The sequence below is a fragment of the Rhipicephalus sanguineus genome, chromosome 1 (assembly GCF_013339695.2).
Source record: "Rhipicephalus sanguineus isolate Rsan-2018 chromosome 1, BIME_Rsan_1.4, whole genome shotgun sequence".
Taxonomy (NCBI): domain Eukaryota; kingdom Metazoa; phylum Arthropoda; class Arachnida; order Ixodida; family Ixodidae; genus Rhipicephalus; species Rhipicephalus sanguineus.
This window is the reverse complement of record NC_051176.1, coordinates 81924228-82068406: the sequence shown is the minus strand read 5'-3', so window position 1 is coordinate 82068406 and position 144179 is coordinate 81924228. Positions and strand designations below refer to the sequence as shown.

General features: G+C 47.1%; 2 protein-coding genes and 3 non-coding genes across 5 annotated transcripts; all 5 read left to right on the top strand.

The window, feature by feature from the left end:
* Positions 1-4330: 4330 nt before the first annotated feature.
* Trnae-cuc (transfer RNA glutamic acid (anticodon CUC)) lies at positions 4331-4402 on the top strand. Its single transcript has one exon. It is a non-coding gene; the product is annotated as a tRNA-Glu (tRNA).
* Positions 4403-4408: 6 nt separating this feature from the next.
* On the top strand, positions 4409-4480 carry Trnaq-cug (transfer RNA glutamine (anticodon CUG)). The gene has a single exon. It is a non-coding gene; the product is annotated as a tRNA-Gln (tRNA).
* Positions 4481-62182: 57702 nt separating this feature from the next.
* Trnat-cgu (transfer RNA threonine (anticodon CGU)) lies at positions 62183-62255 on the top strand. Its single transcript has one exon. It is a non-coding gene; the product is annotated as a tRNA-Thr (tRNA).
* A 6392-nt stretch (positions 62256-68647) lies between these two features.
* LOC119393446 (hamartin) lies at positions 68648-137628 on the top strand. Its single transcript, XM_037660476.1, has 21 exons — positions 68648-68892; positions 69026-69141; positions 69443-69546; positions 71486-71635; positions 72276-72423; positions 73231-73397; positions 73905-73978; positions 77408-77589; positions 82410-82523; positions 85585-85667; positions 85818-85938; positions 93533-93873; positions 103498-103822; positions 106683-106855; positions 114243-114373; positions 122534-122630; positions 131864-132101; positions 134087-134175; positions 134282-134350; positions 136104-136212; positions 136933-137628. Exons 2-21 carry the CDS (start codon positions 69045-69047, stop codon positions 137202-137204), a joined length of 3084 nt encoding a protein of 1027 aa, XP_037516404.1. The 5' UTR covers positions 68648-68892; positions 69026-69044; the 3' UTR covers positions 137205-137628.
* A 1229-nt stretch (positions 137629-138857) lies between these two features.
* Positions 138858-143955, top strand: LOC119393440 (calcium channel flower). Its single transcript, XM_037660464.2, has 5 exons — positions 138858-139122; positions 139813-139897; positions 141247-141372; positions 142257-142364; positions 142773-143955. Exons 1-5 carry the CDS (start codon positions 139011-139013, stop codon positions 142876-142878), a joined length of 537 nt encoding a protein of 178 aa, XP_037516392.1. The 5' UTR covers positions 138858-139010; the 3' UTR covers positions 142879-143955.
* The last annotated feature ends 224 nt before the right edge of the window (positions 143956-144179 follow it).

Genomic DNA, 144179 nt, shown 5'->3' with positions numbered 1-144179 from the left:
TAGACTACGCTGTCAAATTACTGATCTAAACTTTTGCTTGCACAGAGCTGGCTAAAATTACTTAAGATGCAGTGTTCCGCCTACTTAGATTAGATTTAAATGTGTCAAATTTACTTTCTGAGGGTGCTTCGTCGCGACGGGAAGACAGCGACGGGAAGGTTACCGATCCCTTGCAGGAGTTTATTAAAAGGTCAAAAATATTTAGGCAGTAGATTCAACGCTTACTCCTTATTTCTCTTTCTTTTCAAATATTCTTTATTGTTTGTATCAAATTCTTCGATTCATTATTAATATTCGCACTTTCCTACTTAGCTATTTCTTGTATTTTCGAGTTTTTTATCGTTGTTTTTTTCTGTCTTGCTTTAATCGATAAAATATAACAATGATTTCCTTAACACTACCCGGTTCTTGGCCAATCCCCCGGTGCCGTTGTGAGCCACAAGTTCAAGGATAACAGGCTGCAGTTAACAACAGCACCGCACGCTGAGCTGATATTTTGCCCCTTCGGACATCGCCAGTTTCGTTGTAGAAACAAGTCGCACAGTTCACACATAATTAGCTGCAGCACACGTGCAGCGTCTCTAAATTGATAATTTCTGGAGTTTTATACGTGCCATAACAACGACATGATTAGGAGGCACGCCACAGTGGGGGACTCCGGATTCAATGTGACCACCTGGGACTCTATAACGTCCACCTAGATCTAAGAACGCGGGTGTTATTGCATCGTCCCTAAATTTACGTCACACTGAAAAGTAAGGTTCTTCTCGAAGCACCTACTGCGGTACGACATCACTGCGATTGTTTAATTAAACAAAGCCAATTTACATAGCTTCTGGGATGGCAAGGTTAGGGTAAGCAGAATCATAGAGCTATAAATAAACTGGATACGGGGACAAGTGGTATGCACTGTATACTTTATTATCTGCAGTATATAGTCTTAGGCAGCTGACTTATGTCAGAGCAGCACTACTACACTTAGTGCATACTTTGTGCCACAGCCGCTATTTGTAGACGTTTACGCTCCTAAAACAGAGGGCATAATTAGGGTGTGTTTCTTTCCCACAGCAATAATCGCCATCTGGCTTGCCTGCACTTGTTTCCTTGAAAACTTGGCGCTTGTCACTTTCCTACCAAGAACGCTATGTCACGCTGATACGATGATGTCACGCTGATAGCGCATACGCCGTTCGTGGGAAAGTCGCGGGTGATTTACGGTAACACCGAACGATCCCCACGTGCTTCGGCCACTCGTCATCATTCACTTCGTGGAGATGGGGGGATTTTTGTTCTGCATCACTCGACGCACCCTACATTGTCACCTGCTTATGTCATTGTTAGCTTAAAGAGCGTGAGCTACAGCGGCAGTCTAGACTTTTTGACTCTACTGCACCGCGCGATGCACTACACGCCGCCTTTTCATGATACGTGAGCGGTGAAGCCGCACTGCAGGAGTTGATTCATTGTGCCCAGCAGAGGGCGCAATGAATAGAAAGGCGCGAAATTTAAAATATTAAGCGGTTCATAAGAGTTGACGGTGAAATGGTAATGGCAGAGCTCCTGTCATTCAGACTCCTCATAGAATCGGCTCCTGTGTCGCATGGAAGTGCCGTCATTTTAACAAAGTTCAATAAAAACAATTGAACTGTATAAAATATTACTACGTCCAACCTACAATAATATAAAACGAAAGGTGTGTTACTCGTCAATTAGAGTACACATTTTAACTGAGCAATTTTGTTGGGGCAACCAGGGCAACGCCTTGTGCGCCGCGAGGGTGGCCGCTGTGAACTCAGAGTGGGAGTATATAGTCTTTGCTGCCCAGTCGCACGCACGTTTATTCCCACTGACCGCCAATTTGCTAGCGTGTGTTCAGCAGACGAGCTTGCAAGTCCACGCTTAACGTCGCTATGCGCTGTGTTGACAGCACTCGCCGAACGCCGTCTGACTTATCCGCGAACTGCGGTCATTGCAGTGTCACTCGAATGTTTCCTCGGTGTATCGGAACGAAATTAGTGATTTGGTTTCTGTATAACAAAGTTTCTCACCCCGACCATGCTGGCGAGTGACTCAGTTTTGCGACCACATCTGCTGCAGTGTATATCTTCCTCGCTAAATAGCGCAATTTAACCCTCCTTACTCGGATCCCAGAGAAGCCGATGCGGTTGGTAGGTCGGTCGGTCGGTCGGTCGGTCGGTCGGTCGGTCGGTCGGTCGGTCGGTCGGTCGGTCGGTCGGTCGGTCGGTCGGTCGGTCGGTCGGTCGGTCGGTCGGTCGGTCGGTCGGTCGGTCGGTCGGTCGGTCGGTCGGTCGGTCGGTCGGTCGGTCGGTCGGTCGGTCGGTCGGTCGGTCGGTCGGTCGGTCGGTAGAATGGCTCAACTCACCACGGGGGATCGGCAACGAAACGTGCGGCAGTAGAATTTGTGGTCGTTTTAATTGCGCACGATTTTAAACAGAAGTTTTCCTCTTTGCTTACGCCTCCGGAATTACGCGTGCCCTTGCCCGACTCGCCGAGATAATGAGATGGTACCTGAAACAGCATATAATAGTAAACAGAGCCGATTCTGCGGGAAGACAGTAGTACGGATCTTACTTCTTACTTCATTTTACGGTCTTACTTCGGTCTTGCTACGGTCTACTACGTACTTAAGTACGGTTTTACTTAATTTAACTGCGGGCTTTACCGCAATGCTTTCACATTGCAGTGAAACTTTCACTTGACAAAATTTTAGAGGTAAGATCTTTTTTTTTTTTGCCCGACATGGACGCACTAACACGCTTAGTTGAGGGCTGAAGCCGCAAATAGTTGCATTCGTCTTATAAACAAGCACACTGTCCATGCATCATATCTGAGTACATAATACCATACTTCTACCGCAGGCTTTACCGCAGTGCTTGTGCATTGCAGTGAAACTTGGTGGGGTTTTAGCGATGTCACCTTTTCTGAACGAAATGGAAGCAATGAGACTCATTGGCGGAGTGGCCGCGAATGGTTTCATTCGTCTTATGCACAAGCAGTCTGCTTGCATCCATTTGATTTCGCATAACGTCCTAGTTCTGACGCCGGCTTGACCCCAGTGCTTGTGCACTGCTGCGAGGCTCGAGCAATATGCAATACGGACACACTGATATGCCAGAATTATATACTTCCCACATAATCGGTTGTCGTAGCATGATTCCACTGATTTCAGTATGAATCCGTTCAGATGTACGACGACCGGTGGATGCGACGTGCGCTGACGTATACACGAAGTTGCTGTTTACACTCGAAGGTGATAAAAAATGAACATAAAATAACAAAAATGGAAAATAAAACGTGGAGCACTTCCATGCTTTGCTCCAAGATCAAACGGAATAATCAAGCTCACGATCAAGGTCGAGTGGAATCACTGAGTTCTCCTGGTGACGTCATGACCACACATGGCGGCCACGATGAAGTGCCTGCATGTCTTCGTTACGTTGGAGTTGGAGACGCGGCCGGAACGCGACTGGCATTTGTGAACAGCACTTCCCACCTCCCTTCTTTCCCATTTTCGCGCACGATGTTGTCAAACGCATTCCGTCGCGACCTCGCTTTTCTTTTTTTACGCAGGTTGTGATCGCGTTAGTACCCAAACGGGGCGGCCGCGATGACTCCTGTATACGGTGCAAACCGTCTATTAGGCGAAGCGAACAATCGGGCGATCAGTATAGCAGACGAATTGAACGTGTAATTCAAACAAACCAACAAAGGAGATTGGATATGAACACCCTCAAAAACAACTTTAAAAACTCACAGGGTCCCTTATGCATTCGACTAAGACGACTCGGAATCGAAATCCATCTTTTTTTTTTTCAATCTCAGTCGATGTATTGATCCTCCCCCGCCGCCCTCCGAAACCTTCCTGCACATAACGTGGTTTTGCACTGCCTCCGTGATCAGCCAACCTTTGACCAAGCGACGATGACGTGTGATGACGTCATCATGTGGCATCAGGTTATGTGATGTCATAGTGACGTCACAAATTTTCGCGATTTGTGGCGTCATGATGGTCATGTCATCGCGTTATGATGATTTCTTGCATCGCTCGCGTTCATGCCATCGATGCGAGGTGCCGACGGTCAATTTTCGCGTTTAGGCTACTAATGCATCCCGGCGATGCTGGTCGTCTTCGTCCTCTTTGAAAGCTACCTCCCGGTTTTGTTCCGAACGCATGTGCTGCTCTACGCGATATTCGATTTTTCTTGCTATTGCTTTGTTTCTTATATTCAAATGAGAGACCATGAGACGTAGTTTTTTTTATGTGTATAACTACGCCATCTTCAGCCCCTATGACCAATCGCCAAGCGTCTCCGGCGTGGTCTAGTGGCTAGAATACCTGGCTCTCACCCAGGAGGCCCGGGTTCGATTCCCGGCGTCGGAAGAGTGCGGTCTCATGGTGTAACGGTTAGCACTCTGGACTCTGAATCCAGCGATCCGAGTTCAAATCTCGGTGAGACCTACTTTTTTTTCTCTTTAGAAGCGTGGCAATATAGCACGAACGAAGTTTTAATGGTCATTTTTCTTTCACTGAACAACGAATTATTGCATACGTCCGCTTCTTTTGCTTTTTTTTGTTATGTGAAATTTTTTACACCCAATTAATTCTTATGCGGTAGCGTTACGAGGGTGATAACTGAACGAAGCAGGAACGGCAAAGCGAAGCAAAAGATCGAAAAGCAATCGGCGACGACGTCACAGTTTAGGAAACATTAAATATTGTCACAGCGATTTGTGATGAGAGGGTTTTATTTACAGGAGATGGATGATGGTGGTAGCGCGCTGCGGCCTTGCAAAAACCCTTCGTTCTCCTCTTCTTCTCTTTCTCTTCTCTGTCTTTCGCATGACCGTTACATTCCCCCGCAAGCAGACGAAGCCTGTAGGGCGAGTCAAGATGGTCAAGGAAGGTAGAACCGTTCCAGGCGAGCAATATGAGTGAGCTGCGTTCCGCTTGATCGTCGACCATTGCTCAGGAGACGAGCTATTACGTAAGTGAGTTGGCTGAGACGGTCCACGACTACAAATGGGCCCGAATATTGTGACAAAAGCTTTTGACACAATCCACACTTGCGTTGCGGTGTCCAAAGCAACACCAAATCGCCTTTTTCGAACGATAGTTGTTCGTGACGGTCGTCGTATCGCTCCTTCGAACGACGTTGCGAGGCCAGAGTCCGAAGACGAGCTATTCGACGCGCTTCTTCAGCGAAGCACAAGGTCTGCGATACAGAATCGTCATTGTGCAGAATGAAGGGTAAGAAAGTGTCCAGAGGGCTTCGCGGTAACCTGGTGTACAGGAGATAAAATGGACTAAAGTCCGTTGTTTCGTGTTTCGCCGTGTTGTACGCGTAAGTGATAAAATGCAGCACGTCATCCCAGTTCTTGTGATTGGCGGAAACGTACATGGCAAGCATGTTGGTCAGCGTTCTGTTTGTCCGTTCAACGAGACCATTTGTCTGCGGATGGTACGGTGTTGAATGACGGAACTGTGTAGTGCACATACGAAGTAATTCTTCAACAGCATCAGCAGTGAACTGGCGGCCACGGTCGCTGATAATGACACGCGGTGGGCCATGGCGAAGGACCACGGAGTGCAGCAAGAAGACCGCCACGGAAGCAGCGGTGGAAGAGGGTATGGCTGCTGTTTCCGCATACCGTGTAAGATGGTCCACGCAGACGATTATGCAGCGGTTTCTATTGTTAGATAAAGGAAATGGACCCAAAAGGTCAATTCCTACTTGTTCGAAAGGTGTACTTGGTGGTGTCAATGGCTGAAGGGGACCTGGCGCTGCCGTGGCCGGTCGCTTGTGACGTTGGCACGTTTCGCAACTAGCGACATAGCGCTTGGTTGTTTCATACATCTTCGGCCAATGAAAGCGTTCCTGCGTGCGGTGCAGCGTTCGCACGAAGCCGAAATGACCGGATGTCGCATCGTCATGCATGGCACGTAGAACATCGGAGCGGAGGCTCTCGGGGACAACTAGCAGAAAACGCGCTCCAGGCCTAGAGTAGTTAGTCTTGTAGAGCAACTTGTCCCGAACAGTAAAGCGACCGCTGCCGTGGGAAGTACGGGCGGCGACAAAAAGCGGATCCAGGATGAGATCGTTGCGTTGTTCTCGCTGAAAGTCGGCCGCGTCGGGAAACGTGCTAGTAACTGCAGCGAGGCAGTCGTCAAAATGATCAGCATCGCAGCCGGTAGTCGCAAGAGGAATCCGAGAGAGGCAGTCTGCGTCAGCGTGACGACGGCCACTCTTGTATGACACCGTAAAGTCGTATTCCTGAAGGCGCAGCGCCCAACGTGCGAGGCGACCAGAGAGATCACGCAAACCGATCAGCCAGCATAAGGAATGATGGTCGGTAATTATCTTGAATGGTCTCCCGTAAAGAGAACAGCGGAACTTCTGTACGGCGAAAACAGCTGCCAGGCATTCCTGTTCCGTAACCGTATAATTGCGTTCAGATTTGCTCAGGCAACGGCTGGCGTATGCGACAACATGCTCTGCACCACTGTGACGTTGTACAAGCACTGCTCCTATGCCAATAGCACTAGCGTCAGTGTGAACCTCAGGCGGGCAAGATGGATCGAAGTGACGCAAGAGTGGTGCTGACGTTAGTATAAACTTAAGTTGGGAGAATGAGGCGTCACAGTCTGGTGTCCAGATGAAGGCTGCGTCCTGTCGCAGGATACTTGTGAGCGGGTACACGATCTCGGCAAACCGGGGAAAAAAACGACGAAAATACGAACATAGGCCGATAAATGAACGAAGTTTTCGTGCAGACTGCGGTGGTTTGAAGGAGCTCACTGCTTCAATCTTACGAGGCTCGGGTCTGACGCCATCCTTGTCCGCTAAGTGTCCTAGAACCAGTGTTTGACGTTCGCCAAACCGGCATTTCTTGGAATTCAGAACCAGCCCGGGTTTTTCGATGCAGTCGAGGACAAGGCTGAGACGGTTGTTATGTTCATCAAACGTGCGGCCAAAGATTACAACGTCGTCAAGGTAACACATGCATATCTCCCACTTTAGACCGCGCAGTACTGTGTCCATAAATCTTTCAAAAGTGGCAGGAGCATTGCAAAGGCCAAAAGGCATAACATTAAATTCGAACAGGCCATCTGGATAATAATAATATCTGGGGTTTAACGTCCCAAAACCACGATATGATTATGAGAGACGCGAACAGGCCATCTGGAGTCACGAATGCTGTCTTCTCCTTGTCTTCAGGTTCCACAGGTATTTGCCAATAACCCGATCGCAAATCAAGTGTTTAAAAATAAGAAGCGGCGTGCAAGCAATCAATGACGTCGTCAATTCGTGGTAGGGGATAGACATCCTTCTTCGTCACTGCGTTTAGACGCCTGTAATCAACGCAGAATCTCCAGGAACCATCTTTTTTCAGGACAAGGATTACCGGGGCTGCCCACGGGCTGGACGACTTTTGAACGACACCTTTGTTCATCATGTCTTTTACTTGTTCGGCAATAACTTTGCGCTCGGAGGATGACACCAGGTAGGGCTTCTGGCGGATGGGGTGTGCTGAGCCGGTGTCTATTCTGTGGCGAGTGCGGGATGATGGTAGCTGAAGTGGCGCATCTCCATGTTCAAAGTCGAATGCAGCAACATGCCGGGAAAGGACCTGTACCAGCGCTTGCCGTTCCGTTGTACAGAGAGCCTTACTGATCATACCGAGCATTAGATCATGATGACGATTATCGCAAGGAGAGGGAGCTGTGGTGAAGTCCGCAGTTAGTGCTGCTATTGAGCTGCATGAGGCTTCATCGAAGAAAGCGATCTTCATACCGCGAGGAAGAACAACCGGCGGGTCGGAACAGTTCAGCGCCCACAATGTTGCGACTCCTTTCGCCATGCACACGACAGAACAGGGCACAAGTATGTTCTTTTTAGCACAGTTTATGCTGAGAGGCCCAACTACAAGGTCAACACAAGCAGCATCAACGGCACTTGAAGAGACACGAACGGGTGTCAGGCACCAAGATGGTGCTATCACTTCATCGATCACACTGAGTGTGTTCCTGTCTTCGCCACGTGAACTTTGTTCAGAAAGTGCTGGTATAAATAACTTGTTTAACGATATTTCGCCACTACCACAGTCGACGGAAGCGCCGCATTGCTCAAGAAAATCGATACCAAGAATCACATCGTGCGAACAACGAGGAAAAACCACGAATTCCGACGCAGACACTTTCCCAGCCAACAAAACACTCACAGCACAAACACCGAAGGGATGAAGCCACTCGCCGCCTACTCCACGAAAGGTAATGGCGTCGGTCCAAGAAAACATAACTTTGTGGCCTAGACGATTTTTGAAGGCGAGGCTCATCACAGACACAGTCGCCCCAGTATCAACTAAAGCCATCGTCGGTATTCCGTCAATCAACACATTCACTTTGTTTTTTAACATCACAACAGGCAGAGGTATATCTTGCAAAGACCGTCCGGCGACCTCACCTCCATCGGCCGCGGATGCTAGTTTCCCGGCGGCGGAGGGGACGTACGACGCCGAGGGGACGGCGAGCGACGGGGTCGGTTAGATGGTGGTGTCAAACTCCGCTCAGAGGCTGGCGAATCGCTGCGTCTGGTCTCGTGCGAAAAACGGTCCCTCGGAAACAAGTCGGTCGTCCGCAGGTCATATGATGTACCGGTTCCTGGTGTCGAGAACATGGGTGGTGTCCTTCGTGACGGGCGGCGTTGACGACAATACCGAGCTATGTGTCCTGTGGAACCGCAGTTGTAGCACACGGGAGGGTCGCGGCTCATGCTGTGTTCGTCTGCGAACACAGCATGACTGCGATAAACTAAACGATGATCTACGTCACCCGTCCAAGTATCAGACTACGAAACTTCTCTCACTAGCCACCCCCCCCCCTTCCCCGCTAACCTCCACTCAGAAGAAAAAGAAAAAAAAACATTTAGGCCATTTGAGTGTCAAAGACATGTGAAATTTCACTTACGCGCACTTCGCGGACATTTCGAGGTAACGTAAATACTTCTTGACCTTTCAAATAAATAATTGCAGCTGCATATGTGTGTTTACACATATGTACAATAAATACATCAAATAAATAAAAAAGTGGTATGCCAGAACATCGGTAAAAACGGAAAATTTAGGCTTTTCCCTCATGGCAAAGTGATGTGGTAGTAGCGCGAGCTTGAAAAGACACAACACAAGGACACATGTTTGACCGCGTGTCTATCTTCGTTCTTCGTGCATGTGTTGTCGCTACTGTCGCACGGTGGTGCAACTATCGCAATCTGCAACCCTCATTGCAAGTTTCTTCTTCCTGGCATGGTTGACAGGCGGGGAGGCAGGGGTGGTGCCAGAGCTTGCGAGGGTAGGGGGGGGGAGGGGTCACGAAGGGGGCGGCCGCCTCTCCACAATTTTCGGCTGCCCGCCCCCTTGACCCCCCCCCCCCCCCCACCTCCAAGAGCAAACATAGTCAAAACAGAACACGCAATTTCCCCGCCTTTTTACCCCTTCGAAGGAAGTCACTTGTGGGTGCCCCTGGCCTAGTGATAAAATCCTGCCGCCGCCCATGCGAGTTACACGAAAGTCGTCTATGCGTGCGATGTCATAAAACCCCGCTCTTCAGGAGTCTCATGCTTTATCGCAGTGGTTGGGTAATGCTGTGAAACCCGAAGTTGCGTGACATCACGTTTTCCGGTCCAATTTCGTAAACAAAGACGTTGAATTTTGCAGAGAGAGGCAATGGAAATTTACTTCGCGTCTTCGCAGGCAGCAACGCTTTCCCGGTGTCAAGGACAACCTTGTGCACCATGCAGGGGCCGAATTCATGAAACTTCTTTTTCGCGTTTCGCTAATGATATGTCTCGCGTCCTGATTGGATGAAATATTGTCACGTGGTCGTGACGTCGACGAAGACAGCAGTCGGCAGGTCCGAGGTGAAACTGTTTATTTGGCCGAACTTGTGGCCGAGAAACTGATAGCCAAACTACAGCAATACACTGATAGCGGCGGACAGAACGTCGACCGTCGATCAACTGCCAAGCGATCAAGCGCGTCGGCTTATACAAGCGCTATCGAACTTTCCAGCAATATCGCTGGTGGCGGTGTTATCTCTAGACAAAGCTGGAACATTCGCGTGCGAGGCGCAATCTTAACAAACCGATCTGCTACAATCGCGACGCTTCTAGAACACTACTTCGCGGACAGCGTCGAGCGTTGATAACCGTCCCTGCCGGTCAAACCGAATACATCAAAACAAGACAAGAAGTGGGCGTGGCATTGCCCCCCTCTGAAAAAGCATCGTCCCGATGCTTGTGAAAGAACATAGAAGAGAGAAAAAAAAAGAAAAAAATAACAAAACAAGTGCATACGCAAATAAAAAACGAAGGAAAAAAAATAGAGTCCCTAGGCTCGCTAACGCGCAAAAAACGGCTTAAGGCGCACGACTTCAGGTCGCGCACGGCGCCGCTGAGAGTTCGTAATGCCGTCAGGGACAACCTCATAGTCGAGTGCGCCGAGGCGTCGAAGTACCCTGTACGGTCCGAAGTATCGTCGAAGAAGCTTCTCACTAAGTCCTCGTCGGCGTATTGGCGTCCATACCCATACACGGTCACCGGGTTGGTATTCCATGTGGCGTCGTCGAAGGTTGTAGCGGCGGCTGTCAGTCGTCTGCTGGTTCTTGATCCGTAGGCGGGCGACCTGTCGTGCTTCTTCGGCGCGCTGTAGGTAGGTGGTCACGTCGATGTTTTCCTCGTCGGTCACGTTTGGTAGCATGGCGTCAAGCGTCGTTGCCGGGCTCCGTCCGTAGACCAACTTGTATGGCGTCATCTGCGTCGTTTCCTGTACGGCCGTGTTGTACGCGAAGGTCACGTACGGAAGGATGGCGTCCCACGTCTTGTGTTCGACGTCGACGTACATCGCCAGCATGTCGGCGATGGTCTTATTTAGACGCTCGGTGAGGCCGTTGGTCTGTGGGTGGTACGCGGTGGTGCGGCGGTGGCTTGTGTGGCTGTATTCCAAGATCGCCTGAGTTAGGTCAGCCGTGAACGCCGTACCTCTGTCGGTGATGAGAACCTCTGGGGCGCCGTGTCGAAGGACGATGCTCTCAACGAAGAACTTGGCTACCTCAGCGGCACTGCCTTTGGGCAGGGCTTTTGTTTCGGCGTAGCGGGTGAGGTAGTCGGTAGCCACGACGATCCATTTATTTCCGCAAGTCGACGTTGGGAACGGCCCCAGGAGGTCCATCCCGATCTGCTGGAATGGTCACCGAGGAGGCTCGATCGGCTGAAGGAAGCCTGCTGGTCTTGTGGGCGGTGTCTTCCGTCGCTGACAGTCTCGGCACGTCCTTACGTAGCAAGTGACGTCGGCGGTAAGGCGCGGCCAGTAGTACTTTTCCTGTACTCGTGCGAGCGTTCGGGAAAGTCCGAGGTGTCCAGCCGTTGGGTCGTCGTGCAGGGCATGCAAAATTTCTGGTCGCAGCCCCGAAGGTACAACGATGAGGTAGCTGGCTCGGGCCGGAGAGAAGTTCTTCTTTACGAGGACGTTGTTTTTCAAGGAAAATGATGCCAATCCTCGCCTGAATACTTTTGGGACAACGATGGTCCTGCCCTCCAGGTATTCCACTAGACCCTTCAGTTCCGGGTCGGCTCGCTGTCGTTCGGCGAAGTCTTCGGTACTTATGGCTCCCAAGAAGCTGTCATCATCCTGGTCGTCGGGCGTTGGTGGGTCGACGGGGGCACGAGACAGGCAGTCGGCGTCGGAGTGTTTCCTTCCGGACTTGTACACGACAGTAATGTCAAATTCTTGAAGTCTTAGGCTCCACCGTGCAAGGCGACCTGAAGGGTCCTTCAAGTTAGCTAGCCAACACAAGGCGTGATGGTCGCTCACAACTTTGAAGGGCCTGCCGTAGAGGTAGGGGCGAAACTTTGACGTAGCCCAGATGATGGCGAGGCACTCCTTTTCTGTTGTGGAATAGTTGACCTCTGCTTTAGACAGCGACCGGCTAGCATAACTGATAACCCTTTCCAGTCCGCCCGCCCGCTGCACAAGGACGGCGCCGAGTCCTATGCTGCTTGCATCGGTGTGAATCTCCGTATCGGCGTATTCGTCGAAATGCGCAAGTATCGGAGGTGTCTGCAGGCGTCGTTTCAGTTCATGAAATGCTTCGACTTGCGCTGTTTGCCACCTGAATTCGACGTCGGTCTTCGTGAGCTGCGTTAGTGGCTCGGCGATCCGTGAAAAGTCTTTGACAAAGCGTCTGTAATAGGCGCACAAGCCGAGAAATCGGCGCACGGCCTTCTTGTCGGTAGGTGGCGGGAAAGCGGCGATGGCAGCTGTTTTCTGCGGGTCTGGGAGCACTCCAGTTTTGCTGATCACGTGACCCAAAAACAAGAGCTCCTCGTACGCGAAGCGGCACTTTTCTGGCTTCAGGGTGAGCCCGGAGTTCTTGATTGCTTGAAGTACGGATTGAAGTCGCTGGAGGTGTTCGTCGAAGTTCGAGGAATACACAACGACGTCGTCCAAGTAAACAAGGCAAGTCTGCCACTTCAAGCCAGCTAATACAGTATCCATGACTCGTTGGAAAGTCGCAGGTGCCGAGCAAAGACCGAAGGGCATGACCTTGAACTCGAACAGGCCGTCCGGTGTTATAAAGGCGGTCTTTTCTCGGTCTCTCTCGTCGACTTCAATTTGCCAGTAGCCGGTCTTGAGGTCCATCGACGAAAAGTAATTCGCGTTGTGGAATCGATCCAGGGTATCGTCTATCCGTGGGAGAGGGTATACGTCCTTCTTTGTGATTTTGTTCAGGCGACGATAATCGACGCAGAAACGTAGGGTCCCATCCTTCTTCTTCACTAACACCACGGGAGACGCCCACGGGCTGTTGGACGGCTGGATGATGTCGTCGCGTAGCATTTCATCGACTTGTTTCTTAACGGCCTCCCGTTCCCGCGTCGAAACCCGGTAGGGACTCTGACGGAGTGGTCGAGTATTTTCTTCTGTTATGATGCGGTGCTTAGCAAGGGGCGTTTGTCGGACTCGCGATGACGACGAGAAACAGTCCCTGTATTCCTGCAGAAGGCGTCGAAGCTGTTGCTGTTGGCGAGCGGGAAGACTTGGGTTTACGTCGAAGGGTGGCTCATGGATCGTCGTCGTAGCTTCGTTAGAATCTGAAAAGGCAAACGCATCGCTGACGGCCAAGATTTCTTCGATGTATGCAATCGTCGTGCCCCTGCTCAGGTGTCTGTATTCCTGGCGGAAGTTCGTTAGCATCACGCTTCCTTTTCCTTCATGCAACCGAGCAATGCCCCTTGCGACGCAAATGTCACGGTCTAGCAGCAAACGCTGATCGCTCTCGATGACACCTTCGATGTCTTCAGCTTTTTTGGTGCTGACGGAAATTATGACGCTGGAGCGAGGCGGGATGGTAACCTGATCCTCGAGCACGTTCAGGGCATGTTGACATGGACTCGTATCCGGCGGTGTCGTTTTGTCCGACGATAGGGTTATCGATTTGGTTCTTAAGTCGATGACGGCGCCGTGATGGTTTAAGAAGTCCATGCCAAGTATGACGTCCCTGGAGCAGTGTTGCAAGATCACGAAACTCGCAGGATATGTGCGATTATTGATTGTGACTCTTGCTGTGCAGACTCCAGACGGCGTTATTAGATGGCCTCCAGCGGTGCGGATTTCGGGGCCTTCCCAAGCGGTCTTAACTTTCTTCAACTTCGTGGCGAGGGGCCCACTGATGACGCAATAGTCGGCTCCAGTATCTACGAGAGCGGTGACGTTGTGGCCGTCGACGAGAACGTCGAGGTCGCTAGTTCGTCGTCTTGCGTTGCGGTTGGGTCGCGGCGTCGGGTCACGGCTGCGTCGGTGTGTTACGCTGCTTCCATGTTGCGTCGTCGGGTCTTCTTCAGTCCGCGAGATTTCGTCGTCAGGGGTCTGTTTGGTTCGCGTCGTATTCTGAAGGTTTCGTCGCGGCGTCGTCGTCGGCAGCGGAGGATCTTCGGTAGTTCGTCGTACAGCAACCGCACCTCCATTAGTTGCTGCCCTTAGTTTTCCGGATACGGGCTAGGCGATCGGCCCCGGTTTGGGCCAGTGTACGGCCGGCGGTGCGGTGACATATAGCGGCCGGGCGACGGCGAGCGGGAAGGTCGTCGTTCTTGCCGCTGTGTTCCGGTGAGGTAGTCGTCGATGTCGCGAGGCCGTTCGCCTGGCTGCGGGCGCGGCGCGTTGATGGCGAATCCGCGTAGTCCCATCTGTCGGTACTGGCAGCGGCGGTACGTGTGGCCGGCCTCCCCACAGTGGTAGCAGAGCGGGTGGTTGTCAGGGGCGCGCCAAACGTCGGTCTTCCTCGGCGCGGATCGCTGGCCGGCTGGCGGGCGATATGACGTCGGTGGTGGCGGCGGTGGTGCCTGGCGGCGGAACTGCTGGGGTGGCGCGGCGTCTTGACGTGGGCGAGGAGGGGGGGCGTTGCGTCGGGCTGCAGCAGCATAGCTCATGGCTTGCAGCTGCGGCGGTGCCGGCTGAGGAACACCTAGTGACTGTGTGATTTCCTCGCGTACAACGTCAGCAATCGACGTAACTTCGGGCTGTGCAAACGGCGCAAGCTTTCGCAGCTCCTCTCGCACGATTACTCGGATCGTTTCGCGGAAGTCGTCGGAGCCGAGGCCATGAACAGCTGTGCTGTCTTGAAATGCGCGGCGATTGTACTGCCGGGTGCGCATCTCGAGCGTCTTCTCGATGGTCGTTGCTTCCGACACGAATTCTTGAACTGTCGATGGGGGGTTCCGCATCAGCCCGGCGAAGAGCTCCTGTTTGACTCCTCGCATAAGAAAGCGGACCTTCTTGTCCTCGGGCATGACAGGGTCTGCATGACGGAACAGCCTTGTCATCTCCTCCGTGAAGAGCGCCACGTTTTCGTTCGGCATCTGCACGCGGGTCTCGAGCAGAGCCTCAGCACGCTCTTTCCTGACGACGCTCGTGAATGTCACGAGGAACCTGGTGCGAAAGATGTCCCATGTTGTCAGGCTTCGCTCTTGGTTCTCGAACCAGGTCCGAGCGGCATCTTCCAAAGCGAAATAGACATGCCGTAGCTTGTCTTCGCTGGTCCAGGCATTGAAAATCGCGACTCGGTCGTAGGCTTCGAGCCAGCTTTCCGGGTCTTCGAACGACGATCCGCGGAAGGTTGGCGGCTCCTTGGGCGTCCGGAGAAGGATCGGTGCGGGCGGCACAGCGTCTGTCATCGTCGCTGTGGTCGAGGTCAGGATCTTTGTTTGCCGGGTCTTTTCAGGTAGAGGCCCGTGCTCTGGCGGTAGACCTTGTTGCCTGCGGCTTGCTCGACGATCCGGGTTTTCTTTGCCGTCGTCCTCCTCGCGGCTTTGGCTTGGGTCAGCGCTTCGCGGGGGCGTCCGGATCATGGAAGAAGCAGCACCTCCACCAGATGTCACGTGGTCGTGACGTCGACGAAGACAACAGTCGGCAGGTCCGAGGTGAAACTGTTTATTTGGCCGAACTTGTGGCCGAGAAACTGATAGCCAAACTACAGCAATACACTGATAGCGGCGGACAGAACGTCGACCGTCGATCAACTGCCAAGCGATCAAGCGCGTCGGCTTTTATACAAGCGCTATCGAACTTTCCAGCAATATCGCTGGTGGCGGTGTTATCTCTAGACAAAGCTGGAACATTCGCGTGCGGGGCGCAATCTTAACAAACCGATTTACTACAATCGCGACGCTTCTAGAACACTACTTCGCGGACAGCGTCGAGCGTTGATAACCGTCCCTGCCGGTCAAACCCGAATACATCAAAACAAGACAAGAAGTGGGCGTGGCAATATTCTCTTACGGAATTTTTTAGCGTAAGACGTTTTTGTGAATACAGGCCCAGGTTTCCTTTTATGGTAGCATTTACAGCAAGAATTGCAGCTATGCCGTGATGCATGCAACTGCGCTCATCAGCCGTGGCCCGCACATTACCGTGCGACTATTCCGAATGTTTTAGTACGCTACTGCGCGCTAATTTTGTACGTTCGAGTTTACGTCTCGCATAACACTAGAGGGCCTAACCCAGGGAATAGGCTGGATGAAATGCACGATGCACGTTGACGCGGCCACAACGGGTGTATAGTTGGATTCAACGCTGGCAGTTCGTTCGCACAACCTTCGCTTTATACGCCTTGCGATGCCAACGAGCGTCTAAAATTGACGTAATGACCGGGTAATGCTACAAACAGGCGATTAAATGCTATAACCAGCTCTAAAGCCATGTTGTTCGTGTACGAGAGACGTACGGGCGAGAACTGCAAGCAAACTCAATCCACTAAAACAAACTAGCGCAGGAGCTAGGTTGGCGAGTTTTGCGGTGAGCTTTTTCTTGGGTATGTTGGAGTACAAAGAACAGCGGCTAGTTTCGGCTACGTGTTCGGCAGTCGGATGCATAGGCAGCGCGTTTTGCGCCGGCTTATTGCGAGCGTGTAGGTGCGAAGCAGCAGCGCAGCAGATGTTATCTATTTTAACTGACTTACTCGTTCGAAATAATTGAGGTCTACACGTGAATAAGGATATAATGGAAAACTGTATTATACACGCACTCGTACAAAACAACACACGTCTTCTTTTCACAAGTTCAGTGTTCAGACTGCCCCACCCAACCAACTTCTTTTCATGGGGAGAAGGGAGCGCACTCTCTCCTGTCTGGGTTCGCGCTCCACGGTGCGCCTGGCTCTCGTCTGTCAACGGTGCCATGTTCGCAGTCGCAGGCTCTTGAAGAGACGGCCTTTCGTTTGGTGTTATTTGGTTTGCCCGTCTGGCTTTGGTGTTCTATCGTTTTATTACATCCTTCCCCCCAAAATGAGCTTTGATCATTTTACTTCTGTCTCCAAAGGGTAGAGCAGTTGTACCGCACGTCGCAGAGTGATTCCAGTGGACAACTTTACAGCACAAGAACGCACTGCTCCGTCACGGCCTTTGAAAACTTCGACGACTCTTCCTGTTTTCCACATATGTGGCTTTGCATGGTCTTCGTGGACAATCACAATGTCGCCTACCGTAAGGGAATTGTCCTGTCTTGAAAATATTAGGTGCGCGGAGCGCAACTGTAGCAGGTATTCCCTTTGCCATCGGTTCCAAAAGGCGTTGACAAGTGATCGTCGGTACCTGCAGCGTCGGTTAATGTCAGCTGCTGTAGAAGTGGGAACAGCGCTTAACTTGGAGGCGGGTAAAGCTATCAGTCTCTTTCCTGTCAACAGATGGGATGGTGTAAGCACTGACGCCTCGCCTGGCTCCTCTAGGACATAGGTGAGTGGGCGCGAGTTTATCGCTGCTTCCACATCCGCCAAGACTGTAGTGAGCTCTTCAAATGACAGGCTTTGACGTCCGAGAACTTTTCGCAGGGAAACCTTCACTGACTTCACCATTCGCTCCCACCAGCCTCCCCACCAAGCTGCCTTTTCTATTATGAATTTCCACGTGATGCGCTGAGAGCCGCAGTAGTTTTGAATGTCACGACTGCGAAGAATTTTCCAGAGGCTTTGCACTTCCCTCGATGCCTTCTTAAAGGTCAAAGCGTTATCGCTGTAAATAGTCTGCGGTAGACCCCTGCGCGCTACGAAGCGTCTAAGGGCCAGCAGAAAACATTCACTTGCAAGGCTGGAAATTAACTCTAAGTGCACTGCTCTCGTTGTTGCGCAGGTGAACAAGGCGATGTAACTCTTTGCGCTTGACGTTTTACTTTTGGTGAAAAGAGGGCCGGCGAAGTCGATGCCCACAACTTGAAAAGGTTCGCTCCGGTTCACTCTGTCACCTGGAAGGGGAGCTGTAGGTGCTGTGGCCGGTTTGAGTCGGTGCTTGGCACACAGAGAGCATCGTGATATCACTTTCTTCACTAGCTGCCGACAACCCGGAGTCCAGTAACATTCGCGCAGTTCAGACATAGTGCTGAGAGCGCCTCCGTGAAGAGTTCGAAGATGAGCTGCAACTACTATAAGTCTGGTTACGACATGATTTTTCGGAAGAAGGATTGGATGCTTGACGTCTTCGGATATCTTTGAAAATTGAAGACGACCTTTCACGCGCAACAATCCCTGTGCGTCAAGGAAAGACTGAAACTGTGCAATTGGTGAGTTCACCGTCAGGCTCTCTCCCCGAGAAACTATTCCAATCTCTTGCTCGTAGTATTTACGTTGCGCATGTCGAATCCAGTGGTTGCTGGCCTCTTGAATCTCGTCCGCTGTGAGATATGCTGGGTTACTCCCATTGTGACGTCGGCAGTTTCTCACAAACCTCATGACCCACGCAGTTACTCTTATCAGACGTGTGTAACTGCTAAACTTTTCTGCTTGTAGCAAAGGGGTCATTTCAGTTATTCCTGTAAGCAGCTGAACTGCGTTCTTCCTCTTTTCGTTGTCCGCTTCATGGCTGTGACACGCATTATCAAATTCTTTTGGTGGCCAGAATTGAGATTTCTGTTGCAGCCAACTTGGACCTTTCCACCACAGTGTGTTGTCTTTTAGGGACTCTGCACGCATCCCTCGTGTCAGGCAGTCAGCGGGGTTATCGGTGCCTGGGCAATGCCTCCAACTTTCTGGGCTGCTTAAACTTTGTATCTCAGTCACCCTATTTTCAACAAATGGCTTCCATTGCTTGGCTGTGCCCCTTACCCAACAGAGGGTGATCGTGGAATCTGACCAAAAATACACTGCAGTTGTTTGATCAAGGACACTATGAAGATAATTAGCCATTCGTACTCCAATCAGGGCAGCCATCAACTCCAACCGGGGCAGAGACATCGCTTTCAACGGGGCCACTCGGGACTTCGCGAAGATGAGGTTTGTGTGCACCACTTCGCGGTCATCTTGCGTCCGTAGGTACGCACAGGCGCCGTAAGCCTTTGGGCTTGCATCGCAAAATATGTGCAGCTGACGGTTAACCTCGTAGTCTGTCAGTATGCAACGGGGAAAAGAGAGCTGTTTCAAGTTAGTCAGATCTGAGCACCAGCTTCTCCACTGTGCCTCTAAATCATCCGGCAGTTGCTCATCCCAGCCAACTCCTCTCTCCCAAAGGCGCTGAAAGAGCACTTTGGCTCGTATCACAAAGGGTGCTACCAGTCCCAAAGGGTCAAAGATCCTCGCTGATGCCTGCAGCACCGCGCGTTTTGTGCTGACTCCTGTGCATGCTGTGATCAATACGGCCGCGGCCGATATGGGCATTTCATCTTTAGTAGGTGTCCACAAAAGCCCCAGTACTTTATGCGGTTCATCCAGAGCGCTGCTTTGTTGGCCCAATGTCATCCTAACTTTTTCGGAATTGGATGACCACTTTCTTAGGTACATTCCAGCATCGGTCATTATTTTGTTCGCTTCTGCAGCTATCTTCAAGGCTTCGTCCTCAGTAGCTGCTCCTGTAACTAAGTCGTCGACGTAGAGAGTCTTTCAGTATGCTCACCGTTTTCTGAAGACCGTCGCCCTGCCTTTCCAAGTGATGAAGAAGAACGGCGTTTAACAGGTATGGGCTCGCCGTAGTGCCGAATGGCACTCTTTGCGTTCTCCATTCCTCTATGTCTGGAAGGGTGTCAGTGTTGTGGGGTGCTTCGCTGTACCAAAGGAATCTTAGAGCATCCCTGTCCTCATGTCGCACGCTGATTTGAAGGAAGGCTTTCTCGATATCTGCCACGAGAGCAACCGGGTGTAGGCGGAAACGTAGCAGAATGCGGATCATGTCGCTAATGAGCTTCGGCCCTTTATCCAAATGTTCATTTATTGACGACTGTTCTGGTGCATGAGAAGAAGCGTTGAACACTACGCGAAGTTTCGTTGTCTTTGACCGAGTGCGGATGACAGGCTGGTGAGGCATGTAATATACATGCTCGGATGCTACTTCATTTTTTACTCTTTCTGCATGCCCTTCGTTCATGTAGCTTCTGATGGCCGTGTCGTATTCTTCCACAAGTTCCTTGCTGCGACACAACCTCTTTGTAAGGCTTTTCAGCCGTTTCATAGCCATTTCTCGGTTATCTGCCAAGTCGCTAGAAGTCTCTTTCCACGGAAGTGACACTTCATAGCGCTCACCTTTTCTTTCCACGCTGCTCAGAGCGTGGTTGATGCTTTCTTGCTTCACGCTCTCTTCATTGGTGACTCCAATGGCGTCCAGTTCCCAAAACTTTTGCAGGATAGTTTGATCTTTGGCGTCGCTTTCCAGATCAATCTTTAAAATGCAGACATTTGTCGCCATGGTCAGAGAGCTGTTGAGACTGAACGGACCCTGGAATGTCCAACCAAACTTTGTATCGATTGCTGCCAAACCGGTGTTGTCTGCACAGCGGCGGACGTGCCCTGATAGCAAGTTCCACAAATGATCCGCTCCAATCAACAGTGCAATTCCTGGAACCGCTGACAGTCCTGGATAAATGAGCTTGTCAGCGATCAGTCCTCCATTACACTCAATTTCCTGCACAAAAGCATGGTCAACCGGAACTGGTGCAACGTCTTTGCATATGAATGGAACCTCTATGGCCTCAATGGTTGTTTCACTGTCGCTGTATTGACTCCGCAAGCGCAGTTCAACGATTCGGAATGTTTCCGTTTTCGCAGCTGTCAATCCGAAAGTGTTGAGGTGGAAGTCCTTGTGTCCCAAAACACGCAGGTTAAGCGTTTTAGAGACGTCTTCTCTAATAAATGTCTTTTGACTTCCGCCGTCTAATACATCACGGATTATCCGCATTTGTTACCACCGACGGCCCAAGTGCGAAAAGTCTGCAGAGCGACTTCTTTGTTCGTTTCTTTTTCAGCGGCCGCATGTACGTTAGTTGTGGTAATTTCTTTCACAGCTTCTTGCGGACGATCATTCTTTGCTTTCTTCCAGTCGGGGTTGCACAAGGAAGATACATGGCGTTTGCCGCAGTGGATGCACTTTGCTTTTCTTCTGCATTCTTTTGACTGGTGCCCCCACGACGTACAACGAAAGCAGCGCCCGGCTCGTGCCAATTTGTTCGTCTTTTCTTCCGCCGGGAGGGGAGCCGAACAGGACTGTGTCTCGTGTTTCGTCGACTAGCAGCAGAAACACCTCCTCGCCTGCACCGGCTGCGTGTGAAGCACCGCGGCGCTTGGCGTATGGTTCTGTTTACTTCTTCCCCCGCTCCGTTCGGCTTTGCTCTCTTTCGTGGCACGGACGCTTTCGGCGCATCTTTCTCTGCTTTCTGTCTCGACGAGGAGAAATTCTAAAATGTCGGTTAGCCTATTTTCTACTCCTGACGCCGAAGATGCTTCTGAATCGTGTGGCGACTGACTCGCCGACTTTGTTGCGCTGTTGGCTCGGCGTAGTTCTTTGTGGAAATCCACAACCATTTCTTTGGGTAGCTCCGAGAGAATCAGGTCGCTTAACATTGCCGAATAAGACGACGCATTTATGCCTAATCCCTTCAGTCCACGAATGTGGCCTTGCACGTGATCGTACAAGCGCCGTAGCCCACGTGCGTCCTCCCGTGAAGCAACGCTGGGAAGAGCTCTCAATTTTGCGATATGCTCTTGTTGAATTCGTTCTTTGTCGCCGAATCGTCTCTGCAAAATTTCGATGGCATCTTCATAGCAAGCTTCCGTCGCCTGCAGCCCTCTTATCGCTGTCATGGCTGGTCCCGTGAGCAGTGACCTTAGGTACTGGAACTTCTCGGTCTTCGAGAGCCCTTCGTTCTCGTGAACTGTTTTACGGTAACATTCCCAGAAGGCTTGCCATGCGGAAAGCTCACCGTTGAACGGTTCCAGCCGCAGCTTTGGTAGCTTGACGCCATGATGGTGAGTCTGGGAGGGCGGCGGATGAGGTGTTGCTACGCTGCTGGCAGTGATGACACCCGCCTGCACCGACGCTATGTTTGCTTTGAGGAGGCCGATGGCTTGGTTGGCCCTGTCGTCGTACTGGATGTTTTCTTCGTACTCCTCCTCGAAGGCGTCCTCTGGCAGGCAGGTTTCCATTTCTTCGTTGATCTTTCGAAGATCTGCGTTGTTAACCTCCAGCCGTTGCAGAATGGCACTGAGCTGTTCAACACTAGCGCTTTCCAGCGCCGATGTTGCCTCGTTGATGATGACGGTGTTCTGTCGTCGTCGGGAGCGTCGCTTCACTTTCAGCTTTTCCATCGTCTTTGTCTTTGTCCCTACCCGCGACCTTTAGGACCTCTTTACTTTAATATACTTTCTTCCCGGGTTTCGGCACCATTATGTTATCTGTTTTAACTGACTTACTAGTTCGAAATAATTGCGGTCTACACGTGAATAAGGATATAATGGAAAACTGTATTATACACGCACTCGTACAAAACAACACACGTCTTCTTTTCACAAGTTCAGTGTTCAGACTGCCCCACCCAACCAACTTCTTTTCATGGGGAGAAGGGAGCGCACTCTCTCCTGTCTGGGTTCGCGCTCCACGGTGCGCCTGGCTCTCGTCTGTCAACGGTGCCATGTTCGCAGTCGCAGGTTCTTGAAGAGACGGCCTTTCGTTTGGTGTTATTTGGTTTGCCCGTCTGGCTTTGGTGTTCTATCGTTTTATTACAGCAGAGGGCGCAACCATTGATGCAGCACACGGATCTTGGCACCACTGAAACCGCCTTCACAGGCATCTGCTGTGTCTACACTATGAGAAACGTGTACGCTGCTGAAACTGACCACACGTGCGGCTCGCGACCTTTGAAGCCTACGTGGACGGCGCACCTTTCGACTTCAGTATCGCGCTGTACTTGCACCACTGAACTCGAGCTGCACAATTTATGAGCTTCTCGTGCATCGCCGGGTTCGAACGAACCTACTGAAATCGGTTGAATAGAACGGACCTTCTGAAGGTCATGTGCCGATTCGGCAAATCAAACCGCGCGCCAAACCGGAAACAACCACGTGCGTGACGTATTCAGTGACGCCATATTCGTGCGGCGCAGGGGCCGCTTCTATGTGGCGTCGTCTCGTGCGCCGCGCGGGGCAGCAGACTGTGCCTAAACACGTTGCTGTATAACTCTGTAGGACAAACATGACAAAGTTGCGCAATTACATATATCATTTGTAGGGAGTACATTTTCGTCTTTCGGTTATTTGAAACTCCTTGTAACTCGGCTGGTATATTGATATATCGTTTATTCTGAATGCGACCGTTCAGTTAAGGTGGTGGGCTGCCCTTAACTTAATCAGTAATTAATATATAATTAATGTTACTTATTAATCAGTGATGCGACGAAAACAATTACGGACCTGTGTTTGAATTGAATCAGCAAGCGACTTTTTCACGTATCAGAGAAAAAGAACAGAAAAGATCTGTGAATGCAGAACTGCTAGGCTGGATGCGCTAACTGTCGACATCCCGAATTTGTGTCCATGACAGAGATTACTACGAAAATTAATTAAAGGCAGATAAAGTAAAGGGAGCTGTGAGCATGGCAGTTCAGCCAGTATGGGAATGACAGCCAGTTACAGATGTATTTCTGGCTTCAGATAGCTTTGCTTCCTTGCAAATTAATCGCATTCAACAAACCATCGCCCGACGAACGCAACAATTCGTAAGGATTCTACACGCGAGGAGTATGGTTGATTTAGATTGAGCGTTTAGGAAAACATTATTGCTTAGAAATTAAGCCCAATAAACTCACTCACAGTTCCGAGAACGTCTGAAGCTACGAGCACAAAGATAGAAAATAAATGCACGTACTACAAGTTATTTTTTTTTCTACGCGGTATAAGTGAAACAATCGCAGTGCCGACGTAATTCTCTCCAGCAATTTCAGTGGGAAACTACATGCTGTCTGCGAGATATCTCGGCTTGGTCTCCGTTACACGTGAGACGCGCATTTCCGCTAACACGTTTATTAAATTTCTGGGCCCAGCTTCTTAATTGGATCACAAGTGGAATCAATGCCTTCGCTATGCTGGGCACTCGTATAAGTATTTTCGGAGTATATTTGTTACCTTCGTGCAGTCCTCACCTTTGAACATTGTCAAAGCTATTCGGATTTGTAATGAGTGCTACTTGGTGCATGGCAGGGGCGTAGCCAAAGGGGGGGGGGGGTCAAACCCCTCCCAAATTTTTCAATTTTGCTTGCGTATATATTGTCACGTGGTCGTGACGTCAACGAAGACAGCAGTCGGCGTTTGCAGGATGAAACTGTTTATTTGGCCGAACTTGTGGCCGGAAAATGAGAACTAGAACTACAGCAATACACGCTGTACAATGATAGCGGCGAACAGGACGTTGTCCGTCGATCAACTGACAAGCGGTCAAGCGCGTCGGCTTTTATACAGGCGCTATGGAACTTTCCAGCAATATCGCTGATGGCGGCGTTATCTCTCGAGAAAGCTGGAACATTCGCGTGCGGCGCGCAATCTTAACAAAATGATCTACCAAAATCGTGAAGCTTCTCGAACACTGCTTCGGGGCCAGCGTCGAGCGTTGATAACCGTCCTTGCTGGTCAAACTCGAACACATCAAAATAAAAGAAGAAGCGGGCGTGGCATTGCCCCCCTCTGAAAAAGCATCGTCCCGATGCTTGCAACATGGAAAGGAAAAAAAACAAGTGCATACACAAATAAATTACAATAACAAAGGAAAAAGTAGAGTCCCCAGGTTCGCTAACGCGCAAAAAACGGCTTAAGGCGCACGACATGGACGACTTCAGGTCGTGCGCGGCGTCGCTGGGAGTTCGTAATTCCGTCCGGGACGACCTCGTAGTCAAGAGCGCCGTGACGTCGAAGCACCTTGTATGGCCCGAAGTATCGCCGAAGAAGTTTTTCACTGAGCCCACGTCGGCGTATCGGCGTCCAGACCCACACACGGTCACCGGGTTGGTACTCCGTGTGGCGTCGTCGAATATTATAGTGACGGCTGTCGACCCTCTGCTGGTTCTTGATGCGCAGGCGGGCGAGCTGTCGAGCTTCTTCGGCGCGTTGCAAATAGGCGGCAACGTCGAGGTCGTCTTCGTCGGTGGCGGTTGGTAGCATTGCGTCGAGCGTCGTTGCCGGGCTCCTTCCGTAGACCAGCGTGTACGGCGTCATTTGCGTCGTTTCTTGCATGGCCGTGTTGTATGCGAAGGTCACATACGGAAGGATGGCATCCCACGTCTCGTGTTCGACGTCGACATACATGGCCAGCATGTCGGCGATGGTCTTGTTTAGCCGCTCGGTGAGGCCATTGGTCTGTGGGTGGTACGCTGTGGTCCGGCGGTGGCTTGTTTGGCTGTATCTCAGTATTGCCTGAGTTAGGTCAGCCGTAAACGCCGTACCTCTGTCGGTGATGAGGACCTCTGGGGCGCCATGACGCAGGAGGATGTTCTCAACGAAGAACTTCGCTACCTCGGCGGCACTGCCTCTGGGTAGGGCCCTTGTCTCGGCGTAGCGGGTGAGGTAGTCGGTAGCTACGACGATCCATTTGTTTCCGGTATTGGACGTCGGGAACGGCCCCAGTAAGTCCATCCCAATTTGCTCGAACGGCCGTCGAGGTGGCTCGATAGGCTGCAGAAGTCCGGCTGGCCTAGTCGGCGGTGTCTTGCGTCGCTGACAGTCCCGGCAGGTCTTGACGTAGCGAGTTACGTCGGCGACAAGGCGCGGCCAGTAGTACTTTTCCTGTATTCTTGCGAGCGTCCGAGAAACACCCAGGTGTCCAGACGTCGGGTCGTCATGCAGAGCCTGGAGGACCTCTGGTCGCAATGTCGAGGGCACTACCAGAAGGGAATCGGCTCGAAGCGACGAGAAGTTCTTCTTAAGGAGAACACCGTTGCGCAAGAAAAACGACGTCAGTCCTCGCGTGAATACCTTGGGAACGACGGTGGTCCTGCCCTCGAGGTATTCCACAAGGCCTCTGAGTTCTGGGTCCGCTCGCTGTCGTTCGGCGAAGTCTTCGGCACTTATGGTTCCCAAGAAGCAGTCATCCTCCATGTCGTCCTGCGGCGGTGGGTCGACGGGGGCGCGGGACAGACAGTCAGCGTCGGAGTGTTTTCTTCCGGACTTGTAAACGACGGTTATGTCAAATTCTTGAAGTCGTAGGCTCCACCGTGCGAGGCGACCTGAAGGGTCCTTCAAGTTAGCTAGCCAACACAAGGCGTGGTGGTCGCTCACAACTTTGAAGGGCCGGCCGTAGAGGTAGGGGCGAAACTTCGATGTAGCCCAGATGATGGCCAGGCACTCCTTTTCTGTTGTGGAGTAGTTGATTTCTGCCTTTGATAGCGACCGGCTAGCATAACTGATGACCCTTTCGAATCCGTCGGTCTTTTGCACAAGGACGGCGCCGAGTCCTACGCTGCTTGCGTCGGTGTGGATTTCCGTATCGGCGTATTCGTCGAAATGCACAAGTATGGGACGCGTCTGCAGGCGTCGTTTCAGTTCTTGAAATGCTTGAACTTGCGACGTTTCCCACCTGAATTCGACGTCGGCCTTCGTGAGTTGCGTCAGTAGCTCGGCGATCCGTGAAAATTCCTTGACGAAACGTCTGTAATAGGCGCACAAGCCGAGAAAACGGCGTACGGCCTTCTTGTCGGTGGGCGTCGGGAAGTCAGCGATGGCAGCTGTTTTCCGCGGGTCCGGGCGAACACCATCCTTACTGATCACGTGACCCAAGAACAAGAGCTCCTCGTATGCGAAGCGGCACTTTTCAGGCTTCAAGGTGAGTCCGGAGGTCTTGATTGCTTGAAGTACAACTTCAAGGCGCCGAAGGTGTTCGTCGAAGTTTGAGGAAAACACAACGACGTCGTCCAAGTACACGAGACACGTCTGCCACTTCAAGCCGGTCAGTACTGTATCCATAACCCGTTGAAAAGTCGCAGGTGCCGAGCAAAGACCAAAGGGCATGACCTTGAACTCGAACAGGCCGTCTGGTGTTATGAAAGCAGTCTTTTCTCGGTCTCTCTCGTCGACTTCTATTTGCCAGTAACCGGTCTTGAGGTCCATCGACGAAAAGTACTTTGCGTTGTGTAATCGATCCAGGGTGTCGTCTATCCGGGGAAGGGGATACACGTCCTTCTTCGTGACTTTGCTCAGGCGACGATAATCGACGCAAAAACGTAGAGTCCCATCCTTCTTCTTCACTAGCACCACCGGGGATGCCCACGGACTCTTCGACGGCTGAACGATGTCGTCGCGTAGCATTTCGTCGACCTGTTTCTTCACGGCCTCGCGTTCTCGCGTCGAAACTCTGTACGGGCTCTGACGGAGTGGTCTGGCGCTTTCCTCTGTTATGATTCGATGTTTTGCCACGGGAGTCTGCCGAATTCTTGACGACGACGAAAAGCAGTCCTTGTATTGCAAGAGCAGGGTTTTGAGCTGTTCTTGTTTGTGCTTCTGAAGGCTGGGATTGATGTCGAAAGCTGGTTGCGGCGCTTTATTCGTCGGAGTAGGCTCGGGAGAATCGGTGAGGCCGAAAGCATTGCTGGCTTCTACGATTTCTTCGATGTAGGCGACCGTCGTGCCTTTGCTCACGTGCTTGTACTCGTTGCTGAAATTAGTGAGCATAACTATTGCTTTCCCAGCCCGCAGCTCTGCTACTCCTCTTGCGACACAAATCTTGCGGTTAATCAAGTGGTGCTGGTCGCCTTCAACAACGCCTTCCAGGTCTGCTGATTTTTGAGTGCCGACGGAAATGATGACGCTGGAGCGAGGGGGAATGGTGACCTGGTCTTCCAGCACATTCAAGGCGTGCTTTCTTGGCGGAGTGTGCGGCGGTAGTGCCTTTTCCGTGGACAGTGTTATTGACTTAGACCTCAGGTCGATGATTGCACCATGAAGGCCTAAGAAGTCCATACCAAGGATGACATCTCTCGAGCAACGCGGCAGGATTACGAAGTTCGCGGGATAAATCCGGTTGTTAATGGTGAGTCTCGCTGTGCAGATTCCCTCCGGGGTTACGAGGTGACCTCCAGCTGTCCGGATTTCTGGGCCTTCCCAGGCTGTCCTAACTTTCTTCAGCTTCGTGGCGAACGGTCCACTGATGACAGAATAGTCGGCTCCGGTGTCGACGAGGGCTGTGATGCTGTGGCCGTCGATAAGAACGTCGAGGTCGCTAGTTCGTCGTCTTGCGTTGCAGTTAGGTCGTGGCGTCGGGTCACGGCTACGTCGGTTTGTTCCGCTGCTTCCACGTTGCGTCGTCAGGTCTACTTCGGTCCGCGAGGTTTCGTCGTCAGGGGTTCGCGTCGTGTCCTGAAGCCTTCGTCGTGGCGGTGGCGTCGGCGGCGGAGGGTCTTCGGTATTTCGTCGTACAGCAACCGCACCTCCATCGGTTGCTGCCCTTGTTTTCCGGATGCGGGCTAGGTGATCGGCCCCGGGTTGGGCCAGTGTATGGTCGGCGTTGGGGAGAGGCGTAGCGGCCTGGCGACGGCGATCGGGAAGGTCCTCGGGGGGTCCACTGCGTTCCTGCCAAGTAGTCGGCGATGTCACGTGGTCGTTCCCCCTGCTGTGGACGTGGCGCGTCGACGGCGAACCCACGCAATCCCATCTGTCGATAATGGCAGCGGCGGTAGGTGTGGCCGGCTTCTCCGCAGTGGTAGCAGAGTGGACGATGGTCGGGGGCGCGCCAAACGTCGGTCTTCCTCGGTGTGTATCGCTGACCAGCTGGCGGGCGGTATGACGTCGGTGGTGGCGGCGGTGGTGCCTGGCGGCGGAACTGCTGGGGCGGCGCGACGTCTTGACGTGGGCGAGGAGGGGGGGCGTTGCGTCGGGCTGCAGCAGCATAGCTCATTGCTTGAAGCTGCGGCGGTGCCGGCTGAGGAACACCCAGTGACTCTTTGATTTCCTCGCGGACAATGTCTGCGATCGAATCCACTTGAGGCTGCGACGAAGGTAACAGCTTGCGCAACTCCTCCCGCACGATCGCTCGGATGGTTTCGCGCAAGTCGTCGGTGGCTAGTGAGTGCACTTCGGAATTGGTTGCAGACAGCGTCGAGCGGTTGTATTGTTTCGTCCGCATGTCCAGTGTCTTCTCAATAGTCGTAGCCTCGGTGAGGAATTCGGCGACCGTCGTGGGCGGGTTGCGGACAAGTCCCGCGAAAAGTTCTTGTTTGACACCCCGCATGAGCAGGCGAACTTTCTTGTCTTCCGCCATCGCAGCGTCGGCCAGACGGAAAAGTCGAGTCATCTCTTCCGTGAAGATGGTGACGTTTTCGTTTGGCAGCTGCACCCGGGTCTCCAGCAAAGAAGCGGCTCTTTCCCTGCGGACGACGCTTGTGAACGTGTGCAGGAATGCGCTGCGGAAAAGATCCCAGGTCTGCATTGAGGACTCCCGATTCTCAAACCAGGTTCTGGCCGCGTCTTCGAGGTAAAAGTACACGTGACGCAGCTTGTCTTCATTGGTCCAGTTGTTAAAGGCGGCGACACGGTCGTATGTTTCAAGCCAGGTCTTCGGGTCTTCAAACAACGACCCGCGGAAGGTTGGCGGCTCCTTGGGATGCCGAAGAAGGATCGGCGCAGGCTGCACGGGGTCAGTCATCGTCGCTGCGGTCGATCTTGGGATCTGCGACTGTCTGTCTTTTTCGGGAAGGAGCCCGTGCTCTGGCGGCAGTCCCTTCTGCCTGCGGCTTGTTCGACGATCCGGGTTCTCCTTGCCGTCGTCCTCGTCGCGGCTTGGGCTTGGGTCAGCGCTTCGCGGGGGCGTCCGGATCATGGAAGAAGCAGCACCTCCACCAGATGTCACGTGGTCGTGACGTCAACGAAGACAGCAGTCGGCGTTTGCAGGATGAAACTGTTTATTTGGCCGAACTTGTGGCCGGAAAATGAGAACTAGAACTACAGCAATACACGCTGTACAATGATAGCGGCGAACAGGACGTCGTCCGTCGATCAACTGACAAGCGGTCAAGCGCGTCGGCTTTTATACAGGCGCTATGGAACTTTCCAGCAATATCGCTGATGGCGGCGTTATCTCTCGAGAAAGCTGGAACATTCGCGTGCGGCGCGCAATCTTAACAAAATGATCTACCAAAATCGTGAAGCTTCTCGAACACTGCTTCGGGGCCAGCGTCGAGCGTTGATAACCGTCCTTGCTGGTCAAACTCGAACACATCAAAATAAAGGAAGAAGCGGGCGTGGCAATATACACGCACACATACAAACGCACGCACGAACATACATAAAGTATGGTTGAACCCCTCCCCCCCCCCCGAAAAAAATTTCTGGCTATGCCCCTGGTGCATGGGTTCAGTGGGCGTTCTCGTTCAAGAAATTGTTTATATTTTTTCCCTTTACTAAAATATATAGTCCTCGCTTAATGGCCAGAGCTGTCATAAAACTTCTTATGAAGTATATTCTACAGATCTTTTCAATTCGGGAATGAAATATTGTGTTTGTTTTCTCTTTTTTATTGTTTTTTTTTCTATGCTTCCCTTGTGTATGGAATTTAGTGACCGGACGATATCTTTGAGCAGCAACGCACGAACTGCGCTGCATTGTGCATAACAACTGTGACCTGTCTCTTGTGTGCTGTTTGGCCGCGTCTGCACAGCAGACGCTCTATGTATACGTCGGCGCAAGGTAATGTACACGCGCAGCACTCCGGTCTCCTTCGCGCCGACAAATAAATGCGCTCATTGTGTGCTTGGTCACCTACACGCACGCCTCCGTGATGCCTCCGGCATCCTACAATGGTGTCAGGTGGCCGCGTCCGCTGGGAACGCCGTGACTGAAACCCGAGCTGCGCACCGCCGCCGGTGCTGCTGCTCCAAGCGAGTCTTCTCCCGCCACGTCCGGAGTCCCACAGCTAACGCGCACACCTGCAAGGCAAGCGTGCTGTTCCCCCCGACTAGCGAAGACTGCAGCCGTGCACCCCAGCCACTGCCCGAATAGAAAATTCCTCATCCCCAGCGCCGCTCTCGTAAACTATAGCGTGTCAAGGACATTGTGCATAAAGGCCGGGAGATTCTTAAAAAGATGCTCGACCTGATCGAAAACGAAAGTCGCGTCATCGCGCTGTCTGAGTGCGAGACCATCGTCGATGTTCGCTTGGTCCGTTTGGTGTACCGGAAGAACGACCGTCCTGCCCAAAGAAGACCGAGAAGATTGCGCGGATATCGACGAGCTTCTTCGAAGTCTTCACACGCTGGTCCTCGGAGGCGACTTCGGAAACCGCCTAGAGTGTGCGTTTCGCGACAATCTTGCTTCGACCGGACTGTCATGGTGCGGCCCGTGCCTATCTCCACAGATGTACTCGGGTCCAGCGCCTTAGTCTGCGATGGAATGGAAAACCGTGAAGATATAGCGAGTGCCGTCCAAACGCCCCCTTACAACCAGGAATTAAGAGTGTCTAAACGCGGAGAACCTTCCGAAGGGGCGCGGACAGTTCTGCAGTTAGTGGGATCTTGGCGACCCGCCGACGTTGTACGTGCTGTGCGGCCCCTGCATCGCGACAAAGCGAGGCCAAGTTCCGGCACCGGAGAAATTGTCGGTGGCAGTAAAACGCCCGGGAGGGGGGACGCTGGTACCTTTCTGCCCGGTGTCCTGAGTTTGCCTTCATCGTGCACCGATATTCATATATGCCGCCCAGTGGCCGTGAAGTACCCGTCCGCGTAACGTCATCGTCGCTGTTTCCATCAGGCATTGCCGTCTGCTGCAGGCCCCTCAAGTGAACCACGCTTACTGAGCTTTGTCCCGAGATTTTGCAGGTTGGTCCCAGTCTACTCTATATATATATAGCCATGTCTCGGGGATTCTCTACGCAGTACGATCGGTACAGACGTATTATCATAGGCGTGCACAGAGTTCGCCATTGATTGACGAAGGGTGTGTGTGTGTGGGGGGGGGGGGGTGCAAGTTGCACAGCAGCGACCCTCCCCCCCCCCCTCGATTGGTCGAGACCGAAACAAAACAAGCTTGACATCCTTCTCACAACGGCCTGCCTTTGGTTGCCGGCTTTCCGGGGGTAAATGTGGGAAGTAAACAATTCTTCGAATGCAACGTCGGGGGTCCTCGGCCGTCATTATCGTCAAAAACCGGCATGGCCATAACCCTCAACATTAAACAATGACAGGACAAGTCCGAATGAGCAAAGATATTGGTCTGACGTGGCACCACCTTAGGTGATTTGAGGGGGGGGGGGGGCTCCCTGCCCTCGTCCCCCTCCGCGCGCACGCCTATGCGTATTAGCGTATTATACACTACAGTGCACAATAATAGTAATGACACAGTTCAAATTGTCTCACAGAAAAGCCTCACTGGAATATTCCGACAGACCCAAAGTGCACGATAACGGAAAGAATTAGTTTGATGCGACAAGCCAGCGATCGCGTCAGGAATGCATACAAGCTTGCATTGTCTATATATATGCGCCTCATACTTCAAAACTGCGAGTTCACGAAGGCAGTAGCTATGACTGCAGGAACACCTGCATTCAGCAATAAAAGGAATTATTTCGAAACGCAAACCAAGTCGAGATTGACCTGCTCATATCAACAGTTATTCGAGGGAAACGCAATTAGAACCGGATGTTACGCAAGACTATACCAAGAGGAAAAAAGCGTTGTTGCTTAGCTATGAAGTAATGCGACCGAGACATTGTGGGGAGAAGACAGCGTTTGGTGAGCATTAGGGCTTGGATGCAATGACTCTATTTTTGCTCTAGGAATAACGCAGATAATCCATTGCAATATTTCGTTGTTCTTGTCGTAAACCTGATTACTTAGTCCCACTTATTTGCGTGGAAGGGGCATGCTAATTGCGGGAAAATTTAACGCTGAAGTTTATTTTTTTCTCTCTACCGAATTTCGCGTACGAGAACGCATAGTGTGAATACCTCTGTGTGTCGCCACGGATTTCAAGTACATTTTCGCGTGTCGAATTTGCTGTTTTTGCCTAGGTAAAGCTGTCGAAATTTGCTTTGTTAGGTCCTTTGTCTTCCTAAAAAGCAGTGTAATACTTGCATACTACACAAACGATCAACTATAGCTCCACGCATACGCTGTAAAAATCGATGATTGTGGAGGTATAAAGTTGGCCTTGGAGCTGATGCAGAAACTTCCACTATGATGCCGACGCCTTTGCTTGCTCTTCTTTTCGTCATCCACGTTTTACCGAGCTTGAGCTTACGATATGACTATTATTTCTCGTATGGCAAAACTGCAGCTTAGGAATATCTTTTCTGCTTATGTATGTATTAGACTCAAAGTGTCACTTTTGAGTCCGCCTAAGCACGTGTCTAAATCAGTGGTTCCTGAACATGTCCGTGCGCATCCGCCTAAGGCGACTCGAAGGCGGAAGCCATCCAATGTGGCCTTTGCAGTGAACTTTATATCAACGGAGCGCCACTTCTTTTTTACTTTTTTTTTCAGTCACTCCAACACTTCAAAGACAAAGTGAACGCGCAGCTCGCGCGCCTCGATCCACGAAGCGCGCGGGTGGTCGTGTGACTTTTTGTACGACACGCCGCCTTCTCGCTCACGGTCACGTTCGCATGAGACATATAGGGCTTTGGCCTTAACTATAAATGGGAATTCACAAGCCCTACCTTACCAACTAGATCGAAGAGCAGCAGAACTCGGGTGTTCAAGAAAGTGAGGCGATGATGGCACAGCGCCGACAAGGGTAAATTCTCAGCACCAAAATTTTTTTTCCTCTTTTCTTCTTTGTAGTCCTGTACGTACGTCACATTGACCATTAGACTTAAAGGGTCCCTAAACAACCTCTGGAAGTACAAAGAACGAGCGCGTTATCATCTCCTGGCGGTTCCCGTATTAACGCGATAGCGTTAAAGAGCTCGTATCGCAGAAATTCCGCCGTCGGCGTCGGGGCCGTTGGTTGTGAGCGGAAAATCATCATCTTGTCCGTGACCGAAAAATCGAAAAAGCTGCAAATAAAATAAATAATAAAAATGTTGGGTCCGAGTGAGAATCGAACCCAGGCCGTCTGCGTGGCAAGCAGGTGTTCTACCACACAGCCACGCCACTTTTTTTTTTTTTCTTTCATGGTATTTATTATAATGCGTATTTGAAATTATCACAAACGCTATGACGTAGTGATGCATTCACTTAGCGACAATAATCGCACAAGCACTGCACAAGCATTCAAAAGCTTACATGCATATATACTGTGCAAGTCCAGAGAAGCAGGAAAAGTCACTCTTCAAAGCTTGTTACACGTGGAGGCTGGTAAGGATGAACACCTCATCAAGATGGGGTGCCAGTCTGGTGTGATGTCAAGTTCTTCGTAAATGTCCTTTAGATGGAGAGCCAGCTGCACTGAAAGTAACAGTAAAGGTTCCCTTCCTCCCGTGAAGTTGACGGACGAGGATCCTGGTGATGTAGCTCGGCGGGGGTGAAATATTTGTCAGGAGGCGTAGCACAATTACTAACAAACTGTATTAGAATTGTACAGGGCTATTGCAGTTACAAATGGGAAAACTAATTTCCACTTGACAGAGGGTTTAATGAACAGGCCCTCACTCTTCTACACCTCGTTTGGTGTTAGAGCCCAGGGCGCTGTGAGGAAATGCGCCAGTAAAGAGCCTCGCCGTCCTACCACAGCGTCCTACCACGGCCCAGACTGCCCCTCCGCGATCCGTGGTGCGGTGTTTAGAATCGAAAAACAAAAGTGGGGGAAGGAGAGAACAGTATAGCCCGGCATGGATGGCGCTGAGCCCCTCCTCGCTGCTTACGCAGCTCCCCAACTGCCCCTACCCCCGCCCGTGGCTCGTGTTCCCACGCGAGTCTGCCAGATCGTGGCTCTCGCACTCCTGTAAACAGCGGCAGGTTCTCACGCACGCTGTTATTTAGTAGGTAGGGGGGGGGGGGTGCAGCCGACTGTGCGATTTGTTGGTATTGGGGCAAAGGAAGGCCTCAGTTAACGGAGACGAGTTGCGGGCAGTCGAGATGGCTTCCAGGAGAACGCCACTTCTTGTCCGCGCCAGCCATTCCCGGCACCAAGGCAATGACGCTCTGCGACATAACTCATGCCCGGCCCTACAGTAACTTTCATGCTTCCCAAAAATACGCGTCCTGTATACAGGTGTCAAAGTACGAGATGTAATATCGGAGTAATATTGCGTGGTACAAGCGTACATTGCCATCGGGCGTCACACCATGTCAATATCGTAACGACTTGGTGGTTTAAAGACAGCCACCCATTACAAACGGCACACACATTACTGCGCGTATTCCCTTAAGACCACGTAGTGGGTGCATCGCAACTTCGAAAAAGTTTCTCGCGCATAATTGCTCCCGGTTTAAAGCATGCTACCCATTACATAAGGCACACACCTTATAGTGCGCGCATTCTGTTAAACACTCGTAGTGTTGGAACTGCGCGCTAGGAACCGAATATCGCTATCGCGTTCAACTCTTAAAGGCGAAGCTTAAGCGTCCCCCAATTTTTTTTCGTCAGAATTCGTGACGCCAACAGTCTGTTCACGTGACGTCATGAGGAAACACGTTCTCGATTGGTCCACATGAGAGGGATATAAGTTGTGGATTGTCCCCGACCCTGCTTTGCCATGCGGTCGCACCCCCGTTCTGCCTTGTCTCGCATGACTATCGTGCGCGATCAACTGATTTCACTTCGTTTTGTGCGTTTTCGAATGCGAAAGCGGAGATAACAGCGTGCAGCCGTAAAGCGCGAAATCCTGGTACAGGCTCAACGCTTAGTCCTGACGTTCTTCAAGCGTTTTATGAACGGATAAGTGGCGAGGGGTAGAAGGGTATAAGCGAAAAGGAAATCGCTATCTCGTCTTTGAACTCGGAGTGTTTAGGGGCCCTTTAACCTTATGATCTGAACCTCATGATACCGCATGGGCGCTCTTTGGTCAGATCTGGACCCTGCACTATTAAATACCACACATCACCACCATAATAATATTTCCTATTTCTCTCTCTCTCTCTCTCTCTCTCTCTCTCTCGCACGTGTGTGCGTGCGTGCGCTTTCTTGGTCAATGTCAGCGAAACGCGTAACGGAAGACGACAGGAAGACAGAGGGGGGGGGGGACTCTTTTGCCGGCAAAAAGCTTCGTGCTCGAAAGCAGAACAAAACAAACTATATTGTGTCCCGCTCTAAGAGTGGGAAGTTGAGACGCGAAGGTAAAGAAAAATCCGGCAGATCCCACGCATTGTGGGAATCGATTTCATGCGGAGCTGTCAGCGATCGAGTAGCTGCTTATGCCGCACTTTGAGCCAAGTCTTGTAGGGTGAATCGACGTCTTTCTGTAATTTGAGTAGTTGCGTGCATATCGTGGGCTTTCCAGGCACGTTAACTACACTCGCGTGAAAAGGGTAGCTCATTGTCTAACGTAAAGTCTGCACTCACATTACAGAAAAGACGACACTTTTATCGAAATGGAGTGTAAGCAGCATTCATCGGCGTATTCCTGTGGGGACGAACACTAGACTATAGCTTTTTCAGTCGCTGGAGTGCATATGTAAGCGTTTGTGTGCTACATTAAAATCGCCAGCTATAACAAACCAGGGGTGTAGCCAGGGGGGGGGGGGGGTCGAAAGCCTCCCCCCCCCCGAAATTTTTCGATTTTACATGTGTATATATACACGCACACATACAAACGCACACACGAACATAAAGAAAGCATGGTTGAACCCCCCCCCCCCCCCCCGAAAAAAAATTCTGGCTACGCTTCTGTAACAAATGATATGTCTTTCTCTAGTTTAATCCACACAAAATGTCTTATAAAGTTTTCAATGTATATTTTCGCTGTCCCGGGTTGATATAGATTGTGAATCACCTGTGGCGCATACCCGCATACCATGAGCCTTGGTATGCGGGTATGTGCCACACGTGACTGTGTGAAAGGGTTCCATGGCTTACGCGACAGGCATGTCATGTTATTCGTGTCATATTCTGCCAGTCATGTTCGTCATAGACTCATACCCTCCTGTGCCAATTTCGGTATACAGTCGAACCTCGTTATAACGAAGTAAAATTGGGACCATAAGTTTGTTGGTTATATCCAATATTTGCTGTAACAGTACAGATAAAGAACGGCTCTACCAAATCACCAACCTGGCTCGCACAAAAATCCCAGATACAGAAACGTATTATTAATTCTACGCTTCAAACCCACTATGGAAAAGGTAATGTTTCTCTGTCTCTTTGTGTCATTTCAAACTAAATAGACCGGAACATGAGAAGGTGAAATTTCAACAAAACAAATTTCGTTTGATGAAAAGTTCTGCTTTCACATTTACTTGAAGAAGGATGTGATCTTCATCTGGTGGCTTTTCGAAGCACTGCGAAAAATGAACTTTGCCACAGTTTCCAAATGAAGTTTTCCAGATTTCCGCAACTTTCTTTACGAAATTTTTACTCAAATTCTTAATGTCGCCACTTTAAAACATGTGGTTGTGAACTGTAATTCCATATTTATCTTGCTTTCTATGCTGCCTTTCATGTTTGGAGCCTCGCGCGATCTAAATAGTTCTTCCTTACAGCCGACATCACGCCAGGTCTCACTTTTTCGGTTTTGTTATGAGAAAAACAAATGCCGCTGAAAGGAAGCGTGACCAACGAACGTTCGTATTTAGTTCGCTATAACCGATTATTCGCTATTGTTATAACGAGGTTCAAATGTATACCAAGTTGGCACCCACAGCTAATAGCACCAACTGTTGACGCAACATTGCCGCAACGTTGCGAATGTTGCCTTAACGTTACAGACGTTGCTTCATCGTTACGACCCGCCATGGTTGTCTAAGTGGTTACGGTGCTCGACTGCTGACCCGAGGGTCGCGAAATGGAATCTCAACCGCGGTGGTCGCATTTTCGATGGAGGCGAAAATGCATGAGGCCCGTATACTTACATTTGAGTGCACGTTAAGGAACCCCAGGAGGTTCTCTCATAATCATATCGTGGTTTTAGGACGTTAAACCCCAACAATTACTAATTCAACGTTACGGCAACAATGCGTGCTATTAATGCTCGAGAGAACCCAGACGTAGGCAGATAGATAAATTCCGGCGGATCCCATGCATTGTGGGAATCGATTCCATGCGAAGCAGTCAGTGAGTATTGCAGTCTATGCTGGATTTTCAGCTTTCAGCCAAGCGTTACTAGGTGGATGGACGTCATTTTGTAAGTTTAGTAGTTGTGCCCATATCGTGGGCACGCCAGCAGTGGCGTAGCCAAGGGGGGGTTGGGGGGGTCAGACCCCCTCTTCCCCCGAAAATTTTCAATTTTGCTTGCGTATACATACACGCACACATATAAACGCACGCACGAACATACATAAAGTAATGTTGAACACCCCCCCCCCCCCCAAAAAAAAAAAGAAATTCTGGCTACGCCCCTTCATGCCAGGCACGTTGACTGCACTGGCGTGTCAAGCGTAGCTCATGGTCCGACGTAACGTCGGCATTTACGTTAGAGCAGAGATGTAAGTTTTATCGCAAAGTGCACGCTACAGTGCGATGATGTGCATATGATAAGTAGCGTTCGTCGGGTTTATACGAGCAACGCTTGACTGTAGATTGCTTAGTCAATGCCTTTTGCATTGCTATAAAAGTGGGTAGCCAATAAACCACAATTGGCGTTGCCCCGACATGACGTGTTTTTCCTAAGAAGTTTGAAACATTGGCGTGGCTCTGCGGTATAACACTTGACTGTCATGCAGAAAGCGTGGGTTCGACTCCCGCTGGAGGTGTGATTTCTATTCTTTACTCCCATCGGTATTTTTCGCTCATCGACAACGCCGTCAATGCCGGCACCGGGTCTTCTGCGACACGAGCTCGTTAACGCTTTCGCGTTAAGATTTCCAACGTCTATTCTTGCTGTTCCTGGGTTGATATATACTGTGAATCACTTTATTAAATATAGTCTCTCAGGACTATATTTAATAAAGTTCCACCATCCATCCACCTGTGGCACATACCCGTATACCACGGGCTGTGTTATGCGGGTATGTGCCGCACGTGACCGTTGGAAAGGGTTTCATAACGTACGCGGCAGGCAAGTCACGCTCTTCATATCATGACCCGTAAGTCGTGTTCGTCGTGCACTCATGGCCTCCTATACCAATTTTAGTACATATCAAGTTAAGGAGAGGACCACAAGAGCGCCCAGATGTAGTTGGCTAGCTAGATAGAAACGGTCAAAGTGCCTTTGGTTCGCTAAGAAATGCTTCGCCTGTAAAAACGGCCAAAGTGCCTTTGGATCATCCTTTGCGTCCTGCAGAAAACATGCCCTATCTCTCTCTCTCTCTATCTTTCACATTTTAGCCTCACCCTACTTTCACTTATCGCTGGCACGCCGCTCGTCAAGAACCACAGAAGGCGATATCGAAGTGACGACGAGGACGATTAATTGTGGCCTCGCCCTTTGGAACTGGTACGTAGCTTATGAATTTTGTTTTGACCATGTCTCAAGTTAGGCACAAGTTACACAGCTCTCAAGAGCGCTTTAGCCACAGAAAACAAAAACAGTGAGATTATGAGAAAAAGAAAAAAGCGAAAGAAACAGACGGAATATTCAGGCGGAAAGTAGTAATAATTGGCGCAAGTTAGCACCGGCTACAGTTACTTTATAAGACCCACTGCGGCGCGGAGAGTCGACACTAGCTCGACGAGTCTTTGCCTGGGCAAGCCATGCCAAATAGAGTAGTGAGCAGTATGGATATAGGATTCGAATGTTATTTATTTATTTATTTATTTATTTATTTATTTATTTATTTATTTATTTATTTATTTATTTATTTATTTATTATTCTACTTGAACATACCGCTAAATTTCATTTGAGGGTCATTACAACGAGGGAATACATAAAATAACAATTGATATGGAAGGAACTTTCAAGGGACATCAATTTTAGCAAAGCGTCATATAAAAATGTAAAAATCGACAATAAGTGGCATGACAAGGAACGTAGGAAATCAAGAGACCATATCGAATGAATTTCAATCAACAGGACTCTCAATAAAAGTTTCAAACGCCTTTACACAAGTGCATGCACCCAGCGAGATGTGCAGGTCTATACTCCATTCCATCTTTTAATAACATCCGGAAAAAACAAATACCCAAAGGCGTTTGTGCAGGTGGCATAAGCTCTGATGGTTGGACTATGACTTACTCTCGTGCTAAGTCTATCAAGTGTTCGTATGTATTTTTACATGACCATTGAGAATCCGAAATAATAATTTTATTCTGTCCCTCCGTCGCCTGATTTCTAGTAATTCAAAATTGCATTCGTTATATCCGATGTTCGTTGTAACAGTAGGCATAAAACTCGACTCTAAGAAATCGGCAGCCTCTTTCAAACTATTAAAAAGATGGTTATGATTCGCCTTTAAAATATTTACTTTGCTTTGAGCCTCGCGCGAATCCATTTTTCTTCGTTTCAGCCGATATCGCGGCGGCTTTATCGCGTTTTCGGTTTCGTTACAAAAAGAATAAATGTCATTGTCATAAATTGGGAGTAAACAAAAGTTGGTATTTAGTTCGCTATAAGTGATAATTCGCTATATCAGTGTTCGTTGTAACGAGGTTCAACTTATAAACATATTAACTATAAACTTCGGAAGGGTTTGAATCCCTCAAACCCCCTTCCGGCTACGCCAGTGCCCCGCAGAACCCACGCTCAAAAGTCCCTTGCCCAAACAACTATATTCCATAGTTCAGTTGACTTTCCCAAAAGCATACGCGAAGTAGTTAGGGATTAAGTTTAGTGGAACGTGAACGAATGACATTTAAGCAGAATTTGACGACCGATATCACGAAAGCAGCGCTATATAGCCTCAGGAATTTCGCTAAGCAGACCTGGAGTGACTACTATGTCCGGCTTCGATTCTGCGATCCAGACTAGAGCACTGCACGGGCCAGATTGTACGGCCCGGGCCCGGCCCGGGCCCGCTTTATGAAGCCCGAGCCCAGCCCTGGCCCGTGGTTCCAAGCGCGGGCCCGGCCCGGGCCCGGGCGTACATGACCGAGCCCAGCCCGAGCCCGGGCCCGGGCGTACTTGACCGTACCCAGCCCGAGCCCGGCCCGGGTCCGTCGTTCCAAGCCCGTGCCCGGCCCGGGCCCGGGCGTTCATTACTAAACTAATCCAGAGCGCGCTTGTTCATGACCAGGCCCGACCCGGGCCCGCTAGAGGATATTAGTTGTTGATGATGATGATTATTAATGATGCCGTGCGCTTTGTAGCGGGTGATCGGACGGAAAATCCGGTGTGTACATGCATCGAAATGTTGCTTTGCCCACGGTGGTAGCTCAGCGGTTAAGCTGTTTCGCTGTTAAGTCCTAGGACGCGGGTGCGATTCCCGCGGCCACGGCGTCCCAAATTTGGCGGGGGCGAAATGCAAGAACACCCGTGTATATACTTATCTTTAGGTCCACGTTAGAGAACTCGAGGTGGTCGAAATTGATCCGGTGCCACTACGGCGTGCCTCGTAATCATATCGTGGTTTTGGCACGTAATACCAAAAGGAATATAAATGAAATGTATCGTATGTGTCAACCTCGAATAAAAGACCGAAATCTTTATGCCTCCCATGGGAACAACCGTGATCTGGCCCATTGTTAGTGCTGTTAATATATATACCCCCGAATGCAGAGATGTTACTTGTCTCGTACTTGACTCGTACTTGACTCAAGACAGCTTTGCCGCTCGCCATAAATCGTTCTCGAACTTGCGGACGACTTGCGGCCGACTTGGCTCGGCCGAAGTGAGGACGAGTTTCAAGTCTGCTGCGGGGCTAGCTTGAAACAGTCTTGATGCGTCATTCCAACATGGCCGCCTCTCGAATGGACGTCGCGCGGAGGTTGTCCGCTTTCGAATTTGCTTGTCACGCTATGGACGTAGCACTTTATGAGGTACATTGCCTGCCGAAGATTCCGCGACCCGCCTTACGTGACCGAGGAAATCCGATGGAGTTGTACGACAAGGAACAATTCCACGCTCGCTACAGGTTCACCAAGAACGCCGTGCGGCAGCCGCTCCAAGAAAGCGGGGACAACCGAGGACAGCCTGTGCCTCCCATTTTGCATCTACTGATGGCGCTCAGGTTTTACGGCGCTGGCACATTCCCGACAGTCACCGGGGATCTCGACCGCATTCCGCAGTCGACAGTGTGACGCGCAGTCGGAAAAGTGACCCTACTCATCGCAAAGCACTTGGACTCGATGCTGGTGCGCTTCCCGCAGCCGGCGGGATTTCCTAAAGTGATGCGAGACTTTTATGAAGTGGCCGAATTCCCTGGCGTTACAGGATGTGTCGACTGCACACACGTGCGCATTAATAGCCCCCGTGTATTTACGCTCACCAATCACTCATCTCCCGAATACAAAACATGTGGAAGGTATAGCTCAAGTGAACCAGTCATGCAAAAAAAAATGTTGTTCTTACCAGTTTTGTGGCGCTCTCGCTTTTCTCTTGCAGCTTCCTCTTTCCATTTCTGCTTGAGGTTATTCCAGCATTTCTTGAGCAGCAGGTGGTGGCGCCTGGTAATCCCGTGGTTGGTGTTGTAGCGCTTGGCTATTTCTTTCCACGTTTCATTTTTTTTTTTCGCCACTGACGCAACATCAGTTTTTTTCCCACTCGATAATGTGCCTGAACTGCCTCACAAGATCGATCAGCACACTTTTTTCGTCCTCGGTGAAGCGCGGGGCCGCCTTGCGCTGAGGTGTCTCTTCGGACCACAACGTGCCTTGCTGCGACATCTCAGCGAATGGTTCTTTCTCCTTGATTCGACGACTTCGCTTCGAAAAGTGACGTGGGGGACGTAGCATGAGCCGAAAAATGTTTTCATAGTACACAACATTTTGCGTCGTTTTTGTCTCGTTCGGTGCAGCTGTGTGGGATTGAGAAACTTGACAGGCATCAGTGTGCAGCACAACGATACGAAAAATTCCTTAAGCTTTTCTCAGAAAAAAAGAGCTTGCCCTAGTGCGGGTTTAATCCACGGACCAGCACAAATTGTTTGGTGACAAGGCGAAGCTTTTCTTGGGACTTCCTCGTAGCTTTGTATTATAAACAGGTGCTCTCGTACAAATACGTGGATGAGCTCTTCGTTCACCTCGCAGGACGCACATGGCAGGCCTGTGTCTTTTTCGTTGTTCGCGACAAAGCTTCCAGCAGATAACATATCCTGACCATGTGCGTTCCCCCCCCCCCCCCCTCCCCTCACCAACATGCAGCGCGGCACTGCTGCACCCCGCGAGGCAAAATTCCCGCCGCGGCCCATGATCCCGACCCCCGCTTCTTGTCTTGTTTACCAAGAATCAGATGTTCAACGAAAGCAGACAAATAATTAGCATTTCCAGTTCTATTCTTTAGCTTCTTTTGTTGGGTGGCGGCACCCACATGGGCCTGAACAAGGGCTTTGTACACTTTGTTTCCAGAACTTGTTGCATTTTTTATTTAACTGCGACCTAGCTCGCTACAAGCATGTCCATAGGCGAATAGAAAGGCTAGTACCTTGAAAATTCGCGATACCTCGCTTAAAATTTGCGAGCCAGGGCAGCGCATATACACTCCGCGTTCGATAAGAAAAAAAAAAAACGACGAAAGGACACAACGCAAACCATGCCTTGTTTCGCATCTTTATGGGAAATTATGCGCGCAGGCCAAAACAAGCAAGCTTGGAGTAACGCGCCGCGCTTGAGCGGCCACTGAAACCAGCGGGCAACGGACGCTTTACACAAGCAACACTGCGCATCGCTGCGGCGGCGGGAGCCACGTGCCGCTCGTTCACAGTAAAATGACAAAAATATGCTTGTAGCACTTTGATGGGATAGTTCTTTTCAAATGTACGAAGTTTCCTTGCTGTAACACGTGCCTTACGCCAACAACTTCATTATTAACCTCGGTACCAGGCGAGCAACGTGTTTCTGCATTGAAGCTCGTTCTTGACTTGACCAAGCAAGACAGCTTGAGCGTCTATGAAACGCGAAGGCCGACTTGGGGGTTTTCAAGTCCGCTTCTTGCTTCGGGCCGACTTTTTCGAGTCAAGTTGAAGGCACGAGCCAAGTAACATCTCTGCATTCGGGGGATACTATATATACGTGTCACTTCAGCTTGGCACAGTATACCTTAGACCATGGAATGCATAACATTCGCGTATGCTCGAAGGCCCGATTTACGCCTTTTAATGAGCGGGTCCGAGTCTGCACTTTCAAGCACGAGCCCAGCCCGGGCCCTCCGGAAAACGCTTCGGACGGCCCGGCCCGGGCTTTCGGGCCGGCCCGGGCCCGTGCAGTGCTCTAATCCAGACACAAGGGTTTTAAAGGGAAGCATAGGTCAGTTGATGTGAGCACCACGATCTTCTGCTCTGGCACACCATGGATTGCCTGCATGCCGCCGCAAAGCGAATTGACAGCTGATCCACTTGTAGATACAATTCGCGTGGGGGTGTCAAGGCTGCAACGGCGTCAGTGCATGGCTCGCTTATCGCAGTGGAAGAGAGACCTTAATTGTCCGTCAAGATCTGTCTCGGTTGCTCGCATATCTCGGTGACTCTGTGTATCGGTTATCGTGAAAGAGACTTCACTTGCCGCATATCTGGGGCATCATCCTGTAGCGAATCTCTCGATTCCTTTTGACATATACGCGGCCGATGGTGCGCGTACGTCATCGCGCCGCTAGCTAACTCGACGCGAGGAACGATATCAAGTGAATGGGATCCAGGAAAACCAAAGAAAAAATTCCTTATGATAAACGGCTCTATATAGTTCAATATTTTAACCTCCTAATGCGCTCGCTGATGGCGGCTCAACTGATGCCCCGGAGACAGGCACGTAGACAAGAGCCCCCCCCCCCCCCCCATCCAGCCTTCTATACTCCCGGGCAACTTTTTTTTTCTTTTTGCGCTCGTCCTGTTAACACTGTGTCCTGTGTACTTTGTAAAGTATCCCTACCGTAAGCGCATCACCAAGCCAACATGAACCAACTAGCCCCTTTCGTCGCATTACTGCCATGGAAAGACTTTTTTGCGAACAATTAGGCCTTGGGCCCCCAAAATGTGAAGACGACACAAAATGTGAAGAAATGTGGACGAAAGTGGACGAAATGACAACATGGCGCCGGCAGGGACCGAGCCTGCAACCTTCGGATAACGCGTCCGATGCTCTACCAATTGAGCTACGGCGGCGGTCATCCTCCGTACACTTTATCGGCTATATATGTGCATGTAGTGTTAGTCAGCGCCGCTCGTAGCCATGACGCGAGTGTGGAACATTCTTCACGTATGTGAAGAATGTTCACGTGTGAACGTTCACGTATGTGAACATTCTTCACGTATGTGAATTAACTTGCCGCCCTGCCGGCGGCAAGTTAATTGTCTTTTCGTCCACTTTCATTTCTTCACATTTTATGTCGTAATTACTAGAAATAACGTCCCCTATACTTTCCTTGGCTTGATTGTCTGTTGGTTGTCGTTAACTTTGTGTCTAACAAAGAAAACGAGCCCTTAAATTCCCCTTCTGTGTAGTTTTGCAGATACCGTGGGCTTGCCAGGCACGTTGACTACACTGGCGTATGAAGGGTAGCTCGTGGTCTGAAGTAACATTGTCACTCACGTGCAGGGGCGTAGGCAGGGGGGGGGGGTGGTTGGGGGGTTGAACCCCCCCCCCGAATTTTTCGATTTTGCTTGTGTATATATAGATGTACACATACAAACTCACGCACGAACATAAAAATAAGTTGAGCCCCCCCCCCCCCCCCACGAAAAAAATTTCTGGCTACGCTTCTGCTCACGTGACAGCAAAGACCAGGCCCGTAGCCAGGAATTTTTTCGGGGGGGGGGGCACTAGCTGAAAACCGTGACTATTTCACAAAAACACCCACTTCACCAAAATTTCGGAGGGGGCGGTTCCCCCCCCCCCCTGGCTACGGGCCTGGCAAAGACGTCACTTAAATTGCTTCGCAACGAAGTGCACGCTAGGGTACGATGATCTGCATGTTTTAGGTAGCGGTTCTCGGCATATTCGAGTAACGTTTGACTAAACGTTGCTGAGAACATACGTAGTACCTATCACATTGTTATAAAAGCGGACAGCCAACGCTGCAATCACAATTGGAGTGGCCCAGACCCAAACATGACGCTTGGATCTTTTTCCAAAGCTGTCTGAAGCACTGGCGTGGCTCTGTCATAGAACACTTGGCTGCCATGCAGAATGCCTGCGTTCGACTCCGGCTCGAATCATAAATTTTCATCGCTTCCATGGGGATTTTTCGCTCATTGACTATGCCGCCGAACGTCGGCACAGGATATTCTGTGACAGGGGCTTTTTAAAGATGTCAAATGAGATTTCCAAAACACATGCTCGCTGTCCCTGGTATAGACTAAAGCCCCTCCATGAGTTTTCCGCCGACCAAGACGCGATGGAGGGGCTTTAGTATAGACTGTGAATCACAGTGCGGCGCATACCCGCATAACACGTGCCGTGGTATTCGGGTATGTGCCACACGTTATTGGTGGAAAGGGTTTCATGGCGCACGCTACAGAATATTCCAGTTATTCTTGTGATGACCTGTGAATCGCGTTGGCCATGTTTTCGTTTCCTGCTATGAATGATTGACGCGAGCGTTTGGGTGAGTTGGTAATCCATCACCAAGGAAAATTTTACTGCTATGGCAATTTTTGTATATACGAAGTGAAAGAGACGACCACGAGAACGCCCAGACGTAGGCGGCTATAGATAGACAGATAGATAGAAACAGTCCAAGTGCCTTTGGTTCGCTAAGAAATGCTTCGCATTTAAAAACACCCAAAAAGCGAAATCGCAGCATCGCAAACAAAACAACAACGAAGGGACACTGCTTTGAGACAAAACCCTGTGGGGAAGAGAGCGATTGGGCGTCCGGATGATGCGCTGATCCTCAGCTCTATGCTTCGCGCACAAGTATCATCCAGGACAGTGGTTCTCAAATGGGGGTCCGCGAAGCCATTTTGGGGGGACCGTGAAATCAATCCTCGGATAAAAAGCCAAAAAAAAGTGACAGTTTCACCGCAAGGGCGAAGCAATGAATGCGATAGCAACAAATTGTGATGTTATACGAAGTGAGGCTGCCAGCTAACTGTTTTGGGTCCGATCTCGCGTAACTGTACAAAACGCTGGTGTAAGAGAATACGGCCGCTCCACGGAGAGATGCTCTTTCCGAACAGTCTCTTCCCGTTGAGAGTGCAGCACGTAGAAGGATATACGAGCCGCCCGCTAATGGCTGCCGAGATAGCGCGCACCAGCGATCGCGACCACACCCTTAGAATCAAAGTTCAAAGTTGCTGTTCGAGCGACACCCCCAGCCCCCCCCCCACCTCGCATCTTTTCGTGCTCGTTAAAGACGGGCGGTGCGTTTCCTCTCTGCTTCGACGGTAGGCCTCCCGAGTGGAGTGATGTTATCGCATGCGCCCTCGGAGCGACGGAGATGGGCCGGCTGATTTGATCTCTGCTTCAGCCGCGGTCGTCGCCCCCGTTCGCGCGCTTTTACGTACCGTAGAACATACGATCCGCGGGGGGATGTTATCAATTTGTACTTTATACGGGACATGACGGCTACGGCAAAAACCCGTCGAGAGTGTCCATATAATTTCTGTCGCAATAAAACGCGTTTTTTGGAGGCACACTATGTCCCGTGACATCGGCCCCTTCTGATTTTTGTTGTGCTTCCCTGCACAACATGATTACGCTGCGGCGTATGATTACGTGATTACCCTGAACAACATGATTGCGCTTCATGAGATGGCTGTAAAGATTTTGTTGCAGTTTTCTACGACATATGCACGCGAGCATACTACTGTATCTAGGCTTGCATATTTGAAGAGCAAACGTAACTAGAAACAGGTTGAATGTGACTGCAGACCGCACAACTTATTGACAAGCTGTCGAAATCTAAATGGCGTACGTGGTACTTTAGTTTGAACATTCTTTGCCAGGGAGAAACAAAAGGCACCTATTTCATAATAATATCTGCCTGGGGTTTAACGTCCCAAAACCACGATATGATTATGAGGGACGCCGTAGTGGAGGACTCCGGAAATCTCGACCACCTGGGGTTCTTTAACGTGCACCTAAGTCTAAGTACAAGGGCCTGAAACATTTTCGCCTCCATCAAAAATACAGCCACCGCGACCGGGATTCGATCCCGCGACCTTCGGGTCAGCAGTCGAGCGCCATAACCACTAGATCACCGTGGCGGGGCGCACCTATTTCACGCTGCATGTTGTGTTGATTTATGACACCGCAAGTACAGTTGTGCAGTGCCCACTATGCCATAATTCTTCCTTTTGCGAATCAGCGAAGGGTCCACTACGCGTCCATCAGGCAACACGCGAACCTACGCAGCTGCTGGCTTTGTTGCTTTTTACTGATATTGATGATTAAATATGTCTGAGCGCTTTGTAATGGGTGGGCCTTGAAAACGCCCACTCGTTGCGCAATTCACACGTTTTGACGCCTGGCGCGATTCTACGCTTCTGCCACGCATCATTACATGCGTTAAGGAGACTGCCTCCACTACATGACATTCATATAGTGTTTTCTTTTTTTTTTTTCGAAGCAGTTTCAAGCAATAGGAGATTTTCCTAATTCAGTCTGGCCACACTGATTTTTTTGCCGTCCGCCATTAGTAGGGCGTCATTTCAGGCAGTTGCATGGGCAGTGTCGGAGAGCCCACACTACAGCGTCTCGCTTACTGTTTTGGTGGTGATGTCGTGGTCCAAAAGTCTCGCAGTTATTCCGGAGACTCTTACGGAAGAAAAAGTGGAAGCCTACAGCGCCTCAAAAAGGTTAGCGAAGCACAACGATGAACGAAGTCACAAGTTTGCTGTGGGAAGCTACGTCCAAACCGCCTCGATCGAAACGTCTTCGTACACAGGGCTATCCCGAAAGCACTCAACGGAAAACTTTCGGCTCACGCGCTTCTCCAGATGGCTACGCTCTTGTGCTGCAATGTCGAGCGCTCGCTCTGCTTTGTACAACGAACTTTTAGTGAGCTCCACTTCTTCGGCTTTTTTCTTTACTTCCGACTCTAACGCACGGACACGCGCCGTCATTACGTCGAGTTGTTCGCTGAGGTCGGAAATCTTTAGCGAGCACGCACAACCACACACCACGCCATCGATGCTGCTCGTCACCGATGTAGGAGAGCAGATGTCTACGTCGCTCACATCCGCGGTAGTCGATCGCCCGCCTTCGGAAGGCTCTGTAGCGCTGACGAGGTTAAGTGGTTCTCGATTTCTTGGCTTTTTTCTTGGTGGAGGCCTCGGAGCACTAAACGCGAAGATGCTGGGCACGGCGTCTTGCTTCAAGAAACGACGGTTTCCGGCGACGTTTGGCAAGTAGTTTGCTTCAGTAAAATGCCTTGAACAAACTTTTGTGAACTTCGTCACGGTGAAGAAAGGGCCTTCATCACGCTTAATAGCTATAATCCACCTTTTCCTCCAGTCCGTATCCTTCGGAAAAGAAAAAAAAAACGAGACCTGCAAGAAAAGGTAGGCATCAGCCGCGCACCGATTGTAAACAAAGCCGCGGGCAAGAGCGCTTCTGCTTACCTTCGACCCATCCTCGTCTCGAAATCCTCTTTGCGTGCACTGCGGTACACAGCAATGGGCTGGCATTGCGCGGATCCCGTTCTATCGGAAACGGCAACTATTTGCGCAAACAGGATCGCACGCGAGCGTTCAATCTGAAGCGCGCGCGCGTGTACTCTGACTGCTCTGACGGCGCGCGACCTACTAATGGCGGCTGAGAAATGCTTCTCGTTGCTGCCGACAGGTGGCGCTGAATTAGGAAAATCTCCTATAAACACCTGCTTTCCACGCAGACGGCCTGGGTCCGATTCTCACTTGAACCTAAGATTTTTATTATTTATTTTATTTGTATCTTTCTTGATTTTTCGGTCGCGGAAAGCGCTCATTTTTCGCTCACAACCAATGGCGCCGGCACCGACACCGACGCCGACACCGGAATTTCTGCGAAACGAGCTTTTTAACGCTACCGCTTTAGTAAATCTGGAGTCCCTCCCCAGAGTTCTTCATACTGATATCGCCAGTGTTGTAGGCGTTACTGAAAAAAAAGTAACTAAATACGTTACTCGTTACACTATAAAAAAAGGAACGCGTTACCGCCCTACGTTACCTACAAAAAAATGTAACGCGTTACCGTTACCGTTACCGAAAAAAAGTAACGGACGTTACCTCTGCCGTTACTCCGCAATCATAAATTTTATTCGGTGTGTCTTTGCCGCAGGAGTTAAACCCCAGATATTATTATTATTATTATTATTATTATTATTATTATTATTATTATTATTATTATTATTATTATTATTATTATTATTATTATTATCTTTGCCGCAGGAACCCACAATAACAATAATTTAAATCTGAAATTTATGTTTCACATAAAACTTCTAACCCAAACAACGAATATACCCAAAATGCTGATTTAACGAGTATTACTTGCACAATGTACCGGACGGACGTTAGCAATGGTATAGTGGCTTAAAGTTGCCTTTAGAGTTACGTGTGATGGCTTCTGACTCTGACACATGGTGAAGCCGTTTTTCTCAATGTGACATTATACAGAATATGACATTCAATCATCAACGCTATTCGCAAAGAACGCATCAATGAAATCTTAAGAAATTTACAATAATTCTGATGGTGTGCTTCTGCTAGCAAAATAGATGGGCGAATTTTGTAGTAGTAAATAAATGCTTAAATGGGCTAGTCACGTAAAAAAATATCTGTGTATAAATATTTTTTGTTCACTTTAACCTGTATAATTACCGCAAAAATTGCGAGCGTTTATGTGAGGGTGTTCAACATCAGCCTCACTCGCTCAGGAGTTCAATAACCAGAAACTTCGCTGCAGGTGCAGATAGAAAAAGCAAAATTTATTTTTAAAACAAAGTTGATAAGCCTTATCAACTTTGTAGCTACTATAAAATGTCGAATATTTAGACATTTTTCAAAAACAGATTCCTTAGCTCTACAAGTTTCAAATAATGTTACTCTTTGTTGCGCGTACATTTCATACACAAAATATCTTCTTTAGAATAACAGAGAGCTGAGCTAGTTGGTACGTATTCATTCTAAAAAGAGACAGGGCGTGCAAACACGGACACAAGAAAGAGATCAGGACACCACAAACGCCGATCTCTTTCCTGATGTCCTGATGTCCTGATGTCCTTTCCTGTTCCTGGTGTCCTGATCTCTTTCTTGTGTCCGTGTTTGCACGCCCTGTCTCTTTTTAGAACGAATATCTTCTTTGTAACGATAATATTTGTGTTTTACAACGTCGTGAACTTTCGAGAACGACAGGTAATGAAATTGGTCCCTCCGGATTGAATATGTTTGACATTTTTTCCCTCGTAAATTATGCAGTTAATAAGGAAATTAAGTTCCTTTTCGGGCTACTAGCATGGGACATGCATAAAATATAAAATAATCAATCAAATCTAAAATATCTATTTTCGGATCCGTGTCGATCTCTGTGGAATCACCCGTTTACAATAACCACGATTAGTACACTAACTGCGGTAATGTCTGCCGTGTAGCTACCTGTAACCGTGGTTAGCCGTAACCGTAGTTAGCTTAACCGCGGTTAAGCAACACCACCTAGACTAGCTGTTAAGGCTGTTCGTGTGACAGCGGTATTGAGGTAGTGAGTAAAAAAAAGATTTTTTTTTGCGTTACAAGAAAAAATTCTACGTTTCGCGTCCCGCTCGCATTCTTTTTCAGGGTTTTCTTCCTGCCGGGAATCACGCCTATTCTCCACAATAAGGCAGACTCTCGATCGTTTTTCGTTTCCCCCACGTAAAACATTTCACGATCGGCACGTGGTATGGAGTAAACCAGCCCTTCAGCTTTCTCTTCGGACGGCCTGTCTTTTGGGCATGAAAAGGCACAGGTGCCAGCAATCCATCTGCTATATCCACTTCCACGAGAAGCATGTCCGTACAGTTTCTCATGGCGAATTATGCGGCTTTCATCAAGCTCTTTGTGGCGATGGCCCAAACCTCCACACAAGGAGTCGGCGCGTCTTAAGAAATTGGTCCCCACAATTCCCACAAAAAAAAAAAAGCGATTCCGCCCGCGCTTTCTTGGTGAATGCCTCGCAGGCCGACAGCAGTCCGACGCTGCGACAAAAGAATTTGTCGGGACGAGCTCTGAGAAAACGGCACCCCCAGGATGAAAAAGTAACGAGTAACGTGACACCACACGTTACCGAAAAATGTTAACGTAAGTACGTTACCCGTTACAGTTTCTAAATTGTAACGAGTACGTTACTAAGTTACCGAAAAAAGTAACGCGTTACCGGTAACGCCGTTACTTGTAACGCGTTACCGCCAACACTGGATATCGCGATATATATATATATATATATATATATATATATATATATATATATATATATATATATATATATATATATATATATATATAGATATATATATATATATATATATATATATATATATATATATATATATATATATATATATATATATATAGAAAAAAGGCATACGCTTTTAACAAACCATTTATTTGTCGACGTTTCGATCGGAGACCGATCTTCATCAAGACGAAATTTACCAGGCTTCGATGCGCTTTTATAACGTCGCCCTCCGAGCCCACAGAGAGTATAAAAAATGTAAAAAAAAAATAAAAATAAAATTTGAAGAAAAAGAAAGTCACGAACAGACCACGTCCACATACTTGGACATACGGAAAACACGTGTTTTTTTGGAAAAAAAATAAAAAAGAAAGAAAGAAAAGCACAACAAAAGAAAATACGTAGATGTCCATAGATCGTCCAGGTGAGCACATGAAGTACATTCCTGTCGTCCATTGTCGAGCTCCACTTGTTCACTTGTTCCTGAAGCTTGGACACAATAAGTGAGTACATTCCTTCAGGAGCTTCAGGAACAAGTGAGGAGGGGGGAGCCGGAGAAGTGGAGCTCGGCAATGGACGACAGGAATGTACTCCATGTGTCCACCTGGACGATCTATGTACATCTACATATTTTCTTTTGTTGTGCTTTCTTTTTTCCAGAAAACACGTGTTGTTCTTATGTCCAAATATGTGGACGTGGTCTGTTCGCGACTCTGTTTTCTTCTCCTCAAAGTTTATTTTTATTTATTTTTTACTTACTTTTACTTTTATTACTTTTTTTACTCTTTTTTAATTGCTTTACTTTTTTTCTCTCTCTCAGCTTCGAGGACGACGCTATAGAGGCGCATCGAAGCCTGGTAAATTTCGTCTTGATGAAGATCGGTGTCCGATCGAAACGTCGACAAATAAACAGTTTTTTAGAAGCGTATGCCTTTTTCCTATTTATTTTACGGCAACCGAAGACAGACTCTTCATAATCTGCGTATGGTCGATTCCACGAAAGATCGAAAAAGGGTGTATATTTGATGTTTCCGATTTTCCTGATAATTTTGTATGTTGTGCACATATGATTGCACAGCACGAAATCGCAGTTCATTTTCAAATAAAATTTTTTTTCAACACAGCAAAATTCGACAAGTGTCGCCGGTTGACGACGACCATTTTACGAAGAATGCGTTTTCGTAACTTCGGAACCATGCTGGCAGCCACTGAAGCTATATATTACAAATATCTTTCTTTTTGGCGGAAGTAGAAGTAAAGAGGAAATAGCTCTTATCATTTCATGGAATTCTGAGTAAATTATATATTTTTAAAAATTCACGAAAAACGCTGCGTTTTTGAAAATCAGTCAAATTTGGGACGCTATGGCTACTTCTGTGAACATCTTAGCTTGTTCATATTTGCAGTATGAATAGGCCTTTATGTGAATAATGAACCTCTGCATTTGTATTTCTCTAATAATTTTCAAAGTAGTAAATTTTCATGCTCGAAACACCAAAAAGAGAAAAGTGCTCTTCCATTCAAAAATCTATAATAAAAAAAACCCAATCTGAATTTTGTTCAAAGTCCCCCAAAATGTTCTCAAAGGACTGCAGAATGATATTATGAAAAAACATGTTGCATCATTTTTATTACAACAAAAGCAGAAAATGTCAAACATTGTGTTTCCAGAGCGTGGTGGCCACTGCGTAAAGGACATCTCTAGTAGCAAGAAAATACAGTAACACGTCTTTTTTCTTCTCTGAGCTTCGCTAAACAGCAGTAATGATCTATTGTTGGAAAGTGGGAACTGTTTTGTAAAGAAAAAAAAACATCGTTCCAATTAAGTGCATTTGCGATACCACTTACATTCCTCGTCGACGGGCAGCACGGACATTTTCATTCCTCTGGATAATTTTTTTTTTTTTTAGTAAATGCGCTTATATAAAAGTAACGAAGCTAAACGCGAAATATGTGTAGCTGAGTCGATCATGCATTGTAAGAATGTGAGAAATCGCAAAGGGCGGCAGTGGTGAACGGCGAGTACCGCAGTGCAACAAGCACAGCAGCCACACATTGTTTGCCAGGCTTTGTCGCTATGCACGAGAAAAAGCTGGGGTGTCGATTGCGTTGGTTACACGATACATTTTTCACCGCTCGTCGCTCTCCCGCCCGGTCTCTGGATCCGCACCGTGCGCATCGTGTGGCGGATCGAGTGGCCCGCGCTACAAGCACTCGTGTAAACGGAGTAGCATGGTGCGATTCGGCATCCGATCCGACGTGCGACGCCGCACGCGGTATACGGCGATTCAGGACACATGGGGGCGAACGAGCAATCAGCGCGCAGGCTCCGCCCACACACGGCACCCCGGCTTGCACGCTCGGAAGACATCGCATCCTCTTCGTTGACTGCAAAACAAACAACCTTACGCAGCCACGCTTCGTTCTGTAAGAACATTGCCAATAAAGCTACGCCTTCGCAAGCGACAAGCATCTCAACAGACCGCATTCACTCGCGACTCCGAGAGTAGGCTTGTCACGACACCGAGCGTAGGCCTAGCAAGGCGGACGCTGTCGCTAGCGCCGTTCGCGATCAAACGCGAGCTGATCGTCGAGCACTTATTTTATCAACACGATTAAAACTTTTAAGCTGATGACACGCATTTACATGCGCAATTGGTTTTCTCGTAGACCTCGATTTGACGAGCAACGGTGGAAGCAAAGCCGGCCGGTTCGCCGAGACGGCCGGTGCGGCTGTTAGCTGCGAAGTGGCCTTCCATCGCGGCTCGATATCTCGCTAGTGGTTCGAAAACGGGCGCCGCCTTGCACAAATGTCATGAGTTATTTGATGTCAGAAAGAAAGTTTAACCAACGTTTTTCATGATCGGAGCCGTCCGAACGTAGTTCAACAAACGCGCAAACAAACAAACAAGCAACAAACGCGCCACCAGAGGCGTGACGTCAGGCGTCTCCCGCGCTGCCATTGGCTGCGGCCGTCAGACCGACGCGGCAGCCGCGCGGCTACATTCAGCAAGTTGGATGCCCGTGCGGCGTGCGAATCGTCTCCGCACGCTGATGGAACCTGTTGGGCGTCTGTCGGATGCGGCTGTTGGCACGAACAGCCGTACGACGAATCGCATCCGAATTCGCACCATGTGTCCAGCGCTTTAGGCGGACAGGTGCAAAGGGCGGCGCGATGGACGCCCGCCTGAGCAGACGACAGCAACGAGTACGGCTGTGCCAGTCAGCCAAACACCACCTGAGATAGAAGTTAAGCATCCAAATCGTGCTTCACTTTGATGCGATCACTATCCTACGCTCTGAAGGTGGCTATGGGTAGGGGTTATAGCCATGGCCGAGATTTTGTACGGACTGCCTCATGGTGCACAAAAAGAAAATTCCGCTGCAGCAGAATTTTCGTTACGTAGAAGATATCGGATCGAGACTTTTTTTGTGGAGGGTAATGAAGCAGGATGCGCGCTCAATTCAAGAGGGAAACCAGATCTGCCAGCACTCCTTCAAGAGAAAGAAGGATATGCAAAACAGAGCAGATGCAATGCAAACAAAACGTGTTTTGTCCGTGGCCAGAACTGCTGCCACCAACCTTCACGTAATCGATTCTTTTTAAACTCTGCATTGATCACATAAGGTTTGACAATGTACACATTTGGGCCAACAAAAACCACACCTCTTGGCGACCGGTCTCCAGAAATTCATTTCCATTCATGAAGAGACCTTGGCTTTTATACCAATCTCTCAATTCTGGCACAGCGAATCATCATAAGAGACGCATGGAGGGAATGCGTTCTTTAGCACTCAAGATATGAATTATACTCAACTGAAATAGATGAAAGAAAAGGAGGCTACAACTGAAAGTGCCTACTGTGGACTGAGGGATGTTGAAGTCGCAAACCACGCGAACGCATTTAATTGGAACGGTCTTTTTCTTTGCAAAACAATTCCCAATTTCCGACCATAGATCATTACTGTTGTTTAGCGAAGCTCAGAAAAGAAAAAAGACGTGTTACTGTATTTTCTTGTTACTAGAGATGTCCTTTGTGCAGTAGCCACCACGCTCTGGAAACACAATGTTTGACATTTTCTGCTTTTGTTGTAATAAAAATGATGCAACATGTTTTTTCATAATATCATTCTGCAGTCCTTTGAGAACATTTTGGGGGACTTTGAACAAAATTGAGATTGGGTTTTTTTTTATTATAGATTTTTGAATGGAGGAGCACTTTTCTCTTTTTGGTGTTTCGAGCATGAAAATTTACTACTTTGAAAATTATTAGAGAAATACAAATGCAGAGGTTCATTATTCACATAAAGGCCTATTCATGCTGCAAATATGAACAAGCTGAAATGTTCAGAGAAGTAGCCATAGTGTCCCAAAGTTGACTGATTTTCAAAAACGCAGCGTTTTTCGTGAATTTTTAAAAATACATAATTCGCTCAGAATTCCATGAAATTATACCAGCTATTTCCTCTTTACTTCTACTTCCGCCAAAAAGAAAGATATTTGTAATATATAGCTTAAGTAGCTGCCAGCATGATTGCGAATTTACGAAAACGCACTCTTCGTAAAATGGTCGTCGTCAACCGGCGACACTTGTCGAATTTTCCTGTGATGAAAAAAATTTTTATTTGAAAACGAACTGCGATTTCGTGCTGTGCAGTCATATGTGCACAACATACAAAATTATCAGGAAAATCGGAAACATCAAATATACACCCTTTTTCGATCTTTCGTGGAATCGACCGTATATATATATATATATATATATATATATATATATATATATATATATATATATATATTGTAGCGAAGCTTATTGGAACTCTGAACTCTGAAGTGGGTCGTCCTCTCCAGCCCCTTCTAGTGGGTTGCCCTCTTCGGACAGAGCGCAGCTCGCGCAGAGTCGGCCCCGCCTTGACTGTCGCTGTCGTTCATCTTCGCCGAGTGTCCGCCAATAAACATCTTTATAATTTGGTGGAGGTGCTGTGCCCCTCAAACAACTACGGTCAGCATTCAATGCCCTTGGAGCTTCGATCCCGTGCCGTGCCCTCTACCATGACTCAAGATGCCGCCCAGCAAACGCCTCCTCCTGCACCGACATCCTGTCCCGGTGTCCCCCGCATCCGCGACCCTCCTGTTTTCACCGGCGCGGATGGCACCGACGTCGAGGACTGGCTCGCGATTTACGAGCGTGTCGGACCACTCCGGCTTGCTCGCCGAAATCAAGTCCTTCGTGCGCGAGGAGATTGCACGCCAGTTCTCTCTACTGGCCTTCGCTCACCCGCAGCCTGTTGAACAGCCGTCGACCCCACTGCTGCCTCCCCTACGCCGGGCTATTGAGCATGAAATCGCGGAGGTCATGCCGGAATACCACCAACCTCCTCGGCCGACTGCGCCGCTCAGTTACGCGCAAGTTGTAGCCAGGCCGCCTCCAGCGATCCCTGTGGTTCCCCCACTTACTTACGCCGGAGCCGTCGCCAGGCCTCAGGCCTTCGAAGAGAGTGTGCCGGCTGCGTACGCCGACGTCATCCATACGCCACGACTGCAGCCCACCATGCTGTCATACCAGCAGCCACCCCGTCCCTCGCGTCCTGCGACATGGATGGGACCTAGCCCGGCAAGCCGATGGCGCACTTCCGACAACCGCCCCATCTGCTTTGCGTGCGGTTGCGCCGGTCACGTCGCCCGCTATTGCAATCGCATGCAGCCGCCTCGAGTCGGATCGACCGTCACCAGCCAGTACAGCCGTCCATATTACGAGCCGCTGCCGCCTATGTCACCGACTTCACGCCCGTCTCCATCTACCCGCCGTTCGCCATCCCCAAGACGCCGCTCACTGTCACCGATGCGGCCTCGTCCGGTCGCCCGAGACCAGGAAAACTAGTCGTCGCAGTCCAAGAGGCAAGGGCTGCGACGCTATCGAACTGCCAAAGCCCCAGCAAAGCCCGTCGAACGTAGTAGACGTGTTTGTAGATGGCGTGCGCACATTGGCCCTTGTGGACACTGGGGCTGCCGTATCCGTTATGGACGCTAAATTTAGCCGACTACTACGAAAAGTGACGACGCCGCTTTCCGGGCTCTCCCTCCGTACAGCCAGCGCCCACAGCATTCACCCGACAGCGGTGTGTACAGCCCGTGTCATCATTCAGGACGCTCTGTACGCCGTCGAATTCATCATAATTTCTTCATGCTCTCACGACGTCATCCTGGGTTGGGATTTTCTCGCTCGCCACGACGCCGTAATTCGTTGCGCACCAGCCGAAATAGAGCTCTCACCATTCTCCAATTTGACGCCGGCGAACAGTCCATCGGCTGCGACCAAAGTACTCGTCAAAGACGACACCACAGTTCCTGCAAACTCGTCAACGGCTGTGTCCGTCTATTGCACCGGTCTCTCCGACACCGTTGCACTTCTTTCCCCCTCTGACCGCGTTCTCACCAGGAAAGGTTTGCTGGTGCCATTTGCGACCGTGAAAGTCACTCAGGGCGACACCGATATTTTCGTTACGAACCCATCCCCGTACATTGTTAGGTTGGTGCGAGGGGAATGTCTCGGCCGAGCGGAGGCCCTCGAAGACGCACAAGTTATGGACGCACCGGGTGACACGCACTGTGCCAGCTCCCGTACGCTCAGTGCTGTTTCCACATCTGACTCGTCACCCGCTGATGTATTTGCTTCCTCAATTGCTGACAACCTTACGTCGGTCCAGCGTTCCCAGCTTCTCTGCCTGTTGGAAGAATTTCGTTCTTCGTTCGATGTCGCGCAAACTTCTCTCGGCCGCACGTCTGCTGTCACGCATCACATCGACACTGGCGCCCAACCACCGCTGCGGCAACGTCCATATCGCGTATCTCCAGCAGAGCGTCGTGTAATTAACGAGCAAGTCGAAGACATGCTTCGCCGCGATGTTATTCGACCCTCAAACAGCCCGTGGGCGTCTCCTGTCGTTCTCGTTGCGAAGAAGGACGGCTCTGTGCGGTTCTGCGTGGACTACCGCCGACTCAATAAGATCACCCGTAAGGACGTTTATCCCCTCCCTCGCATAGACGACGCCATTGACAGCCTGCAAGGAGCAGAATTCTTTTCGTCGCTCGATTTGCGCTCAGGGTACTGGCAAGTCCCCATGGCTGATGACGCTCGACCGAAGACAGCGTTTGTCACACCCGACGGCTTGTACGAATTCAACGTCATGCCGTTTGGGCTGTGTAATGCGCCCGCGACCTTTGAGCGCATGATGGATTCCGTTCTGCGCAACTTGAAATGGCACACGTGCCTGTGCTACCTCGACGACGTCGTCGTTTTCGCCCCGGACTTCTCCACGCATCTTCAACGCCTCAGACTTGTTTTGACGCGTTTGAGCGACGCCGGGCTACAACTGAACCTAAAGAAGTGCCGATTTGCAGCACGGCAGCTGACAATACTAGGCTACGTCGTGTCCAAGGACGGAATTCTCCCCGATCCAGCCAAGCTTCGGGCCGTGACAGAGTACCCCAAACCTACGTCCGTCAAAGAACTGCGCAGTTTTGTAGGACTATGCTCCTACTTTCGACGCTTCATACGAAACTTCGCGACTATCATATCGCCGCTGACAAAGCTCCTTGGCAGCAACGGGCCTCTCAATACGTGGTCGTCAGAGTGCGACGCCGCTTTCGCGAAGCTCCGTCGTTTGTTGACGTCTCCTCCAATACTACGCCACTACGACCCTACGGCCCCTACAGAGGTACACACGGACGCCAGCGGTGTTGGCCTCGGCGCTGTCCTTGCACAGCGTAAACCTGGGTTCCCGGAATATGTCGTGGCATATGCAAGTCGCACGCTTACTAAAGCCGAGACCAATTACACCGTCACGGAGAAAGAATGCCTGGCCATCATCTGGGCCCTTACGAAGTTCCGACCTTATTTGTATGGTCGCTCGTTTGATGTCGTCACCGACCATCATGCGCTGTGCTGGTTGTCGTTATTGAAAGATCCCTCAGGCCGTCTCGCCCGTTGGGCACTTCGCCTGCAAGACTACGACATCCGCGTACTGTACCGCAACGGACGCCAGCATGCTGACGCCGACGCCCTGTCGCGCTCTCCCTTGCCTGACGACAATGCCCACGGCTCAGTGTCTCCCCTTGCCGTTTCTTCCATCGACATTCAGACAATCGCTACCGAACAGCGCAAGGATCGCTGGATTGCCTCACTGATGGACTTGCTGACTGATCCATCGGCAACACCATCCACTCGCGCGTTGCGTCGTCAAGCCCACCATTTCGCCGTTCGCGACGACCTCCTCCACCGACGCAATTACAGCGGCGACGGCCGCCAGTGGCTACTAGTAATACCCCGAAGTCTGCGTTCTGACATATGCGAATCGTTCCACGCTGATCCGCAGTGTGCGCATTCTGGGGTATCGAAAACTTACCACCGCATCCGCCAACGGTACTTTTGGCGACGGATGTACCGCTACGTGCAGAAGTTCGTTCGCTCCTGCATCGATTGTCAGCGCCGCAAAACTTCAACGCACCTGTCGCCGGCAGGTCTGCAACCTCTACCTTGCCCTGACCGGCCGTTTGGGCGTGTTGGCATCGATTTGTATGGACCACTTCCTCTGACGTCTGCTGGTAACCGCTGGGCCATCGTCGCTGTAGACCACCTCACGCGATACGCCGAAACTGCCGCCCTCCCAGCGGCTACAGCGCGCGATGTGGCCTCCTTCCTGCTCCACCGATTCATGCTACGTCACGGTCCCCCTCAGGAGCTACTCAGCGATCGAGGCCGTTTCTTCTTGTCGGAAGTCGTCGAAGCCATTCTAAAAGAGTGCAACGTTGTTCACCGCAAAACTACTGCTTACCACCCGCAGACGAATGGCCTCACCGAACGCTTTAACCGTACGCTCGGCGACATGCTCTCCATGTACGTAGCCGCCGATCACACCAACTGGGATGCCATTCTGCCCTTCGTCACCTACGCCTACAATACCGCCGCTCAGAGCACCACTGGTTTTCCTCCTTTTTCTTATTGTATGGCAGGCACCCCTCGCACACAATCGACACAATCCTTCCATACAAGCCGGATCGGTCTGAGTGTGCGCCGATTTCTGCTACCGCCCGACTTGCTGAAGAATGTCGCGAACTTGCCAAGACCTTCACTACGCATGACCAAGAGCGGCAGAGGAGCATTAGCGGTGACAGAATCACTTCTGAGCCGACGTTCCTCCCTGGAGCGCACGTATGGCTCTCGATCCCTACCACTGCACCTGGCCTCTCTTCAAAACTACTGCCGAAATACGAAGGCCCCTACCGTGTTGTTGAACGCACATCCCCTGTAAACTATCTGATCGAACCAATCGATCCATCCTCGGACATGCGCCGTCGAGGGCGCGACATTGTAAACGTGGAGCGCCTCAAGGCGTACCATGACCCGCTCATTGTGACAAGTTGTTAGGTCGCCAGGCGGCTCCCTTTTCGCCCCCGGAGTAATTGTAGCGAAGCTTATTGGAACTCTGAACTCTGAAGTGGGTCGTCCTCTCCAGCCCCTTCTAGTGGGTTGCCCTCTTCGGACAGAGCGCAGCTCGCGCAGAGTCGGCCCCGCCTTGACTGTCGCTGTCGTTCATCTTCGCCGAGTGTCCGCCAATAAACATCTTTATAATATATATATATATATATATATATATATATATATATATATATATATATATATATATATATATATATATATATATATATATATATAGCGAGGGCCTCGTTCTGGCAGACTTGATGCTTTCAGGTAGTATGCGAGGGATTATTGGTCAGCTGCCAGCAAGTTCACGTGCTACGTGACGCCAACAGGCAGAAAAAGAGTGTTCCACACTCGCCGTCATGGCTACTGGCGGCGCTGACTGACGCTCCCACGTTTAAATGTACATATATACCCTATAAAGTGGACGGGGGGATGGCCGCCGCGGTAGCTCAGTTGGTAGAGCGTCGGACGCGTTATTCGAAGGTCGCAGGTTCGGTCCCTGCCCGCGGCAAGCTATCTTTTCGTCCACTTTTCTTGCTTCACATTTACCCTACATTTAATACTAAAAACATCCCCTATACTTTCCTTGGCATTATTGTCTGTTAGTTCTCATTAATATTGTGTATAACAAAGAAAACGAGCCCTTGAAATTAACACTTCTTTCCTATATATATATATATATATATATATATATATATATATATGAACTGAACAGATGAACACTGAACGTGTTCATCTTGTCTCGTGTTCGTTTAGTGCGCCATGGTTTCTGAAGTGCGAATCCCACGGCCCGTTAGCAGTTGCGCGGAGGCGTTTTCTTTTGCAGGGTTTGTAGTTTCAATACGTTAGATAACGCCCCAGACGAGTAGGCAGTAGCTGAGATGGGAATTAAAAATGCATAATAGAAAGTAATCTTAGTTTTTCTAAGAAAAATATGTCTACCTGTTACATGAAGGCTTCCCTTTCATTCTAGAAAGTGTCGAAGGAGTATTATTAACATGTACATCTCATGACATCAGTGGCGTAGCCAGGAATTTTGTTCGGCGGGGGGGGGGGGGCTCACGTTGCAGCGCGACCTCTTCATTGAATTTGTCGAACGACTAAGTATATGAATAACATGTATTACCGGTGACAATTTGTATGAGATGCTGTAAATCACTTCTTGAATGCTGCGCACTGTCGAGAACGAGTAAGAAATGTGTTTTTTCATAAAAATATTATGTTACCATGCCCGCAAAATCTTTTCAGGAATAACTGTCGTCTATCTTTTCAAATTTTTAATCTTTTTGGGTGTAAGAGGTACAGGAAATATCACGTAAACTTTGGAACTGCATCGTTTTTAAAGGGGTCATGAAGCACCCCTTGGGCTGATTGAAAAAACACATCCTGCGGAAAGCTGACACGGCTATGAACTGCTCTGCCAAATATTACAGTCGTGCGCGCCGCGTAATGGCCACAAGCGGAGCGCGAAGTTGCCGTTTCCCCAGGCACCCTCTTTTCAAACAGAGGCCGGTTCTCACTCTCGTCGGTGGGCGGGGCGTCTGTCCGCTGTACGTCGCAAGAGACATAGCATGCTTATTGGCCGATAGCCGACGTAAATCGAGAGCGGCGTTCGGATCAGATGCGCTTCTTGCCGCGGGGTGCCGCCACTTGCCGGCGCCGCACTCCTCAGTACACGGTAGCCGCACTCGCGCAAGCGAATCACAGCGGGAGAGCGATCGCGTTTCATGACGCGCGCTGGCGTAACTTCTTTCCCCCATGCCATCCCTCCCTGTCTAGCTTCCAGTGCGCTCGCCGGCACGAGAAAAGAGAGAAAGCGCTGGGAGCGTGCGCCAAACCCCCGTAACTCCGCTGATTCTTGACGGATTCGAGAAATTTTTGCGGCAATCGATTCGGGAGGCAGCACACTCCGATACTGAGGCCATTAGATCATTACTTGGAAAAGTGGTTCATGACCCCTTTAAACTAAAGAAGCGCCTGATAACAAAGAAATGAAGTCCACAAAATAACCAGGACGAGATCAAATATTTTAATGCAAATTGTTTACGCAAAATGTTCATTTTTTTGGCACAAATGATACGGCCAGGGAAAAACAAGAATGGGGAAGTACACCTCGAATACGGGCAAAACATAAGTCACCGGAAACAGTGCGCAGTATGCTTACACAAAACATCACAAATGTACATTTAAATATGCAATCAATATACAGAACTAAGCAATGATCACTATGCATAATGCCCAAAATAAGGCAAAAGAACATGCTGCACAATCACAGAAACTGATATGTCCTTGGGCCAAGCTGCTCTCTCGGACGCACCAGACCTATTATACAAGAGCGCAGAAATAACGAAAGAAACTATTTCAAAACTGTTTTAAAAGTGCGAACCACTATTGTGCACTCAATATAAAATGAGGGTTGTCGCTTTTAGTTAAAAAAAGCAATAAAGAACAAAACCGACAAATGAAAGTAACAAACAATGCCGCTGGTACGGCTTCCCAATAGCTGAATTTGTTTGGCAACGCCGCGTATGCCAACCTCTCAGTAAACAAGGTGAAGCTGTCGATTCGCTGTTAATATCCACCTGATGCCCGTATTCATATGTTTATATTAGGTCTATACTTATATTAGGTTTTACTTTATTAGGTTTTACTTTATTAGGTTTATTAGGTATTATACTTATATTAGGTTTATACTGGTCTCTCAGAACGGCTCTGACTGGAACGTCTTGCGTGTGTGTGCATGTGTGCATTTTTTTTTTCGTTTTCATTTTATCTCACTCTCTCTCTGTCCTCTTTCCGACCCCTATATCCCCACCCCTGTGCAGGGTAGCAAACCGGTCACTCGCGCCAGGTTAACCTCCCTGCGTTTCCTTTTCATCTATTTCTCTCTCTCTCTAGGTCACAGTGTTAACTGCTAAAAGGTACAAAATCCTCGCAGCTTTAAAAGTTGGTGAACAATGATTGTAAAAACTGCGCTACAGTTACTGCGAAATACGAAGTTAGGGCGGAGAGACGAAACGAAGTGGACACTACAAGCGCTTGTAGTGTCCACTTCGTTTCGTGTCTCCCCCCTAACTTCGTACTTCGCAGTAACTGTAGCGCAGTTTTTATAATCATGAAAAACCAACTAGCCCAACACCTCATTTTGCTTGGTGAACAATAAATATTGCGTCAGAATTACGGGCTCATTGACCTGAACTCTGGAACAGCAGTGTCTTTTCCTTTCGTTTGCGCTGATTTTTGTCCTGCTCGGTATCAAAGGACAAAGTTGACCTGGCGAGGAAGCTTAGCGAAGTGGTCAATAACTTCCGACACGCTGATATCGACATTTCTGTGGGCGTACAGAAGTACCAGGCCTACCATGCGTTCCTGAGACATCGTGGAGCGTGAGTAGTTCTTAAGTAACCTCATGCTTGAAAACGTTCTCTCTGCGCTGGCAGTGGTCACTGGAAGGGTGGCTGGAATATGGAGTAGCTTGTACACATTCCGATAGAACCTGCTGTCGCAATGAGGGAGGGCATCGGTTCCTGTACTGGGGCGCTCGTTTGCTGCTTCGTTCGTCCACTTTGTCCACCATAGTCGCAGTTCTCCCAAAGCAGCCCTCGTTTCGACGTCATGCGCAAAAACTGTCAGGAGATTTTCTGTTCCTTTCTCCCGATCATCTTGAATTGGTGGTATTGAGGATGGTACAATTACTGAAAAGTACTTTAGAAGTGCCCTGTGCTTTTCGAACCGTTGGTTTAACGTGACTGGACTAGTACGTGGTCCATGAACTTAATGAACAGGGTTCTGCGAAAATATTCTTCCGCGCTTTCGAATGCATTGCTCCTAAGGTTTTGCTTCCGGACACCGGCTCGACGGCTGGTGATCTGTGATCCCCAGCCGTCGAGCTGGTGATCATAGATCACTCGACGGCTGGTGATCTGGTGACGGCTGGTGCTTCTCGATGCCGGGTCGAGAAGCACTGCATCGTGCTTCTCGACCCAGCGCGTTTCGCATAGTCCCAAGAGGCGCTGCCTTGTAGACTCAGTACAGCTCAAGTTTATCATTTTTCGCAAAACGTGTCAGCGGCTAGAAGATTTACGGAAAAAGACTGGCGTCGCCTTTAGAGTCCGAGAACAGTTTCGGATGTCTGCCATGGAGCATACCGCACACAGAAGTAGATTAAGGGAGTGACTGGTGCAGTGAGTGTAGAGTGCGGCTGGATATGTCTCACGAACAGCAGCTTGAACACCATTCGTTTTGTATATAGTATTTTGTATTTAGTTGTCGCATTGACAGCGAAAACAGTGAGGCACGGAATGATAAATATTGTTTTGTCGTGTTCTTTTCCGCGCGATTTCTTGTAACCACAGAAAACAACGCGCGAAAAAAAGTATACGCGCCTTGCGCTAAATAAATGTGAAAAATAATCCCTGGGGATTAACAGCTCAACTGAACTAGGGATAAAAAGATCATTCGCATGCAGTGTGTGAGCGGACCGATTATTCGTCTGGCGAGGTGACCTGTGAGGACCAAAAGTTGCCTTGTAGAAGTACTCCTAAAAAAGAACGGATCCCTGAGGTTCTTGGACCTGAGGCTCAGACCTTTTCGAGTAGCCATGTATGATATGAGCCTCGTACAAAAAAACCTGTGTTGCCTTTTGCTCTGCACACAGCAAGCTGGTCCAGCGCGCGATTGCTCGTGCCTGTTTTACACAACGCATTGACCAAGCCTTGCTACCATTCGATGCAAGAAAGCTTCTGCGGGCAAATTGCTCGTTTGAAGGCAGCTGGATACCCATGCCGCCTGCTGGTATCTGTTTCAGAGAAGTTGCGCAAGTTTTCGAAGATCAGTGACACGTGCACTGATTCGCAGGCAACAGTTCGTAAGAAGGTGGCTAAGATTCCATACCTGCATGGTATATCACACAATCTCAAAAAGATTGGTCTAAGAGCGGGGATTTCAGTTGCGTTTTCTGCGCCTAATAAGTTGTCGCAGTTATGTGCCAGAACCAGTCCGGTAAGAAGGCCTTCCAACAGCTGTAAAATTGGGCACCGAAATGAATTTGTTGAATGTGTGAAGGGCGTAGTGTATAACATACCTTTGTCCTGCGATCAAAGTTACGTCGGACAGACAGGCAAATGCCTGAATGTGAGATTTCTCGAACACAATCAGACAGTGAAAAAAGGTTGTGATGGTTTCTTGGCCGCTCATTGCGTGGAATGCAAATGCGTGCCTTTATTTGACAGTACAACAGTGTTGGCAACTGACCCTAAGGATAGCACCATGATCATCATTGAGGCGGCAGCGATTGCTAATGGAGCTGCGTCAGCAAGCCATCCATCGCACTAACAAAAAAGGTACTAGATTACTTAAATTCACCCGCACGTGTTGGTCCCGCGTAGTTTTGCTGTTTTTTTTGTGTAGGTTTTCCTCTTGCGCGTTGACTGATATCGTTGTAATCACATGACAGGTATATATCTGTGTGTTGCTTTAAGAAACGATAGTTGGAAGTTAGCGCTTGTACTCGTCGTTTCTTTGTCCGCTGTGCACTTTTTGCGCTAAAGTTTTAGCAGTAAGGAATACCAACTAGCCCGCTCCCACACCTTACTTTGTAGAAGTAACTGCACGGTATGTTAGACCCGGGGACGTCAGTCCTTAAAAAAATAATGTACTTAATTAAACGTGCGTCGCCTTGTAGACCTTCTGGGTTAGGAAGAACACAATGGCAGATGCCGGCTGCGTGAAAGTAAGGTAAAAATAGGAATAATCGTACCAGAGTCAATTTTCTTTTTATATTGTTCAAAAAAGAAATAAGAGTGATACCCTGTTTCACAAACTGCATGGTTGAAAAAAATCTTGCAGAAAAGCCACCTTCCGGAACCTTTCAACTGTCCACGGCATTGTCGTGCTCGAAAAAAAAAAAAACACATTTTAGGCGACATCCTGGGTGGTTTTCGGTGAAGGTGGTTATTTCGGACGGCGGTGTATAATAAACGAAAAAAATTTAAAATTTCAAGGGGGGGGGGAGGTGGCGAGGAGGCTGAAGCCCAATAAATCCCACCCCCCGGGTGACGCCCCTGGTCGGTGGTGTATGAGAGCACGAAAAATTTCGGGGGGGGGGGGGCTGAAGCCCCATAAGCTCCTCCCTCCCCCCCTGGCTACGCCCCTGCATGACATGTTCGAGGCATGGGTAAGTTTAGACGGGTGTTTCAAAGTCGCACGGATAAACTTGCACGTCAAGTACAGGGGCGATCAAAAGCTAGCTGGCCGCGCTGCCATAGGATTACATGGGATAGCAGCCTGCGAACTTTTGACCACCCCTGTACATTCAAACGTACGCGGCAAAACGCTTGCGCCAAGTTTCAGTTTCGTTTGTCGCCGTTCGGGCTTTCACTTCCTTGCTTTTTTATGTTATTCCCTCTCTTCGTGGCCCTTGCGGCAGGCAACAGCCTCATTAAAATGACGCTTGCACGTCTTTTTACTTTTTCGTTCATGGGTTGAGTATTTTCACCGGCTACGAGGCGCTACGCAAAATGCTACGCTTTCTACAAGGCCGGTAAACAAACGCAGACAAATGCCACAGCATTGCCACAGTACTATTGATTGCACTTGTTTACAAGTTAGTACAAACAATCACCGTTAGGAGCGCTATAACACACGCAAAAGAGACCTAAACAGCTTAGTATATATCTATGTGTAGCTCCCTAAATTGCACCTCTATCTCCAAGCCCTGCGTGCGCAATAAAATGTAGTTACATAAACAAGTTTCCACCGTTTATTTGTGATACCTTGTAGTGCTTATAAACGTCTATAGTGACGCGCTTGAACAAGTTCTTGAGACAGTTTTTTCAACAAATTCTCCATAAATAACTTTAGAACCGCAATTATTGTGCGGAAAAATACAAATAACATCTCGATCAACGGGACTGTGGTGGTTTATACTGTCGCCGCCACAAGAAGAGCAAGAAAAGAAGCGCATTGGATGTAACCACTTGGCTCGTACGCTTGCTGGGAAAAAAAAATGTTTTGCGGAGTGTGTTGTGTGTATTCGTTATCGCTGGAGTACCGATTGCTCTGCTAGCATGTCCAGGAGCACTTCGATCGCCTCAGAAGACACCCACAACTACGGCACTTGACTGCCTGCTGTCACGATATGTAAAAAGGTTATTTTGACTTTTTCGTTTTCGGAAACGCCGACGGCTGGCTGGCACGTCCCACCGATCGTGTGCTGCATTGCATGTGGCCCAGCTGTTTCTTGTGTGACCGTGTTTCTTTTTTTTTTTTTTTCTCGTGCAGCGTGAACTACAACTAAGTCATGGCTCTTCCATCAGAGGTGTTTGCCAGCTTGGAATCGTGCGATGGCCGCCAAGTGGAAGAAATCAAACAACTTGTGAATGAGAGCCTTGCCAACAGTAGGCTACCTGTGTTTTATGCTTTTTTTTTTGTATGCGCTGCCGTGCCGGTTACCATACTTGTCATATAGTGTGGCGTTGTTAGCACTGCTACTTTACCTTGACGTGGGCACGCAGTCTATTCTCAAGGTTTCCTTCTTTTATTATTTACCCTGCTCACGTGGACCTAAGGAACGGAATCGTTGTTCACTTGTCAAAGGTGGTGACAGTCAGTGTTGTTCGACTTAGTCCTTGTCGAATTGGTTCGTTGGTTTTCCTAATCGCGCATAACGCATTGAGTTGCGTTTTTTTTCTTTCTCAGACAAAGATGCATCAATTCTGTCCACCCTTGTTGATTACTACTTGACGTCAAGATCTCAGCGGTGTTTGGATGTCTTGGTCGCCATCAGGGAAACCAGTGCCAAGGTCTGTTATTTCATGCATTTATTTAAGAGTCTGCAACTTTAACCGTTTCCTTATTCATCTCACTAAATTACCCAAATTGCACTTGTACTCTCGTAGCATGCTCTGTGCTTGAGTTTAGTGCTTCATCCACAACCTTTTTCATCAGGTGGTGGAAAACTGTTCTGAGACCAGTTGTGTTGCTAGTGAAAACAAAAATTACGATGCAGCTGATTGTAAGTGCACACGAGAAATGATAACTGATACGGGTTCCTCGTGAAACAAAACATTGCAATGTGGGAGAAATTTCACCGACTTTACAAATTTAACACGGCACCACTGTCAATTGAATAGTTGCTTTACCAATCAAGGTAGCAGATGTTGTCGGTGCCAGGACTAACTGACCATCAGTTTATCTTCTTGCATTTCAATGTAGTTGAATATGCCTTCAGCTGTTGTCTGCTCGTGTCTCTGGTGCTCTATAGCTTAATAGGAGTCCTCACTATTGTTTTCAAACCAGCAAGGATCTTTACTTGGCTATAAACCTTGGCTCCCGAGAGAAACCATATGGAATTTCTCTTTGTGGCATTCAGTTACAATTAGATGTACAATAAATATCTCCATCATTGTCGAATGCTGCTGACTTTTGTGGTTTTTCATAAAACTCTTTTGCTTCAGTCTAGTCTTGCACTGCCACCTACTAGCCTGCTGCTCAGTACACTTTGTTACAGATTAAACATTAAGTGTAGCCTTTGCCCATATAACTGTACTGCATTTTCTCTCTGCACTCCAAAGCACAGTTCCCAACAGATGGCAGTATTGAAAGAAGTTCATCACCTCTGCTGTGCTGTCGCTTAAAGCAGCCAGTGTGACTGGCACACTCTGCATCTTCGCAAATTCTTTCATTGTTAGACAGCTGTATTCTGCTTCCTGCATTCTTGGGCTGTTGCCAACATGATGGTGTATTCATGTTGAAACTGATAGAGGTCTCTTGAAATTAGTGCAACTGGTGACCCAAATGGCTCGACACCAACAAGCATGCCATGTGAGTCACCACATTAAAATGATTAGAGATTGGTGCTCTCTGGTTCTCTTTGCACATCTGCCACCTAAAGTAAACATCTGCATACTCTAACATCGCTACCAATTGGTTCAGCAGTGCTGTGGGCTTGATCACACAACCTCTGCGGTTCACTAATGTTCATGCTGTCTCCAGTGTTCACTAATCTCTAATGCTCACCAGCTTGACCGTGGTTCTAGGTAGGCTTGATCAGCATTGCATCATACTGTGTACCTTTCACAATAGCGAGTTGCAGGAGGCCGAGCCCATGCATGTCATGTCTGATCTCTGTTATTTCATGCATTAATCTAAGAGTCTGCAACTTTAACCGTTTCCTTATTCATCTCACTAAAGTACCCAAATTGCACTTGTGCTCTCGTAGCATGCTCTGTGTAGGGGCATTTTGTATTTTGGCATAGACCATTGCAGGCAGTGCAAGCTGTACTAGTCGAGCATCGTCAGTGTTGATAGTACTATTCATTCCAAGTTGTCAAAGATTCTTCGTGGCACATCTAAGCAACCACATCTCACTTGATATGGAAAATGCGGCACTTTCTCAAGCCTTTCCTTGCTAGTAATTTCTTGCAGCATTGCGTTATCTCTCATTCATTTGGCTTCATTTTTCTTGGCCTCTCAAGACTGGCTCTGGTGTTTTTTGTTGCAAATTTTCGTGTGCTCTATGCTGACTATAGTCACGATTGAGCCGAGAAAATTTTCAACCCCAAATTTGGTATCTGAGCAACTTTTGCTGTCTACTTAATGCAGCATTTTGTTGCTGTTAAGCGGGCAGTGAATGTTCTTTCAATGAAAGGTTGACCACTTTGGGAGCAGTAGTGATTTGGTTTATGTACTGGTGCTGCACATATGAGGGACGTGATCTCATATACACTTCTGTTCTTTCAGGACCTTTTTGACAAGCTTCATGACTGTCTTAAAGGAAAGACGCGGCAATGCACACTTATGCTAATTGCCAACATTGTGCACAGGCAGCCACCTTGGCTTCATCACATCACAAGTCACAAGATTCTAAGTCACATCCTCATGATCATAAAGGCGAGTGCGGTGTCACTGTGCACTTATGTATAGTACAGACACAGAAGGGGCATTTTGTATTTTGGCATAGACCATTGCAGGCAGTGCAAGCTGTACTAAAGTGCGTTGTGGGGATAGTTGGTATGACATTAGAACGGTGAGGAACTGCGTGATTGACGGAACACAAGAAGAAGTAGTACACAGGACAAGCGCAGACTGCGCTTGTCCTGTGTACTAGTCGAGCATCGTCAATGTTGATAGTACTATTCATTCCAAGTTGTCAAAGATTCTTAGTGGCACATCTAAGCAACCACGTCTCACTTGATATGGAAGATGCGGCACTTTCTCAAGCCTTTCCTTGCTAGTAATTTCTTGCAGCATTGCATTTCTCGAAATGTGCGTAGTTTTTGAGGTGGTTGACTTCGTTATCAAACTTTATGAAATTTGCACGGTGTGTTAATAGTTGCACTGACCTGGCTTGTCGCCAGTTAGGCAAAGGATGGCATTGTAATTTCCAAGCATGTTGTTTTCCTTACTGTGCCCCCAAGTTGTTCAAGATGGTTAATTGAGGTGGCTGCCCACAAACGGTAGACTCATCAGTGCACTTTCAATTTATCTGCTGGAGTATTTATTTTTTTCTCTTTTTGTTTGCATTTTCCAGAGTGCTCCAGAGCCTGTGCATATTATGCAGGCCAGCATGATCATTTTTAGTCTCATGCCAATGCTGCCTGTGCAGTTTGGTACCTCTGCTCTTGCAGATGCTTTTGAGGCTTTCTCAGCCCTGGCTGCACAGTGTACAAGAAGACCTAGTAAGCCAGTTCTCATTATTTCTTTCAGATTGTTTTTGTACCAAATTGTGTACACAATGGGTTTTTCACTATTTGACCGGTCTTTATTTTTTACTGGTTCAAGCCTGTGACAGACCTTGAGGTTGTGAACTTTTCCATGCCTTTACTTTTGACTTTCATCTCATTAAAAGGGGGTATGGAGTTGGTTGCAAAACACCTCCGAAAGATAATTTACATTTATGCATTAGCCCAGAGTCTTGACGTAATCAAAACTTCTTCCCTCTAAAGCAGGGGTCGGCAACCTGTGGGCCACTTGTGGCCACGGGTCAGTATTATATGCGGCCCCCGGCACCACGTCAGAACGCCGACCCTCCCTATGTCACTTCCTATCTGAAGGCCGATATGGCAGTTTTGACCTCACATAGGGTTAGACAGGAACAAAGATCCCTTCCAGTTGGCACCTTCTCTTGTGTCCTGCATCTACACACTTATCCAGACATCTTCAATTCCTTTTTTTGCACAGGTCCAAAAAAGGGGAAAGAAAGATTCTTTGTGGAAATACTAGGTCATGGAAGGACCTTCATCCAAGAATCTCCCAAGTTTATGTCAGTTTTGTACACTGTTGTCAATTTACCGAATTTTTTCTCTCTACCTGCCCCCCCCCCCCCGTTTTCTGTCTGGCCCCCGTCGTGTCGTCTTCATGACACTTTTGGCCCTCCGCCTCAAAAGGTTGCTGACCCCTGCTCTAAAGCATTGGCTCTGCTGCGCACACTTATTTTTTTCTTAGTTGTACATGTGCATGGTTAAAAGTAAGCTCTCTGCTTTCAGGTCACATACATGAAAGCCACCTGAAGTACTTGAAGCTGAGTCTGCAGTTTCTGTTCCAATACCTGTATGGCATGTACCCCTGCAATTTTCTTGCCTACCTGCGTGGGTACTACGGCAGCCAGGACCATAGTCGTGAGAGGCTTACTGTTTACACCATGACAATCCGGGTGAGGTTCTCGGATCACCAGAACAACATGCTGTGGTATTGCCAGGGCTTTGTTAGGACTCATGATTATGTAGTACTTGGAACAGCCTTTGTGTTTGTGAGCAGTTGTGCTGAAGCATGTTCGGCCTATCAGCATTGGTGCAAACAATCGCTCCATTTTTGCATGCGCCGGTCTCTCTGAACCGGTTGTGCCCGGTATTGGTTAAAAGAAGAAAAGTGCTGATGTATGCAGGTCGTTTATACATTTAGTGAATACCAAAAATAGTAGCTTTGCAATTACACAGCCACCTTCATACTCGCCAGTGGTGGGAGGCTGAGGCCACGTGCCGTGTCTGACCTCTCCTCTGTTTGGCCTGATTTACCTCGGCCTCTCGACACTGGCTCTGTTGTATGTTGTAGCCGACCCTCGTGTGCTGCGCCCCGAACATCGTATTTGACATTGGGGGTTTCAATTGCATTTTTACAAATTCCGAGCTAATCCGGCAACTTTGTTCACGCTTTATTTCAGCCACTGCTACAAAGAACTCGTGTTCATCCCCTGCTAGTCACTGCTTCTAAAGACGCTGAGCTCAGTTCAGAGAGGTCTGTAGCAGATTTATATTATGTGCTCTTGTTTGCATGTGCTCTTTCATGAAATAATGAATGCCTTAGGCTCTTCGATGTGAGCGTTGTACCGTGCCTGTTGTATCTAAATAATATGCAATGTGAAACTATGCAGAACTTTGTTAGCACATTCAACTATTTGTGAGTGCAAGAGGATGGTGGGCAAGTAACTGGTATTTTCTGTCAAAGGTCCCATAAGAGCCACTTCATTGCATCTTAGCGTCCGAAACCAAATTTTCCCGACCTCAAGCACGACACTTTAATCGTTAGAAAGTAAACCATTGTGTTTGGTTTATAAATGCAGAAGAGGTATCGGGGAAAAAGCAGCCTCCTTTTTCCCCTTGCCTCTACACTGACTTTTAGAAGGAAAATGAAGTTAGTGTCTTCCTTTCTTTTGATATGATACACGTGATGAGGCTAGCTTAGTTGGCAAGTTCCCATCATCGTATTTGACATTTTATCGTAAACGTAAGGTGACACAGAATAGGTGATGTGCACTACCAAATGTTCTGTTTACATGCCTGTTTTAGTATGAAAGGTTAGTGAGCCAAACAACCTAACCAAATTTTTTTTTCACCCACTTTTTTGTTAAGTTGACGAAGTATTCTCGCAGTAGTGACGCTTAAGGTGACTAAATGGATGAGAATTTTGAAGTGACCATTTTCCCATGCTTACCTGCTGCCCCTTTTAGTTTATTGCACTAAAAGGAACTGTGTGTGTAAACATCCATCTATGTTTTCGCATATTTAACTTCTGTGAGCCATACCCAATGTAATATGGGGTGTAGCTTATGCCAGTGTCACATGGTCACTTTTGATTTTAACCAATCCAGTGCATCGGGGTCGAGGGTCTTGATATCGATTTGGCTGAGGTCTTCACCCCCTACTAGAGCTAAGTGTGCTAGGAAATCTAGAAACAAGAAAAAGAAACGTGGTTCAATAAAAACATTCTTCTTATGCTTAGAGCAACAACCCCTTTTGTATATATTTTCCTCCCCAACAGTCGGATTTTACTACAAATTTTATTAAATTTGTAAAGGCCATATTGTCAGTACTTGTCACTCCATGCATGTTTTAGCTAAGAGGGCCTTAATGAAAAAGAGCTTACATAATCATAGCTATTTAATGGTCGCCTGGGTGCACTGCCTAGCAGCACATTTGGCATCATTGTGTAGAAATCTGTTATATATCAATGCCGTTAGAGCAACAGCAGTAGAAACTGTTGGGCTGCATGCCTACTAGTAAAGCAGCGGTCTGTGCACCTCCTCACTGCTGAACTGAGCTGATGCCTGAACTGTACATAGATTCATGCTATTAATTGATTAAACTGTTAATTGTGAAGCAGTAGGTCAACTGTTAACATCAGTGCACAAGTGTATTGTTGTAGTTCTGCAGTGCTGCAGCAGTGCACCAGCGTACTGTTATATATATAAAATACACATGCACACAAATTTACTAACTTGTGTTCTAAAAACATATTGCTCAATGCCTGAGCTACTGGTGTCATTAACGTGGCTCATTGGGCCTGCAATTGTTAACAGCAACCAGCAGTGTTGGGGTGTGTTGGCCTTTTTCTGTGCACATTACTTGGAATGTTAAGCAAAGGACTGCTATCTTAATAACAACACATTTTGTTCTTGTTATTCTGGCCATCTGCAAGTGCTTAGTGTGTGAAAGGACTGCTTTATTTGGTACAGCTTGTGTAATACAAAGGCCACTGCTGTTATGTTTTATAGTTTCATTGCCCATGCGCATTGGGCAAGATATCAAGGATTTCTTGCCATTGGTAAACTCTAGTGGTAGTGCACAAAAATTTCACCAGAGAAAAGGTTACATGATGAGCATATCCTATAAAAAAGAAAAAAGCATAGTAGTAGTTTGGTTCCTGTACAGGGTCAGCAATACTCAGGGAATACACTTCACCTCATTGGTATTCAAACCGGCATAACTTCATTTCTTCTACTTGGGGGGGAGGAGGGGGGATTGCCTTAAATGACACTTCATATAGACGTTAAAATATAGCTCTCTTAATTTTACGTAAAATGTGAGCTGCTGTGGGCTATTAAATTCTAATAAGGGGCATACGTTGGCAAAAAAAATTGGAGCACACTCAGACTCACTCGAGAAATATATTTTGCTCTGAGGGCTCACTTGGACTCAGACTCACCAAAGTTTTCCTCAACCAGACTCACTCGGACTCAGACTCGCTAAACATTTTCTCAACCGGACTCACTCGGACTCAGACTCACCAACATATCACTGAGCCGGATTCACTCAGACTCACGGCTTGACCTGAGCCTGAGTGAGTCAACTCATGAGTCTGTTAGCGTAAAATTAGTTTTTTCAATCATGATGCTAATGCTCTTTAACACCATTATCTCACATAATCGGTGCTCTACGATATGCCTTTTGATCTTGTACCTTCAAATAGTACGTGTTATCAGCAGTGGTTTCAATCCAGTAAGGACATTCTTATGAAATACGTGACTCACACGAGATATTTTATCAAAAACTTCCTGTGAAAGAGTTTGCGGGAGGGGGGAGGTCATGGCACCCCCCCCCCCCTCAACTTGCTCCTCTGATCAATAAATATTGAGGTGGCGCATGAACGCTCATGCATTGACATATGTGTGAATAGACTTAAATATAAGATTGATAGTAATGCTGAAGATGAGTAGATAAGACAATAGGTCGGCAATAGAAGGTGGAACTCACTCAGACTCACTCAAGAAATATATTTTGAGAAATATATTCATGAGTCTGAGCTCACTCAGACTCGTGAATATTTTCCTCAACCGGACTCGCTCGGACTCGCACTCACTAAAATTTTCCTCACACTCACAGCCCGATCTGAGTCTGAGTGAGTCGACTCATCAGCAAGTTTGCCGACCTATGATAAGGGGTTTCATGAAAGTATGGTTGCTAATGATACCCCCTCCCCCCCCCCCCCCCCCCAAAAAAAAAAAATAGGCATGCCAGCTTAAATAAGACAGCGCAGTAGCACGTTTGACCAATTCAGTATTGTAATGTTATCTCACATTGCAAGGTTCTGGTAGATCTAATTTCTTCACTGATGACATGTTCTGCAAACGTTTTCTCACAACATGCAATGCAAAGGAAGAAAATCATGACGGGATTGCCGTAGTGCAGCATTTGTGATAATGTAGCCAAGTCTGGATGCAGGGTGCCGCATCTTCATTTTGCGTTGCTGAACACTTTCGCTGTAGACAGGAAAATCTGGACACCTCCAGCGTAAGAAGGCCTCAACCTGGTACATTGGTGCAGAGTTAAGTTTTCTCTAAACCACAGGGAAGCTACAGGTCTTATCTGGCGTGCCTGAAGAGCATTTGTAGACTGAAAGTTTCTGCACAGCTATGTGGTGAATAATGGTGTAGTGCATTTCCTGTAGGTGGAAGAAAAAGCAGCCATATGACATCTTGGTGGAATGCGGTCAGCACACGCTGGACCCAAAGGAACACATAAGCGATAACGACGAACCTTCTTCACCCCCTCCTGGGATCCTAGGTGGAAGCAATGCGGCGTCACCTATGCCTCTGCTGCAGCCTCCTCCTAAGGGAATGTTTGCCAAAGGTGCGGAGAGGAAGCTGATTTGCACTGTATTCATCAATGCCTTGGCTTTTTCAATGTGCTCTTTGTTCAGATATATATAGGCGCACATACAACACTACTAAAGTGTGTACCTCCATTATTATTCATTATTCCATCTACACTGAAACCTCATTGTAACAAAGTTGCATTTGACACAAAAATAACTTTGCTATATCCGAGAATTCGTTATAAGCGTACATTCGAACCACCGTATCTATTACCAAGTCTATTCTTCTTTTACTTCGTTACAACTGATAATTCGTTATATCCGTGTTCGTTATATCGAGGCTTGGGTGTATTATTATGCTTCTTCCCATTGTAGAGTAGTATGTGCTCCATTAAAGTACTGGCACTTCTTTTTCTTTTTTTCTTTTCTTTCCTGGTTGGATAGATTCCAGCACCATAATGGGTGGCATGAGGCCTCGATTCCTTGAAGACAGAAAAAATTTTGGAAGTGTACTATTCCTGATGTAATCAAGGCGCACACTAAATGTATGGTAGTTATGTTCTAGGTGTGTTGATAACAATGTTTGACATGTCATGAAAGTTGGGCAGTTTTGCGATATCAGTGACGCATGGAACAATGCAGTGGTTGAAGGCATGTCGTAGTTGTCTGGACGATGCATGAATGGCCAGCGTGGCATGCCCAGATTCTTTGTGACTTGGTAATTATGTGGTATACACCCAGAAGCTCTGCTGCTTTTGGTGCATACATTAACTTGATAGCAGTCATCTCGTATAGGAATAACAAATTATTCCATCTTAGCCTTTGTGGATCGAGTGTCACTCATCTGTCAGCATCCAGAGCCTCTTGCCTTTCGTTTTGTCCACAGCACTTCAGATGCTGAATTTCTTTCCTAAATGCCTTACAGACACTGTAAGAGGCACAAACAGGTTTGTAACAACCATAGCTCTTTTAGCTACAGCTCACATGGTTTAATTTTATTGCATTTTTCAATGCCAATGGCAGTTTCTTGCCACTGTAGCAATATTTGCTGCATAATCGTCTCCGAATATGCCTGCATCATTTTAATAAATTTCTGCCGGAAGAAAAAAGGAAGAAAACACGTGTTAGAATCGAGTAAGTAGGGCAATTGATTTCTCTGCGACACACTGCATTGAATAGCTTCTTGCAAAAGCAGCACTGTGACCTGTATTCCTTCCAAGTTTGCTCGTTGTCCAGTGCTTGGTATGCATGGGTAGTCCTCGCCAAACTTTGACGTTTCCTTGTTTTAACCGTGTCTTGCACCACTTTTGAGCATTGTTGAAAAATGTTACCAACCTGTAGTGAAAGCCCGTGTGAACACAAGCCAAATAGTATCTCAATGCATGCAACAGGCAATTCACAATTTCCCGTCAAAAATAGCTAAAGAATTGCTTGCTGCCTCCTCCACAATGTTATTACCAACTCTGCAGCGATCTGGCCCAACAGTAGTGAAATAAATCAAAAGTGTGTGTATCCTTGATAATCAGAAAGGCCAAAAAATATTTTATATTCACTCCTCCTGTTTCAATCAATGGTCATCTGCTTAATGTTTTGTTTTCTCCTGCGTTCATGCGAGGTGGCATAAAAATAAGCCTGATGTTACCACAGCATTTCAATCGTGGTTGCAAGAAACCTTGCAATGAAACAAGCACCAGTTAAACTTCTATATTTATCAATGCCCTCTGCTGATTTCGATGCTAATCATTACTGCCCATGGCTAGTATTGTCAGGCACTGCCCACAGCCAGCTGATGTTGTCGATAGCATGGCCGTACCTTCGCTCTGACTACTGACAAAACACAAAAAGGCATCATTACAAAATAGCAGTGTCCTGTCTTTACTTCATGTGCTAACTGTGCTCAGCTTTTTTTTCTTTAGTGTATGCCCCTCTCGCTATGGCTTTGCATGTGTAGCACATGTGGAGTGCTGACCTGTCTGCTCATTGCCTGTGCAGTTTCGTTTCATTCTCAGCAATGGCGGGACATGCAAGTGGACGCGAATATGCCTTTGTTACATCTGATATGCATTCTAAGCATGTATTCTTTACATCCACCAATTCATTATACGTCAATATTCATTGTATCAAGGTTCAGTTGTAGCTTGTAGAAGTGTAACTAGGACACTTACAAACATAAATAGTGCGTTGAATTGCTACCTTAAAATTGAGTCTCGCTACAACGATTTCACTAACCACCGGGCTTGTGGTAGATGTGGCGTCATAGCTGATGTGATCGCCTAGGTACGATCAGGGAAGCAGCTCTGCGTATGATTGTAGAGTGTCAAAACAAAAAAAGATTGCCGTCACCGACGTTAAAATCTCTGAACTGACAACTGTGACTGAAAATGGGAACGTGATAGCCATGCTTTCCTCACCACAGACTTTTATTCACTGTTCACTAAAAGAGCACTGCCACATAATTTCAAATTTCTGGAAACTATGCCTCATGTCTGTGGTACGTAAAGGGAAGACATTTGGCAACTACAAAGTTGGGGAAATGCTTATGAGTTGGCTGAGGAATGCCGGACCTGTAGTTATGGACATGGTGACGTAACGAGAAAGCACAAAATGTGTTTACGGTTTGTAGCAATATGACTGGCTGAGGAGATGTCGCTATTGAAATATATGTGTGTGTGGGGGGGGGGGGGGTGTATAGACAAGAGTGTTGCACATGTTCTTACCAGTTACACACGCATAAAAATGCCGCGATGATCACAGAAATGAAGCAAGCCAGCCTGCTACGCGATTTAGCAAATTAATTGAACTGCTTTCAAAACTTGGCAATAGAACTGAAAGTTAGGGGAGTTGGTAGGGGTTCATTGTTAAACTACAGTACACACAAAAAAGGTGGAAGCAGCAAGAGGTAACAGACAGTACTTGTTAACTCTGCATTTTGCAAAGAAATTCTAGCTAGGTCATTTGAACATGTACACATCCTTTGTCTTTCAGTTAAATAATAAAGTCTAGAATTTCTTTTCCTTTTAAGGCTTTTCAAGCACTTATGCTACCATTTTAAATAACCAAAAAAATGCGCATTGGAAATGTCACGCCTGTGATCCTTTATGTTAAATATATGAGCCTGGCCTGCATGGTATGCTTGTACAGTAAAACCTTGTTAACCCATATGTGCCCAGTGTCCTACGCATAGGACGCTTCTTTGATGCACTCTAACATCGCTATTTCTTTAGCTGATGACTAGCGCCACCTACAGCACATCAAGCAGGCCTCATTCTCAATGTGTGCAGGCCTAGAAATTGCTTGCTTTTCATGCTGCCACGTGCCGACCGCTTTCTCCGAGCAAACGCATGCTTTGTGTGAAAGACGTCATGGAGAGGAAAAAGTGCACGTAAAATGCCGACCGCTTTCTCTGGGAAAACGCGTGTTTTTATGAAAGACGTCATGGAGAGGAAGAAGTGCAATGTCGGTGTGCACGTGAAATGTTTCAAGGCTTACCACACCCGCACATAGCACCCCTAATGCCCAGTGTTCTATATGTATAGGACGGCTTGAAAAACAGTGTTGCGTTCACCTGGCAGTAAATAAAGAACTTGCGCTTTCTTTTGATGGTAGAAGTGCACTTTTGGTGAAAAAAAAAATATTTGTTTTGTCATTTTTTCTGAGTTTGGGCATATATGGGTTAATACATACCTGCTTTAAGCATACTAACGGTTAATACACTGTTACAACAAATCCCCAACCAAGCCTGCATAGAGCCTAGTGCATTTGCTGACCGCTTAAGCTGGAGTGGCTCATTCTGTGCCTACCAGTTAGTGTGTACCACGATTCCTTTTTGCTGCATAAAGGTTAACTGCACCCTAAAGTTGTGGTGTTGTCGGCACTACAGTGCGGCGCAAGAGACTACAGCACGACACCAGAGGTCTTCCGCCTCTTTAGTAAGTGTAGAGGTCGGACGACCAAAGACTTGTCCTTCAGAGTGGATGAAGCTAGGCCTTTATTCATCCAAATAAGCATGGGAAGGGCACATGGCACATTGGCAGCCACCAGCAAACGTGCCAGTGCGACTTATCATCGACATCCCTATCACGATAAGGATTTTCAGCTATCTGCTGAGCTGCACTTGTGCAGTACCACACTTTTAATAGGTGACAATCATAATGCACTCCACCCGTGTACAGTCAGGAGCAAAGCGGGTACAAACACTCCCATGGCAATCGCTCACGTAGGGTATAGCAAGAGCCCCAACAGTGACAGTGTGAACTTGGTAGGTGATGCGCTACACACACCTTGCTAGGAATTATGGGCTCCATACAGCACCAGCAGATGCCAGTGAATCAGCACCAGTTTTCGCCCAGTAGCAGATGTCACTGCAGTTGCGCACGCATGTATGAGAGAAAGTCAAACAAGTCATCCAACCTCTCTGCCACCATGGCGGCCACTGTCTGTGTTCCCTGTCATAATTTCGAAATGCTGTTTGGCATTGCCACTGCGCGCTATCACTCAGTCGTTCAAAAGAGCTGGAATTTTCGCTGCACTTTGGCAAAAACTAAGAAAGGGCCTCATAATTGGTACTTTGGACAACATTTACTGTGGCATCGCATTTACTTCTTATTGGCAATGGCAGTACATGTTGGAAATGCACATTTGTGCTCTAATGTTACTACATACTACCGTTTAGTGCCTACTTACGCTGCATTCCTGGTAGGTACATGAGGTTTTCCTGTATTGAGGTCCTAGGTTAGCAGGCGGAACACAGCTGTGGCGAGAATGCTGCTTTCTTTTGTGGAAGAATAATGCTAGGCCTGAGCATTGGAACAGCATTAAATTTCCGCTTTTGCCACTTCTTTATGCCTGTTTACAGGGGAGCCTATCGTGTCATCATCATTAGTTTCAACGCCTTGCTGGAGCCCCGTGGAGGCCTGTGGCCTTGGCCCTGCCTGGAGGACAGTAGGGTATTCTAGGTCATTGTCGTGTGGTGAGTGCAAAGTTAGGTGTCACCCTGACACACTGATTGCTTTTAATTGGCACTTTAGCGTTCCTTTTTTTTTCCTCACTCATTTCTTACCCCTTCGAGGCCTTGCTAGCAATAACCTTTCAAGTTTTTGTTCGATATTGCCATCTTTAACGCTAAATCAGAGGAGAGTGAAAGTATCCTTTAAAGGACCCCTGACAGCGAAATTTTTGTTGGTGACTTTTTTGCTGTAATTTGTACCTTTTTGTCTGGTAATGTCTAAATTAAATCGTAAATGCTCTAGCGTATCGTACAGCTAATTCTAGCGTAGTTTATTGTGACCATTTTAGCATCACTTCAAAACGCCCGCCTAAAAACCACAAGAAACTGGCGCCCCATGCGGGGGAGCGTCAAAGACCACGTGCACTCAAGCTGTGGTGACGTTGACAGCGCGGTTTTCAAATCGGGGCCCCGCACGCGGTAGAGATTGAAAGTATGTGGGTGCCTGTTAAGCGCGTGTCCCCTCACGAAAACTACCTCGAGAGCAGCCCGACAACAGAGCCAGAGGGGTGAGGAACAATAGGCCTCGCTGGGTGCCAGGGTGCCAGTCGTCGTATTGTGCACGTGCGCCCCGCAAACCTTCTGTGACGTCCACAATACTTGCTTTACTCGTGGAACGTCACACGGGGCCTCTATCTACGTCATACCAGGATGTCGCAAGGTGCAGCCAACTCAAGTGAGCACTCACGCTTACTTTAAAATCAAATTAAGATATCTTTAAGGCAACGTTCGTCACTAATAATCGGTCAGATGTGCCCCCGTATACAGGAAAGTCAGACAACACAAAGATCTCGAGGTTTCAATTTTGGTGTCAGTGGTCCTTTAAGAGCTGTACTTTCATCTGTTTTGCAGTAATTGGTTTATTATTCGAAGGGGAAGTGAAGGTCAAGGTTGCGTTTCTGAAATTTTGTGCCAAAATGCTGCTGCCTGTGCATCACTGTAATGTCACAGATTTCTAAATAGTGCTTTCTCATTTTTTTTTTTGGCTGTCGTTGCATACCTAGTTAAAGTTATTTAATAAACTGTGGAAGTGCACTGTCCAGCTTTCTTAGAATACAATACACAAAAACAACAAATATAGTGGTGCACTGGCTTCCGTTGTGCCCAAATATGAAGTCCCCTCCTGAATGCAAAGTTCTAGTCCCAAGTGTTATTAATAGGCTTCGCTGGCAGCACTAAACCTGGACCTTGCGCATTGTTTTATGTGAAGCTGTTGCTGCTGCTGCCGATATGTGTTAAGAGGGGCTTTTGAAACATTTCAAGCTACCGTTTTTAGTTGTGGGTCATGTAGATTGGCAGTTGTGGAGATAAATGCATCAAGAAGGGCGGGTAATAGGTGTACACAGGCTGAAGTTATTCAGCTAAGAAGATTCAGAACATAAGAAAGGATAAATGCACCCTCATCTCGAATTTTGCATGGTATCCTGTATCCACATCTCTCACCCGCTGACCTAACCCTTCTTAGCCACTGGTAAGTGCTCGAAGCACTTACCATGGGCTGAGGCCACACTGGAATGCAAACTTCATCCACGTAAGCTCTCAGGCACTTACGTAGACGAAGTTTTCATTCCCGTGTGGCCTGTTCTGTCTTGTGCGCTGATGGCACCATTACCATCGTAGCAAAGTTGAGCGACTACCAAACAAAAAGGTGCAGCAACAGCAATGCACCAAGGTGAGCAACTTTACCTGCTTGAAAAGAATCATGTGCTTACACAAGCGAGAACAGAAGCATTTGCTTAGATATGCTACTCATATGCACACTTCAATGTAACCCAGAGGACAGAGGCAAAAAAGTTGGTTGCAGTGCTTTTATGACCCACATCTGTTTGATAAAAAGTACAGAAAACAGAACTAAAACAAAATGTCAAGCACATGTGTAGCCGGGAAGTGTTCATCCGCAATCTTGTTTTCAACCAATTGCAGGTGAGCAATTGGTGACTTAATTTCTGCCTGAACTGCTCATGGCAAACGCCATTGCGTGCTGGTGCAGTTAGTAGTGATGCAGTGATTTCTTCGTGTCATAAAAAGTTGCAGTTTTACCAGAAAGGCAGAGCACTGATAGTGATCGCACTGCATTGAATAGCTATACAAAGTAAGATTCATGGTTTTATCAGCCCCCTATGTTGCAGGAAACATTCGCATACTAATTGTATTAACGAGCATGGTGCCATGCATGCACAGGCAAACATGACCACAGCTAATTCAATGACTGCAAAAACTGCCTTTCATGATGATGGTGTGGTGAGCTACTGTACTACCAGAGGCACTGAAATTCAGATTCTGATTGTTTTTTGTTTGTCAGAATGTGTTATTCACCAAAATGGCCTGAACATCAACAGAATCCTCAATCTGTATAAAAGCAGGCATGAAAACAGCCTCAATTCTTTGATTAATTTTACATTGCACAGCCTTGTAACGTGTGGTCACAGACCTACACACCTACTAGTGTGTACAGGAACCTATCTGGATAAAAATCACGATTCACTTAGTTGCTGATTTAAAGAACAAATCTGGCAATTCAGTGTAATGTTCACAGCATACCTTGGCTGACCTCGCGTGTGTTTTTGTCAGTTTTGGGCACATTGTGATGTCCCAGAAATTGCCAAAAGGATCTGTTCACATCTTTGCTGCAATTGTTTGTCAGGTGCCCTTTCCGTGCCACTTTTGGACCCCTTGAGCAAATCCTTCATATTTAGCACTAATGGGAAAAAACGGACAAACCAGTAGCATGAGTAAAATTGACTCTCGCCGCCACATGCTCATCTCATTCTTTAATGCACTCTTCATCAGCCAGTGCTAAGATGCTTGCTTTGGCATGTAGTAATTTTGAGGTTCAAAGATAATTCAAGAAAAATTGCTGTAGTCTGGTCGTGGATATGAGACTTCGATTGCTTCTCTTGTAGCACTCTGTTTCTCGTTCTCAAGTTGGTGTTTATTATGTTTAAGTGGACGATTTGTTTTAGTTGTTTAATGAGTAACTAGTCTGTTATCTCTCTCTCTCTCTGTCTATTTTTTTACTCTGAAGAAAAACCTTTTGAGAGCACTGAGGCAGGTTTGCCTCTCGACCTTGCCATAGAAGCAACGCCGGAGGAAACAGGCTGCACAGAGGTACGGTAACACTGGTGTTTTTGTTAGTATTTAATTGCATATGTAATTCTCTTTATAATAGCCTGCCTCTGTTTCTTGTTTTGTTGTGGTGTTTCACGAAGCACTACTGACCCCTTGCTTCTGCTTTTGTTCTGATTCACTGCTCTACAGCCATCGCAGCAGATAACCGCAGTGTCGAACAGTGAAGTGGCTAGGATTGCTGCAGCTGCTGCAAAGGACGATGTACCTCTCAGGGATCTTGGAAACAAGGCACTGCCGCACGTTGGCGATGGTATGGCAATAACATTATGGTTACCACAAGGTCGAAGGGTGGGCCACTTGGTACATGATTGAAGGTGAAAAATTATTCAAAACACAATGTACACAAGGCAAGGAGCCTCGTCCAACCTCATCCTATTGTCTCCTTGCTTACATGCATCATGTTTTTTGCTGTTTTTTTCACCTTCAAACATTTGTTGTCTCTTACGACATACCTAATGAGCATATAGTAAAAGCTTGTTAATTTCAAGTATTCTAGACAAGCAAAAAAAAAAAACAGAGATCATGCACTCTGCTAAGAGGTACCATTCAACTTAAATTTTAGATGCCTTGCAGTGTGTTGGTCAATTTTTGGGATGGATCTGCACATACAATTTCGCAAATGTAACTACCACCATGTTGCTGTCATCTGCGGTGTTGCTGTCACCTGCATCCCCTGCCCTCTTGTTTCTGAAGGTGATTCGTCGGTTTTTTAATTTCGTGCGGCCTGTACAGCTGCTGCAAAAGTTTTATGTAGAGCTATGCGAATAGCAAAATTTTGGGTGCGAAGCGAATTCGAATATTGAAGTGTGAGTGCGAATCGAATCGATTATTTTTCGAATATTTCTCGAACATTGCTAGAATATTTTTCAAATACTTCGAAGCGCAATGGCAGAAAAAAAAGGTTAGAGAGGATTCCTAAGCATATTCTTATGAGATTGCAACATGAAAGTGTTTCTTTTCGCTAGGTTGATGAAGCACTGGAGGGGTGATGTTTCATAGTTTTCTTATCAAGAATGAGGCAATGTAGAGGCCGAATTCTATTTATGTACATGATTTGGTGCAACCAAAGTGTTGCCGACAACACTTTACACGTGATAGGCAAAAAGATGCCATTTCCTCAGCCTTTCCTCCTCTTTCAACTTCTGTGGAAACCCAACTAATGTGGCGGACAAGGCTGTGCTCCCTTCAAGTCTGGAGTTCCAAATCTGCCTCGTAGACGTCGATATATAAGAACATCTGAAATGTTGGATGCTTAAAAGCTTTGGCTTCCGATTTTTAGGACTTCCTGCCCGAATTTCAGGTCCAAAACACCATTAATTGAGCCCCCACCTCTGCCACATCTTTCATCTCCATATTGAAAGCAGCGTTTTCTTGAGTTAGTAAATTTGCGACCGTAGCAGAGCTTGAAACGTAGCTTTGCCGCAATATCGGGATGTGATGAGGTGAAGCATATTGAAAATCTAGGGACCACTTCCAATTGGACGTTGACAGTCTTGGCAAAGTTCGACCGTAACGGAGCTTGAAAGGCAGCTTTGCCGCAATATCGGGGTGTCATGAGGTGAAGCATATTGAAAATCTAGGGACCACTTCCAATCGCACGTTGTCTCTTCGCAAAGTTCGACCGTAGCGGAGCTTGAAAGGCAGCTTTGCCGCAATATTGAGGTGTAATGAGGTGAAGCATATTGAAAATCTAGAGACCACTTTCAGTCGGACGTTGACTGTCTTGGCAAAGTTCGACCGTAACGGAGCTTGAAAGGCAGCTTTGCCGCGATACGAGAGTGTAACGAGGTGAAGCATATTGAAAATCTGAAGGGGTCACTTTCAATCGGACGTTGACTGTATTTGTTTTTGGGAAGTTCGAATAGTAAAATTCCAGTGCGAATCGAATCGAATAGCAAACACTATTCGAAAAATATTCGAAATTTTGAATATTCGCACACCCCTAGTTTTATGGACTCTGTGTGTGCTAGACTGTTACTGTAGTCACAGGTTCCCAAATGATGCAGTAATTAGGCCTAGCTAGCAGAATTGGCAAAGGGGAAAGCTGATGTGGGAATATCACTCTATTGCACTTAATATGCCGTAATCTACACCAGAGATTGGCTGTGGGGTTCATGTTGGCTGGAGTGACAGCAGAGTGTAAGAAGCTGAGGGTATCTTCCCACACTCTGCACTCCAGTAAACCCTGTGCTAAAAGAAGTAAATCATTGTTGCCAGAAGATGCCAGAAAAGCAAAGCTGCAAAATGTGCTATGAGGACCACAAAGCCAAGCGAAACAGATGTTTCACACCTGTACCTAAAAAATGCTTCGCTGCATGGCATGAGCAGTCAAGGTTCCTGATCTGTAGATTTTTTTTTTTTTGCATTCAAGGAGCGGCAGTGTACTGAGCATCTATTTTTTCAGACTGTCCTTAGGTTATCTTTTAAATGCATATTCTGAATTTCTTTTAATGTTTGTCATGTCATAGTCTTATTTTTGTTTTTTACAACTGCTCACAAAAATGGCACTTCTTAAAATTTTTACATGTTAGATTATAAGATTTTACATTGCAGCTTACATTTTTGGAAACAGAATTTCACAGTCTAAAATCTCTTTGCTGTAATGTGTGCCATGGTAGCAGTAGTTATTTGTTGTCGCAAAAATTTGTTTTTTGATGCCTATAAAAGAACCATTTTCCCTCAGTAACGAAATAGTTAACAAAGTTGTAGTTGATGGCTTTGTTTAGGCTTGCGTGAATATTTGATCTTTTCCAATACTTCATCAAATATTGTGAAATTTGAAGCGAACAATGCACATTTCCCAATGAAGCCACACCTCAAGGGGTAATTTGTTTATTACTCGCCACTGCTTTAATTTTTGCACAGTTTTAGAGCGGAATACACGCACAAACTGTGGTATATCTTAAAATGGGCTGTATTTTATTGCGTGTAATCCGGTGCCAACTACAACATACTGTGAAAAAAAAAGGCACATAATAACTTGCAGAAATAACTGCACAGTGTTACCTTTCAGACCTTGTGTCACACTTGACGTTTTGGGCATATTCACACATGATAGTGTTAAAAATTGCATCTGAAGACAGCGCCATTCAGCTAGATTCAGGGGTGATACAGCTGTACCACTTGCACCGAACTACTACATTTTTAACTTTCTGCGTGAAGGGGCACTAGTGAGGTCCTTTTTTGGCTTTCGGACATCTATATGGTTGTTGCAAATAGAGTTACGTTGACGCATTACTAAACTGTAGCTTCTCTGATGGACAGTCCGTGAAGCAGCACTGGTTAGGCCTAACAGTCAGGATATGCTTCATAGTGAACAGCAGATTGTTGAAGGTTTTTGCCACTCATCAGTGATTGAGCTCAAGATCACGCATAGTTTGGACAGCGTGCAAGCCTACAAAGTTTGTCTATGTTCTTTCAAGATGGGATGGATTTAGCTTGCATATACAGCATAGACCGCTTATAACGTAAGTCGCCGGAGCCGCGAATATCCGCACTATAACCAAAACAACATTTTTGAAAGGTTGCACGTGTGCAAAACATGACCAACGGGTAGGCGCGTGATTCCGACTATCGAGGCATGCGACTGGGACGTAAGTTTGCGTCTGCTTACGTTTGGAAATGTTGAACGGTTAGCGTCCGCGGACCTGCGGTGCCGACATAACGAACGCGGAAAAAATGCGCCGTCACGGGAGGTCGCCGTGGTAACACACTGCGCGTGCGCGATGTCGAAAACGGTGGCGACCACAAACCACCACTCGAGTGTTTCACACGCACGCCCACGTTTTCGTTAAAGATTTAAGTCACACCTTTTAAATGCAACAACTGCAAAATGTTTCATTCACTCGGCACCAAACCGCAACTTCTGTAGGCCGCCGACATGGCAGCTAGCGCTTGTTAGGCCTAGCGTGCGTGTTGCAACTTGGCATCCGTCGCGAGAAGCTTGCCCTAGACAACACGGAGATCGGGCGTAGAAGAGATCGCACTCGCGAGCTAAACCGTGGGCATCACGCGTGAAACGCAGTTTCGGTTCGCGGTCGGGAGAACAGCCACGGCAACTATCCTGAAAAAGTCTCTCAAGACTGTAAGTCCGCCTGTTGGTGGCAAAGGCGAAAGCTCAATCGCGTCTCAAAGCATTGTTACTTGCGGGGGAATCGAGGTTGCACGCGCGATATCTGCGCTCCACGACGAAGCAACTATTTTCCCGACGGAGACAAATAGCGGTAACGCGCTCTTGATGCGGACGCGGGCGCCCGTACGTAGCGGAGCGCGCATGTCATGCGGCCGGGGCAAAGCGCGCATGTCAAGGGGGCAAAGGCTTCTCCGTCGGCCACGCTACCGCTCCCCCTCCTCACACCACGCACCCATGCCGGGCTGCTGTCCCCCACCGCCATCCCCTTTTTTTTCTCCCCCCGCTCCTTGTTCGTTCGTTCCGCGTCCGCTCCTCCTTCGTAACACCGTCGCCACTCTCTCTCCTCCCTCGCATCTCTGAGAACGTTCCGGCAGCCGCATTATAACCGGTTTTTCATCTTGGGGGACTGCACAATAAGCGGTATGCGTATACATGGAGTGCTATGGGAGGGTAAACGGGAGTCAGAAAAAACCGCATTATAGCCGGTACTGCACTGTAAGCGGTTACGTTATAAGTGGTCTGAGCTGTAGACTGAAAGCATAGCGCGACACAGCATAGTTAGATTGTATTGTGCAGTTAATTTTGCACTTCACAGCATCGACATGTTGCATGACAGGTGAATGCAAAAGAGTCTTGTGATTGCAAGGCTCCCTCCCCACCACAGGGAAAGCATCAGCTTTAATTAAATTTAGCAACATCTAGCACTTGTGTCAAGGTTTTATGCAAATCGCACTACTCGAACTGTTCATTTTAATATATTCCAGACTGATTATGTTCACTTTGACTTTGCTTCGAACCAAAATATTAACATTTACATGAGCCTAGCTCTGGTTTATCAAGGCTTTTTTACCCTGCAACTTGTAAAATTGCTTATGTAATTTGTAGGCTTGTGCGAATAGTGAACTTTAGTTTCGAAGCGAATAGTGATTTGTTCTTCACTTACTCGCGCAAACACACGGGGACAAGAAGAGACTTAAGAAGAAGACTGATTTGGTCGAATAATTTCGAATCGAATTCGGATAGTATATATCACATGTTATAAAGAAAAATGAGCATATTTGTCATGACCCAACTAACCTGCACAATATTTTTTTTTAAATTGAAACAAGGCATATGCAAATGTCATTCTTTTTGGTTCAAAGGAAGTGGAACTTGGAATAGCAGCAGGATTTGACTTTCGGTTGGATCCAAGTCATCACCTGTAAAATATGTTACGTTTCAAAATTTACTATACTTGGAGCATATAAGCCGGTATAACGAGCTTCTAAACATAAAAAATAATGGATTGATGTGAGGATGTGAGGGTAATATGTTCAATTAACCTTGAAGTGGGGCTTCGCGGCAGTGCGGATTTCCACTGGAAAGGTGTATTCACGGTACAGCATCCCTCGACTGCAGTGAAACCACCTTTACAGGGGGATTACATGCGGACTAATATACGCCTATTCGTTCATTTCGAATACTTCGAAATTTCCGATAATTTGAATTCAAAGCGAAGTGAATTCGAATACTGTAATATTCAATTGAATATTCGAAGTACTCAAATATTTGCACAAGCCTAGTAATTTGCATATAATTGTGGTGTTCCTAGTGAAGGCATTGGTTTTTCCTGCCACATGGGGGATTATGCTTTATAAGATTTTTCCACAAAATATTGGCTTTAATTGCACCATCAAAATTCACACTTTTATTTCAAGTAGTCACAGTATGTGACGTGGACAGCTGATATATACATGTTTGAGTTGTAAAGCTAACCAAAATGGAGCTTCTAGCACTATGGAGCTTCTAGCACAACTTTGATAGCACACCATAGGTCCTGGCAGAATGTAACAGGGAAATCTCTCATTCAGTGGATGAGTGTGTCCTTGTGTGTGCGCATGTGTTTTGTTGGTCAGCAGGACATGGAAGTAGACTGTCATAGTCATAGGCAGGGTTGCCGTTCGTGGCTACTCTGCACATGATTGGCTATTCTACGACCCTTTTTGGTGGCGAAAATTTCAGGTTGGTTTCATTGGCTACTTTCTGGCTACTTTGGTCTTTTGTTTTGACATATTAAGAAGCCATTTTCTTTTTGTTTGTGAATAAAATACGCTGTTTCCGAGCTCATCTGTCGTGTCAGCCAATGCGTGCGTGTCCTCCCCCACCAGCAGGTTGGTGTGCATCGAGACAGCCCAACGTAGCATGGCACACCTGCAAATATGGAGTGGCGAAGTTACGTGCACATTGGCAAATGCGTTGGCTAGCATGCCACGCATGCTGCCTGCCACCTATTCTGATACTACACGCAAGTTTACTAATTCTGATGCGCATCATGTGTTCTCATGTGAACTTGACAAAAACAGAGATCTGCAACAAAATGAGGTTGGGCAGTTGATCTTTAACCAGCTTTCATTATCTGAAGCTGGACCGGTATTATGTAAACTGTACAATACTCGGATACAACTCAAGAAAAAAGCGGGCTTTTCGCCGTCAAAGGACCCCTCCAGCCAGTGGTGTCGCGGCCTCTTTTTAACACGCTTTGACACGCTGCTTTGTGACTCCTCTCGTGAGCGCGGCGCAAAGACGGTCTGCCGCGGGGTCACGACACGGCGACACCATTGGCTGGAGGGGGGTCCTTTGATGGCAAAAAGCCGCTTTTTTCTTGAGTTGTATCCGAGTATAGTGAAATGCAGTCTGTGGCTTCAAGGAAAAACTGCTTCAACATTGAATGTTCCCTACTGACTTGTTGGCTGAAATGTTCCAAAATTACTCTGTATCTGGCAAGAACTCTATCAACCAGTATGCAGGCACACTGAATTTACTATAATTTGTTCATTTATTTGCAACTTATCTGTGACTTGAAAACCAAACGTGAGGGAAAAAGTTGTCTTATTTCTTTGGTCTTCCTTATTCTAAGACCTGTTATTTATGGTTTAATAATACAGTAAAAGCTCGTTAATTCGACACTCATTAATTCGGAAAATCGGATAATTAGGATGTGTTCTCTGGTCCCAGCAAGCATGTGTATTGTTTAATGGCATCAAACTCACGTTAATTCGGTCATATTTGACCGCAACCCGGTTAGTTTGGACGAACCTCGGAACGCGCCCAGCGCGAAGCGCCACAAATATGCGATGCAAAGGAACGAAAACAGCGCTCGCGGATGGCCGAAACGGCCGCTGGCTTTCAGAAAGGCGTGGTCGTCATCTACAATCGCGAAGTTATACGTAATGAGGAATGGGGTCAGAGCACGTTTCGGATTAAGACTCGAGGTTCTTGAGCCACGTTTCACATTGTGAACGAATTCACAAATGATGAAAAATGCGGCTTCTGCACTGCTCTTATGCAAAATAATTAACGAATTTGCGTATTCCTTCAGAAAATAAAAGTGAAATGATGTAATGGACATTTATTTATTATTTTCTTGATACTTTCAATAATTCGGCATTCGGTTAATTCGGAGGGTTTTTCCAGTGCCGTGAAATTCGAATTAACGAGCTTTTACTGTATAAAATCTACTCATAATACCACTTCTATTCTATTTGGCTACAAATTTGGTGATAAAATTAGATGGCATGGCTACTTTAGGCTTGAAATCTGGCTCTTTTCATATATACTCGACGGCAACCCTGGTCGTAGGTGTCATGAGTAAAAGTGATACCCCTGTAACATGGGCACACATAAGTGCATTTACAGAATTCCGCAAGTTCTCGACTGTCCGACCCACTTTCAGCACAAGCGGCAGCGATGGCCATGGCGGAAAAGTCCATTCCTGTGCCGGGGGCCAGTGGTGGTGGCGCCACTGCCGTGGGTTGTGAAACTCCTTTCTTCTCAACGACCAACAACCTGACCACAGAGCCTCAGAATTCGGTGTCGGAGCTTCCGGAATACCAGGAGCAGCAGCAGATGGCACACAGCATGGATCGGCTGAGGTACTTCAGCCAGTGCCCTGTGCGATGCTGCAGTGGCAGCAGCAGGGGCACGTCTCGTTCCACTCTGGAGCGAAGCCATTCGTGCCCCAGGCTTCAGGAGCCATTTGTGCGACCTCGGAGGCCAGCCGACAGGTCTAACCAGGTAAAGCAATCGTGAGACCCCACGAGGAGTGTGCCATCACTACACTTGCCATGGCCGTTAAACAAACACTTGTAGGTTGATGAAATGTTAAATGGAACGCTTGTCTGTGTGGCTGCATTGGTGTAAACTGCGTGACAAGACTGGACATGAGGATGAAAGGGGAACAATCAAATGTACACTTGCAAATAAGTTGCAAGAAAGAAAGAAACGGATTTGTGGTACAGTGTACAGCAAGAGCGTCACATTATTATCATGGCTACAGAGATGCACGTGTGTACCTCATGTCCAGTCTTGTCATCAGGGCTTAGTCTCCCTTCATCGGAGGGGAAGCCCTCGTAGGGCACTGACCTACACACACACGCGCGCGCGCACGCACGCACACACAGTTCATTCCATGCCAAGTGTCCCAAACATGGCGCTCTGACATCGCAGATTTTGCTGATAAAATTTATACCTTTTTCCTATAGACCAGAACACAGCGAATTCCATGCGCATCGCCATATTTGCATCGCGCGTCGCGCCATCTATCGCACACACGACGAAACAGCACGCGCGGGCTGCCACGCCAGCAGACGCTACACAGAGCAAACGTGAAACTTCCGAAGCTCAGCCCATCGGAGAGCGTGTTTCGCGTCTTTTCTAGCCTGGACATTTTCGCTGATTTTATTGGAACATCAAGAACATCTTGCTCATGCAAGTCCACAATGTATACAGTACGTGCTGAGCGGGCTACGGAAGCAACCTCGTCAGATACGTACGCTGTTACATTTGTAAAAAAACGTTCTCGCTGTAGTACGCGTGAATCGTAATTGCAGTGCAGCTCGCGAAAGAGTGAAACGATGTTTTGTTGCCCCATATTACAAGTTGTGCACAAAGTTTAGTGAAAGCTCATCATTTCAGCATGCATCGCGTAATAATTAGAGTACGCTTTACGGGCAGTTTCGAGGAACGTAATTTTTGTTTCACGGGCGCTCTTACAATAATGCGTCTTGCTCACAAAAGCGTGCTATCAGAGAGTATAACCTGAAGTATCGTTCAGCGATCCCTTTTGGAAGCTACCTGCGCTATTTTATTCTTTTAACGATGGTGCTTCTGTGCTACTCTTAGTTAAGCCGGTTAGCTACGCCTGCGACGTAAAGGACACTGGCGCGAGTACTGTTTACTTACGTGCCAATATATGTATTATGTGCAGCTGGATGCCTCGTGTCCAAATAAATTTGGGGACATCAAACACTGAAATGAAAGCACAAAATTCTGGCCAGCTGTTGAGGAGCACCGTGCCATTTATTACCTTTTGAAGACGAAATCTCGAAGGTGTGGATGCCAACAAAAGCACTAAAGCTTAATACTACGTTGAAAGTGCCAAAGCATGCTCTTTGCTTGTGCTTGAAAGCACTACCTTGCACTAGATTTTCGTCAAAGGAAACGCTCAAAGGTATGAAGTGCACCCCCACACAAAGCTCACGCCTGCCTTCAATCCAGCTGCGTGTCACGCAAATTAGGTTCGCAAAATGAAATAGGTGGGCATCACACTGCAGAATACACGCTGTTAGTGTACTTACTCGCGCATTTTCACTCGGCTCCTAGTTTTTTTTGCTTGAATCACAGTTATCCACTCGCGGCGAAGCTGAAAACACCGCACCGGCACTGTTCCGTGGCGCGTCGTAATCGTCGCAGACAACGCTGACAACGCTAATATCCTCTTGTTGCGCAGCTTGTTTTGGCATCCGAAGACGACGCAGTAGTGCCCAGGCGAGCTCTTATACGCTGAAGTGGCGTGAACGGGTACTTTTTCGCACTTTAAAGCCTCAGAACTGCAGCTTGCCCTGTTTACTTGGTGCAGCCCGGGCGCACCTTGGCAGCCCCGGTCAGCCCGGCGTCTGGGTGCGAGAGTATCCGCTCGGCTCGCCAGCAGCCTGGGTGCGAGACAGGCGTGCTGTGGTGTATACTACCCAGTGGAGTATTGTGGCAAAACATTTTTGCTCGAAAAAAATTTTCAAGACCGTAATGCTCCCTCAAAGTTCGCTTGCTTTTGTTGAACTGTGCCTAATAAAAAATGTATATAAAATCTTTTTTTGTGTGTTGAGCTTCGAAACAGCGCTGGCGCTACTACAGAGGTTCTGTTGAGTTGTGCTATTTAACAATTCCGAGATTTTCGTGTTTAGCTGCCAGCTACGTACTATCCTCAAAAACAACGAAAACCTTCAAAGTTCGCGATTTTTAAGCTAACTCAAACTGTCCCATAGCAATCTAAATATTGGTGTGGTTTTCAGGAAAGTGTATTTTCGTACAAAAATGTTTAGCAGTGAAATAGACTTCAAATCTTCGCGAACAACGTTGTGAAATCGGAGAAAATGTGCGATTTATTGCATACTTGACCGTATTTTTTACTGATGCAGTCCAAGTAAAAAACCTCATGATACAGTGTTTGATAGAAGACTTCATTGCTAGGCAATGAAGAAAGTCTAATCAAATCATTTTCTTTTTGATTTAAGGAAGAAAATAATGTTTGAATTTGACCCTCTGAACGCACCCTGCATTTCTTTCTGTTGCCGCTTCGTCGCAATACATATGGTCGCCCTTGCACCTGTCACTCGTCACAGAAGGCGTCAAGATGCGAGATGTATGTCAGCGGCTCATGAGCGCCCAAAAGTCTTGTCGCCTTGATGTCAAGGCTACGAGTAAGGAATTCGCTTTACATTGTGAGCTCGCTTGGCGGGCCCAATGGGAAGTATGTACGCCAGACAGCAGATTACGGTATTGGAACATTGTGCTACAGGGCTGTCTGCACAACTAGTATGCACGAGAAAAAGTGTATACAATGCATAGGTCGGCAAAAAATGTGGAGCTCACTCAGACTCACTCATGGAGCATATTTTGCCCTTAGGGCTCACTCGGACTCAGACTCACCAAAATTTTCCTCAACCGGGCTCACTCGGACTCAGACTCACTAAAATTTATCTCAGCCGAACTCATTCGGACTCAAACTCACCAAAATATTACTCACCCAGACTCACTCAGACACATGGCTCGATCTGAGTCTGAGTGAGTCGACTCATGAGTGAGTTTGCCGACCTATGATACAATGTGCGTTATTTCTTTCGTTACGTGCATACTAGTTGTGCAGATGACCGTGTGCATCCAGCAGTACGATGACACCTGTGTCTTTCTTTCTTTGTTCTTTTCTTTTTTTTGCTGATGCCCCATCAACTGAATAATGGCGATTAAATCGTTATTAAAAAAATCGGAGAGCTATAATTCCTCTGCACAAAGCACTACTGCCAAAAAAAGAACGTCAACTCCAGAGCTAGTCAAATGGGTGCCGCAGTGCTACAGTTGGCCTGCCGAGAGGGGTCCCCGGCCCCCTCCTGACTTTAAGCCCTGCTTGTCATGCACTATGTACCAAAACATTAAGCTGGTTTAGTCTGGTGAATTCTCCTAGGCCAGGGTTCATAACGGTCCTTGAAACCCTTGAAAACCCTAGAATTTTCAAACAGCATTTTCAAGGCCTTGAAAGCCCTTAAATTTTTGTAGGCCCCTAAATGTCCTTAAATTTTGTAAATACACATTTGTTGAGCCAAGTATTACAGTTGTCGAATTCGCTATGGCATTAATTAAAAATTCGAAAGTATCTTGTATTTAAAAAGAATGAACAGGCATATTCTACCACATGTAACACGCCTTAAAGATGGTTTCACTGCACCATGGGACTGCTGTGCTGTGAAACCACCTTGTCAGGAGAAATCCGTACCAGCGCGAAGTCACACTTCTGCACTTCAGTCACTTTTTTTTTTATGAGCATCTTATATTGCCTGAGTATGAGAAATTTTAAAAATTTTAAAAATTAAAGTATTTTTCCACATATATTCAAATAAGTATTTTTACAAATTCTTCACTTCAAAATTATTCAACACTAATTGCCATGCACTCTGAGACTAGAAAGTTATATTCGCATGAGCCTACTTTTGATCAGTGGGTTCACGAGGAGTCTATTTTGTGGCAGTGGGGAGAGAAGGGTGCCCGACCCCTTTGTAAATGTGCGAGTTGGTACTTGCTATGTGACATAATTACCCTTAAAATGACACTAAGTAAGTTGGAAGTACTGCCTATGTTGTTATGTTTGTGTTTCTTTCCTGAATTTTTTGTTTAGCGGCAATTATGACATCTGTATATTCCTATAAGTTGAAAAAATTCTAAGGCTGGTGATGCACATTTTGTGTGTGTGTGTGTGCGTGTGTGCAAGCTCACGCAGTGCATCCATATTGTGAGGTGAATCAGTTTAAGCAAACGGGCAGAAGAAGAATACTGAAACCTGCAGTGAGCAAAATATGAGCGAAGAAAGTAACTGTGAAAACTCCTTTAGTTCGCTGTTAATTGCGAAAAAGTGCCTGCTTTGGCTTGTGTGCAATGGAAGATGTGCTTCAGGCTGTAAAAGCTGGTGTTTCCTTTTTCTGCAGTCTCAACAATTGTTGTTTCAGGTTCTTGAAAATTCTTCGTTAGGTGCTTGAAAGACCTTAAAAACCCTTGAATTTTTTTTTTCAACATTGCTATGAACCCTGTAGGCTTAGTATTGTTCTCTTCTTTTTTTGATTGTTCCACCTAAATCATGGCACCTATACATTAATATGATGTCACTGCTGCCGAAGCACTTTCAGATGCCCAAGCCATTTTTGTCTGTCAAGGTTCTTGGAGTACGCTATATTGAGCCTCTGGTTCCTACATTTTAACGCAACAACGTTAAGGAGCTCGTTTCGCAGAAATTTCGGTGTCTCTGTCAGCATCGTTAGTTGTGAGCGAAAAATCAGTGTTGTCCGTGACCGAAAAGTCGAGAAAGATGCAAATAAAATAAATAATAAAAATCTTGGGTTCAAGTGAGAATCGAACCCAGGCCGTCTGCGTGGCAAGCAAGTGCTCTACTACCAAGCCACGCCATTGCATGAAACTGCGGGAAAAAAACGCTATATTAATGTCATGTAGTGGCAGGAGTCTCCTTAACGCATGTAATATTGCGTGGCAGAAGCATAGAATCGTGCCAGGCGTCAAAACATGTGAATCGCATGACGAGTGGGTGTTTTAAAGGCCCACTCATTACAAAGTGTTCAGACATATTTAATCATCAACAGCAGCATCAACAAAGTAAGCAGCTGCGTAGGTTCACATGTTGCCTTACGTACTCGTGGTGAGCCCTTCGCTGATTCGCAAAAGAAAGAATTATGGCGTAGTGGGCATTGGGCAACTGTACTTGCAGTAGGCATTCTAGGAGAGTTTGAAACGGCCACTGTTAGGTCAATGCCACGGACGTTCGTTTCCTTGCAGCACGGTTGAAGCATGCACCGAGAACGGAAGGCAGGCTAGCAATTTAGAAGGCGATGCCGCACGAGGCCCCATTACACTACCACGTACCACTCTTGAAGGCGAAGCTCAAGCGTCCTCCAAGTTTTTAATCCAATCCTTGTCTATAGAATAATAACCACAACTTAGTCCTGTGCCGACACTCATAGCTCTCACATGACATGAGAGGGTTGGGGTGTTCATGTGCTTCAACCTTCACCTTTTGATTTTCCATATTCTCTAGCTTACCGATACCCTGTTCATGGTGTAGGAGTGACATTTCTGGAATTCCAGAACTGGTACTTTACCTTGCTTGTCCAGCTTAGGTTAAAGGGGTCCTGGACCACTTTTCCAAAAGTAATCGTCGAATGATATATCATTCAATTCAATATCAGAGTTTATCGTCTCACGAATCGATTGCAGCAAAAATTTCTCGCATCCGTCAAGAACTAGTGGTGTTACAGGGATTTATTGCACACTTTAAGTGCTTGCTGTCTTCTCTCATCACAACAAGCGTGCAGGAAGCTACACAGAGAGGGATGGAATAGGGGAAAGACGTTATATCAGCGCGCATGATGAAACGCGGTCGCTTTTTCTCGTTGTGATTTCTATGAGCACTGGTGTGGCTACTGCGTAATGTTAGCAGACTATGGAGTGCAGTGCCTGCACTCTATAGTCTGCTAACATTATGCCACCAGAAGCACCTGTATGCCGATAGGATGAGGGTAGCTAACCAGCATGCGGAATTCTTCTGGAGGGTGAAACTTCGTGAACTTCAACCATGTAAGAGGAAGATTTTTTGTGCTAGTTCACCACAAGATAACTTGCTAGTCCTTGGAGGAGCTGTCATAGATGATAGTCACTCCAATACCCTAGCCTTAGGTCCAAAATAATGTTTTAAGCCTAACATAAAACCAATAGACGTTTTAAGCCTGCCGTCTAGTATCGCTAGACTAGTCCCTGAAGAAGAGCACTTGCACTGCATTTCAGAATGCATTGCTAGTACCAAGGGATCTGATTTGCATCTTAACAGTCCTGACGCTGTCCGGCCTCAAGTTAATTATTGTGGGAAGAATAAACTCTGGACAGTACGTTCTCAAAAAAAGCGTTAACAGCCATTAAAAAGAATTTTAGGACGGCAGAACTTAAGCCATCGGTAGTTAGGCAACGTCCTGTCGACCTTTTATAAAGACATAATCTTGAAAGGATAGCTTGCAATGTCAAGAAGGCTAAATCGCTTACTTTAGAATTTTTTTTCAGCACAAACACATCAGAACGAAATTCCTTTTCGAGCAATTGTTTCAGAGATCACTCACTGGCAATTCGCTGTATCTAGTTACTTGCAGAACTGCTTAACCTCACTCAGTTTTTCAGATCCTTTTCACGTGCGTAATTCTCAGGCACTAGTTCACTTTTTCTCAGAAAAGAACCCCGGTGGCAGGAAACTGTTTTCACCGATAAATGTGGTGTTTCTATGGCAGCTTTCCTAAAAAGTCTTCCCATGTATTTAAATTTGACGCTGGTAGGTTGGAGGGAAGGCATTTATGTGCAGGAAGTTGTATTGGTTCGAAGGCTGCTCCGATTCTTAGTGATTTCTACCTTAGCAAGGTTGACAGACGTTTAGAAGGCACCTTAGGTAATTCGATTATTGAGGTTTTCATTATGTGGACTATTGCTTCATTTTTTTGTAGTGGTGAGGACTTCGAATCTGTGGTTACCTCAGTGAGTGAAAAATTTGAACTAAATGGAGGAGGGGCTGAACTTTACTAAAGAATTGCCTCAGAATAATGGAATACAATTTCTAGACATTCCTTTTAACGTTTCAGGGGAACCACGTATGCTGGCAGTATTGTCCTAGACCTTCAAAACCGCTGTTAATCTTCTCATCAAAGCGTTCTAAGGTTGTAAAAAACGGTATAGCCATGTCATACCTTAAAGGACCCCTGACAGCAAAATTTTTGTTGATGACTTTTTTACTGTGATTTGTAGCTTTGTGTCTGGCAATCCCTAAGTTAAATCGTAAATGCTCTAGCGTATCGCATAACTCATTCTAGCGTAGTCAATTGCGACCATTATAGCGTCACTTCAAAACGCCCGCCTAAAAACCACAAGAAGCTGGTGCCCCATGCGGGGGAGCGTCAAAGACCACGTGCACACGTTGAAAGCGCAGTTCAAATCGGGGCCCAGCGCGCGGCAGAGATTGAAAGTATGTGGATGCCTCGGTATGGGTTAAACCTGTTAAGCGCTACCTCCAGAGCAGGCCGACAACAAAGCAAGAGTGGTGCGGAACAATAGGCCTCGCCGGTCCACAATACTTGCTTTATACTCGTGGAACGTCACGCGGGTCCTCTATCTACGTCATACCAGGATGTCGCGAGGTGCAGCCAACTCAAGTGAGCACTCCACGCTTACTTTAAAACCAAATTAAGATATCTTAAAGGCAACGTTCATCACTAATAATCGGTCAGGTGTGCCCCCGTATACAGGAAAGTCAAACAACACAAACATCTCGAGGTTTCAATTTTGGTGTCAGGGGTCCTTTAAGGCTTCCCGCACCAAGTCGTGTGAGCACAAAATGAGTGCCAGCTTTAACGTATAGGTTACGCGTCTTTTAGATGTAGGTTATCCTCGCATTGCAGTGGCCACTGTCGCTGAACGTTTAAAGAAGTCCATTTTGTTAAGTCCGAGAATGGTTGCAGAAAGCAATAGGAAAAAACGCGTCGTAGGTATTCTTTACATCCATTGCGTATCTCACAGGTTAAAGAAAGTGGGAGGTAGATACGGCATTAATGTTGTTTTTACGGCTGCCAATAAGCTAAGTAAGATATGTGCCGCTGTGCAGAGAAAGAATGAGGGAGTAATAGACAAGAAGTGGACTCACCTTTGTTTCGTAAAAGACACCAACAGATTCACTGATTGCCGTACAGGTGTGGTTTATAAAGTTCCTTTTAGCTGCAGCCGTTTCTATGTAGGACAGACAGGCCGCTGCGTTAACCATAGATTATATAGGAACATCAGAGATCACTAACCAGAGGCTCACCTTTTAATCTATCTTTACGTTGTCGAGAGATAAATGCACACCGAAATTCAGTGAATGTGCAGTTTTGTACAGGCACAAGAATGAAGAAACGCGTCTAATGATTGAGGCATGGCATATCGATAATAGTGGTAGCGCATGTGTGAGCCAACCGTCGATTAACTTTCATAAAGTAGAAATCAAATGACTTAAGTTATCTTTCACATTGGATTGATAGGTTCGCCTATTGCCTGGGCATGTGCAGATAAGTTTTTGTTCCTTCTTTCTTGTCCACCGTTGTGAGCCTTTGCAGTTGTTAGTCGGCCTTTGTGGTGTCTTGACTTCTCTCTTGTGTCCGTGTTCGCATGTCCAGTCTTTTTGAAAGAAGTGCTTGCACATGGTGGCACCCCATGGCAAGAAACGCATCTGATCCAAATGCCGTTCTTGTTTATGCCGGCTATTAGCCAGTAGCATGCTCTCTGTTGTTTGACGCCAAACAGCAGGCGCCAGCAGCTCCGAAGAAAGCGAGCGCAGGCATCTGCATGAAAAGAATGCACCTGAGAAAATGGCAACTTCGCGCTCCTTTTCTAAATTCTCCTTGCCGCGCGCGTCTGCAAGATTTGGCTGAGCTTTCATAGCAGTGTCTGCTTTCCGCAGGGCATGTTTTTTCACCAAGCCCGAGGGGTGGTTCATGACCCCTTTAAACACTAAAGAGCAAAACGATTTTTCTCATATTAGTAAAGTACTCTTTCACGATACCAAAAACACCACGCTTGCTGCGAGAAGACGCTTAGTAAGCAAGAAAGCATGCAAAAACAAAATGTGGTTGGCGACGCCACCTTGACGTTTCCGCACCATTCGCCATGACGTCACATGTTTTGACGGCGCCTACTAGGGACTATGTAGTTCCTAATCGGTAAAGAAGAAGTACATTGCCCTTTGAGGGGGTCATAGACTGAACATACCAATTTTGGGGTACTTTTGTAAGCCAATGGCGCCAAAATACGATAAGTACACTTTTAAATCCGTGACGTCACGCAGGGAGATTTTGGCACGAAATTTAAAAATGAAACTTTGAACTTGATTTTCTCCTCTATTAATAAACCTATGATGGCGAAATTAACCACATTAGAGTTCTCAGTGCACAGTTTATCGATCTAAACCGATTCATTGTTTCTTTTTAGTGTCCCTTTAAGACTAGTGAACTGCGAAATTGAAATCTGAGTAAAATGTAGGGGGAAAAAAGGGTATCAAGCTGCTTGTCTATTTTGTTGTAGGGTGACTCTGTGGATGCTTGCAACCCTCTCCGGGCACCTGTGGCACCCACCAACAACCAGGCTTGTTCGGCGACAGCAACACTGGCAGCGGCAGCAACAGGGCACCACGCACAAAAGGAAGCTCCCCCATCTCCTCTCGAGGACAGCTACCGCTCACTGCTCTCGTACTCAGTGTCCAGGCCTTACCAACAGGGTGCGGGGGACGCCTCCAGCCTAGCGCTTGCCGACATGTCACCAAGCGAGTTGCTCGAGAAGCACCTGCAGCTGGTCAGCAGCTGCTACATGCAACAGGCACAGCTCGCCAAGAAGAAAACACAGCGCGGTGGTGAGAAGCCCACAGTGTCACCCTTGCGAGTCGTTGGGGGCCCCATGTGTTGCACACAGCTGCAGTGCTGTACAGTCACCGTAAGATATGAGTAGAACAGTGAAGGCAACTGTGTAGCAGCTTGTCTTCAAAAAAAGCGGGCTATACGAAACAAACTTCAAATGTTTAGAAGGAACATTCACTATAGGGCCTCTCTCCAGGCCTGAGCATCGCAAATTAACCCTTTCCCTGCCGAGTTTTTTGGCCGAAAACGATACAAAAATGCCTATTTTTTTATTTGCCTGTTTGATCCGGCGTGTCTCTAAACATCTAAAAAAGTTATGCAGAGGCGCTTTATTCGCAAGATATACGGCTAAATATTTTCTTTGAAAATGTGCAAATGATTGGCTTCGCTGCACTGCACCACAGAAAGTGCCCATGTGCCCCAACCTCTCCAGTCTTTGGGGATGGAAAGTGTCTCTCTGAGAGAGAAAGAAGCAAGGAAAGGCTAACCAGACAAACTTCCTATGTGTTACCCTGCACTGGGGAAAGGGATAAAGGGGCGAAAAGAGAGACAAGAAAAGAGAGGGATGGACAGAATCACAAGTTTAAAAATAAGGAGCAGGGACAAGCGAGTCCATAAAAACAAACCTTGGACGCGCCGGGGGTGTGGTTTGCTGACATCTAATGACGTCCACTGCCGCTTCGTCGAGACGCGGTCGTCGTCCAAATACGATTATTTAGCGAAACTATGCTGCTATGTGTATTCGCTGCCACACTTGCAGGATAACTGAAATTCTTCTTTATTTCACAAAACTTGGGCAAACAGGAGCATTTTTGTTGTTGTTTTTTTTCTGACCGGAGCTGTTGCTGGCACGCGCGTGCCACTCGCGTACAGAGGAAAATGCCATTTTCTAACTCCAGTTACCAGAATCAAGTCCTTTCGCGACCAAAATGTGGTGTATAAGTGCGTTCTTTTTTTAAATTTTTTATTGTGCCATCTGTTGAAGCAGAACAGAACCCAGCAAAAAGAGTCAGGGTAGCTTAACATACAGCACCCCCAAATGCTTTCTTCAGGGTGGAAAAGCCCAGATCGTCTTCGGTAGGGAAAGGGTTAACAAGTGGGGTGTGTGGGTTGGGTGGCAGTGATAGCATCTGCGAAGTATGAAACTGCTCCATAGCATGGAAATAGTTGAAATTTTAAAAATATATATGCATGCACCCTTCTTGAGAAAGCTGTTCTGCAGACCATAATCATTCACACTTAAAGGGACCCTGCAACACTTTTCCAAGTAATTGTCGAATGGCTTCATAAAATGCTTATTGCCTCATGAATTGACTGCCGCAAAAAAATTTTAGAATCCATCAAATAGAGCGGAGTTGCGGGGATTTGTCGCCCGCTGGAAGCTATGCTGGGAGGGGGATGACAAGGAGGCAAGAAGGTGCGTCCTTTCATCAGCGCGTCATGACCCTAGCACTTTCTTCTCTGTTTTTCTTCGAACACGCGGCTTACTTTCAATGTGATCGCGTGCGCGGGCATGTGGCGGCATCCCGCGATGGCCACAGTAACTATGCAGCTCACGATGCTCAAATCAGCCAGTGTCCGTGGACTTTGGGTTTATGGCGCAGTCATTAGGGTTTATGGCATCATTTGTAGAGAAGAAAGAACGATTTTCAGCTGGCTTTGAGAATTAATTGTAAATTCCAGGCCGCGTGCTGCGCTATAATGTTTGGATTGCGTGTTCTCAGGAGCCTCGACTACTGATCGGCGGCGTTTTCTGACCATGCTGAAAAAGTATTGCAGGGCCCCTACCCTGCTCTTACATTTTTTTTTATTGATTCATTTTGATAAAACATGTTGAGTTTATGTATATTTGTGTGCTGATTTCAAATGTGCAATTATTCCTTAATACAATATGTAGTGTTTAAGATATTAAACATTTAATGTGCCTTTTTGGAAGCAAGGTATTTCCTAAACTGAGTGTGTTGTGAATTAAGATCAGCGATTGCAATAATCTGGAATGAGAACTGTATGTAATACAACAAGAATCGATGTTCTAAACCCATTTGAACAAAAGTTAGGGTATGATAAACATTCGTGAGTAAGTCTTTGTCAAGCTACGATTTTACTTTCATATTCTGTAAAGGCTGACAGTTGAGTTTTGCAGGAAGGGTTTTTCGAAGTCCATGCTGAGACATGTTAAAAAGTTGATTAGATTCCAGAAACTTCTCTGGGTGAAAGTATATTAGCTGTTATAGTACCTCTTGGGGAGTGCTAGTTAGTGGAATTACGCGGTAATTATTGTGTGAGTTGGTGTTACCCATTTCATAGGCTTGAACAATTTTGGTTACCTTGCAGTCATTGGGAAGGACAGAGCGTTGTAATTACAGTGTGAAAATGTTAGACAAAATGATGGAAGAGAAAAGATCAGTGCATTTGATTATTTCGAAGTTCAGTGAATCAGGTCAGATGAGCATACTTTTAGGTTCGGAATTAAACAACTAGCACCAACAGAAGTTGCTGCAACAGGATCCTCTGATAAAAAGTTCCAGTTGCTTTTGCTGCATTTGTACACAGGAACCATTTGGAAGTGGTGTGTCATGCGTGGTGGAACACGGAAGGCCACTTGGGTGTCGATGTATATCTGTTGACCAAGTCTTTGTCACAACATGCGGAGTGTAAATTGAGTCAGTAGCCTGTTTTATGTGCTGCACACAAGAACGAAATGCAAATAAGATGCCTGAGAAGTTGCAAGTGAAAGCTGTCTTTTGTGTCTTGTGTCTCTTAAAACCTAACCACCTCAGAAATGGAGTGGGACAAAACCGCAGTCTCTGAGGAAGACAAGGAGCTGAATTGTTTTTTTTTCTTCTCTTTTTATAGGAATGGGAGAAGATAAATCTGAAGAGGTGGATTGTCTGAAAGGACAAGTTTGCCTGCTGTATGTCGTGCTGCTCTATGAGCGGCACCGCAGAGATGTTCACATGGAGCGGAACCGTCGTCTTCTAGCCAAGGCCAAGAAGATTGTGGCACTCCAGGAGGAGACAGCTGCTTATGTGAGCATTTGTCTTCTGCACCACGCCACTGATACTAATATGTTTCGCTGTCCAGATCTCCTACAATCCAGATCTACTACAGGCGTCCGGAATGCTACTAGTTTAAGTATAATGAAATCAACAGAAAATGAAGCCAAGGAAAGTATAGGGCACAATATTTGCAGTCTTTAACTGTAGTGTTGTAATTATGACATAAATGGAAAGGAATTAATTTGACGTCGGTAGGGACCTAACCTACAACCTTCGCGTAATGCATCCGCTGCTCTACCATCTGAGCTGCGACAGCAATCACTCTCCCGTCCACCTTACTGGGTAAAATACTGTATGTGTAAACTTCGGAGTGTTAGCCAGCACCTCTTGTAGCTATGACAGCTAGAATGGAACACTCTTTTATCAGCTGGCATCACATAGTATGTACTGCATGGTCAAGTGTAAGTATAATGAAATTTTATGAGCTGGCAGCTCACTAATAAACCCTCACAATGCATAGCTCAATTGGTAACGCGTAGCTCAATTGTTAAAGCATTGGACACATTATCCGAAAATTCCGTGTTCAGTCCCCACCGGCGGTAAAGTTGCTTTTTTGTCCACTTTAATTTCTTTTCATGTATGTATATCACAGTTGTTCTACACTACAGTTAGAGACTACAAGTAATGTCCCCTATACTTTCTTTGGCTTCATTGTCTGTTGATTTCATTGAGCTGTGTCTAACAAAGAAACGAGCCCTCAATCCATTCCCCTTTGTACGTTTAAATATTGTCGCTCAGGGTGGAACAAGGCAATAATGGAGTAATTTGCTGAATACCAAGTTTGCCTTTCTTGCTTGGGCTTTGTAAAAGTTCCATTATTGTGTTTTGTTAGCAAATAAAACACCCGTGAAGAAAAAGACTCGCTTGGCAGTGACAATCATGACAATTGTATGCACAGTAGCTATTAGCAAATCAGAACTAAGTGACCTTTGGCTGATCATTGTTTATCAGGGGTATGCGAATAATTAAATTTTAGAATTGAATGCAAATACTTGAGAAAAAGCTAGAGCTGTGCGAATAGCAAAATTTTGGGTGCGAAGCGAATTCGAATAATAAAAGATTGAGTGCGAATCGAATCAAATAATTTTCGAATAATTTTCGTATATTTCTCAAACATTTTTTGAATACTTCGAAGTGAAATTACAGAAAAAAGTTGCAGAGGATCTCTAAGCATATTCTTGTGAGATAGCAACATGAAAGTGTTTCTTTTTGCTAGGTTGATGAAGCGCTGGCGGGGTGGTGTTTCATAGTTGTCTAATCAAGAATAAGGCAATGTAGAGGGTCGATTCCACGAAAGATAAAAAAAGTGTGTATATTCGATGTTTCCGATTTTCCTGATAATTTTGTATGTTGTGCACATATGACTGCACAGCACGAAATCGCAGTTCGTTTTCAAATAAAAATTTTTTTTCATCACAGGAAAATTCGACAAGTGTCGCCGGTTGACGACGACCATTTTACGAAGAGTGCGTTTTCGTAAATTCGCAATCATGCTGGCAGCTACTTAAGCTATATATTACAAATATCTTTCTTTTTGGCGGAAGTAGAAGTAAAGAGGAAATAGCTGGTATAATTTCATGGAATTCTGAGCGAATTATGTATTTTTAAAAATTCACGAAAAACGCTGCGTTTTTGAAAATCAGTCAACTTTGGGACACTATGGCTACTTCTCTGAACATTTCAGCTTGTTCATATTTGCAGCATGAATAGGCCTCTATGTGAATAATGAACCTCTGCATTTGTATCTCTCTAATAATTTTCAAAGTAGTAAATTTTCATGCTCGAAACACCAAAAAGACAAAAGTGCTCCTCGATTAAAAAATCTATAATAAAAAAAACCCAATCTCAATTTTGTTCAAAGTCCCCCAAAATATTCTCAAAGGACTGCAGAATGATATTATGAAAAAACATGTTGCATCATTTTGATTAGGACAAAAGCAGAGAATGTCAAACATTGTGTTTCCAGAGCGTTGTGGCTACTGCGGGAAGGACATCTCTAGTAACAAGAAAATACAGTAACACGTCTTTTTTCTTCTCTGAGCTTCGCTAAACAACAGTAATGATCTATTGTCGGAAAGCGGGAACTGTTTTGTAAAGAAAAAAAGATCGTTCCAATTAAATGCATTTGCGTGGTTTGCGACTTCACGCCAGTGTTAGACATCCCTCAGTCCACAGTAGGCACTTTCAGTTGTAGCCTCCTTTTCTTTCATCTATTTCAGTTGAGTATAATTCATATCTTGAGTGCTAAAGAACGCATTCCCTCCATGCGTCTCTTATGATGATGTGGTGCGCCAGAATTGAGAGATTGGTATAAAAGCCAAGGTCTTTTTATGAATGGAAATGAATTTCTGGAGAATGGTCGCCAAGACGTGTGGTTTTTGTTGGCCCAAATGTGTACGTTGTCAAACCTTATGTGATCAATGCAGAGTTTAAAAAGAATTGATTACGTGAAGATTGGTGGCAGCAGTTTTGGCCACGGACAAAACACGTTTTGTTTGCCTTGCATCTGCTTTGTTTTGCATCTCCTTGTATGTCTTGAAGCAGTGCTGGCAGATCTGGTCTCCCTCTTGAATTGAGCGCGCATCCTACTTCATGACCCTCCGCAAAAGAGACTCGATACGATATCTTCTACATAACGAAAATTCCGCTGCAGCGCAATTTTCTTTTTGTGCTCCATGAGGCAGTCCGCACAAAATCTCGGTCATGGCTATAACGCCTACCCGTAGCCACCTTCAGAGCGTAGGACAGTGATCGCATCAAGGTGAGGCACAATTTGGATGCTTAACTTCTATCTCAGGTGGTGTTTGGCTGACTGGCACAGCCGTGCTCGTTGCTGTCGTCTGCTCAGGCGGGCGTCTATCGCGCCGCCCTTTGCACCTGTCCGCCTAACGCATGCTACTCCGTTTACACGAGTGCTTGTAGCGCGGGCCACTCGATCCGCCACACGATCTGCACGGTGCGGATCCAGAGACCGGGTGGGAGAGCGACGAGCGGTGAAAAATGTATCGTGTAACCAACGCAATCGACACCCCAGCATTTTCTCGTGCAGAGCGACAAAGCCTGGCAAACAATGTGTGGCTGCTGTGCTTAAGTTGCACTGCGGTACTCGCCGTTCACCACTGTCGCTATTTGCGATTTCTCACATTCTTACAATGCATGATCGACTCAGCTACACAAATTTCGCGTTTAGCTTCGTTGCTTTTATATAGGTAAGCGCATTTACTTTAAAAAAAATTATCCACAGGAATGAAAATGTCCGTGCTGCCCGTCGACGAGGAATATAAGTGGTGTCGCAAATGCATTTAATTGGAACGATCTTTTTTTCTTTACAAAACGTCCGTGCTGCCCGTCGACGAGGAATATAAGTGGTGTCGCAAATGCATTTAATTGGAACGATCTTTTTTTCTTTACAAAACAGTTCCCACTTTCCGACAATAGATCATTACTGTTGTTTAGCGAAGCTCAGAGAAGAAAAAAGACGTGTTACTGTATTTTCTTGTTACTAGAGATGTCCTTCACGCAGTAGCCACCACGCTCTGGAAACACAATGTTTGACATTTTCTGCTTTTGTCCTAATCAAAATGATGCAACATGTTTTTTCATAATATCATTCTGCAGTCCTTTGAGAACATTTTGGGGGACTGAACAAAATTGAGATTGGGTTTTTTTTATTATAGATTTTTTAATTGAGGAGCACTATTCTCTTTTTGGTGTTTCGAGCATGAAAATTTACTACTTTGAAAATTATTAGAGAAATACAAATGCAGAGGTTCATTATTCACATAGAGGCCTATTCATGCTGCAAATATGAACAAGCTAAGATGTTCACAGAAGTAGCCATAGCGTTCCAAATTTGACTTGATTTTCAAAAACGCAGCGTTTTTCATGAATTTTTAAAAATACATAATTTGCTCAGAATTCCATGAAATCATAAGAGCTATTTCCTCTTTACTTCTACTTCCGCCAAAAAGAAAGATATTTGTAATATATAGCTTAAGTAGCTGCCAGCATGATCGCGAATTTACGAAAACGCACTCTTCGTGAACTGGTCGTCGTCAACCGGCGACACTTGTCGAATTTTCCTGTTATGAAAAAAATTTCTATTTGAAAACGAACTGCGATTTCGTGCTGTGCAGTCATATGTGCACAACATACAAAATTATCAGGAAAATCGGAAACATCGAATATACACACTTTTTTGATCTTTCGTGGAATCGACCAGAGGCCGAATCGTATCTATGTACACGATTTGGTGCAACCAAAGTGTTGCCGACAACACTTTACACGTGATAGGCAAAGATGCCATTTTCTCAGCCTCTCCTCCTCTTTCAACTTCTGTGGAAGCCCAACTGATGTGGCGGACAAGGGTGTGCTCTCTTCAAGTCCGGGGTTCCAAATCTGCCTCGTAGACGTTGATATATAAGAACATCTGAAATTTTGGATGCTAAAAAGCTTCGGTGTCCGATTTTTCGGACTTCCTGCCCTAATTTCAGGTCCAAAACAGCATTAATTGAGCCCCCACCTCTGCCACATCTTTCATCTCCATGTTGGAACCAGCGTTTTCTTGAGTTAATACATTTGCGACCGTAGCGGAGCTTGAAAGGCAGCTTTGCCGCAATACGGGGGTGTGATGAGGTGAAGCGTACTGAAAATCTAGGGACCACTTCCAATCGGACGTTGACTGTCTCTTGGCCAAGTTCGACCGTAACGGAGCTTGAAAGGCAGCTTTGCCGCAATACGGGGGTTTGATGAGGTGAAGCATATTGAAAATCTAGGGATCACTTGCAATCGGACGTTGCCTGTGTCTTGGCTAGGTTCGACCGTAACGGAGCTTGAAAGGCAGCTTTGCCGCAATACGGGGGTGTAATGAGGTGAAGCATATTGAAAATCTGAAGGGGTCACTTTCAATCTGACGTTGACTGTATTTGTTTTTGGGAAGTTCGAATAGTTCGAATGGTAAAATTCCAGTGCGAATCGAATCGAATAGCAAACACTATTCGAAAAATATTCGAAATTTGGAATATTCGCACACCCCTAGAAAAAACATAATTTGAATATAAAATCAAACATCAGATGTTTTCAGCATTTCTGAAGCAACATTAGATATCAGGCTTGCACAGAGCAACAGCCATGGCTATCCTGCAGAATAATCATTCAGGACGTCATATCTATCCGTCATCTGTTGCTGTCAGGGATATGAGAAAGACAGGTTTGACTAGCATGCCAATCGAATGGCATGCGATATTCAATGGATATTTGAAATTCCAGGCACTTGCACACCCCTGCTGTTGTTTATACGTGACAGAGAAGTTTCGCAGTGACCCACATACAGCATGGCGAATATTCATGAAGGAGCTGTAGATTCAAAATCAAGGTGCACTCACCTAGGGCAATAACAGCAATGCTCCGAGAGCATGCTGTTCGCATTTAAGTGCACAGGCAATGCAAGAAATCATAGTTCCAAAGGTAAAATGCTAGGACGTTGCATCGATGTTGATGAGAGCACAGGAATAGAGCAAACCTATTACGCAGCAATATACAGTCGAACCTCGTTAATACGTACCCGCTTTAAGCGTACTAACAGTTAAAACGTAGTTGTGACGAATCCCCGACCGAGTCTCATAGAGCCTACGCCTACCGGTTAGTGCGTACCCTGCGTACCGCGATAACATTTTGTGCCATAAAATTTTACTGCGCCGCTGAACTTCCCGACACCACAATGTGCCGCCAAAGGTTTTCCGTCTTTTCGAGAAGCGCGTAGATCGGTCGATCACTGATTCCGACTTCCGCGCGATTGCGGCGACGCCTTTGCGGGTAAGCATCGGGAAAGAACGAAAGTGAGGCAGCGGCCACCGACGAACGCGCCAGCATGACTTATCGCCGACAACCTTATCACAATAAGTATCTTCCAGATAGCTGCTCGGGCACGCGTGCGGCGCAGCACTGCTTTAAGCCTACTGCACGCTTTTAATAGGCGACAACCTGAACGCGCTGGGCCGCCGATCTCTGCCGCCTCGTTGTGCGGGGCCGTGTTCAAGCACGCACCGCTTTGTAGAAACGAAAGCAGCTCTCTGTTGCGGAGTTGAGCGTTGCTAGTCGTGGGTGACGAGAAACCTCTTTGCATAGACGCTATCACGCTAAACGCACGCGTATGGTTCAGCAAGCATAGCGCTGTTGTAACCATACTGCACGCTTTTATTGGGCGACCACCCAAATGCGCTTCCGTCCGCTGCCAGGACCGCTAGAGCGTCGCGGAGTGCGCATCGCTTGCAGGAAGTTTGTCATCGCTGCGTTAACCGAACAAGCTCATCTGTGCTCATCGCCGCACCTGTGCACGGTCTGGAGTGAAGTGGGTACAAAGAACACTCCCATAACAAATGCGCGCGTGCGGTACAGCAAGCGGCCCGGCACTGACGGCGTGAGCCGAGAAGGCGACACGCTGCACGCAACTATCCAGGAGACGATCGGCTCCACGCAGCCGTACAGCGTTTCACTGGAACTGTGTCAGTTTTCATTTAGTAGCAGATCGCGGTATAGACGCACACATATATATCGCGGAAAGCCGACACTGTCCGTTCTGTCGCTACGTCGGTCACTGCGTATACCGGACCCTGTAATAGCTCCGAAATGCTCCTTGGCGTCGCCACCGCGCGCTATCGGCACTATCGGACAGTCGTGCGAGAGTACCAGAATCTTTTCTCCAATTTGGCAAAAAGAAAGAAAAGGCTTTTCAGTAGGTACTTTAGGCAATATTTGCTGTGGCACTGTATTTATTTCTTTTCTGGCGGCGATGGCGTACGCGAGGAGATGCAAATTTTTACTTGGTGGTTAATGCGTACTACCGTTTAGTGCGTAGTTATGCGGTGTTCCCGGCAGGTACGCATTAACGAGGTTCCACTGTACCAGGCGCTTCGGCAGTAACATGTGCCTGATTATGAAAAATATGAAAAACATGACTTGTTTCTGGCCAAGATTCATAGCAGTAGTTGGATACCAGTTGATCTAATGGTGGGAGGACCAAACCTCCCACTGCGAAGCTAGGCACAGGAGGTTCAATGTAAGCATTGCATTTGTGCATATTAAAGTCCTGTTCAGAAATTGTTGCTGGAATATATATTCCTCGAAAGGCGTTGCGCCTAGTCCAGCATGTTCCTCAGTTTCAAAAAAAAGGTTTGTCCTTTTAACGTTGAAGAGTGACAAAATTTTTGTTGCCAAAAGAGTCCCAGTTTCAGATTGTGTAGATATAGAGGTGAGCTTTAAATTTGAATGAAAGGAAAGACTACAGTGCTTGCTTAACAATTTTTAATGCTCTTGGCTCTCGTGACACGAGACAACTTTTTTGTTTTTTTTCCTGCAGAAGGACCAATTGTTCCTGCTAGATATGGAGAGCAAGCAGTACAAAGAGAAGCTACAACAGTGCTCACAAGATGCCAAGAGAGAGAAGGCAGAACTGGAAGGAGCCATCAAAATGCTGGAGAGTAAAATTGCGTAAGCATTCTGGTTTTTCTTTCTTTTCTTGGCACACCCACAAAGCACTGATGAAAATTAACGGAAGTTGTAGTGCTAGGCATAGAACAGCAGATGCTTTCTTTTTAACACGAAAGTGTTTTATGCCGGGGTCCACCAAGTACATCCGTCACGGATATGACGTTGATAAAATGGACACCAACGGGTGAGAAAGAAAAAAAACCAAGAAAAAGATACCCCGCTGGGAATCGAACCCACGACGTTGCGGCCGCGACGGCAAGCGCCCGACGCTCTACCGACTAAGCCAACTCGGGAGATGCTAGGCACGGCGCGAACGCGCCTTATACAGTGCAGACCACTTATAACGTAACCGCATATAGTGCAGGACCGGTTATAATGCGGTCTTTTTCAACTCCCGTTTACCCTCCCATAGAACCGCATGTATACGCATACCGCTTATTGTGCAGTCCCCCAAGATGAAATACCGTTTATAATGCGGTTGCGGGAAAATATTTCTGACAAACGGGGTAGCGAGTGCGGTTCTCAAAGGAGGTACGCCGCTGGGGAGGGAGCGACGAGGTCGTTACGAAGGGCGAGGGCACGCACAGTGAACGAACGAGGGGCGGAGGGAGGAAAAAGACCGCGGCAGCGCTGTGCGGGCTCGCCGAGTGGGGAAGGATGGTGGTTGCCTAGGCGACGGAGTAGCCTTTGCACCGGCGGTGGCGAGGCGGCAAGGCTCCGCGGCCGCTTGCCGACAGCGCGTTATGCGTGGAACGTAAGTTTCCTGTCGGTAAAAGCGTCGTCGTTATCACACTTGCTACAGATATCGCGTTTGCTACCTCGTCCGCAAATTGAAAAGTTTTGCGGCTTCATGACGCGGGCTTTCGCCTTTTCTGCCAGTGCGCGGATTTAAACCTTGGCGGGCTTTTGTCGCCGTTGATCTCCCGGCCGCGAACACAAACTTCGTATCACGCGCGCGCTGTTCTTGGGTTAGTGCTTGAGTGCGATCTTTTCGACGTCCGATCTTCATGTTGTCTTGGACAAACTTCCCACGACAACATGCTGAACCGCACGCTAGGCCTAATCAGCGTTGGTTGCTTTTCGGTAGCGGTCGCGGGCGATAAAAGTTGCGGTTTGGTGCGGAATCAACGAAACTTTTTGCGATGGCTGCACTTGAAGGGAAGAGAATCATATCGTTAATGAAAACGAGGGCATGGTTGGCGCATGCAACTCTCGAATGGTGGTTCCGGATTCGATTGCAATGTCGGACATCGCGTGCGCGCCCGTGAAATCGAACGATCGGTACCGCTCAGCACGTGAAATTTCGGTCGCGATTCGACATGGTTTCTGTGTAATGCGCATACCTCGAGATGGCCTGAAAGGTAGTCGGCGAATTTCCGCGATGGCACTTTGTTTTGTTTGCTTTTTTCCCCCGTGTTATTTCGTTGGCAATGCGGGTCTTCGGCGGTTAATTTTTGAACATTCGGAGATTTAAGAGGTTGTAAGCGCCCCAAATCGCATATGTCGATTATCGGACACGCGAGGCTACATGCTCAACACGTTTTGCGCAAGTGCAGCCTTTGAAGAAGGTTGTTTTGGTTATAGTGCGGTACCGCTTATAGTGCGGATATTCGCGACTCCGGCGACTTACGTTATAAGCGGTCTATACTGTATCTTTCACACCTTCTCTTTCGCGGCGGGTGGAGCGGGGCGGTGCCGCCGTCTGTGAGAGGTGAAAAGAAGTAATGCTTCACCATCGACACTTACTAGCGCTTACTCCGAGATTGCACGTGATATCGGAGGTCATGGTTAAAGTGGTTAAAGCGTCTCGATACCAGAGAGGTAGACTGGCCGCGCTGGCGTCGCCGAGGCACCCCTTGACGCAGTTACGTTCTTTGCCTTTGGATTCGTGTTAGCGTGCGTCGGCTCATCGGAGTAGTGCAGCTTCCACGTGCACGAACGGGATTTCTCTGCCGCCGACTGCTTCAATTGCGAGAGCACCTACTAACAAAACTGCTGCAATATGCGTTGCAGAAAGGACACGATTTCGACGGGCGAATGTCGTGCCTTGGTGGAGCGAGAGCAGCGCCTGCGAGACAGAGGCCAGCGGGACGCACGCGTTTGCGGCTCAGGCTACGAACCTCTACCTCCCGCGTTGCTGAAGTGCAGTGTGTGTTATGTATGCATGAGCACAGGCGTCGGCTACCCATTACTAGAAAGCGCACACCGTGCCGTTTCTCTCCTTAATTGACGACGCTTTGAAGAAGTGCATACCGGGTACCAATGTTCATTATGAACTTGTTGATATCATCCTTACGCGCGATTCACGATTCGCTGTGTCCAAATATATGTTCACACCGTCAGCTACCTCAACGGTTCATGATCATGGGCGTTAGTCTTCGCGATAGAGACATGCTGTCAACATGGGTGCATCCACGTCAAACGGTGCTATAGCTGCCAAACACGAATAGACATTGTACAAGCTCTCATATTCATTCTCTCTCTCTCTTTTTTCTGCAAGGGTTTATATGCTTATTGTTAATGCATGCACAGCATGCTACAAAGCAACAACCACTAGAAGACTACCACATTCCCCCATAGAGTAAAAGCTCGTTAATTCGGATTTCACGGGACCGAAAAAAATGTCCTAATTAACCGAATGCCGAATTAACGAATGAACAGGAAAAGCAACATTAAAATCAAGTTGGAGAAGCGTACTTCTATTTGCTGAAATATTTTGTAATGGTCGTCTGCGTTTTCGTGCAGATTCCGGCTGACATTACAATTTTTCTTAACTCTTTCAAATGGCCAACAGCACACAAACTGTCGTAAGTGCTCAGGCAGGGCTGGGCAAAGATACTTTGAAATTGTATCGCGATACGATGCAAGATACTCAGGCAAGAAGTATTTGAGATACAGATACAAGATACCACAACACTGATTGTATCCGATACGATACATTCCAATTGTATCTTAAGATACTTCGATACATTCGCAAATTTGCTATTATATATCTCTATAATGTCGCACTAAACGCCTATGCACCAAAATGTTCGCTTGAAAGTTTATTAACTGCGACCAATTTTGTTTAGTTTGATTGAAATGCCTGTTGTAGTATCTCAAAAGCTTTGTATTTCTTGCTCAAGGTATATTAGTTTCATTCCCAAACAACTTATTGGCGTTGCTTTAGCTGCTCAGCACGACAGCTCTTTATACGCTTCGCTGATTGCGGTTTTTGCTTGTCGCTTTTGTAATTGGTGGCGCTCGCTGTTCTGCAAAATGACGCAGACATTTAAGGGTAAGAATAAAGCAGAGAGCTTATCTTGTCAGCACATTAAAGACATATTGCAGTAAGCAGACCGGAAAAAAACAATACATACACATAGTTAATGTATGGGATGGAAATGAAGGACAGCTTTGAAAGAGCTTGTGCTAACAATGAAATTATATTTTGAATAATTCATTGAATAAAAGAGAAAGAGAGGTACGCCAAGATAGCTTCTGTTAGCTGAATGTTTCTTCTTTTAGATATAGCATTGGTACCGATGGTTCTATAGGCTTCCCAAGCATCGCTTAGTGGCGCTGCTGCTCTTGACAGGCAGCGCCATCGCTGGCAGAAAAATAGAAACTGGGAGCATGCAACGAGCGTTCTCCGTTCTCCACGCCGCGCCGCCGCTCGCTTCCGCGCACGCGCAGAGCTCTCGCGGTACATTCGCGTCGCCTTACAATCTACCGCCTGCAGCGTGGCTTCAAAAAGATCCGAGCTGGACAGGCACTTCCGAAAAGCGAACTTGATAAAAGGAGAAAGGCTCGTCAATCACGTTTAGGGTGGAGAGCAGACGATCGACGACTACGACGCCCGACTCAACGCGAAATGCATTTTCAAAGTCGCGATAACACCCTGTAGGACGTATACCTCGATGTACGACTCATTCTGTCATGTTGAAGATACGTAATGGTCCATATGAACTGCGAAGTGAAGCCGTGCATAGTGCGTTGTGGAGTATGAAGCATATGATTATTGTTTTGATGTGGCATGCTTGCAGTAGCAGCCGTGTACTTTCGTGAACAAACGTTTGCGGTGTGCGAAAAAAAAAAAAAGAAATTATACGGCCATGGCACTAGAAAAGCCTGAGAAGGTTAAGAGTCAAGTCCTCCGTGCCGCTCGAGCATCACCCGCCGATTTAGACGCGAGGCAGCTAGCTGAGCTTTAACCACTGCGAGGAAAGCTGAACTGCTCGCCTCATTTTTTCGGCTCTCGCGTCATGCTTGCACTCTCTTTTTATGAGAATATCGACTTTACAGGCGTATAAAACTTGCTGCACGAACACGTCCGTTCCGGCGCGATAAAGCAGCCTTCCCGAAGCGTAAATTGCAGGCGCCGAACTTTTGACAATGTGTCGAGTTCAGTTGAATTCAACCAACCGCGCACTGCTAACCGCGGTATAACGGTAGTGTGAACGTTCGACGACGGGTAGGTCGCACGAACACGGGGAATCAAAACATAAAGTTGTTTCAGCTACAACCGCAACTGGACTTTCACAATGCGAGACGACAGCGAGTAATCATTACTGTAGTCGTTGCGTGCATGCGCAGCATTACGTACTGATACAGGTAGTCGAAACGAACGAAAGCTGTGAACTGAGACAGCAAAAGCAGAAGGCGAGACAGTGCTATCAACAAGGACATGCTTGATTCTCCCTACTGCGGTGATCCACGCTTGTCGCTTTTATTTCTCGTGTGACATGCCAGGGAACCGATACAGCTTCACACGTGAATCGCGTGCCTTGGTGTTGTCTGCACTGTTGTGGCAGCCCACGACACAGCAATACTTCCGACATCACGTCCACTTCCGCGGGGTCGCTTCTGCCATCGCGGAAATGCGCAGCTTCGCACAGCAAGCCTCTCGGTTCAGCGTGCCAAGCTGCCGGCACGGCGCCCCAGTTCCCCGCACCGACTGAGGAACGCGCGGACGCGCGCGTGAGCGTGTTCCCGCTGCCAAAAACAGGCTGAGTTGGCCGCGCATGCCCCCAGTTGCACCAGCGCTTCTCTCCATGGCCGCAGCGCGGCGCTGTCGTCGCGCCGCAAACTTGAGCTTGGGTTCCCTATAGATGTCAAAATCTTATTTGCTCGAGGTTCTTTAAGTCGCCGATGGGTGAAATCCACGAGACACAAAGCAACCCCATTCTTGCATTCTTCGGACTTCGTAACGAAGCACAACGCAAGAGGAACTTCGATAACGACACTACAGAAGCATCAGAATTTGTGCGAAAGACGCCACACGCATTGGAATGCGTGGCACAGGACAGTGGCTAAGAGCCAAGTGTCGTGGAACTGACGCCACTAAAACGAAAAAAAGAAAGCAAACGAGAAAACGAAAGGACGGCTGGGCGCAGACGTTTGCGCGCTTGACTGTCGAGACGCGAGCGCTACCACGTGACTCCGCTCCATCAATGGGAACGCTCAGAGCTCATCACCTGCCCTCACTCGAAAACTCTGGTGAGAAGATAAAACACTGTCGCTGCCCTTAGTTTAATTCTGGTGGCCTAGTGGCAACAGTATCATATTGAGAAGTGGAGTTAAGTCAGCGTTTATTCTTTTGCACGGTGGTGTTATCGCGATCGCAGTATCTTGTATCTTAAGATACACGATACATTCTTCAATGTATCGGAAATACAGATACTGATACACGTCTTGCGAGACGTATCGCGATACAGATACAAGATACCCAAACAGTATCTAAGATAGTATCGAAGATACATGTATCTTCGATACTGCCCAGCACTGTGCTCAGGCAAACGTCCTCTAATATCAAAAGTGCCTCCGAGACTTCCCGTGAGGTGCGATGAGGTCGCGACATCATTAATAATTTTTTGATCGGGCAGGAGACCAGTCGTGGCGACACAATCATCAATCGCGATGTAGTCCTGAAGGGTCATATTTGTGAGAAGGACAGCATCGAAGGTCGGGCAGTCATCCTCGGTGGACTCGGCTGACACCTCGTCGATGCCATCGTCAGCTACTGCCGCATGCTCGAGCCTCAGATGTAAACACGGTCACAACGGGGAAAAAAAAAAGAGAACTCCGCAAGAAGAGACAGTGCCGACACAGCACAAGGGAAAATGGCGTCGGAGGCGCAGTGGAGCGAAGAAAGAAGACGCCGACGTTTGGTGACGCTGCGATCGCCCCCACTAGTTGATGACGATGGCGATGTCACTCAGGTTTCGGTTACGCTCCAGTGGTGCCAGCACTGTTTTACCACACTATTGTGTAGCGGCAGCCGTCAGCATTTTTCCGAATTAAGCGGTGCGGAGCCCAATTCTGACAAATTAACGAAGGTTTGGTCCAATAGGTTAACATGCACTTTGGCCGGGACCAGTAGAGCCGTCCGAATTATCCGAATTTCCGAATTAACGGGTGTCGAATTAACGAGCTTTTACTTTATCACCCGTCATGATGCCTAGTGGCTATGGTTTTAGCAGAACATGAGAATGCTAGTTTGATTCCCGGCCACGGCAGCTGCATTTTGAAGGGGGTGAAACGCAAAAATAGCCATGTAGTTATTCGCGTGCGTGTTAAGGAAACCCTCCCCTCCTTTGCGGTGCGCATCATAATCGTATTGAGACTTTGGCACATAAAAATTCCATAATTTAAATTAATTTTTTTTTCCATGTCTCCTGTAATTGCATAATCTTTCTTTAGTCCTGTAGCTGGCGATATACAGCACAGACGAAAAAGCTTCAGACGAAGGTTTTCGCAGCGTTCGCTTAAAGGAGGCCATCCAAGAGTTCTTTTTATGCCCATTGCACTCTCGAATTGATCATATCGCCCCAGGACGTACCTTGTAGTGCTGGGCTGAATGCATTCAAGAGCTTTAATTCGCACAGAATGGGATGGATCCCACAGAGGGCAGGTGTATTCAAGTAGTGGCCTTATGTAGGCTTTGTATGCAGCCCGTTTAGCATGACTTCCAACGTACTTGAGATTGCTCTGAAAGAAACGGAGCGAAGCTCAAGCCTCACTTACCATATGCCAATATGCTCCGACCATGATATATGAGAAGGATAGCCTTGGGGCCTGATTGGAGCAGCAATGGCTGTTACTGAACATATTAGGCACCGACTTATTCCATGAAGAAGAAGTGATTCGTAATGGCGCGGCATAAAACAAGCTAAGAAGAAGAGCTGAAGCACTTTTTGAAGGCCTTCAATAGATGCCAAGAACAAGAAAACACTGCTGACAGTTCAGATTGGTGTGCCTTTTCTCTGGAAGGACCACTCGATCTAGAAGTCCAGTCATCGCCATTAAAGCCGTGGAAGAAAGGATGGCACCGATGGAAGCTCAAGGATGGTGTTAATTTTGTCACAAAATATTGCTGTATTGTTCATTCGCTGCGATTTAGACTAATTCAAGCCCATTTGAAATGTTACAATCTATAAGAGCCAAATCCAAATTTTACTCCTGAATACCGACGATTGTGGGCTATATAGATTTTAGCCGCAATAAAGATTTTAGGTATTTTGGTGACATGAACACACTGCCAAAAAATTATTGGAGAAGGCCAGACCATATTGTCAGTAGCAGAAAATGACGTTTTTCTCAGTTTCAGTTAAAGTGGACTTGGCCCTTTAAGAAAAAAATGCCACATATGTATTCGGCGTAATCTTGTCTATAGAATCTTCAGGGGAACTAGAAAATAAAACTTGTCATTTGAAAATTAGACTACCTAAATCAAGCTCCGAGAAGTGTCAAAATAGACATATTTAGATGGCAAACGCAATAGCGCCGTTATCTACCCATTTGAAATTGGTGGTGCAGCAGTGGCTGTCTCCCCACTTTCTCTTGGTGGCAATTTCTCTGCTCTGCCGCTGCAGATTCTGAATAGCTATATGCTTGTAACACGTTTGTGGGCTGTAAGAATTTTTTCAAATCTAACGCACTGGAATACGAATACGAATACGAGGTTTAGAAATATCAGTAAAAACACACTTCTGCTGTCATATTATCCAATTTCACTTAGAAAGGAAATCGCATTAACCGCATTACATTGCATTAACCATATTATAACCTACAGGATGTTGGTTGTGAAAAGGGGAAAAAAGTGAAATGTATTATCCCAGAAAACTTATTATGCAGAATCGTGTCAACGAGATAGCACTGTAATTGTTGTGGTTGACGCAGGGAGTTGCAGATGAAGAATGAACTTCTGACGCGGGAGAACAGGTCAATGGCCGAGCAGGTGCGCCACACTGAATCGGCGAGAGCCGCCCTTCAGAAGGTGGGTACACACGCTTTTTTTTAGATGCGAAGCAGCTTTTGCTTGGGGCTGTGTCCGTCCTTCCCTCACGCATCCGCTCCCCCACGCACATGCGCCAACTCTCCCCCCTCTCCTCGCGTGAGCGCTGCCTCCGTTTCGTTTCTTCTCTCCCATTTCTCTCTCTCTGCCACAGCTGTGCGCTCATATATAATGCAGCGCGCGCATGCTCCCGTTGTACTCTCCTTCGCAACGGCGCTATGGACGCTCGCGAAGCTGAACATAAACGGCAACGCCGGCAAGCGAATCGAAGCTGCGAGGCAACACAAAGCCGAAGCGCAACGGAAACGAGCTGGGGGGGTAACGTAAGCGGTACACAACATATACACAACTCCACACACAAATGAAACATATATGGAAACATACAAATGGAACAACAATGGAAACACAAGTGAACACCCAGCACTGCTTCGCATCCCCACATGGTTCCCTTTAGTGGGAGATGGTGTAATTTTTTGTCCTTATCCTCACCTGTAGGAATAGCCAGTGCATTTGGTCTCACAATGGCCACCACTAGTCGGGAGCAGGTGGGCCAGTTTCGATGAGCCCAGAGCTCAAGGAAACCATTGTTGTAGCCTGTGTTGATGGCTCGGTGGCTGTGGTGTTTTACTGTTGAGCACAAAGTCGTGGGTCTGTTTCCCAGCAGTGGTGGCTACATCACAGTGAGCGCAGTATACAAAAACCTCTGTGTGCTTAGATATAGATAGGTGTATGTTAGGAAACTCCAGGTAATCAAAATGAATCCCTTGTGCACCCACCATGGAGCATCCTTCATAGCCATATATAGTCAAACACGGATATATCGTACTTGAAGGGGATCGCGAATTAGTTCGATATATGAAAAATTCTATATAAAAAAATACAGGCGCCGAGACCTTCCCAGTGGCGGACGATCACCCACAATCAGCGCATTCAAGAAAGACAATTAATTCCGCACACACGATGCAACAGAATGTTTCATTTGCGTGAAAAAAAAATCGCTTATCTTGGCCTGCTTCTTCATCTTCCAAATGAAGTTGAAGACGCTGGCCTTGATCTTATCGAGACTGTCCATGTGCGACAGCCCGGTTCCCTCTATGTCGCCACAACAACGGCGAATCAAGCCGAACGCTGCCGCCACTTCAGCGGCGGAGTGCACGCATGTACAGTGAAAGCTCGTTAATTCACACCTCATTAATTCGAAATTTTGGATAATTCGAAATGGTCGCCGCAGTCCGGTCCGCAGTGCATAGGAGACCATGTGTAAAACGATTCGTTAATTCGAACAGAAATTGCCGCCTCTACGGATAATTCGAAGCGCGCGCCGCCGAGCGTCATCATCGTCAAACACTAGTGGAAGCTTTTACGGCCGAACGATAGGTGGCACGACCGGTTTTTTCGAGCTTCAAGTGGCCTCCGAGCAAAGGGCGAGCAAAGTATGGCATCCGAAATCGAGGGAGCAATTTTTTTTTTTTCCGTAGCCCTCCCGCTATCTCAGCGCCTGGCGCCACTTGTATACGCGGGACCCGCGGGACGCTGAGGAGTTGGCGGAGTAGTCCTAGCAGTCCTAGGCCGCACCCGGCAGCGTCACTTTGTTCCTCGAGCACGTTGTTCGTTCACGCCGTCAAGCCGTCTTATTCCGCATCGAAGTTGCAAGATGCCGCGGGGAAACTACTGCGCGAAGACTGTCAAGGAGAAGGTGGAGATTTTGCGAGAGGTTGACCAAGGGAACTCGAGCAAATACGAAATTGCGAGGAAGCACGGCATACCTCCGAGCACGTTGTCAACCTACATACGCAACAGGACGGCCATTGAAAACGCCTATGAAGCCGAGGATTTTGGCGCCAGTCGAAAAAGGCTAAGGACAGCGAAGTTCCCGGAACTGGAGTCGGCTTTGATTATCTGGGTTAAAGGAATGAGAGCCCAGAGTATCGCATTGAGCGGCCCTATCATCATGGCCAAGGCAGCCGATTTCGCCCTGCGCTTGGACATTGAAGACTTTGTCGCCTCCGAGGGATGGTTTCATCGTTTCAGGGAGCGGCACAAGCTCGTATTCCGCACGTTATCTGGCGAGGCAAAGGAAGTGGACGCCGAAACATGCGCTACTTGGAGAAGCGACACCCTGCAGCAGTACTTGGAGAGCTACTCACCACAGGATGTGTTTAACGCTGACGAGACAGCGTTATTTTTCAAGTTGCAGCCAGACAAGACGATCACCTACAAGGGAGACAGCTGTGCCGGCGGCAAGCGCAGCAAAGAGCGTGTCACTGTTCTGGTCGCCGCAAATATGACCGGTACGGAAAAGGTCCCCCTTTTTGTGATTGGCAAAGCACTCAAGCCACGGTGCTTCAAAAACATTCGGTCACTGCCGACGGAGTACGCCGCAAACAAGAAAGCCTGGATGACAGGTGACCTATTCAGGAAGTGGCTACTGAAATTCGACAGGCGAATGGAACTGGGCGGCAGACGCGTTCTTCTTGTCGTCGACAACTGTTCGGCGCACAAAGTCGATGTTGAGCTGAGAGCAACAAAGTTAGTGTTCCTTCCAGCAAATACGACTGCGGCCCTACAGCCAATGGACCAGGGTGTGATAAGGAACATCAAGTGCTTTTATAGCCGTCACATGCTGGAGAGAATGATTTTGTGCGCGGGCGACAGGAAGGACTTCGGCATTACGCTGCTCACTGCCATGCACATGTTGGTGCGCGCATGGGAACAGGTGACCGCGACCACAATCGCAAACTGTTTCCGCCACAGTGGATTTGCAGCTGGAAGTGCGCAGGATAGTTGTGACGTCGACGTGGACGGGGCTGAGGAGCTCATGCCAGTGGCATTGCGCGACACTCTTCGGGGCGTACGTTTTGCCGATTATGTTGAAGTTGACACCGGTGCATCGGTGTGTGGTGCCCTGACTGATGAGGACATTATCGCTCAAGTAGCCGGTGCACAGCCTGTTGCTGAAGAGCCAGAAGGTGAGGAAGACGAAGATGACGAAGCGCCTGTGCGCCCGTCAGCTTCTGCGGTGATGGAGGCACTTAATGTGGCGTGTCTCTTCTTCAGCTTTGAAGAGGGTGAAGAGGATTCCCTGCGCCGCGTCCGCGCGCTGGAACAGAGAGCCGCAGCTGTGGCATTCAGAGAAAAGAAGCAGATGGTCATCACCGACTTTTTTGGCCAATAAATATTTTTCGTGCCCCCACCCCCGAAATCCACCCATTTTTGCTCACTTTCATTATTTCGAATTTTGTTTAATTCGAAATTGCTCAGCGTTCCCGTGGAATTCGAATTAACGAGCTTTTACTGTAGCCACCGCCTCGTCCAGACGATCTTCGTCGCCACTTGAGCTATCGGCCTGGGCATCCTGGGTCCCTGCGACTGCAGCTACAATGTCCTCGTCATCAAGGCTTGCAACAGCCTGAACATTGCAGTCCGCTTCCACGAAATCGTTTGCAGACACTTCGGGTGGAACGGCAGCCGGGAAGAGGGGCGACAACTCGTGAAACACGTCGTCTATGCGCTCGTCGTCGCCACCTTCACCAGTTTCCGCAAGTTCCGCCGTCGCAAAGCCTGCCTTCCGGAAGCAGTTGGCCACTGTGTCCATCTTCACGTCTCGCCAGGTGCCCATCATCATTTGAATAGCACCAAACAGGTCAACCTTCAGCTCAGTGCCCATGCGGAGGTTGACCAGCAGCCTATCAAGGAGTTGCCTCCTGTAGCCCACCTTGAAGGACTTGATGATGCCCTGGTCGAGCAGCTGCAGCTTCGCTGTCGTGTTGGCCGGCAGAAACTTCAGTTCGATGTTTTTGAGCTCGCAGGTGGTGTGGTGGGCCGAGCAGTTGTCCACAAGAAGGCAAGCGTGACGCCCCGGCTTGCCCAGCTCGACGTCCCACGCTTGCAGCCATTCTGTGAACAGCTGATGCGTCATCCACACCTTCTTGTTTGAGGCGTAGCGAATGGGGAGCTGCTTAGAGTTCTTGAAACAGCGCGGTGCCCTTGCTTTCCCGATCACAAAGGGCTGGAGCTTCCGAGACTCGTCCATGTTGGCTGCCAGCAGAGCGCTCACGCGGACTTTACTTATTTTGCCGCCGTGACACGTGCTATCCTGGACATCAAGAGTATTGCTCGGCAGCATTTGCCAAAATAGACCGGTCTCGTCGGCGTTGAAGATTTCCGCGGGTGAAAACTTCGCGGAGATTTCCGGCCACTCCTTCGTCATCCACTGCTGGATGTCCTGGCTGTTTACGGTTTCGCTTTCGCCAGAAATGGTTTTGCCGACGATGTTGTAGCGTTGCTTAAATCGGTGAAGCCACACAGTGTTGTTGGCGATATTGTCTTCACCGAGGGCAGCGGCAAACCATTCGGCCTTAGCCATCAGCATTGGGCCATCCACAGGAATGTTCTTCGCGCGCACTTTTAAGAACCAGGCATAGAGTGCAGTTTCTACTTTCCCATGGGAAGGAGCGCACACACGAAAATCTCCCAACATTCGCTGCTTCGCCGCCTTTTCCCTTGATATCTGCCTTGTTCTTCAACAAGGTGCTCAGCGTGCTGCGTGGTATCCCGATGTCGACCGCCACCGTCGAACTTTTTTCGCCTGCCTCAACATGCTGTATGGCTTTCAACTTTGTCGCAAAGTCAAGGTTCTTGCGCTTCTTGACACTGGCCATTGCTACACAACGTTCTCCTGCTCTATTCTCCCTGCTGGAAGACATATGAGTATGTAATTACTGAGCTTACCAAGGAAAGAAGAAACCTGACTGCAGTTTGCACCCCTTGAGTGCTGTGCCCAAGTCAAGTTGCATCACAATTTTTACTCATATATTGCCTTTCGCAGATAAATTACCGTAATTACTCGAATCTAGGCCGACCCCCTAAAGTCCGAAGCACGAAAAAAAAAAAAACTTACCTCGAATGTAGGCCGGGTAAAATTCACAAAGAAAACATTTATTGCAAATATGAAAATGAAACGGAGCAGTTGGTTCATCATCAAGATGCCGCGCTCATTCCGAGTCGTCGTCGCTGATCTCTTTGTCGCTGTCCTCAAACAGTGCGCAATCCTCAGTGCCATCAAGCGCATTTGATATGCCGCACTTCTTGAAAGAGCGCACGATCAAAGTTCCTGGGATGTCGTCACACGCTGCAGCCACCCAGCCTGCCAACTGAGACAGTGATGCCCGCTTGATGCGGCCCGTCGGCGTCAGCTGGTGGTCCTCAGTGCTTAACCAGTCCGTGTATAATCCCCGCAGGCGATCCTTGAACGGCTTGAACGGCCGGAGGCTTGTCCTTGAACGGCCCGCACAATGACGTTTCGCGGGAAGGCCTCATTGGCGGGCAGCGTCTTCCTCTTAAAAACGATATAAGGAGGGAGCTTGTGCCCGTCCGCTGTGCAGCACAGCATCACAGTCGCGCGCTGCTTTTCATAGCCCGCAGAGCGCACCTTCACTTCCTTGGCTCCTTTTTCTGAGACCGCATATCAAAATACACCGGCGTTTGGTCTGCGTTGCCGATTTGGCCTAGTAGATACGCTCTCGCTTCTCTCTTCCGAAGCACGAAACGCTGGAACTCCAGCAACTTCTCTTCATAGTCAGCTGGTAACTTTTGGGCGATTGAGGTGCGACGACGGAGGCTGAAGCCAAAGCGCTTCATGAATTTCTGCAGCCAGCCTCGGCTGGCTTTGAAGTCTGCCGCCGAAACACCTTGCTCCCTTGAAAGTGCCCTCACCGTCGCCTGGTGCACTTCCGTTGTCACTGGAAGGGCAGCTGCTCGCTGCGTCCGAACGAAGTCGGCCAATGCCGTCTCCATTTCAGGGTGACGGCCTTTCCGTGGACCGGTAAAAGCAATCCTCGTTGCGGCGCACGCGAAAAGCTCCTCCCGTTGGCCCCTCCAGCGACGAACATTCTTTTCGTCCACTCCAAAGTCCCGCCCGGCTTGAACGTTGGAGGACGACTTTGCGGCTAGCACAACTTTCCTTTTATACGCCGCACTATAATGACTACGCTTGTTTGGCGCCATTGAGCTACGCCACACACAGCCCGCTCAAAGCGAGACTCGAACTGACGAACGGCTCGCCTCAACACTCGCCACAAAGATAAAAATGGCGGCCTCGCGTGCGTACTTAAGCCAGGTGTTGGCTCGGCTACTAACGGCTACAATACTGTCTAGGTGGCGCTAGTTTTGCAGCATTTTCTCGATGAAAAATGGCGCGTTTTTCAAAATCCTCGAATCTAAGCCGAGCCCCCACTTTGGCACATCGTTTTTTCGAAAAAACCATCGGCTTAGATTCGAATAAATACGGTATGAGCATGAAACCCCTCGTACTGGTCACACTGTCTACACAGAAATTTGTTAAGTTGAAATTGCATGGTCATTTTTGTTTGCATGTGACAATTATCTCAAATCTGTGCTCTATCTGCTGGTGTTGCTTCTGACCATCATGGAGCATCACTGACCAGCCCGAAAAGCCCGTGCAATATTTTTGGCTGCGCAGAATTTGAAGGGCTTCTTATGAATTCTAGATACAGTAGACTGCTACAGTACAATTTTTATTGAAGTGGCAACGATAGCAGTGAAAAGGCCAGATTATTAATTGATGCAATGGTTAGTTGTTGGTTGAATGTCCTGGTCAAGAAATTGGAAAATGTTCAGCAGCATATTGTCAGTACATAGTACCACACAATTTGAATCCAAAGCCCGCTCATGTGCTACTTATACAGAAATTGAATTGGATGCCTTTTGTGAAAACCTAGGATTCACAGCAGGTGCAAACGCCTGGCACTCAGAGGCTCAAGAAAGATGGCAAACTTGGATTTTCCTGCTCACATGTTTCCTCAGATGCAGCTTATAATGTGACCACATCTTGCAGTCTTGCTGCAAGTTGTGGTCACATTGGTCCTATTGTCATTAATGTCACATATTCATATGGTCACATATCATGATTTCGCCAACTGCCCAACTTCGTAACTTTGTTTTTGAACCAAAGCAAGGTGGACAAAAGCACAGAAAGGCAAAGCGTGCACAACGTGCGAATGTGTAAGGCGAAATGGGCAAACGTGCCTTTCTGTGTCTTTGTCTACTTTGATTTGGCGCAAAAACGAAGTTGTGTATCACCGACACCAATTAGCACAAACCCATACCCTACTATGCCTTACAGCATCAAGGTACTACTTATAAAGGCTAAACATTACTTTCAAAAACACGCTCTCTTGACATCATACTATGCCTTCATCTTTATTCATTGAAATTATTGTATCAGTTCCTGGAGACTCACATATCGTTGTCATTTGGCCCACTTGCAACACATCCAAAGTAATGCTGTTTCTATCATCATATTGGCTCCTTATAACGCTCATGTTACCCCTATTTTAAATCTCCTCACAATAAGCAAGCTTATCTGGTATAACTGAAGCATCATTATCTATCACCTAGTTAAAAACCCATTACATTACTTTTTGTCACGGTAGAAATAGAGTTGTTAATCCTAACAGTACTGGGTTCTCCTTACAAAATAACCTTTTACTTCCAAAGTCATACTAACTGTTGCTTTTGTTAGTTTGAATATGTAGAATAGCTTACCAGTTCAAGTAAAATCTTACCAACATCATCATCATACCAGCGTTTACTAAGAGCTTATATTATTACTTTGTTGAGTGCCCTCTACCTCAATGTCTTTTTTTTTTCCTCATTTCGCTTTTTCTCCGTGTTGAAGTGTTGCCCTAATATATATTACTTTAACATTGTATAAACTGTATACACTCAAACCTCACTATAACAAAGTCTCATCTGCCACGAAAATAACTTCGTTATATCCGAAAATTCGTTATAAACGTTTATTTTTAACACTGTAGCTATGACAAGGCTATTCTTCATTTACTTCGTTATAACCGATAATTCGTTATATCCGTGTTCGTTATAACGAGGTTTGAGTGTAACCGTTTTGCATGTTTCTTCAACTGCAGTCGATGCCTTTTTAGCACTGTATTATTATGTAACCAATAACAAGAGATCCCGCTGCAGTTTTTTGACTGTGGGACTTCTTTCTGCACAGCCTCTCCTGTATATATTTTGCAACAGTAGGGAAAACTTCATCTTGCTTTGCCGAGTACATTTGAAACATGATACTCTCAAAGACACTGCAGTGACTATCATTCTGCTGCCAAGCTTCGTGCTTTGGGTTTGACTTTCAGCAACAGTGGCTGCAATTGTGATGATCACGAAAGGCCAAAACGTTCAGAAAACTCTTGTGGACTTAGATATAAATGTGTTTCCAGGTATTCCTGGTGGTCGGAATTTTAAACTAGAACCCTTCATTGCAGCATCTCTCAAACTCTCCATTCAGCTTGCAGCACAGCAGCCCTACAATTTAATTTCTTTATTTTAACCCGGGATGGTACTCTATACTCGGGGACAACTTTCTGTGGCAATGAAGGGAAAGCTACGGGGGCGGAGCGCCTGCACATGTCCTGCTACGCGAAGTAGTCCAGTTTGGCGTGCGTCTCGTAACGCCGGGGAAAACGATGGCTAGCGTTGCATTTCGACGCAAACGCTGCTTAACGTCTAAGGTACGGGTAAAAGGCGCAACTTTTTTAAGCACATAAAAACGCAAAGTGACAATCTATAAAGGAAAAGAAATACAAATATCTCACTTGTGTGTGCTGCGTTCCGTCTCAAAAAGCTACATGTAGAAAATGAAGGAGTATATTACATATCTCACGCAGAAAATACGAACGCAATTGTGGGACTACATTCATTAGCGGTAGGATACGTGCATTGTGGCTCTGTAGCCTTCCCTTCATTGCCACAGAAAGTTGTCCCCGAGTATAGACAGTGTCACTTTGTGCCATACTGTCATATTCACCATTTTATCACTTCTGCCCCATAGGCAGGGGCAACACCATGGGGGAAGGTGTAAGGAGGAGGGGTGGGGGGGGACAGCCACTTTCCTGTAGTCCTAAACTTTCACTTCTCCCACTGGAGCACCAGACAGCTGATCCTATGGGCACGCATACTCCTCCGAAGGACTTATCTCATTATAGGCTGCTCCCCCCCCTCCCCCAAATCAAGGGGGAAAAAAATCCTCTCGCTGCCACTGACCACAGGCTCCTTACGGTGACTCAAAATGCCACCATTGTAGAACTTGACACAGTGTCCAAAGTAGCAGCCCTTTCAATTCTTGAGGAGTCTTGCTTGTGCATTGGTGACCCCTTCTCGCTTGTGTATGGCAGGAAGTGGACCGCAATGCCGGCATCCTCATGGAAATGGAGATGGAGCTGGAGACAGCACGCAGTCGCGCTGCCATGAGCAGCAGCTACAGGCAGCAGGTGGAGTCCCTCCAGAAGGAACTGGTGACACTGGGCGAGATGTACAAACGGCTGGAGGCAAGATTGCAGGCTAGCGAACCCCGGCCTCAGGCCGACTCATTGCTGACCATGTTTCAAGAGGCATCGCGCAGCGAAGTGGCCGGTGAGAGTTTCAATAGTTCACTTGCCTCTTGCCAGAGCAGTGTATTTGTTGCTGCACTCTTCATTTTGCCTCAGCGTCACTGAGGCCACCTTTGTGGCCTTTGCACTTTCCTAGACTGCAGTGATTCTTTAAAATCGTACATTTAGACCCAGGTGGAAACAAATGCTGGAAGCTGTCATCTGTGCCATCTTTCTGCATTTATCGCGCAACCTTAAGTATGAACCCTCCTGCTCAATATTGCTTGTCCTGTCCACCATTCTGGCTCACGCTGCTTCTAAGCATGCATGATCACAGGTTTGATTTCCATCTGCAGCAGCCTCATTCCGGTGTTTATCATCATCACCCTCATTCTGATGGTCATGGAAGTCAAAAACGCTTGTGAATTGTGCTTGGGTGCTCATTGGAAGAGCCAGCAAAAATCAGTCTGGAGCCCTCCATCACAGTGTCCCTCATTAACCTGCTGTTCAGTTTCAGAGTGTTAAATTTCTATAAATAATATTAAAATAGTATAACTAGAACTTCGCTGCGGCTTCATGTCCCCCTCCTTTTAGCACCGTGATATGAAGAAGGTGTTCAATAACTACTATTGGCGAAAATTCTTTTATAAAGGACCCAGAACAACCTTTGTGGGTTTGCACCAAAAAAAAATAATACTGATTTCATAAGAGAGGTTTAATTCCAGGCACCCGCTAGAATAAAGGGGTGCCTAACTTGTATGCTTTCTGTAAGCGATGTCTGCTGTTTAACATTTAGCACTAAAGAGAGTTCATACAAATATCATTGCACGGCTATCAACGGCGCATTGCGAACTGGCACAGCTGATAGCGCTGCAAATGTCAGCATAGTATTTCCTGTGTGCGAAGTTATTTGAGAGGTCGAAAAAGTGGCAACAACGGTGGCTTTTTAGAACGCCATCAGCTGCAACTTCAAAGTGAACCAGGAAACGCTGGGTGATCAGCGGCAATGAAACTGATAGAAATTCCAGAGCATAGCCATAGTGGCCATTCCTCTGTAGAAGATTAGCCATTTCACTGTGTGGCTGCTGCAAGAATGGATCCCTTACTCTATCCTCTGTGAGGAAGGGAAGTCTTGCCATTCACTGGCAAAATCACCATCGACCAGCAAACACAGTAATGGAAGTGCTGCACCAACTGTGGTAAATTGTGGCAAGGTGCTGATTGTACATCATTTGCTTTTTTTTTTTCATGTTTTACACCATGACAGTGCTGAGGCTTGCATCAGTGGCTAACCACGATGTCCACACTTCAGGCTGAATTGTAAAGTTTCCAGAGATATCAGTTTCGCCTCAAGGGCAAAGCAGTGAATGTGATAGTAACAAATTGTAATGTTATACGAAGTAAGACTAGCAGCTAACTCCTTTAACGTCTGACCCAGTGTAACTGAACAAAATGCTGGCATAAGAAAACGCGGCTGTCGCAGCAAGCAAAGCGACCTTAGTGCTGTCTATTGATTGAGAGCAAACTGTACGGTGATAACGCAGCATGTACGTACAAAGGGGTGGGCCATCTACTAATCCCTGTCAAGATAGGGTGTGCGCTTGCCCGCGCACGGCCAGTCAAAGTACGCAGTTCCTGCTGGAGCCATGCCAATTGCATGTGCCTTTTTGGGAGCAAAATTTTTCCTAAACTAAGAGAGTTACAAAGCAAATCAGCATATCGCAATAATATGAAATGAGAGCTGTATGCAGTAAAACAAGAATAAATGTTCTGAATCCATTTGAACAAAAGTTATGGCATGTTGAACAGCGTTTCTGTGAAGATTTCATAATTACTCTGCATCTACTTTCCGCTGTGTACGTAACACACAACCACCACTAATTTGATGGCCATTGCCGTCATGTGGCTGTGCAAGATATTCTAGCCCAGCAGCATGTTTTTTTTGTTAAGCCTGTGAATATAAATGAAATGGCATTCAAGAGTATGTCGTTAACAGGAATGCTGAACTGTCTTTATTCTGCTTTTCAGGTATGAAGCACCAGCTGGAAGTCAAACAGAACCAGGTGGAATCGCTAAGCTGTCGGGTGAAGCAGCTGGAGTCAACTCTCTCAAGCAGGGTATGGAAGTTATTGGGCTGCAGTTGGTTTTGCATAGATTATTGCGGATAAGTGTTCCGCTCCTGTTCAGTTAGATGACATGACTGTCTTTTTTCCTTTTTATCAGGATGCTAAGGTTCGTGACCTCAAGGAGCAGCTTGAACGCATGGAAGCCATCCACAAAGAGCAGCTACAGGTCGGTGCTGCAGTGAAGCATCGGTCTTCTCACAACATAATTTCATACCACAGAAGCTTCTTTTACCTTTTTGTTGCTTTGTACAGTGAAGTTCTTTAACGATCACACCTTATGCAGTGTTGACTGCTGATATTCAATCATCAGAAAGGTTCTAGTCAAAACCAGTCAAGCAAGCATTGTTCACTACAGTTTCCCATCTCTTGACTCTGCCTCTGGAAAGGTTACACAGCTGTGATATGGATGCCATATTACACCAGAAAATGGCTTAAGAGCAGCAAATCATTGAAAGAAAATTTTTAGATGGATGCTTTGTTGTCTCACCTTGCATTGAGACAATGGTCATCTGCATTTGTGCATGAGAAAGACCATGTGTGAAGTGGACTATAAGTAAGACGAGATCATCTCCAACTACAGTAAAAACTTGTTCATTCGAACTCGGTTGTTTCGAAATCCCAGTTAATTCAAAGAATTTATGTGGCCCCATATTTTGTAAAGTAAATTTGAGTGGATAACTTGGAGTGGCGGTCAGCACCAGCCAGCTTAATTAAAAAACTTTGGGTGCTATGCGGCAATTCCCGATCCCAATTTTGCGGCAAACCCAGGGAAATGGCGGCCGTTTGGAGCCGCAAGGCAGTGCCACGTAGAAATGCTGATAATTCATAGGTGAAGCAACTCAGCCTCGTTGTTGCCGGCGCAAAAACAAATACAAAAAAAGGCCTCGTGGTCAGCTGAAGCACGCCTGTGGAAATGAAGACGTGCTTCACTGCAACACAGCGGTGACACGCAGGCAGCATGTCACATGCTCATCGCAGTGTCAGCGCGTCATGATTTACCCCTTCTTTCAGGGAAAATAAAGAAAATAATAATGGCCAGCCTGACAGAATTCGCAATGTATGCGAACATCCGGATTGGCAGTTGCTCCGGCAATTTTTGGACTTACACTGCTGGCAGAGTTCTTGCCTGCAACACCTACTTCGAAAACTGGAATGATCATGTTTTTCAGCCAGATCTCATCGCAGATTCCGTCAGGCTGGCCATTATTATTTTCTTCATTTTCCCAGAAAGAATGGGTAAGAACGCGCTGACGCTTCCTGCGTGTCAACTCTGTGTTGCAGTGAAGCACGTCTTCTTTTCCGTAGGCGCACATATCAGCTGGCAACAACGAGGCTGAGGTGCTTCACCTATTTATCGTCAACATTGCTACGTGGCATTGCCTTGCGGCTCCAAAGGACCGCCATTTTGCCGGGTTTACGGCAAAATCGGGATCGGGTATTGCTGAAAAACATAACCCTTGGGGCTGCAAACTAACAGACACAGCAAACGACCACCTCTGATTACTTTCAGTAATTCAAAGTTCCTTGCATCCCGCTTAATTCGAAGATTTTTCACAGTCCCAGTGACTTTGAATTAACGAGGTTTTACTGTACCTTTAGGCTGGTTCGGCTGGCCTCAGTTTCTTACATGTCTGAGAATTGCTTTTGCAGTCTCGTTTTCTTGGAAAAGGACTTCAGGAAAGGAGAGTTTGTGGATGGGTTCAGCCACTAGTGGTTGACCCTATTCCAACTTCCAGGTGGTTGGGCAAAAGGGCTCTTGGCGGCCACTGCAATATTTTGGGGAAGATCAAGGCTGTTCCATTAATACATGCCTTGAAGTTCAACATCTCACATTCCACGTTTCATTAGAAAATAGAATATCCCGAACAAAGAGCTGGCCTGAAAAACTTGTTCATTGTTGCTTCCTTCTCTCTACACAGAGCAAGGACTGCCGAATCAACGCCCTGGTCAGTTTGTGCCAGAGAATGGAAGCACATTTGGTTGAAGCCCGCTACTGCGCAGAGCAGAAACGAGAATCAAGTTCAGAAGGTGAGAAACTCCCTGTTTTGTGAACGATCTTGCTATTAGGATGTGCATACAAGATTAACGATCTTGCTTTTTGAAGTTGGCAGAAACAGGTAAATAGGACAATGCAACAGGGTGAACATTGTCCTGTTTCCTCTCTTCTGTGTCCATGTTTGTCTTGAAGCTTTTACTAATTTGTACGAATTCCTGTGCAATGTTGGAAATTCGTTTTAAATGCGCTTACAGATAATATGGGTTACAAAAATTTGCAATCATGTTTATGTAAAGGAAAAAACAGGTGGGCTCGGTGCCTCCAACAGGCCCACATTATTATATTGTGTTCTGTATGTCATATTAAAGACTCATCAGCATCTTGCCTTGCCAATATGAGGCACGGGAACTCATCGGCCTCATTGGTCCCTGTACTCATTGGTCTTGAATGCCCCATCATGCTGACAACACAGAGTGACAATTACTTGTTTATACCTTTTCACAAGGTTTTTGACTGTGAGCGAGAAATATTCTGATAACATGGAAGAATTCACGCACTTACAAAAAACATACCTGTACTGGTGTGAGGGAACGTGTCTTCTTTTCAAGTGCGCTGCTTCTTCCATGTCATGGCTTGCCAAGCAGCCCATTACTTTCTTTTAAGTGCTGACGGTTTTGTAAGATTTCCTTGGACAGATCCGAAAACTATTAGCTTTGTTGTTCGTGACACGTTTTCTCCATCTCTTTGCACAGCATCCGGGGGATTTGATGACATGTGCGCCAGCATGGAGCTCGACGGAAGCAGTCCAACGGTCGACCCTACCGGACTGTTGGGCTCTTACACTTCAAACACAGAGATGACACCAGTTTCTGACATGCTCAAGGAAGCAGAGCAGGCGGTGTGTTCTCCCGAACAGCAGCAGAGTCCACTGCTAGAAGAGCTGGAGTTGAGCGGCACTGTTCAGGCCGATGATGAAAAACCTCAGATAAATGTTGCTGATGAAGAAACAAGTGACCTACTATGAGCAGCTACAGTCAAGCCTCACATGTAGAAGCATACTTAAAGCTTAAGGGTTTGGGGTTCAGGGCAGAACCCTGTTTTGCACACTGGTTTACAAGCCTTGCTGAATGCGCTTAGTACAGCCCATGTGCCAGGGAAATAGCACAATGGTTGCATGTTTCTGGACTCTGTCGGCACTTCCGCTAATAATGTTTCCTAATTAGTTACTATTCTTCTAGAAAAAAGAAGGGAACTGTTTGAAGATTGCATGTTGATAAACATTTTGAAGGTGCAGATTTGTGAGCACGGTTTTGGCCTTGCCTGTCAATGGGTTTGTGGGGCTTTTTTTTTTTTACCACTGCGGTCACGGAGGCTTTGTATGAAACAAGGGAAAGTTCATGTTGATGTTGGTTTTGAGTAGAAATGTTAATAAAGTTTTTGTACATACACCTAACTGTTTGAAGTACTGCTTTCTTAAATAAATTGCATCTCATAAATAACCCCACAAGCCAAAAGTGCATAGAAAATGGGTATTCACTCTGCCTGCATTTTTCCAGTAGGTGCCTGCTTTTTGAAATCACTTGCGGTCACATGACGCAGTGTTAACTGGTTCACTTTCACGTAGGAATGGTATACCGGAATGCCCTGTGCAGTGACCACGGCACTTGAATCGTAAGCTTTGGGCCATATACTTTTGTGATCACTCCGTTTGCTGTGCTGTACTTTTTTCGCGCAAAGTATAAAGCAAAAAACATACAAGCATGTGCTGTTTCATTTAATTTGTTTTTGTGTGTAAATTCCAGTAAACAACAATGTAATGCCAATTAGCCCAAGTTGAAGCCGTGTTGTTTACGTGATCTTGAATGAACCTTGTCATTTTTCGTTCTCAACCTTTTGCACCAAATGTCATACTTTGATAAGGGTGGCAAGGTGTGCTCCAGAAGCCAATAACAAAGGATAAGTGGAAAATTAAGTGGATAATCATAAGATAAAGCCCTCGTGTCCCATTAGCATTTCTTGTAAATGTAAACATTTCTAATCCGTATTTTCACTGTTATTTTTTCTGGAAGGATCGCCAAACGCAAAGATGCGGGCTCGATTCCTGGCCACAGCGGCCGCATTTCAATGGTGAAATGCAAGAGCATCCGTGAACTTCGACTTATGTACCCCGGGTGGTAAAAGTGAAGCCGCAGTCTCTTGCTCTGACGTGCCACATAATTGGTGGAGCATTTACGAAAAAGGTGCAATTCAGGGAGTATTATAGGCTTAGCGCTGAAGGAATTGATCACATATACCCTTCGACTGCAAAAATTGGGAGCTCTCAGTACTAGTACGTCTGGGTCTAGAGCGAAGGTACGACTTGGTCTCGTACGAAAAAGCAAACATCGAGCTATTGGTGGGTACCTGGGAAAAAACAAAAACGGACGAGCGCGCGTAGCGTCGACACCTCCTCCGACGCCGCACCCTCCTCGTGCTCCATGCTCTGGTCACAATTCCCAGCATGCTCCCGTTTTATTTTTTATGGCTAGGCCGGCTAGGCTTCAAGATTGTCACGTGACGCTCCCTCCTAGGTATTTTTTTCCTCCATGCCAGTTCACTTTACTACCACTCCACACCACATGGCGGCCGACAAAGCAGGAAGTGCAGGAAGTACCGTCACTGCTGACGTTACTTCGCAGTGGGCGGTAGGGGCCGCAGCCGCCGCAGTGAGCGACCTCGGCCTCGCAGCGCCTAGCACTACGTTGGCAGCTGATTTCCAGCAGCAGCAGCAGCCGTCTCCGGCTGTTGCGCTATGTGAGTTAAGTCCTTAGGGCACGCCGAACCGTCAGCAATGTTTCCCAACGTCGGCAAAATCGACGACAAGGGCCCGGGGGGTCCCGGCGACGACGCGCCGTGGTGGCTACGCTACTTGGGCAGGTTCGTAGGAACTGTCAGTGCACTCGGTAAGCCTAACCGAATTTTTAATTTATTCTTTTTTGGGCTTCGCTGAGCCGTAATACTTTTGCTTTGAAAGTTGCATCGCTACTACACCTCGAGAAGCGATGCAGCTGACGAGCGATATATCCTTTATTCAGGAATATGAAGTCTGCTGTCCTAAAGCGGTTTCATATTTGATGAGAGGACGAGGTGTAGGTAGCTGCCGTGGTGACGCATATTGTAAACTGAACTAAACTCGTATGGCCACAGGCCATATGTTAGCATAACTTTTTCTAGTACGCGGATGATCGGGGGTTCTTCGTAAGTACATAATTCGCCTCGTTCTGAACTTTCGAGTGGTCTGAATTGATTTTGGGAGCGGGTTCCTCCGCGCTAGCTGCTCCGCGATGTCATGTGAATAGCGTGAAATGTTAATGATGGAATATTCGAGATTTGCGCAATGAAAGCTTAACTACCTGACATGTGTCGTGCCCGACATTCTTTAATGTAACTACACTTTGGAGTTCGTAAGCTGAACGCTTCAGTTTCCAGTTCACTCGTACGTAGTGCTCACTATAACTTGTCTTATCCGTAAGATTGTCGCCTTTTCGACACCGCTGTACGACGTAAAGCGGTAGTTGGTGTGGTGTGATACGAGAGAAGGTCATGTGAATGGGGTTCGGGTGCATTCATTTTGAGTTCTAATTCTTTTTCAGTTGCCATTGGTCTCGGCGCGCAGTTGGCAGTGCTCTCTGCTGTCACCATATCATCGGCATGCCTTTTGGCCGCTATTCTGCAAATGTAAGCGATCGCATCCGTTTACGAATTCGTACTTAGTACGTCAGAAGAAAAACGATGTCACGCTGACAGTTTGGAGCTTGAAAGAATTTGGTGCAGCTGTTCGTTTCGTTACTTGTAGCGAGAAAAGAAAAGGGGGTTCGGGATTTCTTGCTGCTGTGTGTGTTCATTTGCATTTCCTCACCCACGAGTGTACCCTCATACGCTTCAATAAGAGTAGGGGAGAAAGCACTGGGAAGAATCTTGTGTTCACAACCGAATGATAGTGGCGTTCAAACAGATACGTCTTCTAATCGAATACCGAGTGTTTTGTCATTTCTATAGAGAAGGAAGGGTAAAAATTCTATAGAGTCAAGTTGGTTATAAAAAAAGTAAAAAAAAGACATATATACTTGTACATATGCATGTAAAGTTGCTCGCAACTGAACGTTTTGTGTAAAGATGAGCTTATAATTAACTGCTGTTCCATATGTAAAAGCAGTTAATTATAAGCATATTACATATGTACAGCCTCCAGCAATTTTTAACTTTATCGCATGAGCATCGACCACACGCAGTATCAGCGCCTTACAACGGCAATAATCTGCAGGACCAGCAGTAGTACTGCCAGTCTCGCAGATTATCGCCGTTGTAAGGCACCGATACTGTGTGCGGTCGACGCTCGCGCGATATAGTTGAAAATGCTGGAGGCTGTACATAGACGTTCACGGGGATAAAATGGAATCAGCTCGCACAGGATAGGGTAAACTGGAAGTCACTGGGAGAGGCCTTCGTCCTGCAGTGGACTTAAACAGGCTGGCACTGATGATAATGACATATATGTACTTGTATATATGCATGTAAAGTCACTCACAATTAGGCGTTTTGTCTGAACAAGAGCTTATAATTAACTGCTTTGAGTTAGCTTGTGCACAATATTATTGCACACTAGAGCTCATTGAGCATCTTTGTCAAGAAAAAGCTTTTCAGTGTGCGGAATCTTTCAAGAAACATTCCTCACACTGTAGGCTGTACAAAGGTTCTGCAAACAAAATCATTTGACCGGCTATTCTTGTGTTTATCCCCTAAAGTGCCATGAAAAGCTATTATCCCTTATGTCAAACGGCGAATAACGTTCAGCACTTCCAGATAGTGGATTCTGAAGTAATAATTACTCGCAAAGACTGTTCACTTTCTATCAGCAATTTCAAATACTTCCAAGCTTCTGCTTGATGGATAGGCGTTTTACTAGTAGTGGTACTTGAAGTGAAATGCTTTCTATGGTCTTGCGCTGCGTTATTGCTGATATTAAGGCAGGAAGTGTTTCTTAATAAACATTGTTGACTTGCACATACTGACACTTTCTCCTCCAGGATTGTTGGCATGATGGTGGCCCTGATTGAAGCACCATGCTTCTGCGCGTTTCTCGAGTTCGCCCAGGCCCCGGGCAACTTCTTTGACCGCAAACCATACTGGTACAAGGCCCTTCTGTATGGAGTGTAAGTATAGTGCAGCGTCGACTGCTCATGTACTTCAAAATGCCCAAAATCTTGATAGCAGCTGTCTCATGGTGGAAATAAGTTAAACCTACATACAGCCGTTTTCACAGGCACAGAGTTTAAAGGGGCCTTAAAGAGGAAAGAAATTTTTCTCTTATGAATTAATTACCCTTTCATATTGCCAAAAGCACAACTCTTGCCGCGAGAAGACTAAAAAAAAAGTTGCCATAAGAAAATAAGGTGCTGACACTGCCTTCAGGTTCCTGCACCAGCTTGCCGCGACATCATAGACATTGAAGGCATCTGCGAGGGCCTACATGATTATTTCTCAGCAAAAATGAACTGTGTTGTGTTCTAAGGAAGCCAGAGGCTAGACACCAGTGTGGCGAAAATATGGGGGGAGGGGGATGTCTTTGAAATCCGTGACGTTACACTGACATTTGGGTGCTCAGATTTCTGCACGAAAATAAAAATGAAACTCTGACCTTTGTTTCCTCATCTTATAATGAACTTATCATGGGAAAATCAATGACAATAAAGATCAAAATGAATAAATCAATATAAACAGATATAGCGGCTCACTTTTAGTGTCCATTAATGTGAATGTCAATCAAGAGCTCTGCAGTGTAGGATCAGTGCAAGAGCTGAATTCGTATGAAGCCGAGTCATAGGGCCCAGAATTCAATTTGTGTGCTGTAATTGTGTCAAGGCGGCAAGCTGCTCTGTTCATTATAAACTGCATGCTCAAAGCAAGCCAAAATTAAGCTTTTTCGCAGGGACCATGCCCTGTAAATTTCTATGCCAACTGTGCATTCCACCATGTGCCTTTCGGTTAAACTATGTGACCAGGTGACAATGCTTGTTGTACATGTTCCTTGTTTCAGAGGTGGTGTGCTACCTGTGGCACTGTGCCATGGCATTACTACTTTCTTTGGTGGTGGCTTGGTATTTGTGGCTGGATGCATTTATGGAATCATGGCCATGGGTCGCAAGTGAGTGTTACAACTTGGCTACCACTGTCTGTTTCATGTTTTTAAGATCTTGAAGGCATTGCATAACATTAGAGAGAGCCTACACTGAGATATCCAGTTGTGAACAGCTGACAAGACCAGAGTACAGAGGAAGGCCTTCCTTGAATTTGGGAAAAGTGCTTTACAAATTGTGAACCAGTATGGCCAATAAATGTGCACTAACATTCACACATTTGCTTTTGTATGTCAATGTGCACTTTAGTCAGAACTTGTGCCAATAGTACTTCGCAATGCAAGGTTGCTTCCACTCATAGACTTGCTCCATAGTGTCTTCCGGTCTCCAGGTATCAGATGATTGCTTGCCAAAAGAAGTGACTGCAGTGATGTAAAGGTAGCAATTCTGAAATGTTGCTCTATTGCCTTTTGTAGAGCCAGTGCTGATGAAATGAGAGCTCGTGCCACAAGTACCGCCAACCTGGTTCCGTCTAGTGGAGACGTCGAGGCACCATCGGGCGACAAGTTCACACCCAGCTAAAGGCAGCTTGAAACGAAGATTCGGCCATCATTCTGTCGAGGTCTGGATGCTGTCCCTATCTATGCTGCAAACTCCCTCACATTCTTATTGTCTGTAGTTTGTTCGGGCAGCATGATAATGTGACAGATCATTCCAGTTGAACAGAACAAATCTTCCACCATGCACCATTCCGAAGCTGTACATTGTTACAGAGGTGTACAACTTTGAACAACCTTGATGGGTGTTGTGCAGTCTGGATGGAGGATGTGCAGGACACGTGTGCAGGGGATATGCAGGACAATAATCTTTTTTTGTCATTTGCTCTTTATATCCACTGTGTTGCCTAAGGCTTTTGTGACAGCTAATCACTTCCTTTTTTTTTTTTTTTTTTTTGTGGAGTTGCACAAATGTTTAGGCATATCAGTATGTTCTTGCTCTTTTATTTTTTTAAGGTGTTTAATGAGGAGCTCAAGTTGAAGTGTGTGTGCAGGTATTTTACATGTCTGGGTGTTTTCTCACAGATCGCGTGTTTTCCCTTATATACATAATATTTTTCGTGATACTTGTTGCATTGCCGCACTTTTACCTCCTTTTATTCGTTTGTGAAGCCTGTTCCCAGAACTTCTTGTTAAGTGCTGCTCGAGGTATTTCAAAGCAGCTCTGTTCCATGGTTTTTTGTCAACCTGCGTTACTGCCACCGGGTGTCTGTAATAGCCTTCTGCCTATGTGGAAGTATCTTGTTGTAAATTGTCCCATTCATGCTAGAACATTTTTTTTTTTTCTAAACATATTTATAGACTGTATGTGTGGGTGTGTGAAAATGCAGTATAGTAGTCATTGGGGTTAAGCAGCTTGATCTAGCCGAAGTGAGCCGGGACTTTATGCGACGTTTGGAGTTAGCTGTAATGTATGTGTGCAGATGCACTGGTTCTTAGCGTACACTCACGAGATAGGCCATTGGCAGCATGTGTTGTAACTTGTGTATGAGGATCAAGTTTGTAGTAACCCCAACCAAAGTATACTGCTCCACTTGCATCTGTTCACTGAATGTGCTATGTATTCATTGTGTGGTGAATAAAGTGTGCCGAAAATGTGCCAGCACGAGGCAATTCTTTTCCATTGGGAGCCAGCAACACGTACGTCTAGATTTTGCGTCGTAGGTAAGCATGTGCATCCCTTCTAGAAGACAGTGCACCAATAAGCAACAACGTACACTGCCACATTATAATGCATGTGTTGCTGGTTGTTGGTGCTGCTAAGGACAGGCTGTGGTGTGCTTGGTAGTTGCTGCTCAGCACAAGCTTATGCCTGCAGTTGTACCG

What these genes read in the sequence shown, in the direction of transcription:
- LOC119393446 (XM_037660476.1), top strand. Translation starts at nt 69,045, where the DNA reads ATGGCTCTTCCATCAGAGGTGTTTGCCAGCTTGGAATCGTGCGATGGC. An exon ending in GCTGAGCTCAGTTCAGAGAG is followed by an intron (nt 73,979 to 77,407) that starts GTCTGTAGCAGA and finishes CATTTCCTGTAG; the next exon opens with GTGGAAGAAAAAGCAGCCAT. An exon ending in AGTCAACTCTCTCAAGCAGG is followed by an intron (nt 134,176 to 134,281) that starts GTATGGAAGTTA and finishes CCTTTTTATCAG; the next exon opens with GATGCTAAGGTTCGTGACCT.
- LOC119393440 (XM_037660464.2), top strand. Translation starts at nt 139,011, where the DNA reads ATGTTTCCCAACGTCGGCAAAATCGACGACAAGGGCCCGGGGGGTCCC. An exon ending in TTGGCCGCTATTCTGCAAAT is followed by an intron (nt 139,898 to 141,246) that starts GTAAGCGATCGC and finishes TTTCTCCTCCAG; the next exon opens with GATTGTTGGCATGATGGTGG. An exon ending in ATCATGGCCATGGGTCGCAA is followed by an intron (nt 142,365 to 142,772) that starts GTGAGTGTTACA and finishes TGCCTTTTGTAG; the next exon opens with AGCCAGTGCTGATGAAATGA.